At 41.8% G+C, this 143260-nt stretch overlaps 8 protein-coding genes and 1 long non-coding RNA gene across 21 annotated transcripts; 5 read left to right on the top strand and 4 right to left on the bottom strand.

The window, feature by feature from the left end:
* Window positions 1–6290: 6290 nt before the first annotated feature.
* Window positions 6291–11996, bottom strand: paqr7b (progestin and adipoQ receptor family member VII, b). The gene is made up of 2 exons (XM_068736109.1): window positions 11861–11996; window positions 6291–9818 (listed from the first exon to the last, which is right to left on the bottom strand). Exon 2 carries the CDS (start codon window positions 9810–9812, stop codon window positions 8754–8756), a length of 1059 nt encoding a protein of 352 aa, XP_068592210.1. The 5' UTR covers window positions 9813–9818; window positions 11861–11996; the 3' UTR covers window positions 6291–8753.
* Window positions 11997–15427: 3431 nt separating this feature from the next.
* Window positions 15428–18573, bottom strand: LOC137891110 (stathmin-like). The gene is made up of 5 exons (XM_068735551.1): window positions 18471–18573; window positions 17231–17276; window positions 16250–16428; window positions 15951–16142; window positions 15428–15857 (listed from the first exon to the last, which is right to left on the bottom strand). Exons 2-5 carry the CDS (start codon window positions 17244–17246, stop codon window positions 15798–15800), a joined length of 447 nt encoding a protein of 148 aa, XP_068591652.1. The 5' UTR covers window positions 17247–17276; window positions 18471–18573; the 3' UTR covers window positions 15428–15797.
* Window positions 18574–25792: 7219 nt separating this feature from the next.
* On the top strand, window positions 25793–31853 carry serinc2l (serine incorporator 2, like). The gene is made up of 10 exons (XM_068735917.1): window positions 25793–25894; window positions 26441–26602; window positions 26767–26954; window positions 27059–27138; window positions 27307–27444; window positions 27595–27764; window positions 27850–27940; window positions 28753–28903; window positions 29000–29209; window positions 29910–31853. The coding sequence occupies exons 1-10, from the start codon at window positions 25856–25858 to the stop codon at window positions 30046–30048; spliced, it is 1368 nt and encodes a 455-aa protein (XP_068592018.1). The 5' UTR covers window positions 25793–25855; the 3' UTR covers window positions 30049–31853.
* Window positions 31854–35845: 3992 nt separating this feature from the next.
* Window positions 35846–73267, top strand: LOC137890894 (transcription factor HIVEP3). Of its 3 annotated transcripts, none has more exons than XM_068735212.1 (10): window positions 35846–36054; window positions 55101–55146; window positions 60676–63043; window positions 63286–63581; window positions 63786–65822; window positions 66124–66269; window positions 69716–69891; window positions 70022–70123; window positions 70850–71520; window positions 71710–73267. In XM_068735212.1, the coding sequence occupies exons 3-10, from the start codon at window positions 61033–61035 to the stop codon at window positions 72358–72360; spliced, it is 6090 nt and encodes a 2029-aa protein (XP_068591313.1). In that variant the 5' UTR covers window positions 35846–36054; window positions 55101–55146; window positions 60676–61032; the 3' UTR covers window positions 72361–73267. The 3 variants fall into 3 exon arrangements, with proteins under 3 accessions (XP_068591313.1, XP_068591312.1, XP_068591314.1); XM_068735213.1 differs by lacking the exon at window positions 35846–36054 and adding an exon at window positions 56230–56280; XM_068735211.1 differs by lacking the exon at window positions 55101–55146.
* A 4192-nt stretch (window positions 73268–77459) lies between these two features.
* On the top strand, window positions 77460–80589 carry LOC137891307 (endothelin-1). The gene is made up of 5 exons (XM_068735861.1): window positions 77460–77602; window positions 78331–78487; window positions 78759–78872; window positions 79587–79649; window positions 79748–80589. Exons 1-5 carry the CDS (start codon window positions 77494–77496, stop codon window positions 79830–79832), a joined length of 528 nt encoding a protein of 175 aa, XP_068591962.1. The 5' UTR covers window positions 77460–77493; the 3' UTR covers window positions 79833–80589.
* An 8665-nt stretch (window positions 80590–89254) lies between these two features.
* On the top strand, window positions 89255–112392 carry phactr4b (phosphatase and actin regulator 4b). 11 transcript variants are annotated; one of them, XM_068735156.1, is made up of 17 exons: window positions 89255–89307; window positions 89678–89779; window positions 94815–94928; window positions 95624–95668; window positions 101522–101692; window positions 102003–102083; window positions 102805–103317; window positions 104697–105044; window positions 106493–106624; window positions 107688–108198; window positions 108520–108815; window positions 108953–109148; window positions 109347–109402; window positions 109792–109853; window positions 109936–110073; window positions 110217–110293; window positions 110871–112392. In XM_068735156.1, exons 4-17 carry the CDS (start codon window positions 95656–95658, stop codon window positions 110884–110886), a joined length of 2610 nt encoding a protein of 869 aa, XP_068591257.1. In that variant the 5' UTR covers window positions 89255–89307; window positions 89678–89779; window positions 94815–94928; window positions 95624–95655; the 3' UTR covers window positions 110887–112392. The 11 variants fall into 11 exon arrangements, with proteins under 11 accessions (XP_068591257.1, XP_068591264.1, XP_068591262.1 ...); XM_068735157.1 differs by having other exon boundaries at window positions 89294–89376; XM_068735163.1 differs by lacking the exon at window positions 106493–106624.
* On the bottom strand, window positions 94037–98788 carry LOC137890869 (uncharacterized). Its single transcript, XR_011105314.1, has 3 exons — window positions 98701–98788; window positions 96681–96798; window positions 94037–94161 (listed from the first exon to the last, which is right to left on the bottom strand). It is a non-coding gene; the product is annotated as an uncharacterized lncRNA (long non-coding RNA).
* Window positions 112393–113312: 920 nt separating the features above from the next.
* On the top strand, window positions 113313–119730 carry rcc1 (regulator of chromosome condensation 1). Its single transcript, XM_068736174.1, has 10 exons — window positions 113313–113395; window positions 114739–114877; window positions 114999–115186; window positions 115291–115470; window positions 117486–117582; window positions 117688–117810; window positions 117911–118051; window positions 118251–118370; window positions 118715–118867; window positions 118982–119730. Exons 2-10 carry the CDS (start codon window positions 114757–114759, stop codon window positions 119155–119157), a joined length of 1299 nt encoding a protein of 432 aa, XP_068592275.1. The 5' UTR covers window positions 113313–113395; window positions 114739–114756; the 3' UTR covers window positions 119158–119730.
* A 12168-nt stretch (window positions 119731–131898) lies between these two features.
* oprd1b (opioid receptor, delta 1b) lies at window positions 131899–139876 on the bottom strand. The gene is made up of 3 exons (XM_068736039.1): window positions 139543–139876; window positions 135183–135538; window positions 131899–134962 (listed from the first exon to the last, which is right to left on the bottom strand). Exons 1-3 carry the CDS (start codon window positions 139776–139778, stop codon window positions 134433–134435), a joined length of 1122 nt encoding a protein of 373 aa, XP_068592140.1. The 5' UTR covers window positions 139779–139876; the 3' UTR covers window positions 131899–134432.
* Window positions 139877–143260: the final 3384 nt, after the last annotated feature.

Raw genomic sequence — 143260 nt, 5'->3', positions numbered from 1 at the left:
GGTCTTCTGCTCTTTTGAAGAGCAAGTCTATTCAGCAGCACTGAGCCAATAAACCATATAGCACCATTTCTCTTTATCATCTCTGTACCTCCCCAAAATTCAATTTAACAATTTCTGTACTAATCCTCAGTGTGGATGTAATCCCTGAAAAAGTCACAACAATAAGGAAGCCTATCCAACTGCATAATCCAAGAATTACATTTAGAGTGACAAGTGAAAACTGAAAATAGATAACTCCGTATATCTACTGTAAGGGCATTGTTCTGTCTTGCTAACAACTTTCATCATTCACTCGGAGAAGGAAGTTATTTTAAACACTCCATCGTAAAACAACTCTTCACATTGACTTCCAATATAGAATATTATACAGATATTAAAACTAGTAAATGGCTTCTCTTTGTCTATAGCAACATGCAGGAAAAGCTCATTCAAAGACTTCTGTTGAAAAATCGAAACCAGCGCTGCAGGTTCGTGGGTAATTGAATAGTGTGCATCAACATACAGAGATGAGCCGAGGAAGCCTACAGATAGGCCTCAACAAAAGGATCCCGAGCCATCTGGAGTCTTTTGAGAAAACTCATACTGTGGCGGAGGAGGAGGAGGGGAGTCTTCACCAGGTGATGGATTTTCAGAATTGGAACATAAAGACTCTACTGTGAGGCACAATGTGAATAAAGGAAAAGAAACACTGGGTAAGAGGATCAGGGGCTTGACATTTTGACAAGAACATAACCATCAATACTTTAATGTATTCAATTTTTAAATCAGCCATACAAATTATGTAAATCCTCTGTCCCAATTCCATACTGATAATATACACTATGAGCAATATAATCATTACACTTTGAGTGAGGACACAAGACATCAATATACTTATTATCTGTACAATACACGTGCCATGCTGTCAATCAAACTGCGACTTTAGAATGTTACTTACAAAAAAACTTGTAATTATTTTTTTTTGTAACTTTTGAAATGTTTCAATAAAATGTCAAGCGTTTGTTTTTTTTCTGAGGTGTTGGAGCTGTTTCAACACAATCCACAACTAGCATTATTAGAATAGCTTCAAATACATTTGGGGAAAAACTGAGTAGTAGTAAGTAAAGACTGATACCACTCTGATGTCTGAGAGTGGTATCGATCTTGTCATCTAACTCTCAGCAAGAAAGCGATTAAGAGGATTTCCTACAATGTCAAATTATTTTTTTTAGTTAGGAACAGATCATCTGCTTCCTTTGTGCAGTGCATTGTGGGAGAATAGTTATATTGACTCTCAAAAATCAAGCAAGTAGCCAATACTTTATTTTATGGTAACACAGTGTGGCACTGTTATCGGATTACAAAGAAAGGTTTAGGTTAGAGTAAAGGAGTAGCGCTACAGAAGAATGGAGTACTTGAAGTGAGAAAAAGGTTATTCAAACCACAAGTCTATCTACCTTCTGGACTAGCACAAGTCTGTGAGAAAAACACAATGTCCAGGCCTCTTAAAGTTTCCCATTTTCTGGTTATCTGGGTATAATGTGTGTCTGTAACCCTGCTGTATACAGAGAGGTTAAGGGGCAGAAGCAGGGAATTCATTATCCTTGAGCGGCTACAGGCTTTGGCAAGAGAGAGAGCGAGACCTTCAGATAGGGCATACGTGCCTCCTCCTCACCTCCGCCCGCCTCCAGTATCTCGGCAACCACCTCATGATGAATAGGCCCGATCAACGGACGAGCTGATTGGTGAAGCAAGTAGCGTCAAGGCTACAGCAAAGATGAAGAGGAGGTAAGAATTGTCTCTTTTGGAAAAGACTGAATCTATTACGTTTGTAGTAAATTCTGACAGTGCTGTAGTACAAGTTCTACAATATAAATCAATGCCAACAAGGACAATGCAATTTTAGTGCGATTATAAAGGCAGACGCTGATTCCCTCATGATACTTTATGAGAAGCATTAACATTAGACTAGCGATGAGCCGTTGCCTCATTAATGCTTTTTACAAATCCAGTGACACTGTGTAACCTGAGAAGGATCATATTCTTTCTAAAACAACCATTGATTGGCTGGAGCCTCACAATTTACATTCCTCGACAGTCTGCTTCATCTACCCAGTTATTTATATTTCATGGTTTGATTTATTTTAGCCTTTATCCATCCACGGCCGTGTCAGTAAGACGACTGATGAGAAACGCTGCTGTGTGCCAGAATAAACTGAACACTGTACAAGTAAAGAACCCATTTTAGTTGCTAAATGTGACTCTGGAAAACAATGGCAATCAACACAATGCAGAGAGCAATACAAAGGAGAGCAGTCGAGTGACAAGTATAGAATATAACATGGAAAGTATAGACATGCAAAAACTACAGAGGGCCAGGTTTCTTTACTCAGAAGGGTCAAATTGTAAAGAAAAGTTGTGAAGCTGGAGTCATGCGGGTTGTGAAAAATCTGTTTTTGTTCTTCTGTAAAAGGAATAGTTTGACTTTTTGAGAAATTCTCATTATTCACGTTCCTGCTGAGGCGATTGATACCACTCTCATAGTCTGTTAAATGTGAAGACGGTTGGGGGGGGGGGGGGGGCGCTAGCCTGTATCTGTCTTAATTCTTAAAAAAATATCTGCCTATGAGCACCTTATGTTATATCTTGTCTGTTTAATCCTCGTACATTCACATAGTTTGTTTAATTCATACAAAAACGTGAAAGTGTAAAAGTGACAAGTTGCAGGTTATGTGTCACAGTATTTCTTGGCTGCAGTGACTTCCTATCCCCTATAAAACCAGTAGCTTGTTAACTTTATACCTCTGTTTGGGTGTGAATTACAAACAGTATATAATGTGTTTATTTGTGAGTTTTAGAGATGCTGGTTGGTGGAATTTGTTAACTTGGAAGGAACCAGGCAAAATGTTTACCTCCAGTCTTTACGCTAAAATATGCTAAGCTAACAATCTCTTGGCTCCAGCTTCATATTAAACAGACATACTATATATGAGAGTGGTATCAATTCTCTCATTAAACTCTTGGGAAGAAAGCAAATTTCACAAAACTATCCCAAAAGTATACAAGAACAAGAACATATTTTTCAAAGCTCTGCGTAATGTTAGGTTAATCAAGTGTATATGTATATAGAGCACTAGAGGTTATCTGGCTTTTACTCAGTGTTTATTTTAGACCTAAAAAGCCAAATAAACTTTTTAAAATCATTTCACTACACTTTTCATACTTGAAATATACCTTTGTTTATACTTTAATGTGAATTACATCTCCTGTATTAAGAATAAAATGAGGTTTTAGTGGGAGAAACATTTCTAGCCCTGCTGTTTATCTACTTTCACATGCACTGACTCTGTACCATTATTAGTTATGAGTACATTACAGGGACTGGAGGACAGGTATTACATTTTCCATTTTGATTCATTTCTAATTTACAGTCTGACAAAGGTTTGTTCAGTTCCTCATATGATTACATCCCTCATAACACAGTGATTTTCCCAAAGCTTTTCTCCAAGTAATAACAAAAGCGAGAGACCATATGAACATGCCACAATAACAAAAGATGTGGGAACAAAAATACCAAGCAGCACAGAAGAGGTTCATCAAAAAAAGGAAAAGGACAGATGGAAAAAGAAGTTGGCTGTCTGTCACCTGGCAAAAAGAGGAGGCGTTTTAATAACTCTGAACAAAGCCGTTCCATTATAGCAAGTCAAACCTTTAATTACAAAACACGATAGGAGACCAAGGCCCCCCAATATTACGTCGGGAACCTTGATACAAATCATACAAAGCAAATGAAGCGTTTAAAAAGGAGTGGAGAGAGGAGCGTTAGCTTTGCAGAGCAACTCACAGAGTGAGGGAACCACAGAGAGAGGGAGAGGAGTGATGCTCAAAGGGAAGCTGCCCAAGAAACAGGCGTATGAATTGATGGGAGTCTGGAGAAGCAATTGATAGAGGACAGGAAGCAGGCTGTAAGGCAATTAGCACTATCTCTGCCATTTGATTTAAGACCGTCTTGAGTGTGTAATACTGTGAATTAATCACATCCAAGGTAGGTGCATCAGGAGCCCATTTCTGCCTTAAATTTCAATACTTCTCCATCACTGAAAAATGTACTTTAGAGATATTCAAATTAGTGCAGTATATTAATTTCCACTCACTCACTCAGGGTGGATCTGTTTTGTATGTGTTTGTGTTTGTGTTTGTAGGTAGGAGAGAGGCAGAAGGCGAGCCATGATGAGAGAGTTACCCTATATGAATGCACAGTGCCAACTTAATCATCAGATGCAAAGCTCCTGGCGGATATCAACAAAAGGCGCCATGCTATGTAAACCCACACAAACGTCCATATAGTTAGACTAATGTAGGAACAAAAAAAATAGACATGTGTAAACAAAAAGCATTAACACCCGAGCCACCCCATCAACACATACAGAGTAAGCATGCATAAACAATGTGTGCCACCCACGAGGCTGCAGCTTGAGCGAGACACCGCTCCAACTATTGTTCAGAGGGAAACATCTGCATGAATACAATTAGATTTAATCATGTAATATTATTCTTAGTCTATTAGGCAAATATTTTCAACAATAATTAACTTGTGCTCATTTTAACCGAACAAAATGACATACAGTATGCTGTTTTGTAATCCAGGCTGCAGATTGTAATGAATATGTTACAGCAGGGTATCACTATCAATAACATGCATTTATGAACCGTCTTGATCGACCTGCAAGTTAATTTTAAAGAGCTGTGATATATCGGTAAAATATATTTGGGAAGATATGCAGATCGTTTGTGCCCCCTAATGGTTTTTTTGTGGGATGAAATAAATCTTGTGAGGGATATCCTAAATACAATTTAAAGCTTTTCACAAAGAAGATAATTGTGTGCTTATCTATATTTCACTCATGTATACTGTACAGAGGAGAGAAGCCATCTGTTTTGCATTTTTGCCACCAGTGGGATCAACATAATAGTGCATTAATCAACATGCAGCAGTAAACAGGCCAACGCTGGCTTTCAATGTGTCATCTAATTTAAATATTAGCATTTGTTTATCCATTGTTATTCAATAACTGAATAATGCTCATTACTGAATCGGCTACTGTTGAATTTAATAAACCATATTAAACAAATAAGCCATTTCCTTACTAACAGATTCACAGGTTTTTAACTGTTTTTTGTATGTTCCACAATCAACATTAAACCTCTCTATAATGACTCTGTGACTAACTGCTCCTACTTCATTGAAGACTCTTGGGATTAGCAACACTGCTCTGATTAGTTCCATCAAGACGTTATGCATCTTTTGCATTCATAGAATACCTTTTTCCTTCAAAATACCTCTTCAGAGTCAGTATTACCTGAGATGAGTCAATGCTCTTAATAAGCTGTAGTTTTTCCTTCGCTGTCTAACTCTCCTACCGAACAACAAGGCTGCCCTCTGGTGGTGCTCAAAGAATGAATGTTGATCAAACAGACAGGTCTGAGAAACAGCTAGATTTTAGACTGGACGTGTCTTTCCAGCCTTTTATTTACATTTACCAACTCATTACCTGTAGTCCGGGGCTATTACTCACCCAGTAGTTGTGTCTCAGAATAAAATGAACTGCCTGTCGTACATTTTGGGGACCATATAACATTACTGGTGAGGGTATGGGTTAAAAAGATCTGCATTCAGAACTGTTTTATTGTCTACAGCGTGAAAAGAGAGGCCAAATAGATAACATAAACCATGAAATACCTTTTTTATGTGTTGGGAAAAAAAAACAACGCAAGATTTACAATGGCATGCACTTAAAATGAGTCTTCATAAACCTTCAGCCTCACCAAGATGTTAAATGAATTTAAAATGTTGAAATATATTGGTATTAATCCGTTGTGATATATGAAACCAAAGAAAAGCCGTAATAATTTGAATTTTATATGAAACTGAAAACTTACTTGTAAAACCTCCACCGGAATATTTATTCTTGTATTTCTGAATGCTATTAAATTTAATACACTGAAATATCTTTGCTTTGTAAGCCATCTATCTAATCTAGTTTCGCAAATTCAAAACAACGTTTTTTTCCAGTTTCATGGTTGACATGAACTGAGCAGGGCAGAGGCCATTTCTGTGGTGAATGCAAACTACATAAATTCATATATATTATTTTCAGAGTAAAATAGTTCAATGCTATGAATTCAAAGCCTATTAAACTTCAACATCCAGCAGCGGATAAACGTCACAATAGGGTTTCCAGTTGCGAGTCAAGTTATTATGGCCTCTCTCTGCTTCCATTTAATCCCTAACCTCTGAAGAAGAAAAAAAACTGTATTTGAAGTTACTGTAACACTTTATTTTCTTAAATACAACAGAATATTAGTACAGTCAGTAACACATTTTTTTTTTTTTTTTTTAGAGGCAGAAGACATTCTGGTCCCTCACCCTGCTTTCATAAAGGGAAACCTTGGGTGGCATCAGAGGCTACGTTTACACACAAATTCACTTATACAGTAAAGAGTGCTGGCCATATTCCAGTTAACATCTTAGTCGGGTATAATTGGCATGCAACTTAGATAATCTGTGGCAGAGTATCATGTTGCGACAAACAATTCATTTAGCAAACAATACTTGTCACTTTCCCACCGCGCCCTTTCCTTACTGAACAATCCAGGCCATCGTCAACACGTGGGTAAGAACTTTTAACCCCAGTAGTCATATCTGTGGTTCTTTTGATGGTCAGGACAATAAACTCATGTCACAGGGAGGCTAGTGAGAGACTTGCGGGCTTCACTTGCCAATCGGATATCATAAGCCTGTGATGAAGCCTTCCAGTGAAGCATTAGAACAAAATCAGCCTTGCGCATGAGAGCCTCAATTTAATTGTCAACCAACTTATAACCGATCACAACAAGGGAGGTGCCTACGCACAGGTTTCTCCAGGTTATTCGGAATGACATTTCCAAGAGTCAACACAAAACCAGAATAACCACATTGACAGCAGATACCTCCATGCATGTAAACATAGCCAGTGTTGTCAGCTACAGTATATACAGTGTTGATTTCAGGCAGTGCATGATGAGACCAGGTCAGTAACGCCAAAGTCAAAAGTTTCATATTTAGGGGCATTGAGGTTAAATCTCACCGGTAACATGTTCGCAGTCAGCTCAAGACATCATTTAAAATCAACTTCTGACAGTCCGTCTCTGAATTCATCTCTCAATAGTACCATCACTGAAGCAATAACAGATTCATTGGCACATTAAACACATCATGAACAGAGAGTGCTGTAATGAATATAGATCATTTCTGACATTTAAAGATTTCTGTGAGGTAAAAACCTAAGCAACATTATCAGTGAGCCATATATGTCTGATATTTTCAGAACAAAAGTCATCAAACTAAGAGGAAAAAAAAACAAAAAACATCAGGACTCGTCGATGTAACAGTGCAGCAGTATGAAATTATGTATTCATAGTCATTTAAAGTCTGATAGGCAGCTGGACACTGAACACAAAGCATCAAAACCGGAATGTGCTGTATTCCACGAGAGAAAAGACGCATTCAGTTCTGAGTGCTATTAGGTGGAGAGAAAATGGGATGCAAACGACGTTCTAGAGAAATACAGCTTATTTACAGGGTAAGAAAGAAGTGCAAGGCTAAGCTTTCATAGACATTCACACACTTAATATCCACAGTATATACCAAAAGACATGCATAGAGGCACATACATATTCATCATACAAAACTAAAACATACCAAAAGCAGAACACCAGCCAGGTGGCTTTTGCGTGTCAAATCTGATCAACCGACGATTAAAACAATGAGCGCAAAAGTTTTGACATCATGGGATGTGAAAAGGCAAAAGCTGAAGTTCCAGCCCTTTGAATAAAAAAAAAAAAAAAAAAAAGATTAACACCGTCAAAACTAAGAGACATCAGTAATCTTCCATCTATCTCTTAACCATTACTGAGTGCCAGCCTCATTTGAAAAATAGTTCAGAATGTTATCAACCAAAGAAAGAAAATCTCCTGTTTTTTTTGTTTTTTTAATGAGACGTACAATATTTGGTTTTCAAATTGGGTTCTCAACTTTCCCAGAATATGTTCAAACATTAGTGTTAGTGCCTTGATAGTAAAAAAAGGAAGAAAAAAATCCCTGTTTTGATCCTTAAAGAGAGGGGCAGAATCAAATGGGCCATAAATGTATATCAAGACCAGCAATTTCAATTGGATCTGAATTGGCATCTGGCTGAAATATACAAAGTGTTATGGGACTGTAAATTGTAAAAAAGAAATGCTTGCATTATGATTTGAAATGCTACAATTTGATTAAGACAGTCAGATTGTTGTAAATACAATTGGGTAAAAGGCATATTAGGAAACTCGTCTCTTCCTTTTTCTGCTCACCTTGACAGAAAGTGTGTTTTTGTACGGTGAAGTAAAACCACATTCTCTTAGACAATGACTAAAAACAGACTTCTAAAAGAGCAGAGTCGAGATGCAGGGACTCTTTGCAGTGTTGAAGTACTACCTGTATCGCTACAGACAAATTATAAGATTCTCTTTTCATCATTATAAGTCACAAAAACACACCATTAATCACTTTCACATTTTTTTTTAGCTCACTGTAGTTTGGCAGATCACATAGAGAAGAAATAATAAAAAGTCACTCGCATAAACTGATAACCTTCATTGACAAAAACATTTGAATTTTTTTTTTAATGAATGGTCACTGCAGAGTAAAATAAATTAGACTTTTTCTTTCTTTTTTTTTTTACTCTTTTAAACTCTTACTCCTCCTTCTCGTGCAGCGAGGCACGGACACGATTGCGCACATAAAAAGCGGTAAGAGCACTGCAGCAGGCAGTGAAGATGAAGAGCGCCACGGCGTCGTGCGCGAGATCGCCGTGAAGACGCTCGTAGAAGGGGCGGCGCTCTGTGAAGTCAGTTTTCAGCGCTTCGATCTGCATCAGGGTGCACACCACCACGAATATGTGAAAGATCTGGTGGCCCTGACCGATGAAGTCACACTTCCCAGGGAACAAACTCTCCGGGTGTGGGCAGCAGAAGAAATAGGCGCTGATTAAAAAAAAGACCACGTGGTAGAAATGGTACGCCACGACTGGGTCGGAGCAGCCCTCCTGGTAGCAGCTGTAGATGCGGTGAACCACAGGGCTTATGTCTAAGCAGTAAGCCAAGGCTGAGGGCACCACTTGGCAGAGCTTGAGGGCGAACTTTGGCAGCTCAGGGCTCGCGTATTTGCCGTAGCAGCAGCCGAAGCAAGTAAGCCAGGCCAAGAATGCTGCGGCGGGTAAAAAGAGCCCTTGCACTCGAGTGTGCCACTCCTTCTCTATGGCGTAGTAGTAGTGCGCCAGGGCACTGCCATACTGGTAGACCGCGACCCCCACATAGTCGAGGAAGTAGAAGCTGTAGTAGGAGAGCTCGGACTTGGCAGAGAGGAGATGAGCGAGAGCGCTGAAGGAGAGGTAGGTGAAGGCTGACAGGAGGACGATGAAGAGGGGCTGAGCGTGAGGGTCTCGCAAAAAATCCACCGTCTCCGAGAGCTCCTGCCACTTCACCAGGATGATGAGGGCGGCCAGCAGGTGGGTCCACACGTTGAGGCTCTCATTGTGCCTCTGGAAGAGGGTGAGGAAGTAGTAGCGCCAGCTTTGGTCGGGCTGTCTGTAGCCGGTGAGGATGTGTCGCTCGCGGAACACCCAGGGAACATCGGACACCTTCACAGTGCAAGGTAGCGTGGGGAAGGCCGACTCCAGCAGCTGAGGGATCTGACGCAGCTGCTGCGCGTTGATGAACAGGCGACCGATCTGCTCCATCACCACCGTCGCCATGGCAAACTGGAGGCCAGAGAGGAGGGGGCGGAAAGAAGGAGCGAACAGTCAGTTAGTCAATATCTGTCTGACTTTGAGCTATGGTGGTCTCCAGGTAACCTTAACGTTCCAGGTCTGCTTGTGTGCAACTGCACATGCATTGTGTACGCTCCTGCATTACTACTACTACTACTACTACTACTATAGCAAAGCAAAGAGTAGTGTATTAGTAATATGGGCAATGAACAGAGAAATAATCAAGGAATTATTGTCTAAATTATCAAGCAAACTGTTGTACAGTTGTTCAAGCAAAGCAAGTCTTTTTTTGGGGGGGAAATTGTAAGGAGCATTTTTCTGTGTTCTTACATCTTACATCTGGTCAAACGATAAATAAGTAACCCATGGGATGCTTGTTGACATTTTAATTAAAATATTTCCTTAAAGCTGCTATCATTTTTACTTTGTTAAAATATGAACAAATCGTTATAACACAGAGTAATATCAACATTCATCAGCAGCCATGTATCTTGCCACCGTACGAATGTAACTAATATTCCCTCTCCTTTTAGCTCGGTTTTGTTCCCCACCAACTCCTAAGAAAAATATCTGTCTCTTTACCTGAAATGCTCCACATTGTTCACCAGCTAGTCGCTAAATGTGTCTTTGTGCCCATTGTGGTGGACAGTGGTTATTGCTAAAAGCAGCTGCCTGCTGCTGCTGGACTCGAGGTTGATGAGAGTGGAGTTATGGGAGTTATGGGCCAGAAAACCAAAGGAATAAGCCATAGACGAAAAGGCTCCACAGAGATTAATTGCAGTGTTGAGTGATAATCCTGTGTGTTTTACACTGACAGCGACCCCATTCACATTAGTCATTTGGGTCTATTGTATAAAAATATTGATTAGTGCGGTTTTAAGTGTCTTCATTTGAGTGAGTGAATCACCTTGCTTTTTTTTATGATTCATCATGCATCCTTCTGAAATTGTTGAATATGAGTATTATTCGTGGTGACAGTAGTGTCTCTTTGTTTTTGTTTGTGTTTGGTTGACCATCTGATTTGCGGCTCTGAATGTGTCCCCAAGGCTTTAATCTGCTCTACGACATGATGCACCGCTTTGAAGGACTGTTGCACACCACAGGAGCTCAGGTGCAATAAAGCTCTGACCTCAGCTGCCCTCACGGTCATAAAATCTGCCAATGAGAGTCAATGTTTCCTGGAGCGTCTATGTTTAAGAGGTGTAGGTCAGATTTAAAAATAGTTTTTTGTGTAAAAGAGAGTGGATAGTGATAATAAATGGATAAAATAATCTGACTTGTGTTTGTTTATGACTAATTCAGTTTAAGGCACCCAGAGACGTTTAAAGGTATGTATCATAACATAACTATTATTAGAAGACAGTTGACAAAATGCCTGACTTTTCCTTCCAAAGCCTTAACTAACTACCCTACAGTGTTAAAATCAGTTCCACTATCATTGATGTGATGTGTCCACTCCAGATCTTTGTAGGTTCATTAGTAGTAGGCAGGAAGGAAGGCAGCGAGCAGAGACAGCGGCCTCTCTCAGATATCAGGCTGTGTGGGATGAACACAGGCCGAGGTTCAGCAGGAAAGGCGTGCAGTGATGAATGGGTAGAGATTACGTAACATAACCCCATCCGCCGTCCACACCCTCCGTTCCCAGCAAGGGTTGCATGCCTTTAAAATATTTATGGCTAAAGAAAAAAGCTCGACAATAAGAAGGAAGGATGCATCAAATTGTATGTATAAAACCCCGGCCTGTGTGGGGCCTGTTACAGTGAATTCCCTCAAGCGAATATATGCACCTGATCGACATGTCTGTGTGAATGTGAGATCCAGTGTCCGGAAGAAAATGTACATTCACCCTTTCCCCCGAGCCTCGAGGCTTGTCCCCCGTGTGCATCGCTGCGTGTCGTTTAGTGTTGCATTAAGAAGATGCCGCTGCACATCCAATGCAAACTGAACGTATTTCACGCTATGCCACTTTAGCATTTTACCGGGGGAAAAAAATGCTTGGATTAAAATTAAGCGCACAAATGAAACGGACGTACCTGTAGATGATAGACTCAATCCAAAGCCTCGGGGTTAGCAGTCGATGAACGGTTTAGAGCCGTGCAGAATATAGATAACATTGTTTGAAGGGGTGAACAGAAAAGGATGACCGTGACGGGAGCAGCGCCTGACGGCTCTCACCGTGCAGCTGCTGGGAGGATACAGGGCGGTTTGATGAGCGGGTCTTCCAGCCAATCAGCAAACGCGGCGCCGCTTTTTCCTGCGGCCGCGCGCATCGTTTGACCAATGACAGCTGCCACCTGGCCGATCGGCCCACCCGCCCTCCACTGAAATTCTTCCACTGACATATGAGTGTCTGGCACTCCCATGAGGCATTTCTATCCGATGAAGAACCGGTTTGTTGTCTTATAGTTGACCTCCGATTTATTTAACAGGTATGCCTTTTAATAAGTTATGTAAAGTTACGAGTCTAAATGAGCAATTATTACTTTATGATAATCTTATTTTAACTCACAGGGGACACCATGATGTAATGAAGGACATATTTTAATATATTGGTATCCCTCACGGTCATGTAATATTGCTCTGTCTTAAATACCGTCTATGTACACACAGACAGTCAACGGTCATGCTGATGATAAAAGTCTGTACTCTATAAAGAAGCACATATATCCACACCTTTGCATTCAGGCAATCTCCACTAGAGGAATATAGTTAAACACACTATTAGAATGGAAATCCTGTATTCAAAGTAGTAATTAAGTTAAAGTACAAAAGTATTAACAGTAGTGGCAATCCTTAACATTCATTTAAATACAAATATTTGCCACTTTAAAGTATGATAAGTAAAAGTATGCATTAAGCTGAATGGCTCTTTTCAAAGTGTTAAATTACCTATATAATATTATATGATTTTGTTACAATCATTAACAAAGTTCATCTTCTAGTTCAATGTGGATTTTGTGAATTTGATATGGTAAAGTAAATGTACTACATTCCACCTTTGCATAGCTCACCTGCATGTATCGTGTGTCTATAACACTGCTACATGAAAACAAAAGGTTAAATGTATGAAACAAATGTTGAAAGGGAATTCCAGTTTTGTAAATAGTATTCCTTTCAACATGCATCATTTTCCACAAACCTTAAGAACTAACTGGGACGTAAAGCCTGTAGATAAATGTGTAAAAGTGGGCAGTAACTTAAATGGCCCGTACAAATTTAAAGTTCCTACATTCAAATAAAATGCAAAGGTTAGAAAGTAGGCCTACCTCATGCTTGGCATTGTAACAAAGCTAGAATTTGATGCATGACATTAAGTGCATTCTTAAATTAGATGTCCCTTCTTTCAGTGTTTTTGGTTTCTAAGTTGACATCCAAATTGCAGTGATAACCCGACTGGATCTCATTTGGTTATCAAAACAAGCCTCCATAACTTGTGTGTTCAAATCAGTTGAGGGGCCTGCAACTTTCCCTGGGAAGCATTCAGAAACAACATTTTCTTTGTTAGACTCAGAGCTTCTGAAAGATCTGCATTGTTTCCTGAATCAAACCATCCTGTAGTGTATATTCCCAATAGAGGTTCAGGGTGTGTCTACAATAACACTGAATATGTTTTGGGTATTTATTCACTCCAGGATGATCTGGCAACAGAAGCTCAGAGCATGTTTCATATTATGGATTAGAGCAGATACAATTTATGCTGACAATGCATCGGTGAAGCCAGGAAAAGTCGTGGCCATGAGCAAGACTCCAAACATCCAGCACAGGCTAAGAAAGGCATCTTGGATTCGAGCCAGCTATTGTCCCCGGTGTTGTCGGTCGAGGAACACTGCACTGTGGGACAAGCAGCTTTCTGGGTCGATGAGTCCGGCAGTTTCTTCCCAACTCATGACAAAGATGGGATTGTGCAGCACTGGGTGTGTGTGTGTGTGTGTGTGTGTGTGTGTGTGTGTGTGTGTGCGTGTGTGTGTGTGCATGTGTGTGCATAGCCATAGACTCGGTCCAAACAATACCAACTATTTAGATATCTAAATATTTCTACAAACATTATTATACAGTGACCGGGATTGTGATATGTAATGATTTCAGGTACTTCTCAAAAGAGCAACTATTGTTGTCCTTGGTTTGATTTAAGCACAGTAAGAATTATTTCTTGTAATTTCTTATTGAGGAAATTAAGTGCTCCTTTACTGCAACTGTGTGTCACTTACTATCCATGTCCATACATTTCCTAGCTTTATACATTGCACTTCACAAGCATTATTCAATTATCAGTACCTTTCGCTGAGCACATACACAGCTGCTCTGAGCTCGACATTGAATAAATGCCACTTGGTACTGAGTGACATTTCCAACATGGGTGACAGGCCAGACACTGACTGCAAGCCTGTGCAAGATGCGAGCAAGTCTAAACAAACCCGTAAGACAAGAATTCTGAATGCACACAAAACACTGCAGCTCATGTGGCGTGCAGGTGTTGCCTCATATCTGTCTGAAAATGTCTGTGGCCTTTGTTGCAATGAACTGATTTAGGCAACATTCACACAGTATTAAAAAAAAACAACAAATTTTCTAAATAGCCAAAGACTCAAATAATTTTGTGTAATCAACACGTGCAATCGGTTAGTGTAGATAGCCTCACAAGAGCTGAAGAACCCTTGAGTGTGTGCCACCATGTTGTCAGCGCATCTAAGTCCCTCCAAAGCCATGTTCACTACAAGAACGTGTGACAATGAAGTAATTACTCAACTTGTAACAGTCAGTACTGGTCCCATTTAGCTGCTTATGCGTGATGATGTCACTGATTACAAGTGAGAGAGCCACCGCTTTGTACACCAATACTTTCAAGAGCAACTACTGTATGAGCAATGGCTTGATGGATACACTCCGAGGAAACATATTAACCCATGGATTACATATTATTATTATTACATAGTGTATGACAGTGGTTCCTGGCCTTTTGGGCTTGAGGCCCCTCAGAGTGAAGCATTGTCTACTTGTGACCCACAGTCATTGGTTTCATGTGTGTGTTGGTTATGGCCAGGTTAACTAAAGAGTGCTTTCTCTGGTTTATTTAAATCATTTAAAGATTTGGACTTGATTGAGAAAAAACAAGAAACATTAAGAGGTGTTTTGTTGGCTTTGACTACATTGAATACGATACTGCCAGTGCATACATAGAATACATTATTTTGTAATAATGTACTATGATTCCCGAAGCTCCTGCTCCAAATGAAGGCTTAGCTGAACTGCCTGTGAATCAGGCAGCATGTTTCATTCAAAGGTTGCCCCCTTAAAACTTCTTCTATTCTTCTCAAAAACGTTTGTTGTAAAGTTGTTCTTTCCTCTCCTTAATCTAGCGACCCCTCAGATTTATTTTGGGACCATTGGAGAATAACGGCTTTTAACAATTTCATGATTACCTGACTGCTACTAGATGTCAGCAGTGTCAAAGTATCACTAAGTACATTATATGCCACATGACTAGTCAGTCCCCCACCCTTAACTTCAATTTTATCAATTTTCATCACAAATTACGGAAATATAATCATTCACCTTCAACCCTCCTGAGGCACAAACAGCCCACACACAGAAAAAGAAAAGAACTTGGAATATCGTTTAATGGTTGAACCTGAAGTAATCTCAAACATGCAACATTATCAACCGTACAAAACATTGTCATGTTAATTTCAACAGCATGCACAAAAAGGAAGAATGTGTTAGAAAGTAATGCCTCTTTGTAAAAAAATATAGTTTGTACCACGAAAAACTAGTCTAATCAGCTGCCAATAAGAAATCTACAAGCGAAGTCAAATCTGACTATATCCACACCCAATCTAACAATGTGTAACCAACTTTTATTCAACAGCAAAAGCAGAACTAACACAAACATCAAGATGATAGAAGTGTCAGTTTAAAAAAATAAAGCGTATCTTTGGAGATGTAAAGACTGTTTTCCAGATCGTAAACAAATTAAATGTCCACTTCTTTCATTGCCTCCTTGTTCTTCCTCACTTCGTCCAGCTTCTTGTCCTGTTAGTGTTTATAAGCAGAAGCATCACAACGCTGTAGTTTATTATTTCAGCATTAAACATGACTACGGTTGACGTGCCATTAGGAGCTTACCTTCTCCTTGAATTTCTCATTGAGGGCTGCCATCCTTGCACTGCGGTTCTCTTTGTTTGCCTCCATCTTTTGATTGAGTTTCTCTTGTGCCATCTTGCTGAAGTTGCAGTCTTCTTCTATGGCCTTCTGGATGACCTCCTTCTCGTGCTCTCGTTGCTCCGCCAGGTGTTTCAGCACCTCAGCCTCGTGGCTCTGACAAAAAAAGAGAACTTTTGCAGTAAGAACCTGAATCCTAAACCAATGTGCAAAGCTTCGCCGCTCAGTAAGTGGTATTCACAGTGGTACTTATTTGAAAATACCTTGCGTCTCTCTTCTGCGGTTTCCAATTTCCTCTTAATCTCATCCAGTGAAGTTGGCTTTTTCTTCAGGGGGGACAATGGGAACGGGGATTTGCTCTTGGCATCTGGGGTTGTGGGACTCAGGATGACCTCAAACGCGTGACCGGAAGCACGCTTGTTCAGCTCCTTCACTTGGATGCCTGCAGATGTGTGATGAGGTCAATGTCACAGCATAGCAATGCTTTATTTCACGTTCATATTTTCAATCAATAAGCCATTTTTACTTGAGTAATGACAAATAACTCATCAAAACTTCACTTTACAGCACATTACTAGGTATAGATGCTTCAGTTGAGATTGTTTGTCTGACTCAGGATATTAAAGGAGGTCGAGCCGGCCCCCTACTGCCCTTTTCGGGGTCACTGCTTCGTCAGAGAGGTCAGAAGAGAACATTAATCCCTGCTGTGTGGCAACATTTTGTGTTTCCAATGAAGGGTAAATGAAAACAAGATGTGACAAAGTAAAGGCTGTTTTAAGAATGGTATGAGGGCTGCTTTACAGGCCACTTTTGAGATGCAACTTATTATTCCAACTGGTGCTGGGCGGTATACCGGATCAACCAGTATACCGGTTTTACTTTCCCATATGATATTAATTTTTCATATACTGCCGTAGCCAAAAATGGCCATACTGCCAAAAAATACAGTGATATACTGTGAAATCGGCATAATCTTACAAAATACCGTGACCCACATTTTTGGTCATACCGCCCAACACCAATTCCAACCACATTAAAGTTACTTGTATGGAGTTGAATAACATGTTTACATCTTGTTGGCTGTTTCAGAGGCGTTACGGACAAAGCAACTTTACTTCGCAATACTTTTCTGATGAAAATATATATGCTGTTTTTTGTCTTACATTGGAATTTTAAAGGCATTTACAATCATAAAATTGTAAATGCAAGACCACTGAACTACATAACTGTTTGTTTACACCTACCTCCACAGCTTTCCATGTCAGCAGAAATGTTGCCTCTTTGATATCACTGGAAGAAAACATGAAACAAAGAGATTATTATTTAGCAAGAGATGTCTAAACTGGATAACCTTAAATGTCCCTTTGGTCAACTGTCCACATATGAAAGTACTTATGCAGCGTGCACATGTCCTCTCAGCAGGAGCAGCACAGCAGCAATGGTGCTGGAGCTGACAGCTTATGTTTTGATAGATAATCGGTCAAGCATGCGAGTACGCTCTTTAAAAAAAACATTATGTTTATCTAAGTTTCCCTCCTGCTTTTGCTTCTAGAATCCAAACGCAGATTGTTTGCATAATCTCATTTCTCCATGCTTGCACATGTTGTTTAATTTCATGACATATGGATGTTATTAGTATTTCTCAGCATGAGTTACACACAGCAGTGGGTGCTGCATAATTGCACACTGTACATTATAATGCTGCATATTCTGTCAGGTTAAATCATGACATGACTTGTCAGGCAAAACAAGTTCTCCTCCTCACTGGGGCCTGAACTAAAAGTACAATATAAGCACGTGATAGTCTCACGGTGGAAGGGTCTCTCCAGCATGGTAAGACCATGATGTTGGTTAGCTAATCACGAGTCGGGTAAACGGTGTGGATTATTGGGGCCCACTGCTCGAGTGTTGTTTCAAAAATGGCGGGGGTGGGGCTAAAGAAATGCTGCACGAGACCTCATTCAACACACACACACACACACACACACACACACACACACACACACACACACACACTTGAAATACTCAGGCACAAACAAGTCACTTTAGAAAGGTAATTAAATGTGATAATGGTGATGAAGAGCAAAGAAAAAAGAAATGCCTGACTACACCACTACAGTGAACTAGCTAAACTTAACGTTATTACATGATTACTTCGTGTTATTGTCGATTTAAAAACACTACATGCAGCCAGTCAAAGTGAGTGTAAATTAATGAATCGTCTTATAGTGTTTTTGAAGATGTTGGAATTAATCCACGTTGTGCCTAGGACCCAGCGTGAATGCATATTAAAAACATTTTTGAATTTCGACGTGCACAGCAATAAAGTCCAATAATTAACGTCACTACAATTGACTTCAACGAAGCTGAACAAACTTAAGCAAAGCTGCAAAAAGTGACCACGTTGACCTTTAACTCTAGCAGGACGTCGTCTGAATGGTCTGAAAGCATGGCTAATTATTAGCATAAACTCATTGTTCTCACCGTCAAGTGCCTCAGCGTGAAGAGCAGCTTCTTCTTCTTCTCCTTCTTCTCTGTTCAGAACCGCCAACATCTGCACCTTCTTCGCGCAAAAACACCCATAAGCCTAACCGTCACGAGAGCTGTTTGCATTCATTGGTCCACATCCACCAATCACAGAGGGGGTTGTAACTGTAGCGCGAGGAGCAGCAGGCCAAAATAACAGACACACAAAGCTGGCGCAACCTCGTGGCGTTGAGAGCAAAACAAGCCTGAGTTTACCCAAAGTTATGTAACGTTAATTAAATCATCCACGTTAGCCACATATGTAGATATAGATATGACATACAGATTATTTAGTATTAAAAACTACATGCAACTTAAAAAGGAGTATACAGTGTAATCAAACCGTATGATTACAAGTTGTGTTGTTCATTTAAATGAGCATGTTTAGATTGTATGCAGTCTTGCTTGTATTTCTGCACACCACTAGCACCCAAAATTATAGTTGAATAATGCCCAAATTCAGAACATGAATGTTTCAAAGTGTATATCTATTAACTTTTGTCAGAAGATACTGTAATGCATTTATTGTCATCACGTTCATCAATAACTGCTCTATGCAGAGGATACATGCATGCTATCATCATGCTGTAACAAAATATATGACTGATCATCCATGATTATTAAAAAATAGAAAAGAAAACTCAAGGTATTACCAAATCCACATTAACAAGTTTACATGACTAAATATTGTCATATATCATTGTAGATATCTAGCCCATCAAAGCTTTGTGAGCTGGGGCTTCCTTGGACGCAAAATAAGATTCGTTATTCCAGCCTGTGTGGTTCTCCTCATTCACAAGAAGTTTACAGACGCCCAAGGCAGCTATGTAGGCTTCAGACCCCTCTTCAGGGAACCGGAACACTGACGCGGCACTCCCCGTCGTCCGCCTCCTTTTATGCGTTTAGGTCCTCTGGGATGGGGATCTTTAAAACATCATCCATGTATGGTGCCGGGTCGACGGCATGCAGGAATGATCGTGGCATTCTGGGTAAGGTCCAACATGGATGCAGAGCAAAGACCATGGCTGTACATGCATGGGAAATACATACAGCCCCATAATTACCTCGTTCTGCATGTAGTCCAACAGGCGCACAGTAATTGTCATTCATTTCGGTTTATGTTTGAGTATATTGTTGATGTGCCTTTACCTGGACAATGTGATACGTTTTCAGACATTTTATTTCTTCACATTTCTGTTGGGGTAAGGTGTTTGGGCATGTCTATCAACGGACACTAGCTTGAGAGACTTTAAAATGACAGAAAAATGTATAGCTATTATGTCTTTTATTTTCTTGTAATCTTCAAAAGACATCTGTATGATGAGTGGCCAATATTGCATTAGACCAGCGAAGCTACACTACAGCCTCCAGTGTGATCATACAGTTGAATCAACAACTCTACAATAAAGTTTCAACAATAACTAAACATTATAACCTCCATGAATGTAGTCTTTTATTGCACGAGTGCTGAAATACACTGAATTCGTTCCAGCTAATAAACTGGAAACTAATACTCACACACACACACACACACACACACACACACACACACACACACATACACATACACACACACACACACACACACACACACACACACACACACACACACACACACACACACAAATATTTGAGTAACTCACGGCAAGTCTGTCAACTCTGTTAAAGCTGCGACCGACTCTGCAGTGTCACAGGTAGGATCCAGCTTTTCTGAATCCATCATTGTAGAGCTGCCCTCAAATAAATCCTCCTCCTCCTCCTCTCCTTCCTCCTCAATGGCCAGGTCTCTTCAATGGTCTTTTTGTTGTTGTGGATACACCAATATCAGAGTCTTTGCAGGACACAGTAGCCTAGACAGCTGTAAATGTAAATGAGACCAAGACACATAACATATTACATTATAACCAAAACCACTAAAGGATGTAACAGCTCATTGGTCATCTTTATCAAAATATGTTGTAATATATCACACACCTGTACTTCTAAAGTAAGGCGCAAGAGTCTTCGAGGACAATTGTGTAGAAACATTATTACGTCTCGGTGGGACGGTCTGGCAGGCAACATCCATCTTTGAATTTAACTGTAGTGATGTGGTCTGTTGGGAAAAAGTTTGAGGTTACACCAACTTCATCTTAAATGCCGTAAGTTAGTTATGGCAACAGTTACAGAAGTAATCATTTTTATCAGAGAAGCAAAATGATTAAAAAGAACACTTGGCTTTGAGTGTAACCTGTGGTGTGAAATACCAAAGGCTTGTAAATGAGGTATTAGTTTCTGGTGCAAAAGGTGACATTTTCTGAGGGAGTGCAACAGGACAGACTTGTTGACAGCAACAATATTCCTATGTTACACTGGAACTGCAACAGCATGTCTCTAATACTAGGCCTATTAATAATAAAGTATAAGTAAAGCTAATATTAAGTGCATCTGTGAATCAGAGCTCTCTCTGGCTGAATGTTACATTCTCGTATATAGTACAGCATTGCCCCATTGTGTAGGCATACAGCAGAAGGCAACGTTAACCACATTTGCTGCACAGCACAATCACGCTAAGTTCAACAGGTGAACCTGCGAACCTGTAAACAGTTCAAACAACCCAAAAATGGCACAACCTACAGCTTCAATGTTTGAAACTAAGTCTCGGACAGACGGGTTTGCTCCACTCTGGATCTTCAGATTTGAGGCAAATTCTGTTTGGTGCTGGCCCTCAATGAGAACGCAGTCAGAGGTGAAAAGGTTTGAGTATTTGCCAGCATTGGTGGGCACTTCTTCTTCTCCTTCTCCTTCTCCTTCTCCTTCTCCTTCTCCTTCTCCTCCTCCTCCTCCTCCTCCTCCTTCTCTTTCTTCTTCTCCTGCTCCTCCTTCTCTTACGACAGCTTTGCTGGTACTAGTGCGTTACTGTGCCATCTTAATTCTAATCCTTTTTTTGCATGTTTTCTGATAGATGAAGCTGGACAAAAAGACAGAGGATGCCACCTGATAACCCTTCGGTTTGCCATTAACACAGACTAAGCTTCCACACTGATAAAGGTTGGCAAAACACAGAAATGACCAAGAAGCATTGTTATTATACACAATAAGGCTTTAGTGCATGTGTTATATTTGCTATAGCCCAACTGACTGCACTGATGCTTTTTAGGCTGCAGCTTCAGAAAAGGATGAAATCTGTAATGCTGTGACATTTTACATACATTTTTTTGTGTGCAGACTAAAACTTTCTGCACATACAACAACATTAAAACCTGGTTAACCACAAAACTCTGGCAGGCCAAGAGGGACGCATAAAAAAGTAGGGAGAACCAGGGCAGGAACACACTGACAAAGGAGATCAGAGAAGTGAAGAAGCTACACTGAAAAGCTGAAAGATTATCAGGCAACGACCCTACGTTAAAGTGAAGACGCCTTCAGGACATCACCAGCAACAGGAGACCACTCCACCGCACTGTGGAGAACTATCAACTGTCTGACGACCTGAATGTGTTTTACTGCAGGTTTAAAAAGCCCACATTCGTATACCTAACCCGCTCCGAGTCAGACATCACACAACCTGGTTGAATGGCTGGCACTGCCCCATTCAACATGAACAACACTGTACTGTGGAATCCTTCAGATTTATGGGATCCACCATCGCCCAGGACCCACACTGGGTGCCAAACATAGCCACCATCAGGAAAAATGTCCATCAGAGGATGTACTTCCTGCTCAGGAAGGTTCCAAAAGAGTCTACAATAAGCCAAAACAATAATCTTTTTTTCTCTGAATAATCTTGTTTAAAAGGAAAACTAAGAGAATGTTCTTGGAGTGAGTGATGAAAGAGAAAAAAAAAGTGATGATGAAAGTAAAGTTTTAATCCTGGTAGCTTCGTTGCACAAACAGTAAAGTAGAAAGGCAGACATTAGCTGCCAACTGCTGCCAGCCAAGTGAGCCCGCCAGTGTCAGAACAAAGAGATGATTATTCGAGACTCACAAGGGTGAGTGGCTGACCCGCCCAATGGATGACAGAGGTTGGTTGCACAGGGTCTTACTTTTCGGTTTGAAAAGTACCTCTATGCAAGAAAACTAAAATAATTGAGATTCTGGGGGAAAAGGTCCCTGAAGGGAGCTCATAGCTGTATGTTTAACTGGAGAAAATCTCTGCATAAAGGTTGACTCATCTCAACTTTTAATTAGCAATGTCTTTTACACATGTAAAAACAGCAGTATGTTCGGGATCCCTTATATAATGACACTGAGGTTTCTGTGTTCCTCATCGGTGGACATGCAATAAGATGATGCTTTTTTTTTTTCATCGTACAGCTGACAATGGAGGATTTTAATTCATCAGCATCTACATGCTCAATTAGAAATAATGAATGTTTTAATTGCAGCCAGTCTTAAGGCACTTAAGGCACTCTTGAACTTCAAAGCCCATAAATGAGTGTTACCACTAGTCCTTAAATCTTTACTTAATTTTCTGGAAACGTGTTTTCTCGTTATCCTCAAGGAATCTTGGGGGTTTGACTGTAATTATCAATATACTCCAGTAATATTAAAATAAGTTCTATTGTCAGTATCAGAAGCTACAGCCATCATCGACTAATGCTCATGTCACTTGTCTTCCATGTTTTATTGTCTATCTCTGATCTTAGTGCAGATACTATGTCAACACCTTGCAAGGACCTGAATACACAAACCTTCCCTGGTACAGGCATTAATCATAGATTTCAAATTTCATATTCATTGACAGACATTCTTCAAATATTAATCTCAGTCCTACAAACAGCCCACCTGTTGCCATTCATCATAAACCAATAGATAGTTAAGAATGACACAGATGGGTTGACATTGCACAATATCTTACTTTGATTTAATTGCTTTCTATCCAACAACCAGTTGCTTCTGTGGAATCATCATCCCATCTAGTGGTGAGAATAAGACATGAACACTTTTTTAGTGTTTAGGGATTAGATTTGACTGCTGTTGCTGATGTGGTACAAGGCATTTTGGGACAGGCTACATTAAATCAAAGAGAGTTTCCCAAAGTGTCCCTTGTATCTACTTACTTTCCAGGTCAGGTTGTTGAGTATTGCTTGTATTTAAAAACTCTTGCTTCCCCTGCAGGCATATGTAAAGAAACGTTAAGAGGCCTTAATGCTCTAAACGTGTGTGTAAGGCCTGTCTGTCAGGGCCACCCTGAGAACTGTCTTTTAAATTGTAACATTATTATTATTGAAAGTTGATTAGTCTGTTGAAATGTGAACTATAGGAACTCACTAAATTGAATACAGTATCTGTGGTGTCTCAGTGTCTTTCCATGTATTTTCAGTTCATCAGGTATTTTAGTGCTTGTTAGAAATGATCAAGTTTGTATACGTCCCGAAGTGAAAACAGGGATGTTTTATATCTTTGTGATAGAACATCTTGCTGCTACAAATGTCTATGCGTTCAAAATCTTGATTTTTTTTTTTGCCTTTTCCAGAAAACTGCCTCCCCTGGGGTACCACTTGAATTACTATGCTGAATGCTTGTTATTGAACTTTTTGCCCAATGAAGCCAAAAAGAAAAAACTGCCTACCCCAGCTTTAATTAAGTTTTCAATGGGAGAATAAAAGTCTAAAACTCTAATTGCGAACTCTAATTGTTCTTCTGAAGCTTCAAACACAGTTATTTCAGGGGTTTTTTGTTTTTTTTAACTGGAGAATATTTTGGCGCATCAAATCATTGTTTGGTTTCATTCTCTTACCCAGCAAAGCATTTTACAATTAGTCAGGGTTCCCACGTGTCCTGGAAAACCTGAAAAAACTGTTGACCGATTTTCCAGTCATGGAAAGCACATGGGAAATAAGAGAAAGGGTCAATTGTCCTGGAAAATTTGTTCAAAATTCTTCAATTTTTCTTCAGCTGAGAATAAACTAGGCTTAAAGAGCTCCCCAAAAAAGCTACCATCTGAAAAGACTTGTTTATTTTCACGAACATAGTACCGTTCATGTTTATCAACAAGAGTATCAAACTGGAATGTCCAATCAGTAGGAAAGATAATTGTGCTGGTAGCAGAATGAATAGAAGTAGTAGTGTGGAAAGGGTTACTAGTAGTAGTATTAGTAATAATAGTTGTAGTTGTAACCTTAGTAGTCTTGATAATAGTAGTACTGGTGGTAGTCGTATTAAAAGTAATGGTAGTGTTTGCAGAATTAATATTATTAATAGTAGTAGTGGTGGTTTTTGTGAACGCGATGTCTCAGCAATGCCTCCAAACACAAATGTCTAATGTAATATTGTTTGAATGCTTCCACCTAGAGTTGTATATCCAAATCAACCGTACACATATTTTAAATGTATAAAAGTACTTTGTGTCTGTAATCCACATAATATATGGAGCAATTAATTAAGTATTTCAAAGTTAATTTTATGTTTCACATATTTTACCTTTTGGCATTAGTCATATTCTAAGCAACAAAGGTTTTAGTTCCAAGACATTTGAACTGGTAGGACAAAAATACCTTCATGTAGGCAGAGGACTTTGGGTGAAACAAAGAAGATGACGCGTTTTGATATACTTCTTGTTTAAAAAAACATTCAGCTGTGTATAATAGCCCCATAATGACAAAAGTGTAGTGTGAAACATGGTCTCGATGCAAGAGTTTGGATCTGTGCAAGGCAATATGATTCCTATTGTACATTATACATTAAAAATGAACAAAAAAATCCACTCATGTTAATTAATTTAATGCATAGTTGCATGGTCACGTTGTGTATTATGAATATATCTTATGGGTTTATTTCAATAAAATGTATGCATTTGCCTCCCTTGAAATAGAATGAATGAATCGAGAGTCTGGCACTGGCATATTTCTTGTTCCAGATAAGATATTAAAGGGTCTATTAATAACGCCATCACTGTTCGCTCCTCGCTGTGCTGGTGCACTACCAACAGCAGGGCTTTGAAGAGGCTTCTGTCCTGACAGGCTCTCTATGTATTAAAAAGACCTCAGCTCCTGGGATGCTGAACAGATTGTTGGTTTCAAAGTTGGTTCCCGACATTTACTGTCCTGTTGTCCACTGTGCTCTACAGACACAACTAGAGACTTTCTTTTGGATTGGTGGAAATAAACAGTGCCGCAACATAGACAACAGCGTTTAACACATTAACCAAAATGTGTTATCATTCCTTAAAATGCAGCATCATCTATTTTTGTATCCTTCTCACTCTACGACAGTTAGGTGTTTTATATTGAAGAGGTGTTAATCGTGAATACCTTTATTTTGAAAAGCATTAGAATAACTTCCGACTGTTTGTGTACACTTACCACTGTCAGCGACAGGCTACGCTACGCTACCATTCATTTCAGCAGTTTAATGTCAATATGGGGGCTTGTCTGGCATTGTGCTCTTTAGCCAGCTGTGTAAGTATCTAACTGTTAATAGTTATATTAACGTTATCTAAGATACTAACGGAGTGCTTTGACGGCAGCTCACTCTCGTCGTTTTACCGTTAGGTGAGCTACCGCTAAACTTAGCGTTAGGTTAACGTTAATCGCTAAACTTAGTTTAACGGTAGCTAAAGAATCGACGTTACTTTAAGCGCTACGTGACAGTCAGCGATACACGCTTTTACTACAAGCTAATTTATTGTCTTTACGTCAAATATCAGCCGTACTGGACACATTAAACATAAAAGGGAAGTTGGCTTATCAAGATAGTTAATCAGCATTGCAAATAATGACAGAGGGAGTTCCCGAAGAGGCCCTTTGCACTAACGTCAGAAACATTTAAGCTAGTTTAGGTAGCTGTTAGTGCTAATGAATCCGATATGTGGGTGAATCCAGTGTCCACTATCAGTATTCACTTCCTCGTTAAATAATTTACCAGCCCAGTATTTCTATTGGATAAAAAATTGCCCACAATTGTGTGACTGTGTCTCCTTTTGCCGTCCTCGCCATCCTTCACAGGCCTCCTGTCTGTGTGGCTCAGCACCATGCCTCTTGTGTGGCTGCTGTCCCTCCTCCAATAACTCCACCATCACACGCCTGGTGTTCTCCTTCTTCTTGCTGCTGGGTACCTTGGTGTCTGTCATCATGATCCTTCCTGGAATGGAGACACAGCTCCGTAAAGTGAGATCCCCGTTACTCTTAATCCGGTTCCAAAACAGTGTTCAGGGTTGTGTTGCATTCATTTGCTTGATGCTGTAACTGCAGTTGGAAGTATTTGTATATATTCTCTTTGGTAATACTTTGTAGATAAGCTTAATTACACATTTTTGTCTGCTGTTTTGTAGATCCCAGGATTTTGCCAGGGAGGAAGTGCTATACCTGGTTTTGAAAACCAGGTTAACTGTGATGTCATTGTGGGCTACAAGTCTGTGTACCGAATGTGCTTCGCCATGACCTGCTTCTTCTTTCTGTTCTCCGCCATCATGATTCGTGTCCGTAGCAGCAAAGACCCACGTGCAGCCATTCAAAATGGGTAAAGTGCCTTATTGAGCTTATATGGAACACATGTGTTGAGCGATGTGCTACTTTTGTCCGTCTGCTTTACTGATGGTGGGTTTGTAACTGTTTACTTTACAGGTTCTGGTTCTTTAAATTTCTCATCCTGATTGGGATTACAGTGGGAGCTTTTTTCATCCCCGACGGAACATTTCATACTGGTACTAACATACTCTCTTGAATTACTATGAACAGTAAAATACTGTATATTTTTTAAAACCAGACAATGACTTTGTGAATTATAAGTGATTTACACAAAGGAGAAATATCTATTTCTGATCAACAGTTTCAGGAAACTGTTTCAGCTGTGCTTCCTTTTCACTTCACAGTGTGGTTTTACTTCGGAGTAGTGGGATCCTTCATCTTCATTCTAATCCAACTTATTCTTCTTATCGATTTTGCCCACTCCTGGAACAAGGTGTGGGTCGCAAATGCTGAAGATGGTGACAACAAATGCTGGTTTGCAGGTACACCATTCACTTAAAGGAGGCATTTATTGCCAACGTTATGCCAAATGACTCGTTGTACAATTAACGTAATATTTGAGTATCAGTGGCACATTATTATATCTGTGGTTTTAGGACGTCGGTGATAATGTGTATCCATGTCATTTCCAGGCCTGTTGTCTTTCACCGTCCTCTACTATGCACTGGCTTTCACTGCTGTGGTGCTTTTCTACGTTTACTACACACAGCCTGATGACTGCACAGAGCACAAGGTCTTCATCAGCCTCAACCTCATCTTCTGCATCATCATTTCCATCGTCTCCATTCTGCCCAAGATACAGGTACAGTGTGGACCAGTCTAAGACCGTACTGATGCAGAAATACTTGGAACACACATTAAGTGTACGTCTGTCCTGTTTGTTACAGGAAGCCCAACCACACTCTGGTTTGCTCCAGGCGTCACTCATCTCCCTCTACACCATGTATGTCACTTGGTCTGCAATGACCAACAATCCAAGTGAGTCTCATTGTGTCGTTGTCCACAGTTGCAGCTCGTTTCTGTAGGTTTTGGTTGTTCAGTTGTAATTATTCTCACTGTTTTCTGTCAATATATGCATTTGCTGATTATCTGCTGCATCATTTTAATCATGCGGGTAAGTTTTTACACGGCAAGCTATAGGAACAAAGAGCTGCTTTTTGCTGATAGTTAGCACACCTTCCTCGTCTCATGCTGTGCGATCTACCTTTCCTAAGTGGATGGGCACACTTGTGGTGACTGTAGAGTTAGTTTTATCTACAGGTAGGCATTTGAGAACCATTTACACAAAACATTGGAAATGCATCTATACAATCCACATATAATTGGATTTCTTTTTTATTTGAAAAATGCTATTAACTTCATGGTTCTCTGATGTTGTGACACTGCACACCCTTTTTTTTTTCTTTGCTTTGACAATGACATTCAAGAAAACACTGAAAACTTGTGAGGAGAACCCTGTTTAGAGGAAAACAGCGTTTTCACATTTATGTTAATGTAAGGGACAGTTATGTATTTATGAACAGAAAAACATGTACACTTTATTAATATACATACATTTCCAAATGCATCTCTTATCACCTTCTAATGTGTTTGCAGCATCTACAGTGTCAAAATTAAAGACATCTACATATGAATGAAAACATTTTATTGCCATTACGGTCAATTCAGGATGAATACAGGATAGTGTAAACAGGCTTAATATCTAATAATGTATGTAATGATGTAAACTATTAAAGTTTGTTAAAATGTCTAATGTGTGTGTGTGTGTGTGTGTGCTCTAAATGTCTTAGATCGAAATTGCAACCCCAGCCTGTTGAGTCTCGTGTCAAACATCAGCACCACTGAGCCCTCTGGTGACGGCACCCCTGGACAGGTGCAGTGGTGGGACGCTCAGGGCATTGTTGGCTTGGTCATCTTCCTCTTCTGCACTCTCTATGCCAGGTAGGTTTAAAACCATCACAAATGATATGTTTTATGTTCAGTTTTGTATTATTTATGTTTTTTGCGAACGTGTCCCTCTCTCCGTCTCTTCCCTAGTATCCGTTCGTCCAGTAACACCCAGGTAAACAAGTTGATGCAGACGGAGGAGGGTGGAGGGTCCGGTGGAGAGGGCGTGCTGGGAGAGGACGGCATTCTCAGAGCCGTGGACAACGAGGAAGAGAAAGTCTCTTACAGCTACTCCGTTTTCCACTTCCACCTCTGTTTGGCCTCTCTGTACATCATGATGACTCTCACCAACTGGTACCAGTAAGTATCTGTCACCTACAGACTGTTAAACGTGTAACATGAGGAGCCCAAAGGATAGAGACAAGTTCTTTTCACGTCAAACATTTATTAAACTGCAGATACAAGCTGCATTCCATGAAGTTCAGCTCCAGGGTCCTGACACTGTGCATGCTGGCTCACTGGCATGGCTTATGGGGACACATGAAGGAACCGAACCGTATTTATAGAAATGTGTCCCAGTGATCAACAGATATGATTGTAGTTGAACTTTACAAGATCCAGGTGTGAGTCTGATTACAGAATTTTGCCTGTTACAATATTAGATAAAGTATGTGAGAAAGATACTAATGCAAACAAACAATTGTATTACCCAAACTCACAGCATGGTTCTTCAGATATGTAATGTTATATCTCATGCAACAATGTACGCATGTTTGATGCTTTTGTGATGCCCAAACATCTTGAAACCAGATGCTTTCAGCAGTTGTTGCACAGGCGTTGTAGGCCTCCGGCATGGCCACCAGAGGGCACCTCATCGTACCCGACAGTTATCCATTCCTTGAACATAGCTTGAATGTCATTTTCTAAAATCGAAAAGCCCTTCCCCTACAGTGCAGTTTCAAATGTGAAAAATATGAGGACACAAATTTCAGTGCATGTGTTGTATTAACTTTAACTTTTAAGGTTTAAATTGTACTTTTGCCTCTGTGTCGTACCTCAGACCAGACACCACCACCCAGGCCATGCAGAGCCGTATGCCAGCTGTGTGGGTGAAGATGAGCTCCAGCTGGCTGGGCCTCGGCCTCTATCTCTGGACCCTCATCGCCCCTCTCATCTTCCCTGATCGGGACTTCAACTGAGTATGCCTTGTCTTTTGAGCTGTATTTGGTTGTTTTGTTTCTCACCCCTGTATCCGGCTGTGTGAAGGATGCTATGAATGAAATGGGAAGGATGTTAGGAAGGAAATGCATTTCTTTTCTTTTTTTCAATTAATTGCCTCTGATGTGGTTGTGTTGTTTTACTTTCTCAGTTCTATTTAGTGTGATGATCACGACAGATTATTTGATAGTGGAAATGGATTTTTTATATTCAGCCTGATTGATGATGGTTTTGGCTACAAGAAGTTATTTTTATTCTTCATAGGCAACTCCCAACCTTCCGCCTGATGTAGTCTGAACTATCACAGAGACTCAAAAACAAGGCACTTTCTCGATACCTCAGATATTTCAGTAAAAGGTTCCCTTTTAAGGGCCTGTGAGATCTGACTCCTCTGATTGGCCACGTCTGGAATCCCTGATTAGCTGGACTCTTTTTAGTGCTGGAGGCAACAAGGAGAACCCTCCTTAGGAGCCCCAGAGTGAGTGGAGTGTGAGAATTAGATAAGACGAATATGACACACCCTACACGTCATAACAGGGCTTCCCTTTAGCTGCTGGGCCGTGTGCAAATCCACGTCATTACACCTCAAGCCAGAGATTCTTAATAGACCACCAGTTGAAATCTCAGCTCTTCCTCGTCCACTCCCAACATAGGATAATGTAACTCTGGTGCTACGCCTTTCCGTGTCTAACAGCCTGTACCTGTATAGCGGTCTGTTTGAAGCAGGGAGACGTGTATTGATCCATAGCTGACGGCGTCATGCGATGTGCAGCGGTACGATTCAGGAGGTGATGGCTTGAACTCCACAGACCTGTGCTCTCACAAATGCCATTATTTCCTGAATGGTGCAGCAGAGCGTGCTATTGAGTAAAGTTGAAAAAGGGAATTTTTTATTGTTGCAAAACAATGATATATTTCAGAAATGATGAATTGCTGTTAAATGGTAATGACTCTCATAGTGTGTTTATAGTTGTGATGGTGGTACAATAATTTTATGCATTTTCTAGTAGTTTCCTCACTTTCAATGAGTTTAAATAAGACCGATATTTTTTGTACTTTCAAATGCTTTTGGCACAATCCTGAGAATGTTATTGTTTGTCTATGTTGTGTTCTTTTCAAAAATGTCAATGCCCACACATATGAATTTAGATTTCCTGTTTCTCTGGCTGCATAATGAGTATTATAAATGGAGTGTTGCAATGAATTCAGATCTTTCTTTTTTTTTAGATCATAACTTTTTAGAGCATAAAAACTCCCGCACATTGTCTTCCTCACTTGCATGCTGAGATATTTAGAAAGGTTTCGGTACACAAACCTTCATCGGGTAACTTTACAAAACAATGAGAGAGCATGTCTTAAATTAGTTGGTCGACCAATCGGGTCACACTACTATAATGACATCACTCAATCAATGAAAAAACATGATTACCAAAACATTTGTCACTAAATATCTCTGAATTCAAGTGAAGAAGACGGTGTGCGGGAGCTTTTTATGTTCTATTTTGTCTACCCTGGGTATTCTCCTACGCACCCGTCAACCTACTGGTGTCCAAAAGTTTGCTCTATTTAGATCATAACTGTTAAAATTTCAAAACTATGTGCCTTACTGTAGTCCTGTGTTTCAAAAACAATTAAACACTAATGCTGACGTGTGCTCATTATGTCTTGCCTTACATTGTGGTCGGTCAGTCATTGCATGCCAGTAAGGCATAAGCTTATGATGTGAATTAATATTGTAATTAATGTATAAACACTGTTTTTAATAAAGATGGAAGTATATCACTCACTCGTTGTCTTGATTGAGCCTTAACAGAAGCCTTTCACTTGTTTCCCAAAGTAAAATGTAAAATCGATACTTTGATTAAAATGATCCTTATCGGTAAGCTGTGAAGATGGAGTGTAAAAACTACAAAATATTTGACAAAAAGATTTGATTGCTTTTGATTTACTAATTACTGGTAAGGTAATTAATACAAACACGTTGAGGGTGATTTAGGAGCCCCATGGATGTTATTGATTGTGCACAACATCTCCCTATCTCTAATGTGTCACCAGGGTGCACATAGTGTGAAAGAACTTTTTGCCTCCGTACATCACCCCGCAGATTTAGGTCATGAGGTACCAGAGTCGACGACAAAGGAGGGGCTGATCTACACATCACAGCATGTTCCCTACTAAGTACAGATGTTTATCGTATGCATAGATGACGGTCCAAAACAAGCAACCCATATGTTTGGCACGTTGCTTCAGTGCAAGCCCTTTCTGTCAGATGGATTGTCTTACCACTTGGCTTTACTCTGCCATGTCCCCTGCTGTGTTTCACTGTTTGCTGCACTCTTAACACCGCTTATCAGCCACAAATGTCTTGACCCTTCACTGTGTTTGCTCTGCTAATAAGCTTCCTGTGACAGAAGTCCAAAGATAAATTTAAAGTCTTTTGAATCCAATAATAATCACAGCTCTGACCAGATTTTTGTAATTGTAAACTGAATCAGTAAATGTGTGTGATGTACCCTTGTTCTACAGAGACAGAGCAGTGTGTGCCAGTGTTTGCAACCTCTGCTGTTTTATTTCCTTCTCGCCTGGCTGCCAAATGGAGCCTGTTGGTTTTGGCTGCTACAGTCACTCCAACTAGTTGGCACTGTCTGGATCTGTTCAGGACACACCACCTCCTGTCAACTTCCACCCTCCCACAACACCACCCCTCGCTCAGCCTATCCATGAGTCGATGGATTGTGTCACGGTTTAGTTGATAGAATGAATTCTCATTTCCATTGCATGTAGTGGAGGAAACAGACTTCCCTGACACTGTAGAGAGGACAACGGCACACAACTGTAAATGTAAAAAACAACAACTATGAGATTGTTTTTGCTATTTGGCAGAGGGGGAAAAAGCACTCATACAAAATGATTACTTTTTTTTTTTTTAAACAAGAGCAAAAAAAAATTGGGTCAAAAGATGTTTTTGTGTCGTTACAAACACTGAAGTTTCGGTGATGAAAGTTGCCTATAGTCTTTTTGTGTGAGCTCAATGACCGTCTCAGTGTTCCTGCACTCTTGAAGCTGGTACATCGCATGATGTTTTGCAGAGTGAAAGTCCTGTCTTGTCTCTTTTGTAGCAGCACACTGGCCTGACACACTTCACTTCATGGGTCAGATGCACGGAGAGGGTCTGTCGAGTCTTGTGCGATCATCATCGTCGAGTGCACAGACGTTGTAAGCCAATGATGTCACTCCTCTAACAAGAACAGACACATCTCTGGTGTTTTGATCGTAATCGTTTCAGTTTCCTTGTTCTGTCCACTTAACACAGTCTCACTCTTTAGTCGTTAAAGAACTGTCTTCACTCTTGTAGACATACCTCATATTTCTCTTATATTTTCTGTCATTGATTGAAGCCTTTATAGTCTTTAAGTTTTACAAGACCAAAGAATTCTTTGCACTATACTCTTCCATTAGTCCCGTCTGAAATTTTAAAGCCTCTCAACACAGCCAAGAGCATCTGAGAACAAATTAGCTAAGTGTCATAAATCACACTTTTATTTCCCCCGTTATCATCAGGTTTACAAATGTGAACTCGTTTTTTTCCTCCTAGGATAGATTTAAGACACTCTCCATCTTTGGCCATTGGCTCCAGTGTCATAAATCCCACCTTCATTTCCTCTGTTATCATCAGATGCAATTTGTCGCTGTAATAAGAGATCAGAGGCTGTAATGTGCTGATTATGAACCACTTAGTGCAGCTCCGCGGTCGTGCTTGGTTAGGCATCCCGGGATTTTTAATTGCAGATTGACGGAAACAATGGTTATCACTTGCAGTGTTATCCCTGACCTTAATCTCTGCTTACCCTTCCCCATATTAGTCTGTAAATGTCAGTGTTTAGCTGCATTTTTCACTCACTTGACATGAATAAGGTCATTCTCACACAGATCATTACTCTGTTTTAAGCTTTCTTTCAGTGTTTATCGTTACAACCAACAAAGCTTGAATAGTGTCCCTGATGTTGATTTGTATAAGCACTATTTTGTGAGAGGATTGTGCATCCCTGAACACCTCTTTGACAGGATGACTGGAAATGCCCGTCTGAGGTGTAATTGGGTTTTTAAGAGTGGGATCCAGGCCCATTAAATTATGTGCTGCATGCAGGGGAGTTAATTGAGTTTGAGCCCTGCTGGCATACTGCATGTGCACTGAAAACATTTACCCAACATTAAACCCCAATTAGGCTTTTCAGCATGGGACACTTGTTGCTGGATGACGGGAAATGAAGATGTTGATGCCTGTCAAGACTCATTTCGCCGTTTCTCTCCAGTGAATAAAATGTGGGCTCTATTAGTTCTGTTTGTTTCTAATAAATTGTTAAACTTCCACTGGACTTTCATTGTTTTTTCTGATTCTGTTCGATCGCTGCCATTCTCTCACACTGGCAATGCAGTCACTAAGCTGGAAGTCTGAAAGTCTAAAAGTCGGAGTGTGTTTATGTGTGTAGGGCTCTCCTGTGCGCATGCTCTCCCCCAGCTCAGAGGAGCAGCTAATGCAGTTATATAACAGTCAGTGCAGCCGGCGTCTGCTGTGAGCCAAATGCCAGGCCTGTCTGGTTACATAAGCCTGTCAGAGTCATATTGTAGCAGTACGGAGCGCTCACACCACAGCGTGTCCCTGCACTCCTTCCACCGTCTCCTGCTCGGTCTCTCACTTCCTCCCACTGTCTGCTTTGCTCTCCTCTCCTCTTTTTCTGCAACTCTCCCCACCTTCCCTCCCATCCACCTTCCCTCTCCTCTGCTTTCCTCTTGGCTGCGGAGCCGATCCCAACACCCGGAACAAAGAGTTAGCTTTGCTGGATGCAGATGCATGGACAGCATTGAAACATTGAGACAGAACAGAGGAGGACTAACTGCACGCTCACATGCAGAGAGGACGAAACTCTTCTTATTCTACGCTATTTCTCCTCCACTGAACATCATTAAACATTTACTTGCCCTTATATGACTTTTTGTACAAAGCAGCTTTAGGCTTCCTCTTGACTCCCTGTGCAGTACACTATGGCAGTGATGATGTCACTCAGTGGAAAATATGAGGTGTGTTGCCGGTCACCACCACCTGTGAGCTCTGATGTCCGCAGGCCTTTAGAGGCCCATTTGATCTCAAGGATGCCAATGCATGCAGCAGTCACAGCCACCAGGACTGCTTCTCTCAATGGCCCCCATCACTCCCCCCATACTCGGCCTTCAGGCATGAGGGGGCAGATTGACATGATCATCAGATCAGCAGGAGTTTCACTCAGACCTGTGCACAATAGATTGCACAACACTGCCCACACAGTTTTAACAGTTCACCCAGCCATCCAGGAGGAGTTTGTTTATTTATGGCCCCAGATCTTGACCTTAAATGTGTTTATCGAGCACATGCCACATTGTCAGTATTACTTTACATAAAGGAGAGTGTGAATGGTGGTATAATTATGTGGTGATGAAATATTTCTACAGAATCAGAGAGAAAACGGAAGTAAACCAGCTCAGATCAGAGGGTGCATGATTAGCCCAGTCAGCCTCCAAAACACTTGTTCAAAGCATGAGGTTGCCTGGCTAATTGGAATTAATAGCATTAACCAACTTCTCCGCTCAACCAATGGCTGCCTCTGCCACCTCATGGTTATTCATTAGGCGGGCTTCGACGTGCCTGCCCACTGGTGGAGGCTGAGAGGGGGGCGGTGCCCATCGGACCTGCCGTGCGGGGCGGTGCGGAGCACCGGGAGTGTGTTGTGCGTAGGGCGCGATGTTGTTTTGTTGTGGCGATCAGCTGAATGTGGCATCTCTGTCCGGTCTGACACAACAGTGGGAAGCACCCCGAGCCCCTCCGGCTCTCCTCTCCACCCCCCTACCCCCACCGAGAGCAGCTCTATCCAGCATCGCAATCCAGGAAATGCGGAGTTCTGGCCCTTTCGCTACAGGATAAATGGCTGCAGCGCCCGGAATGAAGCAAGCTGGTAAATATTAAACCGTAATATTACCGCCTGTTTATCACTTAGTTTCCGTTGCGTTGCAGCGGCTGTCTCGTTGAGGAGTGATACGGTGTGAAGTTGAGCGCAGTGTCCCACCCGTGCTTTCACAGTCAAGAGTGTGTCATGAAGTTGAGTTGCCTCATATGTGTTGCGATGATATGTGATGGGGATGAAAAAAAGCGAAGATGAGCTGCATGCAGCGGACCACAGCAGCAGTCAGTTCAGAGGGATTTTTGGGGACTCTGAACTACAGCGCGTGCGTCGGTTGAAGTAGCAGCGGGTGCGCTGCACATCCAGCTGACAGCATATGTGCTTCATCACGTATAGCGTTGGTCCTTAATAACAAACCGGCTCAGGAGAGCAACAGTGCGGGCTGACACACGCAGGCTACGCACACATTTAGGATTCCCGAATCATTCCTGTTAACTTATTTCTAACGAGCTACAACTACACTTGCCGGATTTTTGGTGGATGACATCATGCTTTTGTGCTCAGTTGATCCGCTGTTATATGATAGATGGGCGAAGTTGACCAAAACAGGTTTAATTTGGCAGCTGTTCAATCAGTAACTTTGCCTCAAATTGAGTCCCTTCTGTTATTTTTGACTGTTTTAGAGTCAGACTTCTCACTCAGCGTTAACCTTTGCACAGCAAGGTATCGTGCCAGTGTTATTGTAATTTGCATACAGACACAATAAATGACAGTGTCACTGTGGATTGACACGTTTATTATGCAAAATAGTTCCCTGACAAACCATGTATAAACTCATCATCTACACCATCATCTACATGCTGAACAGAGTAACAGGAAGTCATGTTGAGTTAGCAGCAGTTTTAACATCTATCTATCTATCTGTCTGTCTGTCTGTCTGTCTGTCTGTCTGTCTGTCTGTCTGTCTGTCTGTCTGTCTGTCTGTCTATCTCTCTCTCTCTCTGTCTGTTTATCTATCTATCTATCTGTCTATCTATCTATCTATCTATCTATCTGTCTGTCTATTTGTCTGTCTGTCTGTATATCTATCTATGTATGAGCTCTTAACTGTCAGTACTTTGAGTTTCGCAGTATGACCTGTGAGTATAATATCAATCAAGTAAAGAAATCAGAAAGATTTGAGGATTGACACCAGGCAAAGTCGTTGCATTTTGTGTGTCTCCGATGCCAGTTTGGCAGGAAGTGATCTACGGAAAGCACGTGAAGTGTGTTGCTCTCTGCACATGAGGACCACAGAAGCCAGTTACTGCTGAGAAATACTTTTCAGTATCTCCTCAATGCAACTCCCCATCTAATCCAAAGAATGTAGCAGTAACAATAGCAGCACTGCTGCAGTGTCCTACCCCCAGCTTTGGGTCCGTACTGTAACTTAGAGAACAGAAATACAGTAAAGTGTCAGACAACGGTGGTGAAGGGGGATGAGTGGAGAGAGGCCAATATGCAATTATTTCTTATTGAATCAGCACAAAGTGGCAGCCTTACAGGGCTCCACTCTGGCCTGGATCAAGACCACTTGTGGTGCTGGCTACAGAAAGGCGCTAGCTCAGCAGGCACCCAAGGAGAGCGCTGCTCCATTGCCTTGCAAATTCCCAAGATTGTTTGACATCGTGAAGCATTAAGCTGAGAGTCAGACTACTTTGATGTTTTTATACCATTGTAACTTGGCTGAAATGTTAGAAGGTGGCTTGTAAAGAATAATTAGTATTTTTTAAAGCAGGAATTGAATGTGCTATAATCTTTACAACCTTTGTGTAGCCGTGCCAATTCATTACAAAAAGCTCTGGTATTCGGTAACGTTGCTGTAGACCTGCCCAATGAGTTTGTTCAGGTACATTAAAAGTGAAACTTAAGTCTGTCAGCACTAACACTGATGACTGAAGACCTCAGTCAGTTAGTCAGGCAGGTTTGTGTGTGTGTGTGTCTGTGTGTCTATATCTCTCCCTGTCACAGGCAACATGGCACATGGAAAAGGACAGTTTTCTGCCAGTTAACACACAACCACTCATCATTTGATACAGTCTATTTCACTCAGCACCTCCATCTCTCACACACTGAGTCAGCCTTGCAGGTGGCAACGTGTTGATCTAAATGCATGAGATGCCATCGGCAGCGAGAGGATCGTGTGGAGTTCCTGTTCAGGCCTTCAGACACACCTCCTGCTGATAACAAGGCCTGATAACCACGGCCACACCGGAGCAAAGTAAGACTGACAGTGTAGTCTGAACCCTTGATGTGAAATTCTTAGGTGTTACACGGATGGTGTGACCCTGTAGAGAAAGTGAACAAGTGTTAGTTGGCAGTCTGTTCAGCTTCACGTATGCATGTAGACTTGACAGATTACACAAAGTATTAAATGGCATGTGTGAGCATGTTGAAAGTTTTGGTTTCTCCACGTGGGCATGCAAGAAGGATGGCATTGTTATTGGTTTCCTGCAAGAAAACTAAACGCACACCCAGTGAAGGCTGTAAAATCCTGGTGACGGGCGGACACAACCTTTTCATGTCTCTGCTGACGGTCATTAATTCTGTTCTCTGAAGCACCCGAGAAGAATAGACCCACTGTAGTGCTGGGAGACCAGAGTGAACCAGGAACAAGACTTTGGATACACACTTGTACAAACATACACACACAGACACACATGCAAAATGGAGGCCAGGAGTGCCAGCCTGGCAACTTCACAAATGCCCCTCTAGCCTATTAATTTTATTGCATGCAATCAGTTGCATTGTAAAATATTGTGAATAGATGTTATTTAGTCTTGTGGCCTCGCTGTAGTCAGTGCTTCTGCTTTTGTGTCATTTGGGACAGTGTGTGTGTGTGTGTGTGTGTGTGTGTGTGTGTCAGGGGGGTGCGGTTGTCTATCAGTGCCTGGCCTCGACTCAACCTCTTGGCCAGGCCAGTGTGTTGGCGGACTCTTCAAAAGCAGATAGAATTTCCTTGTGTTTGCCAGAGAGCGAGAGTCTGCCCTGTATATGTGTGTTAGTGTGCCTGCCTGGCCCCGCTCCCATGTGTGCCAGCCCAGGTTATGTAATGATTCATGTGGACGATGATGTTCAGGCGGCCCGGGTTCTGACATGGAGACGACGCAGGGGTTACTCATTCAAACACTCCCCTTCGTCAGAGTTAATCATTAGCTATTTCGGCACACTTGATAGCCAAGTGGAACATCGAGGGGTAATCCTCCCAAAAATAGGTCACAACTTCCTTACATCACTCCAACTTTTCAATAGTCCATAATATGCCACTCTGACTAGATTAACATTTTCTATGGTTCACTTCTGTATATGTTAAAATCTGTTTTCTTCTTGTATCAACATTGAGAGCATTTTTGTGCAGGTGTTCACATTCCACAGTGGCCAGTGTGGTGCAATCGTGATTGTAAGTTTCTGCGCTGCTTACCACAGGTATGTCTGTCAAGGGCTCGGACAGGATCTCAATGTTTAGGCTTGTGTAACGCTTGGGAGAGGCTGCTTGAGACTGCCCGAAAAAAAATTGATAACACACGTAGTGGCTTATCAATTGCTGGATATTCAGATTTGAATGAAGGAATGTAACCCCACCCTTAGGAGGTCGGGCATGCAACTCTCCAGTAAGGATTCTGTGTTGCCTTGAAAGATTAGCTAAAGATGCACGTCGTCTGTTCATTGATTGGTGACGCAGCCGAGGTGTCATATTTCACAGCTAGATATCTCTACCTCTTCCAAATCTCTCGCTTTCTCTCTCTGGGTCACATGATACCCCTCTGACCACACCCCTCAGCACAAACACTGCATCTGAACACATACTCCAGGTGTCTGTTCACCGCATTAATATGTGCTGATTAAACTTGTGGTTAGTTTTTGCTTTACTTCCTCCAAAATGTGTTTTTGCACTGTTACATATCCCGGTGCCATGGCTATGTGTAAAATGGATATATGTGTGTGAGAGGGTGAAGGAGAAGAAGAGAGACAGTTCTACTTCGCTAATGAATAAACTCTTTCCAATGGTATTTATGTCCTTATACTGGCTTCCTTCTTAATTTTTCTTCTCTTCAGAGTCAATTCCTTCACTCTCCTCCGTGTCTTCTCGTCTTCTTTTCTCTCCTCTCCCCTTGTTTATTTTCTTCACCTTTCCACTCCTTTCCTCTCATCTCTTCTCGTTCACTTTCCTTTCACTTCTTTTCCTCTCTCCTCTTGTTTCCTCTGCTCTCCTCTTCTCTCCTCTCTTCTTGTTCCTTCTCCTCTCGGATCCTCTCTCTCCTTTCCTCTCCTCTGTCTCCTCTCCTCCCTCACTGGGGTCCTTTGTCTCAGCACGTAAGGCATCCCTGCAGTAACTGCGAGGGAGGATTGGAGGGGATTTCTGCTCTGCGGGAGGGTAAGAGGGCTTTGGGAGGAAAATCCTTCCAACCCTGCCGCGGATCTGCCGAGCAAATCAAGGCGGCAGGCGATGCTCCAGTACAATCCTCCCCAGCCATGTCACTGTCACTGAAGCAGAGCCGTTGAACTCACCCCTGGACCCCCTCCTTTAGCTGCACTCTTTGAAATCCCTGTGAAATCTGTGGAGCAGCCTTCAGTAGATTCCAGATGTGTTTTGTCTCTCTCATGGTGCTGTCAGTCTGCGGTGTTTGCATGTTCAGCCTTGAGGAACGCTCTCCTACCTGGCGGGCCTTCATGCTATGAGATGTGTCGGCTTGCAGGGAGCTCTCTGTGGATGCTCCTTTTTAAATTGTGGGACATACTCTGCTGTATGATCCATAGTGTCATATACAAAATATCGGAAACAAGTCGGTCTGTCTGTGTGCTGCGCGGTGGCATGCATGCATGTGCATTTGTTATTCACCACATAGTCCCTGTAGGCAAGCTGTGCCGTGACATTGTCAGGTAAGGTCACCTAAAGTACACCTCGTTTTAGATGCTGTTAATTATGCAGGAGTGCGGTCGACTGCCGTCACTTGGGAAGGTCATTTGCTCCTCACCCCATTAAAGGGCACAAATCTGTACAGATTTTGGTCTGTTTGTGTTGCGTTGGGGTAGAACTGTTCATTTTTGTTGTGGTTTTGCGATGCTACTGATGCTGTGCTGACATCCTGTTTGAGGGTAAGACTAACTTTAAAAGGCTTCAGGTTTTGCCAAAGTCTTCCATTTGATGTCACACTGTAAATGCATTTACATTTATGTAGGTATGTCTCTTCGTGTTTATATATATATTCTGTGACTGTTTATGTGTACAATATTTTTGCTGATGCTTCCATATTGCGGCCCCTAAGCGAGGGCGTCTGTTTCACCTAATTGAAGGTCAATATTTGCATGAGCATTCCTACAGACAACCTTTCTAGCTCGGTCTAAACAGAACACAGGCTACCACTGTACTTCAATAAAACCAGAGCGCCTGTCTAGTCTAGTCTAGTCTAGTACTGCCAAACCTATCTCACAACACTAAGGTACATTTGTACTGTGCCAATGCAGTGGGGAGGTCTTTCATAGCCCTCAATTATTCTGCAGGAGATGGGGAAAAAGTGTCTTCATTTTTGTAAAACCAGTTAGGATCACCAAGTGGAGGCCTAAACTTTGAAAAGCACACAGGTTCTCTTGCTACTGTAAATACTACTGCAGAATGAATCTGAGAAACATGGCACAAGACTAGTTCATTCAGCAAACTTTCCCAATTTGATAATACATTTTCTTATAGGGACAGGGCCTTAAAAAAAAAAAAAAAAAAAGCAACAGTGACTGGAAGAGAGAAAAGACAAACAAAATGCAACAGTCAGGCTCATTCTGACTGGTCTTTTGAATCAGATTGGTCAAAGTCTGTGAGTAACTTGAGTCGAGCTGAAACGATTTGTCAATTGAAGATTTGAAGATGTCCCCCTGAAGATGTCACCCTGAGCTCTACCAAGTTATGTTTACATGTCGTAGACCGAATGAATCGTTGTCAAATGATCACTAAAAATAAGTGTTAGTTGCAGCCCTCCTTGGGTCAACTGTATGTTGCATCAAGCAGAAAACAAAGGCCCAGTTAAAGGACTATACCAGTAATAGTTTTACACTTTGGCTTGTTGCAATTTAGTTTCATTTTTGTAACTCTGTTCATCGATTCCATGATTTTATTTATGCTAACATTATACTCACAAAAGTAATTGTTGAGATTTTAGAAGTCAACAAAATTACTAAGGTCCATCTGAGCAACAGACACGAGGAGTCAGCCTGTTACTGATCTTAATGTTAATCTCAGATTATGTAAGGACAAACCCACATTTGTTTATTTAGGTTTCTGTCTGAAAACCTTAATAATCGTTGATGAGACACAGTCAAACAAAAGACATGGCAACAGGTGAATCATCTCAGGAAGGATCAAGCTGCACAGTGCTCTGCAGCCTGTGTGAAGTAATCCCGTGTTTGTCACTGTCATGGTGGATTAACAGTCTAAGACCAATGGTCAGGTGATGGTGCTGCTCAGCATGAATCGCTCTGTTGGGGCACTTATGGATGGAATGGAAGAGAAATCTGTTTGTTTGATATTGTAGATGTTCTGTTGCACAGAGCTGCAGACAGGCTCACCCGGGCATAATTGAGAAAATAAACAGATGATTAAAAAAAAGCTGGTGCCGCTCGGCACAGGGCTTCATGTGTATCCTCTGCTGCTGGATGCTAAAGCCAAGGTTTTCAACACCTTTTGGGGGAGCAAGGATGGAGGAGTTGTGGGTGGAGCTGAGGAAAGAGGCAAAATGAAGGGAAATAGTTGAGGCTAACACAAGTCCTGCATCCTTAAATCCATTTTCCATACTGTACCCTCTTAACCTGTGCAGGATCTGCAGCGTTTCCCAGCACATGGGCTAGAGGCACAGTAAAGTTAAATTATTTGGATATTATAAATCTTATATGAATTATGACTTAGATAAGACAAAGTTTTTGACTTTATAATGCATTGCATATGTTTGGGGGAAAAGGACAAATAATTCTTTAGGAAGCTCTTCCTCCTTCTGAGGTGTTACAGTGATTTCTATTATGTAATCATCCTGTCCTCAACAACCTCATACAGTCAGCAGTCTCAGTGTTTGCACCCAGGTAGTCCCCCACCTCCTCCCGTTTTTTTCTGCTTTGCACTGTCAGCACAGTGTCAGGGAGCAACCCAGGCTTTGTCACTGCAGACTTGGAATTTTCATCAACACTCTGCAACTCTAATATGCTTAATGGCTCTGCGCTTGCCCTCTGAGGACCCCCGTCTTGCCCCAATGTCAGCTGATTGACAGGTTGCCGAGCCAGTGAAATTGCTACGGGGAGGGACAAGGTGGCTTGTGGTAGAGGTTCCACGTGGTGCTTCTGGTGCATCTCGGCCCAGGGGTGAACGCCATAGTTCACTTTGACACCCGCACTGCATAGGGAGACCAGGAGCTGCACAGCTGGTAGCATGTGACCAGCTGTAGATGTAGAGGGTACAGCTCCCCTGACTCCTCTTCTTCCTTGTTCTCTCTTTGTCTCGCTTGGTCTCACTACCAAGCTGTAGTGGTGTGCTATCTGAGAAGCTGATCAGTATTCTTTGAGAGTAAAGTAGCTGGAGCAGCAGGACTGGGTTCCCACTCACTGCCCCTGAGTAGAGTGTCCATTACCGAGGGAGTGCCTAAATTACACAGAAGAGGGAGATCAGGAGAAGCCCTAGTAAGAGTTTTGGAGCGAGAGAGGGGGGTATAGAGTGGAGAAATCAATTTGTCTCTGAGCGACACGTACATTGTTGCAGGCATTAAAAAAAAAAAAATGCCTTGTGTGCAATTACAGGATTTCCAAATTACAAGATTGTAAATCTTGAGTTAACCTCTTGAGCTAAATTTGTGTGAAAGCATAATGTTTCTTTGTCTTGTGAGAGTGAGGTTTCCCTATTGCTAAGCCTGCAACAGTCTTTCCTTTATTGGTCATAGTTGTTTGTTTTGGCCTGCATTATTGGTCATGTTGTTATCAGCATCACAGATACACAAGTCATAGGTTGGATGGCATACTCGATGGCTTTTGGAGAAGCTGCAAGGATGGGAAAAGGGCAACATTTTCTTTTTTTGATGCTCAAGTGCAGACGCAAAACTTCAGAAGCTGCAGTTTGCTTTGCAGAGTATCATCGTTTCATCCCATCAATCAGTGTAATTCGCTGTTTATTGCTTTTCTGTGTAACTACAGTGTTATCAGATTATCCTCTGTGCAGTTTTTCACAGTGAGCGTTGTATTTCATTGTGTTATGTTACTACTCTACTCTGTGTGTCGTCAAACAAGTTTGTGTAAAGATTTTGAAAAAAAAAATGTTATCCCTCAAAAGCCAGACTATAGGCCTTTAGTCCGAGGGTGATATTTATTGATTTATTTATTTCTATGTCAGTAAATTTGGGGTTCTTTCAGTCCGTCCATGACTTTGGGCCAGACTAAAATATCTCTATTGGGTGGCCATGCAATTTTGTACAGACACTGGTTGTTCCCAAATAAGGGCCCTGACCAATTTAGTGCCCAAGGCAAGATTTTAGCTGCTTCCTCTTGAATCACAGCCAGTTCCACCACAAATCATTGTGTTCATACATTCAAACTGCATAGCTATGCAAATCACACTTAGTATAACAACTGTATTCTCAAATGATTTAGTTATTTCCCAAACACCCAAATAGTCTTTCCATTTTTCCCTAATTCATTTAATGTGTGAGTAATTGACGTTATTTTGAGTTATTTATTAAATTACCAGAGTTAGCTCGTAGGACTGTGATTAAGCTATTATACTATAGATGATTTATTCATTTATCACATTACTACTGTTTTTTCCCATTTTTCCTCATGTTCTGTTTGTCCCCCGGGCCTCGGAGGGCATGGTCTATTGACATGATACGGTGTGTTTTTAGGCTACTGATATTAATCGTATCACATTTTAAGGTCAGTGTCACTCGCTCACTCACTTGGGTCTAAGTCTAACTAAGACTTGATTAAGTCGTAATTATGTTGTTGGGGGCTTTTTTTTTGCAATATTTTGGAATAATGTTATAAAAATGTGAATAGTAAAAAATAGTAAAAGTTATACATTTATTATAAATATCATTTTTTCTTTCCATCACCTGGGTTGCCATTTGCCTATACCACTTACTTCTAGGATTGACTCCTATTCTAACTGACTTTTCATCTAGTGCCACCATGAGCTTGTAATTTTTCATTTTGAGTGAAATATCTAGACAACTGAGATTTGCTGCAGATGACTTTTCATGTAGCAACATTTCAATTTGTCAAATTTCAATTTGTCAAATTTCAATTTGTCTACTTGAGACTAATTATCTGCAAAACTAATGAGCTGGACTAAATGGTGAACGTGTTAATATTACCTGCTAAACATCAGGATGTCAGCATTTTACACTGTTGGCATGTTAGCATGCTGACATTAGTGGTTAGTTCAAAGAACTGCTTTGCCTCACAGAGCCGCTAACATGACTTTAGACGCTAATATCACTTCAGTAACTCATTATATTTCTCAGTCACTAAACATTGCTACTTTTGACATTAATCGACTTTATCTAGTATCATACTTTCTGTTGTAGCTACTAAAAACTGGTAATTTGATTTAATTTCTCTCACATCATCAGTGTTATATTATAGGGACCAATATGCAGTATAGTCAGTCAGGGGAAGCATGTCCTTGTTTTACCCTTAAACTGAGAGAAGGTTTACGTTGATGTCTGAGTGAAGGCCAAAACTTTCAATCAAGCAAACGCCTGTTAAGACCACAATGAGCAGAGTGAACACTGTGGGCTGACAAGACCGGCTCTGCCAAGACCTGCCTAAAGTGATTCTGTTGTGTTTGTGTTTTCAGTAGGGTGCATATGTGTACAGTGTACATACATATATATGTGTGCCTGACCATAAGATGTCCTCACTGAATCTGAAACAGTCATGATCTACCCTTCCTTCTTTCCATAATCACAAACCTCAGCTGGGGCAGCTCGCTCCTCTCTGTACTTCTTTCACTATGTTGCATTTGTTCAGATGCTGGTTGACTTGTATGGTTTGCGTTTTCTTCAATTTGTGGTCAGGCTGCTTCTTTATTAGATTTCCACTCTCACTGGAGGGCACATCTTGCCACTTTTTAAGTTTTGTGAGTTCATGGTTATGACTGTGTTATCAGCTACTTATATGACTATAAACACATTTCTATTCTTCCTGAAAGTTATGCTGTTAGTTCGGCAGTTGTAGGTTACCTGACCTGCTGTAGCTGTTTGATTTCTTCATCTCTGCACGGTGAAATTTGTACTCTGAGTGATTAGATTACATCAATGTAATGCTTTTGAACAGGGGAGTCATACTGTTTATTGAGTATTTTTTGTCGTTTTTATAATGCTTCATAATAATTAAGTTAAAATAGCTTGATTGAAACTACTAATTAACTCTTAATAATGATATATTTACTGAAGAACAATTAAATAACTTTCAATCATTCATTTGGATTAATTTTCGAAATATTATATTTTCAAAACTGTTGTCGAAACCTGGAAAACTTAGTGCCTGTCAGAAGAAACTGACTACCTGAACCTGCCTGAATCTACAGCTGCTGACCACAAATAGTCCGCTGACAAGCTTGTTAACCACGCCATGGGTTCCCTTATCGGTCAGCTCTCTAGGAAATGAATTACATGATTATATGATTAATGTGTGAATGTATAGTGTTTCAGAGACACAACTGTTAATTGTGAAGGGAATAGACAGGAATTTTGACCCGGAGGAAATCAAGAACCATGAACTGCTATTTTTGTCCACATGTTTTTTTAATGGCGTGAAAATAAATTGTGCTCTGACCTCAAACACTAGTGTAGTTTCAATTACCCTGTGTTAGCTAATACATCAGCAAAGCAAGAAATCAGGCACTATGTTTGAATACATGACTCTATAATACTGTATGAAAATTACTCCCATCAAACAGCAAGCTGCACAATCATACAGTGTGTTTGAAAGGTTTGTGGTTAAAAGGGAAAATACCTTTTCTGATACATGTTCACATACAAATTCCTGTCAAAGTCATCTCAGATTCTCCATTTCTTTCTCAAACTTGGAGGATTTCTATTGTGTTTTGACTGAGGTCCATAAACGAGGTGCACAGCTGAATCATCAGGGTGAATTGTACCGCGCTGACAACAGATGCAGTGAATTCAAAGCATGGAAACTATTGAAATGCCATCCACAAAAATGAAACTGTGTCAGAAAATCTGTCTGCATAAGAGGGTGTTTCTGTCCCGAATATCTCCACGGCACAAATGCTCACCCACAAAGACATAAAACACGTCAGTTCGCTGTCATTACATGAAAGGCCATATAGCTGTTACATTCCGGCAACTCCATGTGCAACTTTTCAGGTTTTGTCTTCCTGTCCTTAAAGAAATAGTTTGACTTTTTCGAGACCTAGAGGAGAAGATTTATACCACTTTCACATGTGTCCATTTATTAGAATGCCACAGTCAGCAGCCAGTTAGCTTAGCACAAATACTGGGGTCAAACCATTGGTTTCACCCAAATTCTCCACAAAAACTCTCCGTACGTCTGTCTTTCTATTTTTCTGTCACGTTGGTGCGTTCAACTTGTTTGCTGCGTATCCAGCCGTGACTACTTGCGTTTAAACAATTGTATGTGAGCACTTGAGGCTTTGCATTATGCCTGATGATTTTGCTTTTCTCAAACCACTTCAGCGTTTTAGTTGAGGCTGCTTGTTCAGATAAAAAAAAAAAAAACAGTAATAGAAAGTGCTAGAAAGAAATTTATTGGCGAAATAAAATGTTTAAATTTAGTTCCTGAAGAGTAGATAGCCCTGGTTGATAAGCACTCATACATGCTTATATGAAATTGTGGTACAATTAAATAATCTCAGGTGAGCGCAATATTATTACAATAGTGGTTTCAGGTGTCAACTTATTATGTGTTTTACAGCAGGTTCAAACGGGTATTACCCAATCAGTATTGATAATAGGAGCCAAATTGCCTCATCATGCAACCTAATGCGAGCAAATGTGGTTTCTGAGATGACACTGAGATATCTGTAACCTGGCATGACAGAAAATTCTTACAGTAAACATTCTCTGAGGTAACATAATGATCCAATGTGTGTACAGAGAACCCCGGGAAGGCATGTTCAGAGACAGCGCTTCAACCTGTATTGGATGACAAATCAGCCGTACGTAACCGGGCAAGAACTAACAGGAAATCAATGTATCCAACCACCTATCCTACATCAATACAGTGTCTCACTTTCTTGCTTATCTCGCTGCCTCTCTCTCTTTTTTTTTCTCTCTGGCTGTGTTTCTGCAGTGTGCTTCTTTGAAAACCACAGCATCTCTATTTTAAGGACGTCTTTGTTTCTCTGCTTTGTATTCAAATGATCAGGCTCACACAGGCAGGAGGATGCAGCTCTGTCTGAGGACGAGCAGGTTTGTGGGGAGGGTGGTGAAGACAGAAAGGTGGCTTTCAGAGTCAGGTTTCTCCGAACCAGATCTTTACGAGGTGATGACAGCTGGAGGAATGCACCGCTTATGCCCCCTAAATCGGGTCTTGTGACCTTTTGGGGCTTACTTTCAGAGCAATTTAAATGGTCTGGTTGTTCATGGGGGGAGAAAAATGTTCATCTATGATGTGTGTGTGTGTGTCATGTACTGTATAGGATTTGATCTCATTCAGAAGCAGTGTGCAGGAGTATGGGTTTGTTTCTGTACCCTGGAACAAGACGGTGTGGCTGTGTGTGGCCTTCCCTTGTGGCCAGACTAGACTGCACCTCCCAGCAACGAGTACAGCCAGTGACACATTTCTGTCTGTCTGCTAACCCAAAGTGGGCCAGTTGGTTTGCATTGAGGTGGGCCATGTTTGACTGTTATTTAATTTGATATTGGAACTGTTTTTGTCATAGCAAATAACTTTTTTTACAGTAACTTGACTTCCTTGCTATCAGAATAAAAGTAAAGAAATTGGACACCAGTGTATGTTTGCTTGTCCCTGGTGCTTTGTTACTAAGCAGCATGCAGGTATTGACACTCATCTTGACACCTTAATCCTTCTCGACCTTGTGTTTACAGTACAGTAAGGCTCTGTATCTCTAGCAATCTGTTGTTGACAACTGTGACTGTAAAGATTAGCGCAGTGAAAGCAGCATGATGATTTAACATGTTCAGTAAAAAACAAGCTAAAAAAAATATTTTTTTTATCCATTCATGCAGAAAGTGTTGCTTGTATTTGCTCACGTTTTGAGATACCTGTCTCGAAAATTTCTGCCTCGACTTCAATACAATGGAGGTACATCTTTCTGTGGTGCGCAAAGCTTTGAAAAGTTGCATTAAAAAACTACTGAAACTTTAGATTTTCTGAATCAATGAATTCATTATTCAGGATAATTCATAGAACACACTGTCAGCAGTATTCATATGAACTATTTATTTTCCAGAAACTGCTTCTCGGGATTATTCAGGATAACCAAGACCTTGTGTCAGTAGGGATAATAACTTAGAAGGATATTTCAAAATCTGGACCAATTGAAGCCAAAACTTTTTGTCGGACCAGACACCACTAGAGATAAGTTAGAAAATCAGTGCAGTTTATGGTTGACATGTATTCTGTAGATTAAATTTCATTCAATTCCCATGCACACAACCACACAAACAGATTTACTAAGAGACAGTTTTAGCTGCACTTGATTGTCGTGTGTGATTGATGAGCTGTCTCACTCAGCCCTGGAGCTGCAGTCCCAAGATATAGAGGCTGCACACAGCGTACACATTTGATGGCCTTTTTATAAGATTGTGTCAGTTGGCAGATAGAGTCACTACTTGGTCAGAGCCATGTACTGAGAAGACGAAATGACCATGTACAAGAGCTCTCTCTCTCAATGTCTCTGTCTCTCTCCTACGCATTTGCATGCACTCTCTTTCTCCTCCATCTTGTTATTCTCCGTCTCGCACTCTTTCCCTCTCTCTATTTATCACATGCGCTCACAAACACCCCCACTTTCAGAGAGACAAACACACAAACAGACGGGTTACGGCACATGGCGTTTGTATATGTGCATTGGGTTTGAAGGGCAGCTGACGAGGCGTTGATGCGTCAGGTGAGCCTCTGTTGACAGGCCACTAATGCAGCGTGGCACCGTGCAGAATGGGCAGCGGGGGCACGCAGCGGAGGAGGGAGAGTAGACTGTCAACCAACACTTAGGCTGAATGGAGTTGTTTGTCCCAGTGGATAGCAATTACTTGGACTGGCCTGGCTTTAAGTAAACTCCCTGATCAGAAGGGTGCCCCTCTGCCATGCTGTGTGAGAGAGAGAGAGAGAGAGAGAGAGAGAGAGAGAGAGAGAGAGAGAGAGAGAGAGAGAGAGAGAGAGAGAGAGAGAGAGAGAGAGAGGCCGTGTTGATACGTTCTGCGGCCTGGTGCTCGTGTTTGAACACACTCAGACTGAGCTCCCACCTGTTGACTCTTCCCCGTGTCTGTGTTTGTGCAGGCAGCGCTGAAAGCACCAGCAGCTCCAACCTAACAGCCCAAATGAACATAGTCACAGGTTCCTGAGATGTGTAAATAAGGCCTGGCGCCAGGTCATGCACAGTGCTACAGCAGTGCTTGTTGTACCTGCTTGCAGCTTCACGCAGGATGCAGTACAGCAGCTGCAGAAAGAGGAACTGGCACTGGCTTTCCCATCACTGGGGAGAAATTCACACGGGTGACTTCATAGAAAATTAGATCACTTCAGTGAAAACAAAAATAACTGCACTGAAATGACAGCTGTCGTAAAGTTAAAGATGACTGCACAAGTGTACAGACAGTTTTCATTTAACAGCATGTAAAGGGAGATTCAGAAAAATACAGATAAGACCATGTTTTCATTGTTGAATAATAGCAAAACATTTTAAACTTAACCTACCAAAAAAGACTGAGGACAAATATATATTTGACCCCTCTCCAATCACTTTAACTGAAGATGTTTATCTCATCACAGCCTCAAGCAAATTCTTTTCCGTTGCACCACGACTTGAGAGAGCCAATATGAAGCAGTCGACCGTGAACGACGGGTACAATAAGCTGTGTGGGAGAATTTGCACCGTGATCTTGACATCCACGCACCACTGAAACTTGTGGGCGCAGGGAGGGCAGCTTTTGAAAATGTCAGTTCCTCTTTCTATATTTAACCACTCCTGCTAAACCCCCCCTCCCCTTTTGCTTTGTCACTCTTTTATTTCTTTTGCACACCACTCATGCTGCATTTTGAGTTTGGTGTTGAGCTGTCAAAAGGCAGATGAGGTTTCTTCGACAGACACGCTGTATCTGTTTCACTTCTGTTACAGTAACTTCCTACGAGGCCCAAGAGTCAGTTTGTTCACTGCTGCTGTCCCTAATGTATTTGTTTTATGTCAGAAGACCATTTTGCGTTTGAGGCAGTGAATCAAAACTAATGCTTAAGACTTAGAAAAACACCAATACTGTATAAACCATAATTGCTGGGTATACATTACCGTTGCAAATTGCTAATGATATATCAGCTCTATATATGATATCACTTACCAATCAGGGAGTATACTCAGGGCCATGCTACTTTTAATAATCACTACCCACAGCAGACGTGGTTTCCTGGTAGGCTTCCTCATAATATACATGAAGTTTACTTAGCCGCATAGAAAGACAGTGGGGCTTATTAATGCTCCAGCACCATGGAACAGGAAAAGATGATGAGAGTGCGTTGCAAGGCTGAAATTGAGAACTAAATGGGGGGAGAGTTGCTTCAAAGAGGGAACTGTGCATTTCTGTGTCTCAGAGAAATGGAGATAAACAGAAAAGAGAGGCAGTGAAAACCCTCAAGATAAGAGAGCGATGCTGAGTTAAACAGAGGGTGGTCAGTCTTTCAGGGTTTTACAGGATCAGATATCACATCTGCTGAAGACACATATCGATTGGCTTTAACAAAAGACTAGCATGCTCGACTCCATTAGCAGGTCGGTCGGTTGCATGTCTAAGACCACTCTCCACTAGCTGTATTGTATCTGTGTGTTTGTTTGTGTTTACCATGTTCAACATCGTAGTGTAGTGTGTTAGCATGCTAACATTTGCTTAATTAGCACTAAACACAAAGTGCAGCTGAGGCCGATGGGAATGTGATTTTTTTGCATCATTTTGCAAGTGTTTGGTCATCAACCTAAGTGTTGGACAAATTGAAATGATTGATCTGATGATGGTGCTTAAAGAAAAGTCAGCGGATCAACAAAGCCAGTAGGATTCATCCCGTGGGAAACATTTCATACAGTTGTTGAGATATTTCAGTCAGGACCAAAGTGCTGGAGAGTCTGTTAGTACGGCTAAAAACATGATTTTTGCTTTCATCGGGATCATATTGGCACCGGTATTAAAACCTCCAGCTCAATGTATGACATTAGTTGCTCAATGCTACCTTGCTAACACACACACTCATTAGTGTCTTAACACTATTTGCTGGTGCCAGTCATGGTCTATTCTCAAACTGAAAGCTGTTTCTAGGTTTATGTCAAGCTTTGGGAACTCTATGTAAAATAAGATGTAGCTAGTTACATTTTCAAGTGGAAGGTGAGAATCAAGTGATGAATAAATGTAGCTGTATGCATTTACCAGAGTCATGACTTGGATTTAGTGGTTTGACATGTTGTTCCCAAAAGACTTAGCCCACTTTGTTAGATGGACGTCTTCTTTGACCCCAGTTTTTTTTTCTCAAAATCGATGCAAACAGGTAGAGCAATACTTAGTCATAGTGGCTTTTATACACTCTATGGGCTCCATCTTTAAATGGGTTTTGTTTCTATCATAATACCACAGTCTTATGGACAGAGGGGGGTCAGTTTACTGGAAGACCACAGGTCTGAAATAATCTGCCTTTGGAACAGAGAGAACCCTCTCTGAATACTCCCGTATTTGCCCGTTTTACTGTCTGTGTCTGCAGTTTATAGGGTGAAAGTCTAAAAATATGTCATCTGTATGGTTGTCTGTAAATGCGCAAACCACTCATTTGGTCTAAATTATAGTCTGTGACTGCTCCAAAACAACATGAAGTTTCTTATAAAGCATGATGTGTGCAGTTTAGGTGTTGCTTGCCTCTGCATTATATGAGGTAGGTTGGTGTGTGTCATGTATGTGAAATTGTCTCATGTGACCATACCACAGGGGAGCCCTTGTTTCAATTTACTGTAAATGAGAACAGTTTTGCATAATGTGAGCCTGACATGCTTTGGGCCAGTGGGTAGCATATGGTTACCATTTATTATAGCATCATGAAAGCATGCTGTCACACCTGTATGATCGTTGCACTTCCCATTTTTGATCCCTGTCTTCAAAAGTGTTATCTTCTGTGTTGTCGCTTGCAGGACTGTTCAACTTAATAGCTCCCAGCTCTCTTTAGTTCCTAAGACTGTGTGTCTGCAGCCGGTCCCCGGCCTCGCTAATCGTTACGTCTGTGTAGAGCAACTTTCCTGTCAATCATTGCCACAGTGGCAGTTTTGTTCCCGGGGCCTCTGCCTCCCCCCAACCTTCCCGTCAGAAACCCTCAGTCTGAGGAACAGAGGACAAAGGGATGACGGATGGGTGAAGGTCCCTCGCAGGGAAGTACAGTATAGAAGGTGTGTGCTGTAAAGGGTGACAATGAGCACATTCAGGGCAGACACAATACAGTGCCTCGGCCCGCAAAGCCAGCAGCCTGTGAGAGTAGTCCAGCATCAGGCCAGCACAGTCCCCTACAGCAGTCAGCCAGCAGCCGCGAGGAGCCGGGGGTAATCACCAAGTCCTGAACAACACTCCTATTGACTGGGACCAAATAAAATAAGAGAGGAAACACAGAGCAGAGAAGAAAGAATAGGAAGACATGTGAACAACCAAGGGACAGCACAGGAGAAGAGGACGAAAACAGAGCAAATGAGTAGGTGTATTGTCGTTAGATGAGGTTGAAAAGACAAACAAAAACTCAAATATAATCGATCAATTAGGAGAAGGACAGAAACATCTGTTCCTTTTTGACACATCCCGTCATCTGGCCGTGAGTCCCACCAGGCCACCACGTGTTGCTGGCCTGTGTGGATCCATGTTCCCTCTGCCTGCCTTCTGATCAGCAGCCCAGCCATCCGCTCGTTCTGTGCGCCGGCTCGTTGCTGTGTGAGTGTGTTTATTTTAGAGCGTGTGACTCACACTTCCTGTGCTCTGCCAGTGAGGCAAAGCTCTAAGGAACAGCAGGACCTCCGTTCATTCTCAATTCTCTCTTTCTCTTTCTGTTTCTCTCTCTCTCTCTCTCTCTCTCTCTCTCTCTCTCTCTCTCTCTCTCTCTCTCTCTCTCTCTCTCTCTCTCTCTCTCTCTCTCTCTCTCTCTCTCTAGTGTTGCACCGCTGATAGGCCCAGCCCGAGTTCTGCGTAATGCGGGGGCTTGCTTGAATGAATGCCACTCTGGAATTCATTTGCAGATGCAGCATGATGCAGGAACGGGAAGGTTTACGTAAATGAGAGTTGTATATGTGGGCAGAGGTTTTGTCACTGAGGAAGAAGGCTGTCGTTTTTTCTTCACACACTACTACAATACAATAACTTTGGTGATAAGGAGGTGACAATTGCAAGGAATCACCCTCTGGGTTCTGTGTGACGTGGGGAAAACCCCATGTAAGACCTGTTTGTAACCCTATCTATTGGCAGTGCCACCAGCCGCAGAATGTGTTTGACTTTAAGAACCTGAATCTGTAGGTGCATGTTTTTGTTTTCTTGATTTGTTGTGCACTTTGGTTGCAATAAGAAACGTGACAATTGATGCGATGACTGTAGAGATGTTACTCATGCTATGGGAATATGAGTCTCTTTTAGCTTCTTCTTGCTACCGCATCTTCCTCCTCCTCCCCTTGAATTTGTACAGTGGAAACATTCATTTACTGTCTTCCCCTCTCCCTCTCTCTCTCCATCACTCTTTTTTTGCCTCAACCCCAGCCTCTCTCTCTCTCTCTCTCTCTCTCTCTCTCTCTCTCTCTCTCTCTCAGCAACACACCCACTCAAATAGTCATATCCGCTCTCACTCTCTGGCTCTCCCTGCTTGTCTCACAGTGCCTGTGAAGCGTCTCTGAAGGGGAAGACCAGACTGCTCTGTCAGGTAATTTAAACTCTGTCTCTCTCTCTCTCTCTCTCTCTCTCTCTCTCTCTCTCTCTCTCTCTCTCTCTCTCTCTCTCTCTCTCTCTCTCTCTCTCTCTCTCTTTCTCTCTCTCTCTGCTCTCCCCTCCCCTCACTCTCTGTCTTTTGCTCTCTCTCTTTCGTCTTCTTCACTTATTTAAATCTATCTCGGTCTTCCTCTCTCTCTCCAGCCTCCCCCTGTCTTTCCCTCCCTATCATTACTTTTCTTGTCAGCTATGGTAAATGAGTTACTTATTTATTGCAGCTGTTCCAAGTGAGTGTACATTTCATTGTGTGTTATTTCAAATTTGTCATTAGGTACAATATAATCTAGCACCTGAGAATTTTGTAAGTTAAAGGAAGTTTGTTAATGTCAAAAACTCTGTTTGAAGATTAAACAACTGAGTTGATTTATCACGTCAAAGGCTACTGAATTGTATGTATGTTATTATGAAAGGATTTAAATTCATAGATTTATTTTTAGTCCAAAAGAGTCATCAAGATTTCTATTGAATGTCAGTTATGGAAGAGGGATTCCTCCTCTGTCGATCTTGCCTGAGGTTACTCTCTTTTTTCTGGAAATCTTGTGGAATTTGTTCATAATTAAGCCCTCTGAGACAAATGTTGGACCATATAATTTAAATTGACAAACTAAGTGACTACAAAAAGATGATTTCCATTGGTGAAGGTCCTGGCCTCAAATAAAGTTATGGAAAATCGAGCAACCATCAATTTAGTCAAAGTTGTGGTCACTTTGTTTTTACAGTTGATTATGTCACCCAAAGTACCAGGTTTTCCGTTGCCAGGGGTATTATTAAAACTCTCAATGCAATCTTCTCCTGCCGTCGAGGTGTGCATTACCCGGCGCTGCCGTGCCACTCATGTTTGATTTAATGGCCGGTATTGACCTGCAGTTCACTGGCTTGTGTTTAATCAAAGTGAACACTGCAACGGTTGTGAACTGCCAGTCTCATCAAAGCCCTGTGAAATCCTTCTCTACACCCGCAGAGGTGCACAGAGCTGAGACAGAGTGAGTGAGAGCTCTGGTATGTGGTGTTTTTTCAGACGGCGTCCTCCTTAGCGAGCGGCTTCTCCTGACAGCAGTGATATCCCTGGGTGAGTGTGAGTGTTGGCCTCTGAGGTTTTATGCTGTACCAGGCGTCTGGTTCTTTCTTCTTGGTTTTTTCTCCAGTCATTTAATATCAAACCAAACTGTTTCTTCCTGTGGTTCTTTTGATTGGTTAGTGCTAGGCTGTATAGTATTTGTGGTTTCATTGGCAGCTCTGTTTTTGAAGGTGGTGGCAGGGGAAGGACTGTGATTTCCCTTTTCCTCATACTTAAGGAGAGCCTCCTGTACAGTATCAAATGTTGTATTGCTGCGTCAAGATTATGACCCTTGTGGTTCAAGCTGTTGCAGGCATTACTGTATGTTTTCGTCTGCTGTGATGTCAACCCGTTGTCACTCAAAGGGCATAAGATGTCAAGGGTCATGCCAGCTTGTCAATGCACGCCGAGGCCAAGCATTTCCCCTCCTCACTTCCTGCTGCCAGTGTGCGTCTGTAGTCAGAAAGGATGCTGGGAGATAAATTTAGACCTCCAGCTCCCTCTCCATCTGCCGTTGCTCAGAGTAGGCTGGTTTCCATGGGAACCTGCACCAGGCTACCGCCAGTAAGAGAGAGAGAGAGAGAGAGAGAGAGAGAGAGAGAGAGAGAGAGAGAGAGAGAGAGAGAGAGAGAGAGAGAGAGAGAGGTGTGTGTTTGTGTGTGTGTGTGTTTGGAGGGGTATGACAACAGATTTTCTAAAAAGCACTTAAGAGGGTTTATCTATTCTCAGGACACAAGGTAATTTACTGTTTAGCCCATATTTTTATCCGTCATTACCAGCTGCATGGATGCGTCTGGGTATTGATGAGGAAATGAACACAAACTGCCCAGCCGCACTCTCCTGTGCATGATAATGAAGTTTTAACTGTAAAACTGCTGCAAAGCTCCTGCTACGTATTGAGCAGGAGTCAAGCTAAAAAACAATATGGGATTCACAGTTTTAGAAGTAGAACTGATGGACTTAATAGACGCAACAGAGATGATGGACAGAGACTGTGTGTGTGTGTGTGTGTGTGTGTGTGTGTGTGTGTGTGTGTGTGTGTGTGTGTGTGTGTGAGAAGGAAGTGGAGTGTGATCTCTTATCATCTGTGTCAGGGCTCCCTCAGGTACCTGCATCATCGCTTGTTTCTGCTGACAAAGCCTCTTTGCATGTACAGTACACTTGCCCCCCCCCCCCCCCCCCCCCCCCCCCCCACACACACACACACACACACACACACACACACACACACTCACACACATTCCTCACTCATTCTTTTCTCACAGACATCAGAAACTAGAGAGTCAGACTGTTCTGTGAAGTATCATAGAATGGGTCATGACGAACTGGAGGTGGAAAATCAGGGGGGTGAAATGTTCATGTGTTCCCAGTTTGTTATTTTGCAAACTGCTACAAGTATTAGCTTTGTGGTTTTGATCTGACACTGTTTAAGAGCTGCATCAGTGGGTTCCTGCTCGCACCTCAGCCTAAAAATAGAGTGGAGTGAAGAACACCCTTGCCCCACCCTCATCGTAACGTCAGACACATTTACATAACCTGTGTGTTTTACCGGAGGTCTTATTATTGTCAACTGATTTATATGAGAGTGTGTAGAAGCTCCTCGTGCATTAAAGTGTTGCGTGTAATAGGCGCCATTGATAGCAAGTCATCTCTGTGGAGTGAGTATGATGAGAAAGGAAAACCCCTCGTCAGACAGCAGGAGGATTGGCTGAGTGGAACCAGGGTAGGTCACCTCAGGGCACTGCTGCTGATTGGCTGGTCAGATGTGTCAGAGTAGATCCAGGGCTGCTGCTATGTGTTAGGTGCTGTACACTGTATGTGTGCTGTACGGTGTGCGTGTGTGTGTTTTGGCTTAATGTAGGCTAGACTCTGGCTTTTCTTCTTCCTGGCATGGCCCTGACTGTGTTTCCCCGCTCAGAGCTGGCAGTCTAGACTGCCATGAATAATGTAAGCAATGCTCTCCCCAACCTTAAAACCTTCTAATTGCCTCATTTAAGGGCTGCATCAACAGCTACGCCAGGGATCATTCTTCTTCTCATCCAGCCACATTCACTTTTTACTACCAACTTGGTTGCCGTCTCTCTTTCATCTGCTTGTTTTTATTGTCGTCAAATTCTTCTCTCTAAAAGTCAAGTGTGAAAGGAACAACTTTCTTCAGTGACGATGTGATGTAGACACTTCTGCAAGCTCCATTCCCTCCTGATCTAACTTATCTACATGTAACTCTCGAGAGTAATGTGTCTCTCTCACATACAAAAGTCTCCCTGTACAGCTGAACATGTGGAAGACAAGCAAATGAAAACAGAGAAGTGAATTATAATTGGTGTTGATTTGTTTTGTTGTGCTGTCTAATTGCTGTGTGTTGATGGTAAAAGTCTGCTGTAATCAAAGCGTTGATCTGCTTGGAGAAACACACACTGAACAGATGATCAGCCCTCAGCAGATGTGGAGGAACGTGGAGATGGAGCGAGAATCTGTCAAGTTGTTTCCAAGAGGAAGACTGATTCTCTTTCTTTTTTTTCCCACTGTAAACTGGCGCTAATGAAGGCTGACTGTGCAATGTTTTTTTTTTAGACATATGGAGAGAGCAAAAGTGTGGCTCATTAAAAAAAACTGTCAGTGCTGCCTTGCCACCGCTGGCACCTTGAGCTGCAGTCTTCTGCTGGGCCTGTTCATTCAGCCACTGGATCACTGGAGTCTTTTCTCTCTTTCCCACCTCTTCTCATGTCACCTTGCACTCTTTCTCACCCCTACTTCATATGCATATCTCTAATATTATAGAAAATCTAGAAATGTTCTATCTTTCACCTCATTTTAGTCAGTTTCTGCATTTGCTCTGTATCAGTACCAATCCTTTGTTATCTTCTGGTATGCTCTTTGCTGTCAGAGGTGGTGCACGCTGTCTACACCATCACAGAGATCTACAGCTGAAAGGTGAACACACTCAGCGTCCTCCCTCAGCAAGCGCTGATCTGCAGAGTCTGACAGAATCGGAGGGGTAGCAAGTAGTGTCAATGTCTTAAGGCAATGATTGATACTCTGGATCTGCCTGTGCTGGGACTGTCAGCTGTTGGGCATGGCTGCTCGGTGAAAATGTTATGATTGGCCCCATCCATTCCCAGAATGTGTTTTGATTGGCCGCGATACAAGAATCCTGTGTCTCGAGTTGAGATGGAGTGCAGAATTTGTAGTAAGTGGGGATTATTACAGAACATACATCTTGATAAAAGAGAAGATTTCATCGCACCCGCAAGTCTCCATGATCAGCTATATTGGCTCCTCATATACACACCTCTCTAGTAGTGTGTGAGTGGGAAATATTACAATAGATCTATCTTGATAAACATTTTCACAGCACCCTTTCACAACAGGCTTCATAACAAGCAGCCACTCTTGGCCCCTCATAAACACTGCACCCTGGTGGCTGTACAACAGCAGAGCATGAGAGGCATAGGCTGAAACCCAGTTGCTGTCAAGTCCCTTTATCTACTAGTAAACACCACCCCCTCCATTTACCCCCTTTAGCTTCAGTGCCAGATCAGATAAGCATAGGCTATATTTCCAGCATTTGTTTTGACTCCTTGCCCTGACACTGTGGTCTCCTCCTTTGGTGCTTGTGCTGTGGATGTTGCCTGACTGACTGTGAGCTGCTCTCTGACTCCTGCAGAGTGGGCCAGTCGTGGGTCAGATATGAATCAGATTTGCCTGTTTTTGAGTAGAAGGCTCAATTTGTAGCGAGTCAAAAATGTAAAAATGTGTTTAATTAAACAGTATTTGGACATGCACATAATAGATTCCTGTGTCCTCAGATCACCATGCCAAAATCAAAAACATATTGACCTCACATTTTCTTAAGAGAATCACAGTTTGTGTTCCTCTGTCTCCTGAATCGCTGAACACTTTCTTCTTATTAAGAGTTGAAGCCAGGACAGATGAGAGCAATAACATGTTGATGATGCAATTACCTTGCTAATGTTCTCATTACAAAACTGACCCCACTCAACACTACTCCAGGAAATATAACCCTATTTGTCATAGTATGATATGTGGGGGCAATATTTAATAGCGAGTTTGATAATAAGACACTAATGATTTTGGCCTTCTGCCCTACCAACATAACTCTTTTTTAGACTGCATGGGAGGCTTTTGGAAACCCTTAGGATGTCAAGAAGCTTAAGTAATCCTGACCAGGTCCTGTGTGTTTTGCAGTGTTGTTTTTCAGCAGACTGGGACCTTTATTATCTTTGTTTTGTTGCTTTTATTAGGAAAAAAAAGTAGGGAATATTGCTTCCAGCACTTAGCTATGCTGTAGCTCTTTGTCACAAAACCTTTTGAAATATCTAATGTTCTAATATGTTTCCACTTTTGTAACTCAGTCCTTCCTTGCCTTTTTCCTTGTTTCTTTAGACCCATTCAGAAGCTGACAACCAACGCTTAACACTCTTGACAACCTACAAAAGAGATGCAGATAAGACCTTGGGAGAACTGTTAGAATGGCTGAGGCTGGACAGGAGCAGAACTGCTTTGTACAGAGAGATGATCCATGTTTACCTGCAACCGTGCAGCTCCAGGGCAGCTTTTAATGATGCCTCATTTGGTCTTCTTGAATAACTCTTGGCCCACACTGAAAAAGGCCCTCTTTTGTGATTTACAACTCAGTCTGTCAATGTTCCCCTTTCTCTGACCTCTCTGCTGCCATGCGGTTAGTCCCATGAGGCTCCGAGAGCCCCTCCTTGTGTGTCTGTGAGGCCTCCTCCCCACTCTATGGAGGCTGAGCACAGCCGTCCGGCTGATGGGGAGCGCTCTGGAAGGCAAGAGCAGCAGCACTTGACAACTGAATCCTCTCTAGGATCTTGTCCACCTCAACAGCCCCAGCACCCTCCTACTCCTCGCCCTGTACACAGAGCCTTGGGTCGCCTGCAAAATCGGCAACCCAAACGCACTGACCTTCTGCTTCGGTTACAGCAGCAGCAAGAAGTAGCATGGCAGCATTCAGACACCCCAGGTCCCTCAGGAGGCAGCTTCTTCTCTCCAGCTTCCTCATCAACCACATCCCTCCCATCTACTTCCTCCACCCGGGGTGAGCATGCCCATGGTGTCCCATCTCAGTCCAGCCAAGAGAGCCTAGAAGGGGTCAGCTCACCCAGAAAAGGGGAGAAGAAACCCCAAAAACCAGGAAAATATGTATGCACTTACTGTGGCCGTCCATGTGCCAAGCCAAGCGTTCTTCAGAAACATATTCGCTCCCATACAGGAGAAAGACCCTACCCTTGTGCCCCCTGTGGCTTTTCTTTCAAGACCAAGAGCAACCTGTACAAGCACCGTAAGTCCCATGCCCATCGCATTAAAGCGGGCCTGGCATCCAGTCGTGATGAAACCAGTTTGAGTGGACCAGAGGGTAGTGGCGTTGGAGAAGACCCTGAGGAACACTCAGAGGGAGAAAGCACTGAGTCTGAAGAAGAGACGGGCCAACACAGAAAATCCTCTTCTAAGGAGATGTTGGGCCAGCAGAGGAAAGGTTGTAAGGAGCCACTGGGAGGCTCAGAGGAGAGCCAGAGGCCTGACGACTCCCAGGCTGTCAAGCAAAGGCTGGCACTGAGGCTTAGTGAAAGGAAACGTGGCCCGATGGCTTCTCCAGATGACCCTCCTTCCTCCCTCTCCACCTCATCTTCCTCTCAAGGCCTTGGCAGTAAGGGCAGCACAGAGTCTGGCTACTTCTCTGGGTCAGGCAGCACTGACCTGTCCCAAGTTAGCCCTCCCAGTGCCAGTGCCAAAACTTACGCAGAAATTATTCTAGGAAAATATGGAAGGCTGGGAGGGCAGCAGCGCAGTCCCCATCAGCAGCAGCCTCATTCTTCACTTTCCTCGTCTGCAGGAACGGAGGAGAAAAGCATTCCCTTCGCTGTACCCAAAACCCAAGTAATAGAACACATTACCAAGCTCATCACTATCAACGAAGCAGTAGTAGACACCAGTGAGATTGACAGTGTGAAGCCCAGACGCTCCTCTCTGTCCAGGAAGAGCAGCATGGAGTCCCCAAAATTCACCTCCCCTAGAGATCCCTACACATTCGATCCCAAAGGAGAAGCCCCTGGCCCTAGTGGTTTGAAGCACCTCCACAATCCTGAGGTGGATCCATCAGTTACCCAGGAGCTATCAGCAGTGCCTCTGCTTAGAAGCCACTCAATGCCATCCTCTACCAGCCAAGAAGAGCCCTCCACCTCTGGCACTATGTCTCCCAAGGGTTACCGTCTCTGCCAGTCATTCGATGAGCAACAAGCGGTGGTAGCAGAGATGAGGGTTGGCCATGCCCAGCGTATGCTACGGCGCCAGCCTGCCATAGAAGTTCCACTGGGAGCTGAGCTAATGCTGGAGGAGATCAGCCCCACCTCCTCCTCATCAGCCAGTGGTGCTGAACAAGCCAGGCAGCTACAACAACAACAACAACAGCAAAAGAGTCCAAGCCTGTTTGAATGTGAAGCATGTGGGGTCCACTTCCAACACAGTGAAGGCTACGAGGCCCACAGAGGAATATGCCCAGGACAGCAAACCCAGGAAAAAGTAAGCGGGGATTCAAGTAAAACATGTAGGGAGGATCGCCCCCAGATGATGATGCACTATACATTCCGAGCGCTGGCATTGGCCGCGAGGAAGAGAAGAAAAGAGGAAAGTCTGGAGGAGGATCCTCCCAGCCCGGGAGCTGTAGCCATGTCAGGGAGCTCTGCAGGCCTCATTCCTGTGCCAAGCAGACCAGAGCACAGCCACACCCTCTCAGGTTTGTTTATAAATTGCTGCAGCGGCAGATCAAATTTGTCAACATCATTCTGTGTGAGCAATATATTTCTTTCCTTTCATTTTTAAAATCTGAGAAACCTTAATAGCTAAGGAAAATATATAAACTTGTGATTATCTGCAGCTACATCAATAGTGCCAGGCAAAAGCAATTAAAAGTCACTTTAAAAGCAGTATATCTGTATAATATAATGATAACTTCTTCTTTATTTTGTTTGTTTCTAGGTGTTTCTTTACAGACTGAGCCACAACAACAGCAGCAGCAGCAGCAAGACAGGAAGGGTGTGTCTGTCATCCAACACACAAGCTCTTTTGAGAAGCAGGAGAGTATATCCATGGAGAGTCAGGAAGCAGAACTCAGAGAGAGTCAGCATACACAACAACTCGAGCCAAAACCATCACCCTCTACATCTCGCCTCATCCGCCAACCAAACATCCAAGTGCCAGAGATCCTTGTTACTGTGGAGCCTGATGCTGACATGCCATCTGTCTCTCCGCCAGTGACGACATCCTCATTCAAGGTACATGATTATTTAAAATAGCATTTGGCCAATATGTTTTTTTTTGCATTTTACACAATTAGATTGCTTTGCTTTTGTTAACTTATTTAATTTCCCTTCCCTCAAATAAATGTTTTTTAACTTCAACATCTTGGCTATGTGAGTAGTCAATATCACCTCATCTTACACGTAATGTTAGTTTAGTAAACTATTTTTGTGTCCTAGGAGGCAGAGAGAGTGGAGGAGTTCCAATGGCCTCAGCGTAGCCAGACTCTGGCCCAGCTCCCTGCAGAGAAGCTGCCACCAAAGAAGAAGAGACTCCGCTTGGCAGAAGCAGCCCAGTCCTCTGGGGAGTCTAGCTTTGAGTCTGCATCTCTGCCCCACAGCCCCAGTCAAGAGAGCAACATCTCCCACGCTTCAAGCCTTTCTGCTTCTTTCGAGGACACAGCAAGACCAGAGACTGCCATCTGGGCCTCAAGTAGCCAAAGCTCCCAGATGTTGATGGTGCCATCCGCTTCCCACCAACACCACCAAAGTCACAAGGAGATGAGGCGCTCAGCCTCAGAGCAGACCACAGCCACACCCCAACAAACAGAACAGGTCTCAGAGACCAGAAGTAAGTCATTTGACTACGGGTCCCTGTCCCCTCAGCAGTCTGCATCCTCCTGGAAAGAAAGGAGAAAGTGTCTCCTTGTGAAGCATGCTACCTTAGGGGAACCTGAGCAGGAGGAGGGGGCCAGCATGAGTCAGCTGTCCAGAGCAGAGAGTCCAAAACCTGGGCCTTCCCGCTCCATCCATCCTCCTATCTACTCAACTGAGGCAAGCTCCCGATTTAGCCTGGAAGTCACAGGGAAAGCCTTGCAGCTGTTACAGCCACAAATCTTCCCACATTCTCAGGATGCGCTACCTTTGCAGCAAGCATTTCCCCCTGGATCATTATCCCAGCTGCTCCCCGTCACCACAGCCATCTCTGAAGTACTATCCACCCAAATCACCCATAGAGCCTTCTTACATTCACAGGCAGCACCTCTACCTATACAGATACACCCAGGGCAGATCCACATGGCAGAACGGTTGGGTATACCATTCCATCAGCTTCCTGCTCTAGTTCCTCTCCCGTTCTCTTCCAGGACTACAGCTAATCAGGCTCTGTACTTGTCTTTTCCTCCAAGACTAACTGCACATGTTCCTTCCCCTCCCACTACAGAGAGCAGCTCCTCCATATCCTCCATGTCTTCTGGTCTTACACATCAATCCCTTGTAAGAATCTCTTACCACCACCCACGGCCGGTCATCGCCACATGCCTGGCTCAGCTTACACCAGTGGTGTCCCTTGTGGTGCCAGTGCGCCTACAGACTCATATACCTACCTATGCCAGTGCCATGTATACCACCTTGTCCCAGATCCTGGCCTCCACCTGCTCACAGGAACCTATTTCTTGCACAGCCATGGTCATTATGGGCCAGGTGGAGCGGGACAAGTTGCAAAGGTCCTACTTGAAGGTCCCTTCTCCAGATATCAAGAGCCTTTTTCCCCTTTCTCTGCCCACGGAGCTGGCCTCAGGATCTGGAGAGGGATACGGTCCACTGGGGGCTGGAGGAAGTAAACGCATGCTTTCTCCTGCAGCTAGTCTGGAACTTAGCACAGAGGCCCAGCGCCACCAGAAAAGGGTAAAAGAGGAGGAGGAAGGGGAGGAAGATGAGGCTGGAGAGGAAGAGGAGGATATTGAACAGAAGGTAAGACAGGAAGAAGAAAGTAAAGCCACTGGGAGAAAACTGGAAGAGAGTGAGAAGAAACAACCAGAGAGGGTAGAGCTGACAACTGTGAAAGTGGAGGGGGAGCATGAGCAAGTACCAAGGAAACATAATAGGAAGGAAAAGGAGGAGAAGGGGGAGGAGAAGGAGTCTACTAAAAAGACTAGTAAAAAAAAGGAGGAAGTGGCAGTTGTGGAAAAGGGGGCTGAAAGACCAGCTGCCCCTTCATACCCCAGCCTCCACACCTCCACCTCAGTCAACTGGTGCTACCTGAACTATGTCAAACCCAACCCGTCTGCCCTGAGGGACCCCCGCAGCTCAGTTTATTCTAACTGGAGCGTCAGTGCTCACAACCCCAACTTGCCGGGCCTCACCACTAAGGTGGCATTGTCTCTGCTGTGCTCCAAACAGAAGCACAGCTCGGAAACGTACACCATGGCCATGGCCCCGACCCTGGCCAAAAGCAAATTGGCCCCTGCCAGTAGCAGGACCCCACGGGTGTCAGAGGTAAACATAATCACAATAAACACTTACTCTATTTATAAGTTAATGTAGACCACTCTGTTAAAGGGACTTCAAACATCTGTAGAAAATATTTCTATCATCTTTTTAATCTGTTGGATTTACATACTGTACAGCATTAATGTCCTTAAAGGGCTTCGCCACGATTTTACTAAACAAAGTCTGTTTACAGGTCTTGGGGAGTGCAATGTTATTGGAGTGCTTGGTGGAATACTCTTTTAACAAAAAGCATTTAACATTTTATTTTAAGTTGTTTTGAATTTTTCTATGTGTGTCTTGAGTGTAGGTACATGCCACCCCACCCAGCACCCTCACTAAAGTAAAGGATCAGCAACAACACGACAAGGAGGAGAATAATGAGATGAGAGAAGAGGAAGAACCCTCCACCTCCAAACAGAGCGAGCCCTCTCGTGTTCGCATCTTTGAAGGCGGGTAAGAACTTCAAGAGTGAGACTGTTGAAATGCATATAGCATATCTTTTAATTCAAAATCCAAGATTTGCAAATAATTGCAGGGCCTCATTACAGAAGTAACCTGTTCTTCTGTCACAAACCAACGTCTGATGACAGCAGAACAGCGACTATGGTGAGACGAGTACACAGAGAATTACAGTAACAGATGGGAGGTAGTGGAACCCGCAGGGACTTCATTTGTACCTGCAGCCAAACTCTTTCCTCTTACTCCTGGCATGGTGTGTGTGTGTGTGTGTGTGTGTGTGTGTGTGTGTGTGTGTGTGTGTGTGTGTGTGTGTGTGTGTGTGTGTGTGTGTGTGTGTGTGTGTGTGTGTGTGTTGGTTAGGTAATAGGGAAAAGGTTGTCTCCAACTTCACTTTGTGAGCCTCTCATTAATACCTGTATTTTTATGGTTGCATAAGTTACTTAGAAGACACAGAGGAAAAGTATGAAGCAATCTGCAAACAATCAGTATCATAGTCATGATTGTCATGTTTGTGTGCAATGCGTGCATGTGTTTGTTTAACCTTAATCACACTTCTACTCTTGACTGCATTCACATATTCACATATTTGTGCTGTCCATAAATGTGAGGAATGAGTGATTTTTTTTTCTCAGTGCAGCCTCTCTTCTTTCCCAGGTTTACTATGTTACAGTAAGAGATCTAAGTTTACCCAGATCTGTTACCATTGAAGCAAGTAGAAATAGATAAGACTAAAAGGGAAAGCAGTAGAAGGATAGTGGACCGAGGTAAAATGTTCCCAATTAACAAACATTTCAGAGCACACTATTTTCCTTCTGCTGGGAACAGAAATGTTGAGAGAGATATTATGTAGAAGATATAAGAGATTTTTTAGGAATGGGTATTACTTACTGTGTGTGTGTGTGTGTGTGTGTGTGTGTGTGTGTGTGTGTGTGTGTGTGTGTGTGCGCGCTTGCACATTTAAGACCTGTGTTTTGTGTTAATGTGCACACAGATTGATTGTGAAGAAGTAGTCTGCTTAACAGTAGATAAGGCACTAATTACCAGTCTTTATCATTTCCAGCCACACGTTACACACATTCATTTCCATCCGTTAACAGCCTACAGCTTTCTCCCTTCGTCGCATCCTCTGTTTCCATCACATCAAGCCCCCTCCTTCCGTTCATGCTGCCAGTGTCACTCTGGCACCTCTTCCAGTTTTACTTACCTATGTATTATTCTCTCTTCATTCCCTTCCAACATCATCTGTGTCCTCTCTCTGTGTTCCTGCACCTCTTAATATTTGCTATGTTTTCTCTGTGCATGCAAATAAGCACAGGCCGTCCCTCTCAACACAGCACAATATTTTGTACTCTGACTCTGTTAGGACTCATTTTCCCAATCTCAATTTTGTCAACTCTTGAGTGTGCCACTCATTTTATCCTGGAGAACAAACAACACGTTTTTTATGAATATGCATTGTGCATCTTTGTTTATGTTCTGATCCCCCTTCAGAGATCCCTTTAAAAAAGCAGGGGTGCAGGGGTCTCTAGAGTTAATTAGTGTCACACAGCTAAAAAAAAAACAGATATTGGATCTCAGCAGCTTTCACCTCAATAACACATGTCTTAGCAATTAAGCAAGCATAGCTGCTTCTTCTTGGTTGCAGCAAAACTCTGTGGAATATCAACTTTAATCCCTTTTAGCGAGCACTAGCTGAACTGTGTCCCTCTGGATTCTATTAAAACAGAATGCAGATTAATTTGCATGGTGCAAGTGGTTAACATTGCAGATTTGTCATGACACTTTAACCACAGTGGTGAAATGGGCATATCAATTCCTGTGAGCAGAGTTTACAGTATGTTTGAAAGGGATTAGTTATGCCAAACTCCTTTCTGGCCAAAACAGTGATTTAAGTACATTTCAGTACCTGCAGTATAGCCTTTTACTTTTATTCAGTTGTCGTTGCTTTGAAATTCAGTGGCCTTATCAGTCAATCACACGCTGGTTGAAAGTGATATTCTCTCCTCCAATCTGCCAATGACGGCCTTAAAGTTACAGCACAAGCAGCTGCAGATTGTCGGTTGAGTTTACTGAGAGACGAGCCGCTTATTTAATGCTCCATTTGTGAAGTGCAACTTCTGCCTTGTTTTCCCTGAGATGTGGGTGGATATTTATAGCAATGGCAAGAAATACATGTCAGTAAACAGTAGCCAGATCCTGAATGAACGCAACGTAATGCCACTGTTAGGACTATTTTACAGTCGTGTATCAATTTGTTATGATTTGCCGTTGCTGGTTCTGTTATACAACGGGGGACATTCACACACAGCCCTTAATGCAGATGTGGTGCATATCCTGTAATTAAACACAGTCAACACATTGGATGTTTACGATTCAGAATGGATTGTACATCTCTTAATGAGTAGTGAGGGCAGATGGAGTTTTTTATAGAGGACAATTCGTTCAGTTGTCCACCGTGTCCACAAGCAGCCTTTTTGGTAAACATCAGGATTACATATAAACAATGTTTTTATAGACTAAACCTAAAAGGTGTTGATTTGTATATATAATGTCTATTTCAGGTTGTTGAACCATGGCCAGGCTTCCCTTCCCTCTTTTTAGCTGCTGCTGTTGTTGGCAGGGCCATGCGATCGCAGCAGAATAGCTTGTATTCTCTGTGTGCCCAGGGTGTTGTGGAGGGAACAGCTAAGGGACTCAGTGCTGCTGGGGTTTTGGTGGGGCTTCCCCAACTCGCCTCCATAAAGAAAGCCTTGTTTCCCAGTTTCCTTTGTGTGTGTGCGTATATGTTTTTCCACACCAACATTCGTCATTATTATTAAAGCTGCACAAATCAATATTTTTCTGAGAACAATAACTTAAATGACTGATAAGTGAAAGAGGTCACTTGTAGTGACAAAGCCACAGAGAATCTTCACCCAATTCTTCCGTTTGCCTCAGCTCTACTCAGAGTTGTTTTTTCATCATCAGCCTTGTTTCCAGCAGCAGATGTTTTCAGGGGGAAATCTCTATAATACCACTGTATGCTACAGGCTCCAAACAGCAGAAAAGCAAAGTTAGACTTACATTTGACCAGAAGCAAGACTCCAAATGAGTCTTAATGCTACTCCATAACTGCTGGATGTGTAAATAATTGTTCACCGTAACAACTTAACAAGGTGAAAATATGGTAATGCTGTGTTTGCAGCTTGTTCTGTTGCCCTCAAGTGATCAAAGATCCATTAATGCAGCTTTAAATGCAATTCAATTTAATTAGATATACATTTCACTAGAGATGGTCAATGAACAAGCTAGTCATTTGTGCAATCAGCTCCTAAATTATACCACACAGTGAAATTAGTGATCTGTATATAGTGTATATGAAAGTAACCAGAATTTGTGATTTTTGTGGTGACCGCATCTCTTATCTTTCTGTTTCTTTCTCCCCGATCTCTCTCTCTTAGGTATAGGTCCAATGAAGAGTATGTTTATGTGAGAGGTCGTGGCCGGGGCAAGTACATATGTGGAGAGTGTGGCATCCGCTGCAAGAAGCCTAGCATGCTGAAAAAGCACATCCGAACGCACACCGATGTCCGTCCGTACATTTGCAAACACTGCAACTTTGCCTTCAAAACCAAAGGTAAGGAGACAATTTACTCCTTTTCTCTATGGTATAGCCTTCTACTTTATTTTGCACTTGGTTCTCTTCATTTTACTAGCCTTGTGTTAGTCGTGGACAATTTGAATGTGCTTTTCTTGTTCCTTCATAGGGAACCTTACAAAACACATGAAGTCAAAGGCTCATGGGAAAAAATGCCAGGCAATGGGAGTATCTGAGTCATCATTGGATGAGCCAGAGAGCGAGGAAACAGGTACTTAAGAAGGGATGGGGAGGCATCTCACATATTTCCTATCCGCCATAGAGAAATATTGGTACACAGCTGGATGAACTTCTGCCTCTGAAGAATCATAGCTGCTCAGCACTGACAGCTTATGCAACACCATGTTCTATTCTCCTCCCTTTGACCTTGCATAACAAATATGAAAAAGTAGACGATAAATGAATGAAGAATATTCCACAGTCTCCTGATGTGGTTGCTGCTCTCTGGCAAGTATACCTTGTTCTCAAGGATCCGTTGCTGGCGTATGACAACACGCATTCCAACACTTACGTCTGCCTCGAAGCCAGACACCTCACAATCTCCTCCCTAACCTTCCTCTACTACCTCACCCCTTGCTGACAGACTACCCTCATCACAACCAAGGACGCGCCATTTAAACCGTCTTTCTATTCAGAAGGCTGTTGAGATAGTTTGTGAATAGAGGCATGGTTCTATTCAATTAAATTCCGGTCTTTTCATCCTCAGTCTATTTATAACATGAGTTTGATGGGTGGTGGGTGAGGAAAAGATACAGTACGCTGTCCTAACCCTTTGTGCTTGTTCCTGAAAATTGTTGTTACAGTGTTTTTCATGTCATTTAGTGAGAGGATGTTTGTCAGGACTCTGTACGTTTAGTCCTGGAGTTTCTAAGTGTATAACATGGATGTAAAGGGATCTCATTTAAAGGATGTGTATGTTTTTTCTCTGCACAAACAGCAGGAAGTGATGAACGCGTGTGTGGCTCAGAGGGACAGGAGGGACATCAGTTTTCTGACGTGGAGGATTCTGAGGACGATGAGGACGATGAGGATGATGATGACGACGACGATGATGAGGTAGAGGAGTCCGCATCCCATGACGATCCGTCGTCCTGTTCGTCAGACACCCACCCATCAACAGGAGGGCATTCCAGCTGCAGTAGGCGCTCTCAGCAGGGCACCCCGGACCCTGAGCCCCCGGGCCCCAGTCCCAGCCCAGGACAAGAGCTCTCCCCAAGGGGAGTTTGGCTCAACAGACGAGCCGCATCTCCAGGCAGCAGGAGAGCGCTGTTCTCTCGGCGTGGATGGAAGGCATCACCGAGGGCCTTCTCCCCGAGCAGTGAGAGCTGTTCCCCCAGCCGCAGCCTCTCCCCCCGTCTGGAGCTGTCCTCGCCCATCCGCAGCCTCTCTCCGAGGACAGAGCTGTCCTCGCCCAGCCGACACGTCTCACCCTCCCCTGAGAGAGGACCATCTCCCATCAGACCCCTGTCTCCTCTTCGTACCATTTCGCCCAGCTGCTACCGGTCATCACAGGCTCGGACCCCTCCCTCGCCACTCTGGTTACAGCACAGGACCCCTGGATACCTGCCATGGGAGAGCCCTGGTACAAGGGGTGGTCATGTCAAACCGGTGAGTCTTTTTTATTAGTCTGCACAGATATGTGCATAGAAATCTAAACTGAGCAACAGCAACCACAATGTTTTTCCTCTTTTCCTCTGCATCTTCCTCCCAGGAAGATCTCAGTGTAGGGTACCCTGTGTACTGACTGACAGAGCAAGTCCAAGAAATGTAATGGCAAAGTCTTTGCTCCCTCTACAGGTGAAAAGGGGTACAGCAGCAGAGGGGCCAACATTGCCAGAAGCCAGTTTGTTTCCACCTGCTTTCCGTCTTTCCATTTGTGAGGGTTATCCGGGCCACCAAACAGCAGACAACATCTACAGCCATCTTCCCAAGCACTCCCAACAAGCCAAGGTCCCCTATCTGATGATTCCCATCGGAGGGATCCAGATGGTACAGGCCAGTTCGAGGTCCCACCCTACCACCCCCTCCTCCCCAACATCTCCCCCCATGGAAGGGCCATCACTGTCCAGATTTGAATCATACTGGGGCGGGACCCCCAGAACTCAAGGGCTTAGGACTCCTGGAGACCATTGGTCAGAGGACCAGACAGCAGGAACCAGCCAGTCAGGGCGGTGTGTTTTCAGCACAGCACTAATATGTTCCAAACAGAAGTTGGAGACCACAGACTCAAAGCAATATGGCAGCTCACATAGCTCCACCCATTCCCACAGGCCTGCTACTGAGACCACCAAACACTGCTCCAGAGACAGTTCAAGAGCAACTCTCAGTCTAGCAGCCCCCGTAGCCTCGCGTGTCATTGGACAGCAGCCAGAGGGGGATGAGCCACCGTCTGGTGGTGATCTAGTGGAGGGAGGAGCTAAAGGAGACGGAACAGACCAGAGCACTTAAAGGTGTCTACACCTTGATGCATAATGCATCCCATTTCGCTTTATTGGTTGCTACACTAGTCTTGTTTTTTTTTTATTGCTTCGTTTTTATACAGTTTTCAATACTATTGTTAACTTAAATGTTTGTTCTTTGGCAATATTCAGGTTTGTTATAAAAATGCACTTTTTTTCTTTGTGAAATAATGTCTATATATATGTATATATATATATATATACATATATATATAGTCTCTATTGATACTGGTCATCTTAATGCCTGTTTAAATATGTTTAAAATGAATATGAATAAATTTGTAATTGACCAAAATCTTAAATCAAAAATAATTCCATTTTTTTGTTTGTCCAAAATTTTGTCCAGTATTACTCTAATTGTAGTTACTTGTGCCTTTTCTGTCCAGGTTTGTGTTTTGAGATGTACAGTACAGATAGATAAAGAGAAGGCTGTGACATTTTATATCTGCTTTTTTGTGTTGTTCAGGAGGATAAATATTTGGTGATTTGATTGTTTCTGTTCCAAAGGCCATTGCTTTAATGCCATGGTGACAGAGAGTTGCATAGTGGTGGCTTTGAATGAGCAGCTGAAGCACGTCAAAGGAAAATGCACTGAAGTTCTATATTTTATTACAAAATATCTTAGAATAGAATACATCTCTGTACAGGGAAGAGTGCTCCATATTTATTGTTATTTGATGACAAAGATCATCGTTTAATTTTTTTTTTTTACTTTTTTAATTTGAAAAAGGGTGTTTTTTTGTTACATCTTTGTGTCTTTATCATGATGTTCATGTGACTTGAATTGGCGACAACGATGAGCGATTGCGTTTGGCTGGTACCAGAGGATTAAGTGCCCTGCAGATTTCACACACAGCAAGATTTCTAGTCATTGAAGAAATAAAAAATGCACCAGACCCCCCTGAGATTGATCTTTTCTTCCATTTCACCATGTGTACAGTATTGTACTTTTGCTAAGATAGAGTTTGTTGTACCAACTGTATATATTTTTATTACACTGTGGGAGGTTTAGGAGGAATCATTCTATAATTTTGAATGATTTCCTCTTGTTATCAAACACATTTGATTGGTTTTCCACAAAAGATCAGTGAGATATAATGTGGATGAAGAAAACATCTACGACAGGGTTTAGCTGGATCAGAGGAACAACACAAGATGCTGTTGCTGGGTGTTTGGGCTGTGACAGTCACAAAGATAATAATTTCTTTGTGGTACTTGTACTGTGAGGTATAACTTTTTCTGAGGCATTGGGCCACCACATTTGCCAGAGTAGCCATGGATAGATTACTGAACGGGCCTACCGGGCACAGGCCCAGGGGCCCAAAGTGTAAGGGAGACATAAAAAATGACCACAAAGAAACATAAGACGACTACAAAGAGATGCTTCGAGACACAAAGAGATACAAAGCAACTACAAAAAGAGGCTGAATATCTATAAAGTCTGTGCTTAGCGGCCCGTCGTTTAGTAATCCGCCCATGAGAATAGCTGCCACGAATTCCACCTCCTCTTAGTTTGTTATGATCTGCTTTTTCACTAACTCTCCTGACGTTTCAGGCCCTGCCACTTTCTCAGGCCACGCAATTAACTGATTTCCTCATCTGGTCTTCTCCGCCCATCACCTCACCTGCAGCTCATTCTCTCATTAGTCCCTCAGTATATATAACAGTCCACTTTGCCTTGGTTCCTGCCAGATTGTGTTGTGTTTTCCCGCCAAGCTCTCCAGCATTTCTGAGCCAATGTTACCTGAGTTACCTGTTACTTAGACCTTGGATACTCTACCTGCCCCTTTTTGGATTTGGTACACTGAGTGACCTGGTTTTGACCTTTTCTAAAGTAAACTGAACTCTTCTTGCTATACTGACTGTCTAATTGTTGGGCTTTTGAGGTAAGGTCTGCCTGCACCAAGGCATGTTACACTAGTTTTATGTTGGCATAAATTCTCAAATTGAACTCTGCTGCAGGGATTGTACAGCATTCTTCAAAAAGATATTACCCAGTTTAGTCTGTTGATGATGTCTTAACACGCCACTCCAAAATCTCTCATTGGTGTTCAGTAGGGATGAGATTTAGTGACTGTTATTATGATTCACATCCTCTTTCTTTCATACTCTCCAAACTATTCTGACCCTTTGTGTCCGTTAGGAAGCACCTTCTTTTATGCTCATTCTCATCTTTTTAGGAGCTAGGTTTTCTCCTGTGGAAGCAACAAGGCAGCTGTAAGCATGTAGTAGTACCACTAGATGTCCTTACTTAACTCTCTACACTCCAGTGTCCATCAAAACATCTGTCTCTTTAATGCAGCTGAAATGTGTGACAATACAAACACTGGTGTCATTTGGCATTCTGGTTGCTTAGGTTTTACTTCTGATTAGGGTGAAAAGGGCACACACACCTTTTTTAAAAGTAATTCACCTTATCAACTATTAATAATTAACCAACTTGAACTTAAACAACATATCTATAAAGTCCAGGAGATATGTTTGGCTATTTGGGTCAAATGTGAATTAATTCTGTTTCCTGAAAACGCCTGTTTTTTTTTTATTATATGGAGACAAACCTTTATCACTTCCAAAGGCTGCTTTTGGTCCTACAAAGATTAAACCCTCCATCATTCTCTGTTATACGACATATATAAAGCACTCCAGTCTGGCACATGCAGCTCTAAGAATACAAAACAATATTCATATAAATGTATCACTCCCATCCCTGCAGTGTTTTCCATTCACCCTCACTGATGCTTTGCACAACAATGTTTAGCAGCACAGCAAGACGTGGATTGCGTAAAGCTGACTCAGTACAGCCAAGCGTGTGTGTTGACGAGGAGCCAAAAGATGATTGCTGCTGTAACTTGACTTTCCATAAAAAAAAAAATGTTCCAAGGAAAGGAGGAGCTTGTATTTATAGATACCTTTATCAAGTAGTTTGAAGTGGATGATCATTCTTCCTTTTAAAAGCACTGTAAATGCTGGCAGCACAGAGCTAGAGGGAGATTGTATGGAGTGAACTGAGGAGGCATGGTTAGTTAAAAAGAAACGGCAGCTTTTAGGACAGAAGTTGATAAACACATCGGTGGTGTGGCTGAATGAAAAGAGCCTCTGACTGTCACTTTTACTTGCTATTCATTTTAAGAGGCTGAATAGCCAGATGAGATGTGATGCCTGTGGAGAGGGGCACATCTGTGCTCCTGAGGGAACTGAACTTATAACCTCTGGTGCAAGAATGTGTTGCTATCGTGATGCACTGTGGCAATCTCATCACCATGTCGAACATTCCCCAAATATTTACGAGCTAGGAAAATATTTTCCCCCGTTACACCGAAAGTCTTGCAGATTATATGTTAGATGCTAGAATATCCTGATTGACTAAATAATAACCAACTCTTCAACAACAGACTGATGAGATGTGTCAAATTAAGGTCTCAACATCAAAGTGTAAGCACAACGGTGTGTGAAAGTGTTTTGAAAGGATTGCGTGCCGCAGTATTGTACAGCAAAATCATTTAAAATGATTGTCCTTCCAATCGTCCTCTTTTCAATTTTTAGTTTGACCTCCTTTGATTTGTCCTCTCCTCTGTTTTGCAGCATGTTTGCACATGTTTTTGTGCACTGGACATGCGCACTGCAGAGAGGAAAAGTACAGTTTGCTCTCTTCTGTGGTCTATATGTTCAGGTGTCAGGTTTCATGGGAAGTGGATTATAAGCCCCTCTTTGTAAACACTATCCATAGAAAGGTTTAGGACAAATGGAAAGGAAAAAAATGTTTTTATCTGCCTGTGTGGTACTAAACAAACAAACTGACTGAGTTAAGTGATCACACGTCCATATTTCAAACTATTATTCCCCAAAACACTGCCTGCTTCACTTGTGTTTTCATTGGACAAAACATCTCAAAAAGCTTACGGAGGCAAAAAATTTGATACATTCCTAAAGTTAATGTTATTTAGTCCATTTCCCGATCAGAAAATTTTGGGAAATGACGGAAGTGAAGATCATTGTAACACCACTAATATGAACATGCTTTACCTGTATTTACATAAGGGAATGCTGCCATTTGGCTATGTGCATGACTCTGGCATGGCTGACCTGAAAAAATATATTGATGTTTAAGCTAAGCTAATATGGCAAATTTGTTAGCAAACAGTTGTTTATTGCACTCTTCCCACTTAATATTGCAACTGCTGCATGGGAATTTCTCTCTTGATAAATACAGTTTTATGTTATTGTCACATCCAGCACTTATGGAGCAATATTGTCATTCATTTGCAAGTGTGTTACTGGTCACCTGATGAATACAAATCTAATATCAGCTCTCTTTGAGCTCTATTTTTGGTCTCTACCAACCTAATTATGTAATGGATGTATGAGTTACTGCATGTAACCTTTAAACAAATTATGTGAAAAATAATGAATATTTTTCAAATTTCAGTCTGGAAAGTCCAACAGTTTATCATTAAAAGGTTTATCAATCAGTGTACAAAAAAAGGTCTCTTTCAGACCTTGACAAATGTTGCTGTTTTAGAATACATTAAATCATCTTTGACAGTGTCTGTCTTTGTATTAGGAGCCTCACAAAATAAATATTTAAAATGAAAATGTTCCTTTTGATTTATATAATTGAAAAAAACTAGCATAGGGAAAACCCAACTTAAAACGTCACCATATATGAGCATATCGCTGCATCTCCCCTCTTATCTCTTCCCACGTGTGTTCCCAGTGATCTCTTTTGGGATGCAATGCCTCGGTCCTCAATCACTTTTTAGAGCATATTCATATCAGGATCCCTCTCTCTACTCTAACATATTAGGTAACTAACCCTTCAGCAGTCCTGATGTCTTCCTCCATCTCTCTCTTCCTCCCCCTCAAACCTCATGTATAGCAAGAGCAAAGAGATGAGATCACTCAGCGGGTGACATACAGAGGGGCAACAAAGAATCGGATATTCCTGGAATGTGTCACAGGTTCTAACACCCTCGGCTCGTACACTGTGGCAAGCATGGCAAGCGGCCACGGGTGGAGCTTTTGTCATGACATCATGTGAGGGAGGGTAGAGGCATAAGAGAGTGACCGAGCTCAGACACCTGCAGGCAAACGGCAGCAGCACATCAGAAACACAGCTGTATCTATGTGGACAATAGTCTCACTGGAGAGCTTCATCCATCTGCTATCAACTATGTCTTCTCACACCAGTTCAGTTCTTCTTCTCATCACTCTTTGGGCATCCATGGAAGATGGTGAGTTTATTTAAACTTTACAATTTTATATTATTGTTTTAGTGGACCTTTCCCAGTTATGCTAGAAGAAAGAGTGCCAAAAACCTTTGCTATAGCTTTTGTGTTTTTAGTCAGTAAACTGGGACTCACATATTCATATGTACACTGGCTTTTGTCTCAACCACACTGTGCTTTAAGCAGCAACGAGCATCACTATGTTGGTGCTCACACATGTTTTAGCAAGCACAGAAGCACAGGAAACATAAAAGGATCCATGTATTACACAAAAGATGCTCATTTTATCTCAATGAGATGTTTTTACTGTTGCTAAATTGTGACTTACAAATTGTAATAGATTCCTGTACTACAAGTACAAGTAGTAGGAGTGTGGTAGTTGTCCTCAGTTAATGCAGGTTTTTTATATAAAAAGAATAGTTGTAGTCTTTATACTTTTTTGAATGTCTATAATATTTGCAAGAATAAAAAAGCAAATTAATTTGTGCATTCCCATCCTGTAAATAGGTCTGTTTGCTCACTGTTAAAGATCAAGACTGATACATTTGTAAAGAATAGTTGATGAGCTTTTTAATGTTCAAACTTGTAAATTCTATACATAATAGACTGGTGATGTAACACATCTATCAGTTTTGAGAAACTGTAGAAGTGGAAAAGAGCAGAGGCACTTAGTGAGCTGGAGTTGACGCTGCGTTTGGATTGCTGTTGCTGAACGGCTCTTTGTCTCGCATTAGGTCTGAGTCTTCCGGTGATAAAACGGCTAGAAGTGGAGGTCGGTGACGGTGTCCCAACACAGAGGGTGAGGACCAAGCGCTGTGCCTGCAGCAGCCTGCTAGACTCTGAGTGCCACTACTTCTGCCACCTGGATATCATCTGGGTCAACACGCCCAGGTGAGCATGAGAGGATGCGACGCACAGGGACACACACACACACACACACACACACACACACACACACACACACACACACACACACACACACACACACACACACACACACACACTCTCTGACTCACTTTGATTCCAATACCCGCAAAATAAACATGTGCTGTTACTGCCATTGTATAATCAACTGGGCAGTGCTGCATGAAGTATCAAAGAGCAAAGTCTGCAGAATGTTTATATCATGTGCATGACGCTTAGTATTTCTTTTTCTCTGCAGTAAGACAACAGTTTATGGTCTAGGCAGCGCTCTGTCCCGACGCAGAAGGTCCATTCGCCGCTGCACCTGTGCCAACCTTGATGATCCTAACTGTACCAACTTCTGCCATCACAGGTGAGTTGATGCCCAAGCATCCCACACAGCTATCAAGTATCAGTTGCAGGCCCTTGTTAGTGTTTTAACACAGATCTGTATGGCCTCCATGTGTGGTTAGTAAAGGCATGTATTATGGCCCTTTGTGGAGGACAAGGAGTGGTGCAGCGTAAGGGAACATCTCATTTCACTGCAATGCTAATATGGAATTAAATGTATTGTTACTGTGTTCTGTAAATTCTGCTTGTTGGAGGGTCTGATCATCAAAACAGCACTGCTGAGGCCTGAGGGAGTAGAATAAGCTCAGGCTGGTGCAGTTTGAAAGCAATGAAAAACTATGTAGAGAATTTACGTTTCCTAGAAATGTCAACAAAAATAATGTCACCACCTAGAGACCGTAGAGAGACTGAGTGACAGACGGAGACAGGAAGCATAGCGGGAGGCTGGCAAGGTCTCTTGTTTAAACTGTGACATTTAGAAACCTTTACAGAAAGGATATCTGCAGATGTGGTTTACTGTTTTCTTGTAACATAAAACATTTAGTGAGCCCGTAAAGATAAGACTTAGATTACTGAGAGTGTAAAAAGGAAATAGTGTTGGATGCTTCTATTTAGGCGGGGTGTTCTTAAACCACAGCAACATCAATGAAACAGTGACAAACTGCAATGTCAGGGTGAGTTTAGATTTCAAAAGAACTGGTCATTTTTGGTAACTGTAGTGTTTCCTTGCATGCAGTCCTGAAGTCACATCCCAAAAGAGATCTGTGAAGAGAAGTCAACTCAACCTCAGCATCCTAAGGTGAGCTTAGAATGATAAGATTGCCTAGAAAAATATACACCATTTCACTTACATTTTGATCATATTTTTAATTATGTGAATGACTTTTTGTTGCTCAGAGCTGCGGCCAGCAAGTTCAAGAGAGCCCACGCTTCACCTGATTCAGACAGAGATGAATCCTCTCAGAGGAAGAGCACTCGCTAAACAATGTGCCAGCTGAGGCAGCAAGAGTGAGAGAATGAGAGCAGCGAGCACCTGAACAAATGACACTCCTTTGACAGAAATGGGGGAAACAAAAGGTTGCTGAAAGATGGTGTCCGACGCGGGAAGGCCTGAAGCGCCACAAAAATGTCTGTTTGTACCCAGGAGTAGAGGGTGGAAAACGTGACAGAGTTCTGCAAACACATCATGTAAACAGATGTGGAGGATCATCACTGAAAAGAGCTACTACCAAGATAAGAGAGCGCTGTGCCTGTGGTCATTTTGGACATTATGGCCGATTGGTCTGTAAGACTCAGGGTGGTTGTCTGTGTGTCACTGCACAGACAGGCCAGGCAGGCACTGATACAGAAATCTGTAACAGAAAAAAAAACATGACATGCATACTGTACGTACATGTTCAGGAATTTCTCATATAGTACTTGTTCTTTTGTAAAACATATTTATTTTATTTTATGGATCAATACATTTATTATTTTACAATCTATATAATGTGAGATTAATATGATATAATATGTGATTGACTTTGCGGATACATGTTGAAACTTGAAGTTAGCTATTTTTTCAACACTTTTTAGAATTCTCTAAAAAGTGAACTGAAAGTTGTATTTCTTTATAATAGATTCTTGTGTGCAAGTGTATATTAAATCTGTTGAAATCAAGTCTGTATCTTCGTACCTGTCTGTAGAAGAGTTTTATTGTAATGATAAATTGAGACTAAAAAGTAAAAAATTTACATCCATCTTGTTTTTGTCCTTTTTTCAAATGTATGGCCTTCTGTTTGCTTTGGAAATGCACACTGTGTAAATAAAGTCCTTCCCGCAAAGAAAGTATACTTGAGGGATAATTTGAGGTAAAATAAGTCCTTTTAGATGGCTTGTGTGATTCGGCTGTGTGACAAGCAAACACATTTCTGAGTTCAAAAGGAGCCTGAGACGGATGAATGGTCCTGGAATTCAAGGCCCACATTAATAATAAGTTTACCTGCTATTCAAAGGGTGCACAGCCTGTTATCATAAGGATCTGTGGAAAGAATGCAGCGTTTTGTTACTTTCCTCAGGGGGTGAGCAGGAGGAACAAAATGCCCTGTCACCCCGTGTTCCTTTCTGACTGCCTGCGCTGAACATCACGTCCATGCAAACCTGAATATGCAAGAAGAGCAGACGAGGGTTGGAGTCGAGAAAAAACGAGAGAGGATTAATCTTTCATTTAATGAATAAAGCTGTAGTGAAATAACATTGAGGCACGGTAAGACTCAAGTGTTCATGAGTTTTTAATTTCTGGAGTAGATTTTCCTGCTTTTTTCTCCAGTTTATTTCATTCCTGTCATACTTCTCAAACTTTCTGGAGAGACCCAGTGCAGCCATCTTTTAGAAACAGGCCTGAGCACAACCACAGCCTGACAGTATCACATATAGGCTGCTTGCATCAACAGTAGAATAGTGGACACTGTCCAACACAGTTATGCAATATTCATACTTCAGTCAACTGTGAAATCTCACCTTTACACATTTGTTTAAATGGATTTGCACAGAGTCACGCTAGCTGTTTCCCACTTTGTCTAGCTAAGCTAGAAGCTGCTGGCTGTAGCTTAAACGTTACCGCAAAGACACAAGAGTGGTATCAATCTTTCATCTACCCTCTCTTGAACTATTCCTTTAAAGAAAGGGTGTTTGACATTTTTGTTGTTGGCTGTTCCTTACTATTATTAACTTATTTTTTAATAATGCTTTTATAAAGTTCTATAACATCCTGTTTTGGCATTGTCGTCATAATGTTAACATATTTCAACACATGCTCAACATCACTTGTACGATTTCATGCTCATTCTTGTCTCTACACTATTCTTTATCATTTACTCCTCTTTACTACTGAACTCTCTTATTTTAAATGGTCGTGTCCTACACAGCAAAACAGGAAACATGTTCAACATTCATGTCGGTGCAAAAAACAGAGTGGAGAAATGGCAGGAAGTACCAGGCTGAGGCCATTCTCAGGTCAATCACCGGACATCACATGGGCCCATTGAGGGGGTTAATGATATTGTGATTCATTTCAAATTAAGGCATTTCTATGTTCTAGTCATCGAGTGGCATCAACAGCAACAATAAACAATAGTACCCACTCTGTTGTAAAACATATAAAGAAATGAAGATTATATGACAAACACACTTATTAATGATTGACCGATGTTCTCGGCAGAGAAACCACAGGCTGCCTCAGTGGCAGAACCCTGTCCATGGTGCTGGAATAGGAGAGACTTTAGTGAACCACTTCACTGTTGGCAACATAAGTACATGAAAATCTGAGTTTTCTAGCAAAGCTTTGAGTGTAACTTTTTGTTGTCAATCGACTGAGTGCTGTCGCAAAATGCAATGTTCCAGAGAACACAGTAAATCACATGTCGGCAAATATTGGGCTTGTGTCTTTGTTTCTAACACAGCCTTTCTCACAGCAGACATTTTGACTCGGCTTTGTGCTATTCAAGTGGTCCAGCGAGAGTGACAGTGAACCAGCATGCACAATACCAGAATCCTGAAATCAAAGCAGCTAAATGGAATTGAGCCATCATTCATTTTAATATGTACACCTGTGCTTTTACTAAAGTGACAAGTCAGAATTTAAAAGTTAAAAAAGACTATTCTTTTAATAATATCTCTTTCAAAACTTTAAACGTATTACTTCATTGATTATTACATTGTTGAATAAGCCAAGTGATTAATAGTCACACTTGTTGGGTAATAAAATCCAAATACTTTATACAATGATATGTGCCAAATAGTGGAATGCAATGTGTTTAAAATGTGTGTTTGAGAACTACAGCAAGCACATTTGTCTGACAAAAATGCAATTTGTATGTGGTGTATGCATATCCCAATTTTCTATCAAGTGCATTGGGAGGAAATCGAGAAGACTTCTTTATATTAACCCTCCTGTTATGTTCCGGGTCAAATTGACTAGAATTAGTCACTAGAATCTAGAAAAAATATTTTAAAGTACTTTTTCTGTATGAAACTTCTTCTGCTTGCCTTACTTAGTGTAATCAACGTTTAAAAGAAATAAAAAAAAATATCATTCATTTGCAACAACCTCCTGCAGGTTTCTATAACAGATGATGTTCGGGTCAATTTGATCCGGCAGTGAAAATGGAGGCTATAAGGGGTCAGAAGTGTCAAGTTTAGACCATTTCTGTCTTTGAAAACGTGAGACAAAGTATTTCTTACTCCCTCCCACCATGTTTCACCCCATTTCTCACACACACACACACACACACACACACACACACACACACACACACACACACACACACACACACACTATTTCTCACAACCCCACCTGTGCGAGAAATACAGATACTATTTTGACTTTGACGGGAACCTTTTATAAACTCCGCCCACACTTAGCAGGGGAGGGTTGCTTGGGAGTCCTACCAACATTACACTCTGCAGATGCATACAACACAGCAGCTTACTGTAGGACAACATGAGCAACAGAAACAAAGGATGAGGCTCTGGAGGCTCTGGAGCACATCCTTGATCACGACAGTGAACTAGAGGAGGATGTGTCTGAAGATGAAGACCATCTTGAGGTCACTTCAGATTATAATGGTACTGATTATGAACCATCAGATGAGGAAACTGATATACCTGTTACTCCAAGCGAGACATTCGTGTCAAAAATTGTGAAATACAGTGATCATCCTCACCAATATACGTCAGCCAAGACTGTCTGCCAAAAATATTATAAAGACAAAATGTATTTGAACAAAGCACACCGTTACGACATGTCACTCGTGTGCTGTGTAGACACAGATACACAGACAAACGTACACACACACACACACACACACACACACACACACACACACACACCTCGTTCATTGGGCTCATCTCTTGTTCATTTTTGTAAATTTCTGTTTCTTAACACTATAAATGTTTACTTTCAATACAAATCCTTTTGTATTCATTTGGCTTGATTTTGAGTGAGTGGGTCAATATGACCCTGAACAGCAGAGGTGTCTCATCTCTATTTATCTATCTTTTTTTACCCCATGAAAAAAAGAAAGTTTCAAAATGTACAAACATTTCAGAAATAAATACATGTTATGGTAGACTAATGCAATTTATATCTAGGTTTTTCCAAAGTATCTAAAAAATAGTTTGAACATGTATTTTTCATGAAAACGAGTGAGTTATCCTAATTGAACTATGATCTATGGAGGGGTGAATAACTCCATTCCACTAAATACTGATTGAATTGTTAGTAAGGGAGTTGGTGATGAGGTACAAACTATATTTATTAGGATTTTTTGGTTTCTGACCACTTTTGGATGATTAAACATGCACCGGGTCAAATTGACCCGCGAACAATATGGCTGTACCTAAAAAACGAACATAACAGGAGGGTTAAAAACATTGTGTTAAAAACAATCTTCTAAAAAATGACAGATGTTTTTCAGATATCTCAGAAACGCAAACAAACTCTATTATGTAGTGTATAGATTTCACAGCAGATATTTTTATATGTCATTTCCATACATACCTTGTAAATCCTGTTTTGATTATTTTCATGCTTACATCAATGATGCTGAACTCAAACTGGAAGAGTTCATATCGGATATTAAACAATAGATGTCATCAAACTTCCTTTTAATAAATGCTGAAAAAAATGGAAATACAAAAATAAATGTCTGAATATAGGTGGTTCCCATTACATCATGAAGCCCTTGCATTAGAAATCTCAGCGTCCTATTTAATCCCAACAAATCAACGATATTACTAAAACTGCATATTACTTCCAAAAAGTTGTCCATTCTTTCCATGGCTAATGGTAAAACACTTGCACATGCATTCATCTCATCTAGGCTTGATTACTGCAATACACTATTCTCTGGCTTGTGCAAATCAACTATTTGTAAACTATAACTTCTACAAACTATACTGCTGCTAGGATATTTACCAAAACTAGACCATTTGATCTTATCTGACCCTGTTCACAACCACATTGACTCCCTGCTAGATCAGACTTTAAGAGCCTACTTTTAACTTATAGAATATTAGACTGACTATCGTATCACCTCTGGTCACTCGTCATATACTTAGGCTGTACGATCTCAATATGCTGGTCTCTTGACTATTCCAAAATTACATAAATCATCAGTAGGTGGTGGGGCATTCTCTTACTAGGTTCTTCTTTGGAAACATTTTCCTTTCCAAATTCAAGAGGCAGAGTCAGTCGACTCATTCAAAAGTAAAATCAAAACACATTGTTTCAAAACACCCTTAAATTTCACTTAGTTTGAACCTAAAACACTAAATTACGGTTATCCAACTTACAGTTGAACACTTTTTTGTATTATTTTTCTTGTACATTTCTTTTTTCTTGCATATGTTGTGTGTGTCTAACCTTTCTGTTTTGAATGCTTTGTATGTCCTTAAGCTTACTTATATACAGTCTGTGTCTTGCTAATGTTGGTCATTGCTGTTTTTATTATGTATACAGCCCCTTGAGTCATGAATTGAGATATTGGGCTATTCATAACTTTGACTTGACATTATAAATAGGGCATGTCTTCCACTGCAGGTACAACATGTACAGGTGAAAGTATGTACAGTTGTATGTACAGTTGGTCGTAAGTTCTCTAATACCAATATCAATATCATGTGGTTCCTAATATTAACACAAAGAGGTTCCACTTGGCAGCTCTCCAAATATCCGTTATGTAACTGATAGATTTATATACATTGCGGTTGGGCTTGTTTTTCTCAGTGTACCCAAGAAGTAGCCGTTTGACCTATAAAGTCATCTCATTATATGCAGGTGTAGGATCAGCAACAAGTGGTGATTGAGATATTTCATGCCTGCATGTATATTTTTCATTGAGGGGAAGTCGCCATAGTGTAATTGGCGTCTGTTCCAAATCTTGTGGAGTGTGGAAGAGTAATGCTCTTATGTTTTGGTATGCATAATCTCATATATATTCCCCTTGTGAGCGTGATTTAGTTGAATAGGACTGAATCCTGACAATGACTCATATGTTGTACCAGTACTGACCCCTGTGGTATATTTAGCTTAAAATGGTCACACACATTAGATACAAACCATACTGATTAAACACACTCAGTAAACATTCCTTAAATGCTTTGGTGCTTTGTGTCCTTGTTTACTCAAAAGGCATTATATTTGGGCCACAGCCAAATGGCATTGGCTGTGATTGGTAACACTATGTTCCCACTCTTAGAATAGCCTTCTGTATTGTAAATCTTTCCAGCTGAGTGCTCGAGGAAAAGACTTCAGCAATAAATCAAGAAAATTATGCTCATGAGTTGAAATAATTGCTTTAAATTCATAAATGATAATGCAGTTAGAGGCACGTTATCCTCCTCTTGTTCATCATGAGTCATACGTCGCCTGCCTCGGCATTTATGAGTGTTTCTTATAATAAAGGAGTGGGACCTATTAGGCATCCATAAAGCTTCATAGGTGCCCATTCATCAACAAGTCAGCAAATGAGTAAAACAATCCTGATGCAGCCAGCGGTCAAATATTCCACAGCTGTTCCCCAAGAATGTGCAGTGCAGCAATAGCCCATGCAGTTTCTCAGCCACCCACACACACACACGCACACACACACACAAACTGTATGCACACATGCACACAGCTGTTACTGGGGATTTACCATAGGGGTGTTTTTCAACAAGGCTGTACTGAATCATGCAAAGACAAGGGGACCCTACGGTCAAAAACATAAACCAACCCTTACAGCAGAACAAGTGTGTGTTTTACCCTCTACTGTGCATTGCAATGATTCTTTACCACCAGGGCACAAGATCATATTTCATTATGTGCGCTCAGACAGCTGTCTGTCTAGTTCATGTCAACATCCGAACAACCTAACCCATGCAGGAACAATCCCTACTGAGCAACACTACCATAGTATAGGACAAAGTGCAAAGGCTCACTTTGCTCTCGTCATCCCTGTGGGGCACTTCAAAGAAAAGTCTTAATTTATGTATTCATCGCTAGTTTATCAGTAATATCAAGTTCACTCAAAGATACCAGCCAGACTTAAGCAATATCAGTTGATTAAGGCCTCTTGATAAGCACACACACACACACACACACACACACACACACACAAAAGATTTTTTCACGGCTGCATTTATCTCAAACATTATGAAATATGTATCAGCTAAATTATGGAACCAGGAAGACTCCAGATATAGTGCTGCTGCTGTGTATTTAAGTGTATCATCGGCTCCCTCAGAAATTTGTTCAGCAGACGCTCACAAAAAAGATTTAATTGGTTTCTGTTTTCCATGTTAGATCAAAAATGCTTCCTTGTGTTACTGTTTGTGATATCTAAAGAACTTAAATTATCCAGATGTTGGTCTATTAAATCATCAGTGTATGAGCTAGTCCTAAAAATAACCTCTAGATCTTTCAATTGCACCAATACATGTTGGTATTTATGATGAAGTAAAACACATGTACTGTTGTTTTGGAGCTAAATCATTGGAGAAGCATGCTATCACTGTAGTTGGCCAGTAGATGGCATCTGGCTACTAGAGCAGATCTCTCATATAAAACATTTTGTGTTGATGTTGTAGGAGCAACATCAACATTTTCTCATTTGTCACCTGATGACATCACCTCATTTAACACTTGCTGCTCTGTTTTACGGCTTTAGGAAACTGTCATTTATGTTTGTAGATGTACTAAATGTATCCAAAAAACAATGGAAGAGCAGAATGTCTGTTTTATTTTTCGCCCTTAAAATACTGCATATGCATAACCAACATAATCAATACTCTTATATGTTATTTACCAATAACGCTTAATACTTTATCTGAATGCACAACTTTTAATGGACTAGTTTGACATTAAGGTATTGCTATTTTCACAGAAAGAAATTGTACTTTTTCCACCAAAGTTGCACAGTAAGTCAGTGGCTTCCTTAATGGGAAAACCTCCCAGAAACCTTTGAAAGCCCATTTAAGAAACTGAAGAAGAGTTCATACGTATGTCTTCTTCATGTCAGTTAATCTAGAGAATATGTGTAAATGTGACTACGCATGACGATAATAATTAGAGATTTCACTCCGCTGTGTTATGTCATAAAAACAACATTCTTCTTGCGCAGCAAGGCGGTCTATAGTGTAACAGGAACAATCTAGTTTGGGGCCCTAAAAAACCTAAATAATGATTCCACCACTGGTGGAAGAACCTCATATCATTTAAAATAATTGATCCCACAGTGCAGAAATACAAGTGAAAGTCCTACATTCAAAATTCTACTCAAGAAAAAGAACAAAGGTATTATCATCAAAATATTACTTTAAGTTGCATACCAAACGTATGAGTCATTATGCAGAATGGTCCATTTCAGAATAAGGCATATTGCATAATTGGATTTTAATTAGCAATGCATTGATGTGTACATACTTACGTAAATACGGTCATTTTATTATTTTATTGCTGGGTAAGTTAAATTCACCCAATAAAAAGTCTAATCTTATCTTAACATATGCATAATCATTTTTCTGTTGATCCTATTTTGCATTATATATATATATATTTAAGTAACTTCAAAAGTACAATTGATCCCTCTAAAATGTAGAAGAGTAGAGCCATACAATAGCAGAAAATGGATGTACACAAGTACCTCAAAATTACAAAATGTTTCCACTGCTGGGAAACTAACTAATTAGTCAATAATAACAATGAACAAACTGCATTGCAAAAAGAAAAACTCCAATCACTATGTATAATCCTTATAAATGATGCCATGGACAGATCTATACGAGTTTGTTTGTAATATTCACTACTGACAAAGGAAGTTGAACAAATAGTGTGGTTTTAAGCTGTAGGAGTTATTTTAGGATATTTTGATTATGAATTAAAACTGTAACACAACATAATTCGTTTTTTCCATATTGTGCATTGAACGTCATGTATATTAGTTGTAGTTTGCTATGTTTATACATAAATTCTTTCACACCTAAATTAAATGAAGCGGTCAGTCGTGAGTTTATCAAAAGCAAACTGTAGTTGTGCTGTTTTTTTTATGATTATTTGATCCCAATAAAGCTTATGATGTGAAGTCGATTGTGATTCAAGTAATGACAGCAGGCGCTATTTCAGGATTACATTTGGGAGTTATTTTGTATACATTTAATAAAATGATGGGTAGGCTATAGGAGGGGAAAAGTGATTATCACTGTGGGAAAATATAACGGAATGCTCCTCCACCCCCCCTTCCCACCCCAGATCAATGCAATGCAATGCCTGGTGGGTACTGAAGTCTTCCCGGCACAAAGAAGAGCCGTGTTCCCAACGCCCACAGAGGAGCCACAGCTTCCACCGAGAACTACCGGTACCGAGATGCCCAGCTCGGGATGGTTTCCGGTAAGTGCGTAAAGTGTTTGGACCGGCCACGGGAAGAGGGGGAAAGTGTGAGGTGAGGAAATGACCGGGCTGCTAATTTTAAATCGTCTGTAATTCATTTCAAAGGAGGAGGTGCAGGAGGGTGAGTCGGGAGAGAGGGACTTGATTCCTGAGTTCACGGGGGAGCAAATACACTACTGACTGCGTTTGGAGGGAAGATTCCTCCGCAGACAATAACCTAAGTTGCGCTCCAACTTGGCCGACACAAAACAAGCCGGCATGACGACTAAATTGAACGTTTACAGAGTAGTATTACATGTAAATAGCTCAGCTATCTGCACATTGTGGGTGCCATAGGTTAAACGTGTTTGTTCTGTTTTTTCCGCTGAAATCACTGCTGCCGTTTACCACTGAAACTCCATTTTCCACTGATCTCTGCACAGGCGTCCATGCACAACAAAGGATGCGTGTGATCTCCGGGATGTAGATGGTGTGTGTCGATGTTTGTAGTCGGAAGACTCTGTCAGTTGGATGCACCTTAAAAGGTCTGTATGCCGTCTTTTTTTTGTCTTTACGCCTTGTCATGTTGTGGGAAAAGACATTTCCAGGCCTGTAGAAACGCTTTCCCCTGGCATGTGTTATTTTGTCTGCACTGCAGCCATCAGAAAGAGGATGCTGCTAGAATCGGAAAACTGGACTCTTTCCAAATCAAAGCACTCTGAGTTGTAGCTTAATTTTGTAGGCGCAGAATTAAGGCTTTAAAGATAGAAGCCCTCTGCTTCAAAGTAGGCTAATAATGAGCTAATTTAAAATGTTGACAAAGGGATATGTAGCCTACCTCGAGGGCTATCTGCATTTTTTGTGAAAAGCAAGTAATTGAAAAGTATCGACAACAGTAAATCCATGCATAACAAATCACACTTTACTTGATTTTGTTTATTTAAATCGTGTTATGTACAAAACATAGCAAAAATGCGTTCTCTGACTTTTATTTTGAAGCGGCTGGCCGGAAGTTACCGTGCTCGTTGAGGCTGGCTTGACGATGCTCTATTCTCAGTCGCTCATCAGCATCTTGAGTCCACTGGCGCGAGATCCACTCGCGGAGAAGGGAGGCAGGTCGATGTAGGAAGCCTTCACACACGGCTTCGGTTTCCTCCTTCTGCCGGGAGGAACGGCTGTTTTAATTTGATGCTTTTCACGCGATAGACCGAGTCAACCTCTCAGGTAACTTACAAATCTTGCCTCAGGAAAGGAAGCGGTCAAGTAATAGCCGGTCTAATCTCGGCGATACAATTATAAATCAACACTCCATTTAAATCTAATTAGGGCACGGTTTGTTCGGGCAAAGATGGAAGACGTGATACGCTCGTCTGTTCGTCCTCACAGAGAAATTCTGGCGATAATAGAATGCAAATTTAGAAAAAAAGCCTTATTTTCATGTTAAAGTCACTCCTTGTTGACTAAGGAGAGTGGATTTCCTCAAGGACATTATATGCTATTGGATGCCATAAGGAACCATCAGCAGTGCATTCACAGAGTAGGCTGACACTTTTTGCCAGAAAAACCTACAGATAGAAGTGTGTGTTCTCAACAGGCATAACGTGTGTGTGTGTGTGTGTGTGTGTGTGTGTGTGTGTGTGTGTGTGTGTGTGTGTGTGTGTGTGTGTGTGTGTGTGTGTGTGTGTGTGTGTGTGTTGTTGTTGTTTTAAGTCTTCTTCTATTGTATTTATTCCAATGAGTGTCCACATTAATAGCTTATACGTGAACCTAGTACATCTGGCCCATGTGAGATGCAGAACGCCTGGCTAATAGTCTGGTCCGGTTCCTCCTCTCCCTCTTGAACCTTCTCCTCTGCAGTAACATGCATTTCCTCTCGGTTCATCTGCCCGTGGCGTAATAGCTCCTGAAGTTAATTTTCTCTTCCCAGGAAAAAAAATGCTGCCTCATGGCTTGTGTTATAGCTCCTTCCCCCCACCCCCTTCCATCCTTTAATGGGCCATGGAGAGGCAACCACCGATGGTTAAGCTGTCAGCTGGGCCTGATTGATTCAGTTAGACCACAGATGAGACTGAGCTGTGCCTGAGATTCCTCCGAAAGCTCTCAGTCCCCCCCCCCCTCCACCGGGCAGGGAGAAGAGGTGAATAGCCTTTTAGAGTGTAAAGTGAGAAAACGTATGTTAATGCTTGTTGTGTATGATCACATGCCTTCAGTGTTGGTGAAGATGCATCGTGTTGCATGGTGGTAAGTCGTCCCTGCAGTGCAGCAGCAGTCTGCACACAGGTGGGGGGGACTCTGACAAAGAAAAGTTTAGCAAAGGCGAGGAGCATTTTGGGCTCCTTGTAAAAAAGAAAGAAAAAAATAAGTGGGCCAGCGGTCCCTGTGGTGGTGAATGATGCTTTTCTGGGGCAGGCTCGGTGGTGACGCTCACCCGGCCCGGATTGGGAACAGACACCCTTGTCCGTCCATTTTGGAGAGCGGTGTGAACGCTGTGCTGTTTGGGTACACTCTGCAGAACGGTCCAACAGAGGGACTGCAGGTCTGACTTTGCTTTCCAAACAGCAGCCACTTTTTTTTCCTGCACATCTATCATTGATACCTCTCTGGAGCAGGCCTGTAAGTATGCTTCAGCTCACCTGACTCAGGACCCACTGCGGTTGAATCAGCTATGCACCATCTCAGTGTTACTTGTAACTTTACGTGAAAGTCTTAAGTGTGGATTAAATGACTTTCCTCCACCGATTTGGTGGCTTTTTGAGCCCAAAATGCTCGCTCTGGATAGAGAAGCGCGCTGCTATTTACAGATGGCATAAACCCGGGCCAGCTGCTGCCGTTTCCGCTCCCATCGTAATTGAATCAGCGCTAGTAGAGTGCGCCAGTGAGGGTGTGTGCGCCCCACGGAAGATTATACAGTCGGGACGTCTAGGCGGTCTGTAACGGCTGCTTTCACATACCTGAATGGTGGCTCCTATTCATAGTGAGTGTGTTTGTGGCAAAGAAGAAGACAAAATCCCAGTTATCATCCAGGAAAAGGATGTGGGTTTGATATAAAACACGGTAGTTCATCCCGACTGTATAGAGTTGCAGAAGTGACCGATGAGGTGGGGCGATAACTTTCTGACTCATTTATTTGCTCTTCTGTCAGAGTATTTAAGTGTTTGTGTCATTACTTGGTTGTGTGTGTCATGTCTTCCTCGATTTGTTCTCTCGCCGCTGTGAAGTGACTCGCGACGGCTGTCAAAAGCTTCACACTTAATATATTTTGTGACGCGGCAGAATCCGAGCGACAGAGGGTCCTGCACTGTTTGGACACACTCGTCACTTTCGTATTGATCCGTTCTGAGCGGCAGAGAGCAGGGAGAGGGTTAACGACTCTAAAGGGAAGTAGGCCATCAACTTCTCTTTTTTTTATGGGCACATTCTGAGACTGGCTGTGAGCGTGACAGAAACACAGCAAGTGAAACAGGGCAAAATGTGATTAAATGTGATGGTGGAATGTATCTCCTTAAGCCCGTTTTAGGTTGCACTTAACATGCAGCGACGCATTGCAAGTGTTATGCATACATAACATATTAGGTTGTGGCTCAAATGGTGGAAAAATGCTCAGTATTTGCAGCTCTACCCCCTCACTGCCTCAAAATCCGCTCCTACTTACAGACAACCAAAGATGTTTTTTCTCTTTCCCCGGGTAGAGTGAAGCGCTCACCACTCTGCTCGATTATTTTGACTCATCCAGCCAAGTCTGTGGCACTGGGCGGGAGTGTAAAACAATTCATCTCCGACCGCGAATACATCTGCCTCCTCTCAGTGGTGTTCGGCTTCTCCACTCAGTTTGGAACGACTGTACGATTCACTGTGCTTTAAAGCCCGTTTTATAGGATAAGATGTACTTTATTGTCCAGCTGGCAGGATTATTGGCCAGTTTGATGTCTAAATGTCGTTACTCGGGCTTCTTCTTTTGATAGGGAAGTTGATCTTTGACCCTGCCGGTAAATAGGTCCTGAAGAGGAACAGAGAAGAATGCCATGATACAGTAAATATGTGTATAGGTATACCGTTTCTGCGTTTACACGCCTATCCGTCCATCACGATGCTGCGCAGTCACACATGTGCCTTTGGACTGATGCCGCTTTACGTCATGACAAACCATTGATCCTCGGTAACATTAATAGTCTTGTTGAAGGGCCTCCTGCGGCCTGGACACCGTCACAGAGTCTGAAGCTGCCTTTGCTCTTATCTGGCCAATCGTTAAAAACGATGTTTGCCCGCAAGACAAGAATGCTGCAATTTTAGTTAGACCAGTAATTCACCGAAATGTAAGCTGACCTGGAGGCCCGTTAGACCACCACAAGGATTACTTTGCATTGAAATCCATCCGTGCTGTTGAGAGAGGAACTGAAGGAGTTTTGTGGGTAGTTATAAACAGCATCTTTTTTTTTTTTTCATGTCATTTACATTTTTGTTTTCTCGTGCAAAGCAGATGTCCATGCATGTTTTTCTCGACTGCCCAAAAAGACGTGGCTTTGTTTTTATTGCAAAGAATGGTCGGCTTGTGTGTGTTATGATGCTGTGAAGTCTTGGGCTGCATAATGCTGCTGAATAATTCTTGTCGCTACAAGAAATGGGTCGTTCACTACTTTCTGTCGGCCGTCCGTCCTACAATTCATGTCTCATCCTCTTTTCTCTTGGAACTGACGAGAGCAGATGTTGATGTTTCCATCCTCAATAAATATATGCTACAGACAGTAGGTGCAAAAAAGTAGAGTCTGCTCATTTTCTTTAATGAGAAACTTTTGTATTCCAGTTTCAAGTTGTACTGAGCAGCTTCTGTCGGCCTCCTCTCTGAGTCAAAGCACAGCTGACTGTTCCCCCGCTCTGCTGCTCTCTGCCCTGCGGCTCCATCAGGCTGCTCTGTATTTCTTTTATATTCCTAAAATGAAGAAACACTACTTGTTAGGTATTTGCTTTGCCAGCTCAGTCAGTAACTGTAACAATCAATGGCAAAATATTTAGTTGCCATCCATAAATTGCCCACTTCAGATACTTAAAAAGGATGCTTTGTGGTTGTGAAGTGATGCACTCGTGTTAAATTGCATTATTGAAGCGTTTCGATGAGTGTTTTGACTTTTTCCCTGTGACTAGTTTGAAACGTGAAGTGAGAGCCAGAGAACCGTTCTCCCACGAGACTTTAACACGACCATCAGAGTGACGCAACACGTATCAATTCACACTTAAGTCATCCACTTCTGAGCATGACTGGAGCGTCATTGTCTTTTTTTAGATGACCGGAGTCTGCCGTAGTCCATCTACTGCAAGTTCTACCAAACTGTGTGTGTTCTGAGATGTATTTTCAGGCGGCAGCTTTATGTTGCGCCTTCGTTGTTTTGTCTGCTTCACGCTTCCTCCGAGTGAAAACTCTCTCAAATACGTACAAGGGAATGTGGATTCTTTTGTTGCATCTCCATGCCGTGAGCTTTAAGACCTTTTCACGTCGCGTTCTGCTCCATCAACATACAGTATCGAAACGAAGATCACGCTTTAAGACTATCTATGATCTAATCCTTTTTGTTTTTCTTTCATCAGAGGGGTTAAGATGGGTGGAGCTGCCATCTTAAGCGTGCTGGAGACCTGAACAAATACTGGTGTACTGCTGCTGAGGACCTCAACCACCCCGTCCCACCCATGACTTTCTATAGTGTATGTCTACACCTCTTTATATATTTACACAAATGCACAATTAATGATACTACGGTCATTTATAATGAATACAATGCCACATGCATCCTATTGAACGATAAATAATCACAGCTATTACGTTTTGGAGAATTTCTTTGTGTAATAAACATTCCAGCTGCTGTGTTGCCAATCATAATGAGCCATGAATACATTGTCAATGGTAAAAATATTTCATTGTATCCAAAATGATAAATGCTGTACTAGTAATTTCTAAAAGCAATGCTGACACTTTTTAAAAAGTATATTAAAGGATAATCCAGTGATCTATAATAGAAATACTGTATTTATACTTTACTGTATTTATATGTGATTTATTTCAGCTAAATAGAAGTTACTACACATGGTTTGATTTTAAATTTGGCATGAAAGTCGTCAGGGACCGTTGGGTTCATCTTTCCCAGATCACTTTATGTTAGATGCTTCAGATGCTTTTATACTGAAAAGATTAATTATGGCTTATTTGGAATTTTAATTGAAATCATTTAAGACCAAATATCTCATGATTCCAAGACCACAGTTTTGATGTTTTTTGGCGCATCACTTGCAAACCATATTTGAGGAAAAACTGAATTACTACTGCGACTACACTGGTTTCACTGGTGCGTCTCAGCTCACATCTCAACCTGGTGTCGATGCTCCAACTTGTTGTTTTTCAGGAGCCGTTGATTGGTGAGCCTCAAACTCTGTAATGGAAAATCGTGGTGAGTACCATGTTGTCCGTTGTGGTTTGTTAAGTGCGCCGTTAACGCTGTGGAGAGAGCTGTAGATCCACTCAACTTGCTATACGTCCACTGTTTATGGGGTCTGTCTAGTCTCTGTACGTTTTATGAGCTCCTCAGCCAAACATCTTCTCAAACGTAGGGCCTGATTGAGGATCAGTTTTCCCCTCTCAAAGCTTGGCTTCTCGGGGACTATTCCCTCCTCGTTGTAAGTCCGTGTGATTCATTGTTCAATTAGTTTTGTCAACCGTGACCTGCAGGTCTTCAGTTAACCAGTTCCCTTTTGTAAAAGGGATCGGCCAAAAAACCAGACAGTTAAAAAGCCCAAATGTTCAAACCCTAAACCTTCCCTAGTGACTATCACTTCCTGTGGCTTCTTCATAATAACAGCACTACAAGACTGAAAACATCTACAGGTGTGTTATTAGTGTTGCGTTTCCATTAAAGCAATAGTTACACATTTGGGTAATATGGTTATTTGCTTTCTCTAAAGCTATTTATAACTATATGTGATTTATTGAATGACTTTAATAAAAAACAATACAAATTTACAGTTTGTTGTTTTACAGTCGTGCACTTCCTGGTGGAGTTTGTTACCTTTGGACAGAGCCAGGCTAGCTGATTCCCCCTGTTTCTAGTTTTTGTGCTAAGCTAAGCTCAATAGCTGCCGGCGGTAGCTTCAACTTTATCGCTCAGACACAAGTGTGTACTAACGTTAAGAAATAACGTCCTGTTCCCTCTCCTGTCCTTTTTTGTCCCTGTGACGCTGGTGTTCAGTTTATCTTATTTTACCTTGGTCAAAGACAACGTTCATATGATAATAAACCATGTGCTTACAGAAAATGATGAAGCATATGTTAAAATACTAATTATCTATCACAAATGAGACTCACAGCAGTGACCCATAACTTTATAGCGCCATACTCTTCCCCCGTTGTGTGTGTGTGTGTGTGTGTGTGTGTGTGTGTGTGTGTGTGTGTGTGTGTGTACCTGCCTCAGTCTGTGTGCCTGCTGAAGTAGCCTGGCCCAGCCTGTTATCCAGGTCAGGCCAACAGGTTCTGGGCTCATGTGGATTGGCTCAGCTCTCCCTGGAAGCCGGCCCGGTGTGGAGGCTGTATTTGGGGCACAGGGAGAGAAAAGGAACGCTGTCGAACACATTAGCTCTCCATCTTTAGAAACAGCTTGAGATGCAGCCAAATGCTCAGAAAACTCTGATCTATGCGGGCATAATGACACAGCTCAATGCTCTGGATTCCTCTGAGGAGCAGTCAGACAAGGTTTTCTGAAGACGCTGAAACCTCAAAAGGAATCAAAGCTCTGATTCAGGGGTCCGGTCTGCGCTCCCTCCTTTTTTTCTAGTTTAGAGAAAGCTGTCTCTTTTTTTTCCTCTCTCGCGCTCGCTCTTCTAGCCCCAAACAGGACAGCTCTCCTTGGCAAACATGTTTCAAAGTCATGCTAATACCTCCCAAGACTGTTCAAATTGCAATAAGAGACTTGGAGATGTGCATAAAATGGTGTCTGGGGGCATTAAGAGAGGTGAGCGGCATGATAAACACCCTGTGTCAGTTCTAAAAAAAACCAGTATTCTTTGCTTAATATTAGTGTGCAATGCATGCTAGATATGGAAACGGCAGCAGTAACGCTCAGATCAACTTGTGATCCATCAAGTCCAAGTCCGAAAAAAGTCATGTATTTTTTCTTTTTGCCTAACATTTCTTCTGATTGTTGATTGAAATTGCTCCAATTTCCTTCACGTCCAGACTAACTTTAAGCTTTTTGCTTGTCAGGTTAGATGCGTCACTCATTTAGGAATGGCTTATACAGACTCTGTATAACTCTAGCTGCTGTTCTCATTGTCATCTCGGCGCTAGCAAGGCCAGAAAATACTGACGCCAACGTGTGAGGCAGAGGATTGTTTTCAAAGCATACATTGTGGTCTGAGGTTTTGAGTCTCGCTTTTCTGTTTCTGGATTGCAGTGTTAAAAGTCCTTGTTCTCTTGAGACCCGCTGCACCACTTAGCATACATTGTATTGGACGTGCATTATTGGAAGCGCACATTGTACCACATACCGCACGTTAAATTGAAAACACAACTTCTCTTTCTCCCAGGAATGGTAGGCATCTTTCAGTGAATGTTGACCTGTGCTGCGAGCCAAGGAGGGAGGGTCAGTGAGCAAGGGGGAGAGGGAGTCCAACTCCTGGAGGGAGGGAAGGTCTTAAGGAGATTGCAGGAGGGAGGGCCGGGGGGTGGGAGGACTGAACTGAAAGGCGTAGAGGACGGGTAGACAAGGGAAACACAGAAAAGACGTGAGGTAGAAGAGACCAGGGGACTTTGTTGAAGAAGGAGGAAGGCAGGTGCGGCTGCCCGGTGTAGTGTGCACGTTTCTGGGTGCAGGACAGGTAGGGGCCCCTTAGGGGCTGGATCATGGGACAGAGTCTTCGTGTGGAGATCCCGGCTCTGGACCCACAACAACACAACAATGGCGGTGAGTTTCTGGACTCACTCATGCACTCTGTGTGTATTTTTGACCCAGTCATGCATTCCTCAGCAGCAACAAACACGGCATGAAATTAGTTTTTCAATGAATTAAAGCATAGAGGGGAGATAAGGGTTGGAGATTGTATAATCAAGTGTGCACAGGCTCCTTTCTCTCAGCCCCCTCCTTCACTCTCACCACCACAAGGAATGTTAAATCACCGGGATCATGTGGATGAATCTCAGCTGTGTTTTTACACACTCATGTGTTGCGCACTTATTTTCTTATGTTACAGTGCACAAGAAAGGTATTTTCTCCGTCATTTAGATATTGAAAATACGGAAATAGAGGTTGAAGCTGATTCTGAGAGCTTTTACATCATTTTGGATTGATTCTTAATTTTTACCCTTTTGATTACTGTTATATTACAGAGTGTAAAACCTACGGACAGAATGAATCTTTAATTATAGATCTTGACCGTGGGTTTGACAAGTAGAAAGTAGTGAATTTGTAGGACAGATTAAAACATTGCTTACCTTAAACAGCATGCTTACTCTTACTATGTTATTTGGTTTTGGCACATAAGATCCCCCAAGAAGCAATTGCAGTTATTATAACCTCCGTTTGTGCTGTCGGTTAAGTAGATTAAAATGTATAATCTGGCCTGGCTAGTGTTAGGGTTATAATGAGGTTGGAGGTATTTCCCAACCATTGCGCTCTGTGGAAGGTGGTGTCTTATGCAAGTGATCAGGATGCCTTTGATAGCGGATTGGCTAAAAGGCCGGGTCTTTTTTTAAAACAACAATCTCCTTTAACCACATGCTCACCTCACCAGTCCTGCCATGACTCATTGAATCATGAGGTTAGAGGGAAATCTGGCCTCTCTGGGACATAGTTGAGAGAGTAGTGCTAGGTGTGGCTTTAGGATGGGGGTACGTCAGAGGAACACACACACACACACACACACACACACACACACACACACACACAGTGTCACACACCCCCATGTTTCCTGACTGCTTCCTTATCTTGGCACAATTCCTGATTACAGAGCATGACTACTTAAATTCTGTTTATGGCCTTGTTCTAAATGGAAATGGGTTTTATGTCATCAAGATGTTTAACGGTCAGAATATGAATTAGTTTCAATGTGTTGCACGTTTCAGCGCCGTGTTTCCATGAGCAGGCTGTGTTGTTGAGTTTGAGGGGAAGAGGTTGTCTTTGTTCTCGGTCACAGAATCAGGGTGGAGTGCTGTTTCCTCCCTGTGTTTCCATGCTGCCCCCCCCCCCCCCCCCCCCCCCCCCCCCCCCCTCCAGAACCCCTGTACTTTTTCTCTCTTTGTAGCTTTTTTGTACCCTTTACTCCCACTCCCACAGTCACACACAGCTGGAGTGCCACCACACACCAGACGTCTTCTCGCTAGAGCTAAAAACTACGACATGTCGGAAGAGTTTCACTCTGTATCTGTGAAGAATCATTTTGAGTGGATCCACAGCTCTCTTGTATGCGATGGATGTACCGTACTTTTCTCTTGTGTCGGTGGATTGACACATTTTGTCATCGGGCATCCCCGGCTAATGAACAAGGCGGTCGTCTTTTTCAAATAGATGCCTGCTGCATGGGCTGAGTCCACTGCGATCGTCATCTCTGCAGTGCTGTGGAGTGTGCGGGCCTGGCACAGGCAGCTCTTACCCTGCTTCACTGCCTTCAGCTGAGCCACTGTGTCAGAGGCTCCTCTGACAGAGCAGTCCGCTGTGTGAGAACCTCAGTTCTGGATCACAAGCTGCCTTGAGCAATGCTTAATCTGGATGTTATGGCAGCTGGTCTGAATCCTCCGATTTCTACCTTGCCAAGATAAGCTGGATTTCCATGGTGCGGACATGTGCCTTGAACCCGGAGCCTCTTTGCTGTAGTTTCAAACAGCTCTCTACAACTTGTCTTTCAGGCCTTTTTTTATTGGGATACAGGACAGTCTATTTGAAGGCTTCCTGCTTCCCAATGGCATGCTGTTTCAAGTCTCGCCACCATGGAAGCTGGACGCTTAACAACCCTCTTCCAGGTAGATTAGAGTGTTTTTTTTTTCAAGGCTTGGCAACATTTTTACTTTCAAGGACATAACAACAAAGCCCGACTTATGAATTAGCAGTAGTGCTTGAATTTTTACTGATTTTAACTGTTTTGGGCGTTTTACCGACGGTCAGGTCTTTGAGCACTATGTATGCATTCGGTTCAAATTTTACCCCACCAGCAGCATTGAGGTAGCAGTGTGGAGTATAGCGGTTAAAGACTCTGTCCTTCAGCTGCAAAAATGGTTTGAATCCTGTGTCAGCAGCCATCTAGCATGCTAAAATGTCCCTTAGCAAGTTACTGAAAATGGTCCATAGCGAACCCTGACGTCCCCGCTGTGTGTCAAACGAAGAGTCAGTTTCCACCGAGGAATGATATTATAGTTGTTATTATGTCCCTACGTTCTTGATCGGACTGCTATGTATGCCTCATCAGCACTGTGGGTATTGTATGTGAGCATATTGCTGTGGGAATCAGACTGCGAGGCATTATTGTTGCAGAGACATCCTGTGTGTGTGTGTGTGTGTGTGTGTGTGTGTGTGTGTGTGTGTGTGTGTGTGTGTGCATGAGACTGGATGTTTTAAATCAGAGCCCATTCTCTCTCCACTGGTAAATATTATGTCTGCTGAGTACAGCAGCTGCAGCCTTGGAAGAGCTAATGTTTGAAAGTCTCTCTGAGCTCAGCACCCTATCAGTTGGCCTGTCAATCACGTAGCCCAGTATATTTAACCATGACTGCAGAATGCCATTTAATGGAGCACTTTCAGCGTTCATGGCATCTCATAACAATCCGTGTTCTTTGGAAGCACTTCGCTTTTTGATTGTTGCCCGCATGTATTCATGACCACGACCACATTCTGCTACTGTATAGCTGCATCCATGTGTGAGCCTCTCTGTAGAGGCAGCGAGGGCTGAAAGGCTGATAAGGCACTACTCTCCATCCAGCCAAGGAATGTGAGCACTTGACAGTGAGAGAGCCTGGCTGAACGCCAGCGTCAGACCTCTCCTGTTAACTGTGGATATGTGGAGGAGTCCATGAGCTCTCAGCATCACCCTGCCAAAGCACACTCAGTCCCCGAGAAGTGGCAGCTAAAGATAATAACAGCCATAATGAGCACGGCCCTCTTTACAAACACAGCAGATGAGCTCAGTTAGAATCGAGACTTCACAATATTGTGACTGCTGATGGATGTATACTCCTATTTTCCATGCTCCTGTGTTTAGTTTTAAGCTGCGCAAATCAGGTTAAAACAGTTGGATTTATATTGAATTGCTTCTTTTATTTTTAGATGATGAAGCTGAGCAGCACCACAGCACTATGGTGGGAGAGGGGTTCAGCACGGGGGACAGCACCCCTCCCCCAAAGCGCAAGGGCAAGTTCTCCACTCTTGGCAAGATCTTCAAGCCGTGGAAGTGGCGGAAGAAGAAAAGCAGCGACAAGTTCAAGGAAACTTCAGAAGGTTTGTGGTGTGAACTCATTGTGTTTTGTAGTGTGAGTGTATCCCCCCTCCTTCCTCACTGTTCATATCAGTTGCATTCAGTTTTCATCAAAATTCCTCAATGCTTGGGTTCCTGCCTGAATGGTACAGGCCCCTATGGCTCTCTTCATGTTTTCAGTGCACCTACAATAAGCTGCTAACAAAATATCCTGAGGAAGAAGGATGTCTAAACTTAAGTCTTCGAATTCAAATGTGACAAAATTTCGCTGAAGTACTGTTTCCTCGGGAAAAAAAACGACTGTGTAATGTGAATCCTGCTTATTGACGGCAGAACTGGAGAGAAAGATGTCGACGCGGCGGACGCGGCAGGAGCTTATAGAACAGGGGGTGCTGAAGGAGGTCCCGGACAACGGTAGGAGTGCTTGTGTGATACATCTGACGGTGTCTGTTACTGACGGCAGCGGCCCTGAGGCTAACACCCACACAGGACAGTACTGTTAAGTCATCAGTACGTAATGGCAGGATCACTGTCCACCCTAACCAGCAGGTGTCTGTAACATATTTTTTTTTTTAAAAGGGCAAATTGACTTTCACCTTGCTGTTTTTAAAAGTAATGTAATATCTGTTTAAAATGGCATGGCACTCTCCAGAGCTGAGGAAAAGTGGAACAAATTGTGCCCTGCAGCACAATAGCTTTGAGAGGGGTGTGTGCAAGCGTAATGCTGGCCCCGCTGCTGCAGAAGCCCGTTTATTAAACCTACAGCTGCTCCTTCATCACACCAACAAACATAGACTCTGTCTACAGGGCTTGGGTTATGGGTACCTTCCTTGTTTCACTGTGGAAGTGGCTGCAACTTAATATTATTTTCATTATTGATTAATCTGTTCCTTATTTAAAATGTAAAATGTCAGAAAATAGTGCCCATTACATTACCTCAGGGCCCAAGGTGTCGGATTTAAATTACTAGATCTGTAAGACCAATAAAATACCAAAATATTCTACAATATCAAACAAAAGACATTGCAAGACTGCAAAAGGCAGTATGAAACATTTTGAATAATTTAGATTAAACAAATATTTAGTGTTTCTTTTATAGTTTTTTACAAGACGCACACTTTTGTAACTTTTTCAGATGCAGATACACACAACAAGCAGCTCTACGTGAAGAACGGCCACACTCTGCCTGTGAGCACTGGGGTCGGAGGAGGTGGAGGAATCGTCAGTGGTGGCAGGAGTCCGTGCAATCAGGGCAAACTCCCTTCAGAGTCGGACTTTAGGATGAACCCGGCCTGGCTCGCCCAGCCGGACGACCGCAGGGGCTGGTCTCCCTCTGACGGAGACCGCCGTGGGGCTCTGGGCTCCAGGGGCACGGGACTGCATGAAGACGTGCGGAGAAGCGCAGGGGTGGGGCCACGTGCACACGTTGAGGGCGAGTGGAAGCCTAATATGGTCTGGCAGGGCCAGATCCACGGCCAGGCGGAGGAGTGCCGACGTGGGGGGCGACTTCACCCCGAGGACGGGCAGAAGAGGCCCGGGCTGCAGAAGGCCCCGTCGGAGGATGGCAGGAGGAGTCGACCTGCGGAAGCGGACTGGAAGCCCACACTCCCTCGGCATGCATCCGCTGAGGAGGGGAGGGCCCGCAGAGGTCAGTCATTTAGTTTTACATCTTCCACCAATTTAAAAAAAGCTGTAATCATAAGATCCCTGTGGTCAAATCAAAGATACGGTGTATATTTTACAATCTGACCTCCTTCATACATGTTTGAAGATAGTATGTGATTCGTCCTTTTATGTGTTCTTTCACTGACTCCTGCTGTCACTCTCCTGCTTATGTGCCCAGATATAGACGGGCTCCTGTCGGCTCCCAGGGGCCCTGCTCCAGCTACGCTTCTTATTCAGGAGCATGAGGGAATAGCTCGTCCTCTCTTCTCCTAATTAATGTGGCACGATCACTACACCCGTTATTGCCCTTTAACGCGAACACTGTCAGTTGAGCGATAATTGGCGAAGACCCACAGCTAATTGATTTTTACTGAAACATTACACTTTGAGAAATAATCCTGTTTTCTGCTGTTTTTAGATCTCGGTTGTCCAGTTATCACTTGTGTGACACGTGAACCACTTTCATTTTTTTTAACACTTCGGTAGCTTTGTACAAAAGTATGTCGGTAAGACGAGAGGGAGCCTAAGTGACCCACATGTGGGGCATGGGTTGCGCCTGAATTTAAAAGAAAATAGATAATGCATCATATTGAAAACGCCAATGCAGAACTACTATAGGAAACGAGAACAGATATTTTCTCCAACTTTCCTTCATCTGTCCCTACTCTTCACTTTTCTCTGTCTCACCTTGTATTTTCCTTTTTCCTTTCTCTCTCTGATGCTGCTTTTTTTTCTCCCACTCCTTTTCTATCTTTATCACATCTCCTGCTTTCTGTCCTCTTTTTCTCTCTCTCTCTCTCTCTCTCTCTCTCTCTCTCTCTCTCTGCTCACTTCCTTCTTTCCTTTGGATGATTTCCTCTTCGGTTGTGTGACATCACAGTGATAAAGGCTCGCCTGTAAATAAATAACCCTGAACTTCAGAGCTGCAGCTTTGAGGAATGGCGTGGGAGCAGCAGCAGCATCAGCAGCGTGGGGGCTGCTGTGGGGTGGGCAGTGGGAGGTGGGTCTTTGGTGGTAATTGCAGCCGCCTACTCTGTTTATCTTCACAGCTGATCCCTAGATAATACAATTCTCAAACAAGTGCTTTCGCAGAGAGTGCTTTGAGTGGTGCAGCAGCAGAAAATGGCTCACTGCTCAGTCCCTGCACTGAAGCGTTTATAGCCATGTAGCGAGGTATTTCATAATGAGATGTCACTAATTCAATAATGGTAAAGATGAAAATACACTTTTTAAATACCCGCCATGTAGAATAGTTTGTGTACGCAGATTAAAAAATGTTTCTGGCATAGAGTACTGTAGTTATTTGGTGGAATAACTTTTTTTTTAAATCTAACGTATCCCCATGATATTGTGTTTTCATAGAGTCAGACAGCCATTTCGTCCCTGACCCAGAAGCCTTGCGGGACACTCTGCGTGAACCTCTGCCTCCTAAACAGTCCGTCATGCCTCCAAAGTGGCTGATGACATCCACCCCTGAACCTGGCGGCAAGGGTCCACCTCGCACCCCATCCAACCACCACACAAACCAGTACTGCTCTCCCTCCGGCCCCGCGGCTGTGGGGCCCAAACCTGTTCGGTCCGTCTCCTCCGCGGGTGCGTCCACTCAGCAGTCGTCATCGTGCGTAACCCCGACCTCCACCTCTCATGGCACCAAGCAGCCCCCTGTGCCCCCACCCAAGCCTGTGAACAGGGGCAATGCCACCATGCTGGGTAGGTTCTGCTTAAAAGTGGGTGTGTTTGGTTTTTTTTGTTAGAAGGTGACGGCAACTTGATCACGTGCATTACAGTCTCAAGTGTGCATTATGAACACTTAAATGTTTGCTCACTTAGCGTATAAGTTTCCCACTGGTGAATACAATATGCATGTTTATCAGTGCGCAACTGTTGGCAAAGAGAAGTCCTCAACACAGCTAGCTACACTTACACACACACACACACACACACACACACACACACACACTTGCACACACTCACATCCTGGTAATGATGTTATCTAAACAGCTTGAGTAGCTTTTCCCCAGCTAATTCCTTATTACGCCTGGACTATTTTTGCTGCTAACTTTTCCCCAGAATTTTACACTCTGAAGATAACAGGCACTCCTGTGGCTCCGGGGTGCTGCTTGCACAGAGGCAGTGTAATGGTGGTTGTTTTTGTTTACTGTGGGGTTTGTCTCCTCTGGGATCTTGCCTTAATAGACACTCAGGCAGGGCTGTTTTCTTGGATTGATGAGTTTTGGTACCTTTTTAAAAAAAAAAAAAAAAAAAAGTGTGTTCTGTGTGACTGAATTATGCAGGTTTTTTGTTATGATGTGTTGTGAGAATTTTCTTTCCTTTTCTCACATGTATCGGTCATGTAATCAGAAGTGACGAGTCAAATGGGGAAAGATATTACTAGATGTCCTATTAGTCGTCACATGAGGCTATATTGGTTAGCACTCTGAAACTAACAGCATTTTCCTCTTCACAAGCGTTCGGCTACCAAGAACAGGCCAACCAGATATGTAATTTAGAGAACAAATTCTGTTGATGCAGTTTACAGAAGCTGTCCATGAAAGCAAACATACTAAACATAAACATTTTAAAGGAACTGTTTGACATATATGAAATATGAAGCTGCAGCCTGGAGACAGTACCTTTTAGTTTAGCTAAGCTACAATCGCAACTTGCTGTTTTTACACTTTGTATGCATTAAAGGTGCAGTGTGTAGGATCTGGCAGCGAGGTTGCAAATTGCAACCAAACTGAAACTTTTTGTGCCAAGCATGAACGAGAACCTCGGTGCCCGACGTGAACACGCGAATGGAATGGATCCCTCTAAATGCTTCACACTTTGGACAGAGCCAGGCTAACTGTCTCCCCCTGCTTTAAGTCTTTAAGTTAAGCTTAGCTGGCTTTCTCCTGGTTGCAGTTTCATATTGAACAGACAGATATGAGCGTGGCATCAATCCTCTCTTATGACTCCTGGCATGAAAACAAATAGGAGTGTTTCCCACAATTTGGTTGATTCTTTTTTTCAATAGAATGATTGAATGATGAGCATTTAGGGCAACAACACCCCTCCTTCACAGCGCAGTCTATCTACACAACAACTTACAGTACCACCATGCACCGACATTCATTAAACACTCCAGCTGAAGGCCTCCGTCTCCTCCCTGTTAGTCTCAGCCCTGCAGGGGGGCGAGAACGCTCAGCTTCCGCTCTACTGGTCCTGCTGGAAGCGAGAGTGTGACTACGATGTCTACCTGTCCCTTCCCGTCTACCTGTGCCGGCGGGCCGGAGGCCTGCGCTCAGGTAAAAGGATGCCCTCTGGTATCTCTGTGGCCAGGGTGCTCGTGTCTGTGCCCCCTTCAGAGTCTGCGTTCTTCATGGTGTCGCGTCCTTTCTCGCTGCCAACATATTTCCCTTCCCAACGCCTTTTAACTTGTTGACTGGCCTTGATTGCTTTTCTTTGGATGTGGTATATAAGAGCCGCATGCACATAATGAGCTGGTAATGAGTGTGCTGGGTGCTTTGTGTACATGAGAGTAAACTTCTGTGTAGGTGAGCAGTTGAATGTTTTCATTGTTATACTCTCTTAATTGGCATGTAAATGGAGGGGAGCCTTTAGCAGGTTCCAGCTGTGGCCTGCAATGCATCAAGTGCATTTTATAGTGCTAATCCACCTAGCTTCTGCTCAACTGGGATGGATGGATGGATGGATGGATGGATGGATGGATGGATGGATGGATGGAGGGGCCAAAGGGTTGTGTCATAAGGGCTTGACTTAGAGAGGGAGATGTAAACCAGTTCAGTGTAGTACTGCACTGATCTCTTATTATGTCTCAGTAGCACGGCTATGGCTTTTAACATTGTTGTGGCTTTAAGGCTGTTCTACAGCATTTGAAGAATTCTATGGCAAATAAACAAATGTGCATGCAAATAACTGGTGTTTTTTTGTCATCTCAGCTTTTTACACTTTAAAGATGCTAATAATCAAGGTTTAACGGCAGATTAAGAATCTGGCTGTGCAGAGCATGTCCGCTGTATGTATCTTCTTTGTCTCTGTGACCTGGGGCACATACTGCACACTGGTTTGTTAGGGCAGTGCGTGCATTCATGTTGACTCAGTCATGTGATCCGACACACTGTATGCACGCAATAATGCTCAGTCAGACATGTAATCCCAGTATTTGTATTTGTTCATGTGTATTCTGTCATGTTGGGTACATCATACATGTAGCGCTGATGCATGTGCACTCATGTGACAGCGGCAAACTGGATAGAAAAATAAAGCACTTGCTAGCAACTCACTCACAGACCTAAGCTATCTATTTTGCTTTATGATTGGATGTATTAACTGTTTTTACATTTGCAGGTGACTTCACCCAAGCCACCGGAGGTGCCAGTCTTGTTCCAGCCAAGCCTTCTCCACCGATGCCTCCTAAGAGGACCACCCCCGTCACCAAACGCAGCACGGAGGACTCGAGCCACCCCATCATCCCCTCGCCGCTTTCTATGGACGACCACAGCAACCTCCATGTGGGCTTTCAGCTGCCTCCTCCCTCCCCTCCCCTGCCGACACACAAACCACCTTCTCCTCCCCGCCAACACATACACTCCCACCACCTCCACCATCAGCACTCCTACCCCCACCCGCTGCCCCAACCCATACCAATGCTGTTTGACCCACCGAGCCCGACCAACGAGTCTCCTCAGCGCCCAGCTCCTGTCCCGCTCCATATCATGATCCAGCGAGCCCTGTCTAGTCCCGGCCCGGCTCAGCCTCATCCAGACGGGTCACAGCGTGCACACACACTGCTTTTCGAAACCCCTCCGGACTACCAAGGTGGTCGCCCACTTCCTGTCAGCATCCAACCATTAAAACTGTGAGTCACTCAATACATAACAATGGGAGAACTTTTGTTAAGCAAAGCTATTCCGTCAAGGCAAAATCACAAGGTTTCATGACAAAGGGGGCAGCTGCCGAAAAAATCAAGGCTTCTACCTATGTGAGATCCAGCTTTGCATGTGGCCATGAGCAGCCTGGAGCAAACCTTCTCCTGATCATTACAAAATCAGGTATAGCTAGAAGGATGAGGGTGGGATATCATTTTGCTAAAACCTATCAGTCTTTTTAAAGTGCAAAAGCTAACAGATGCATTATTTGTATCCGTAATGCTTGTGTGTTTATTTTCTCTTTCCATTAGATCTGAAGATGACTACTCAGAGGAGGAAGAGGAAGAGGAGGAAGATGACGAGGAAGAGGAGGAGTACGATGGGGAGATTCCTCAGCCAGAGCTGGAGCCACGGAGTCGCAGGTGCTTGGTTGGAGACGCCGGTGTTTGTGTCATCCCGGGGGGGAACAGCAGTGAGGAGGAGGAGGAAGAAGAGGAGGAAGAGGATGAAGGAGGAGAGCATGACATGCGTGGGGAGGACAGCGACTCAGACGGTCCTGTGCTTTATAAAGATGAAGACTCCGATGAGGAGGATGAGCCCCCACTTAGTAAGCATAACTATATTTTATGGAAATATGTAAAAGAATTAGTGTTCTTAGTTTCAAGACTTTTGTAAAGCACTTCCTTTTGTTTTTGTTGTGTGCTCCTTCCCACCTGACCACATCTCTGCTTGGCTTCTATCCAGGTGCGCTGGCCAGCAGGGTGAAGAGGAAGGACACCTTGGCCCTGAAGCTGAGCGGCCGCCCCTGTGCCCCAGACAGGGACCGGTTCATCCACGAGAGGAGCAGAGACGACCAGCCTCCAGGACAGACCGGCCTCACCTGGCAGAGCAGGGAGCAGTGGGAGGCCATCCGCACACAGATCGGCACTGCACTCACAAGGTAAAGACAGACATCATCGCACTTCTGTTCATATTTTGATTCTTTTGCTTCCTTTAAACTGACAATAGTGAGTGTGTATTTACTAAAGGAATCTGAAGATCATGTCTTAGATCTTTGTCCTACTTACTCCCTGAATGACAAAGTGATACTGTGTAAAAATAGTCCGACTCTTTCTTCTTCTTTTTTTCCCCAATTCAGGCGACTTAGCCAGAGACCCACTGCTGAGGAGCTGGAGCAAAGAAACATCCTTCAGCGTTAGTATCAATCTTTCTTTCCTTTTCACTGTTATTATCCATTACTGGACCTTATAATGCCCTCACTCAGAAAGTTCAGTTTTAGGTCTGCTGCTCTTGGTCAAATTGTTTTTTTGGGCTTCAACAAACATCCCAGCTTTGACCCTGAATTAGAAAAAGACACATTTTAACCCAGCCAGTTCACAGTGTACAAAAGAATTGTATTTTAGACATGCTGTGATAGCAAGAATTTACACTTGAAAAGACATTCGAAACATGGATTACAGTTGACTCTCTAATTTTGGAAACTGCTTTTACTCTGCCTTTGTTGCACATCAAGCCTGACTTTCATGCAGAATCTAAATAAAGCTCTGCTAGTGTTTTTTTTCCCTTCCCTCTCTTTCATTCAGCCAGAAATCAGTCGGACAGACAAGCTGAGGTTAGAGAGATCAAGCGGCGGCTGACCAGGAAGGTGAGGCAACACATCCACAACAAACATCCAAGTGTCAAACCGTGTCTTTGCTGGATATTAAACTGACATATGTTTATTGTAGCTGAGTCAAAGACCCACAGTTGCAGAACTACAGGCAAGAAAAATCCTGCGGTTCCACGAGTACGTGGAAGTCACCGATGCCCAAGACTACGATCGGAGAGCAGAAAAGCCGTGGACCAAGCTGACTCCTGCTGACAAGGTGCTCATTCAGTTTGCCATGTCCAGCAAGCATTTGACAAACTTGTGTTTCACATAATATTAGCATCAAGGGTGATGTTTAGCAGGTTTCCTATAAGGTTAACCGGGACTCTCTCTCTCTCTCTTTCCTGTTGCTTCATCTAGGCGGCCATCCGGAAGGAGCTCAACGATTATAAGAGCACTGAAATGGAGGTCCACGAAGAGAGCAGAATCTACACCAGGTATGCCTTTTATCAGATGGATCTTGACGTCATAATCTTATTGTTCCATTAATAGCTGACATGTTTAAAACTCATCCATAGATGAAATATGCTGAAAATATCTTTTGTCATGTTTTGTCGACCAAGGATTGCTCACAGCGTTCACCCCGGTGAAAAATACATTGTGTTTCCGGTTACTGCTTCACAATATAAGCTTTGTCATGTTTCATCGCAACCGTTTTAGCATAAATGTTGGGTTAGCATTAGCAGTAACTTCATACAGTTCAGTAAACAGTGAGACTGATGAGATGACATTAAAAACAGTGAAGCTGGATGACATGCGTGTGTTGTGGGAATCTCTTGAGCATATGAGGGCAAATTTAATCCAAAATGGGAATGGCGGACCCCGACCCCGCCACTAACAATTAAACCTGCTATGTTAAAGAGACATGATGACAGAATGTAAATGCCATGAATGGCTATTGCTGAAAAGGTAACGACGATGACTAGTATCAAATATGGGGTTTGATTTTATGAAAATCTTAAGGATTGTAACTTTAAACAGAATATGAATGTCTGATCCCTATGTTTTGTTTAGGTTTCATCGGCCTTAGACCACCCTCTCCTTCACGGATAATGAAGCACTTAAGATCCCTGTGTGGCCAGAAGCTGCTTCCTATGCGGAAAGATCGCAGTTTTACGTTTCCCGAATGTACTGTACAGATTATCAGAGAAAGCCTGGAACTGAAAATGCTTCTCGCTTGCCCTCCATCGCCGTCCCACTACATTGCTTTCACCAAACTGAGGTGGTGGTGGTGGGTGAGGACCAGATGCAGTATTTCTCCCGGACAACAGGGGGAACCACGTGCCAATGAAGTGGAGAAGTGGCAGAGAACCTACAGGGCCGACTCTCACTCTGCTGTTATGTGGTACCCCTCAGGGACTTGGATCTAGTGACAACCTTTAATGCGGCCTCATTCTGTGTTGCCTTTTTTCTTCTTTACTGTATATGGAAATGCTAATTCATCTTGTTAATGTAATAACATACAATAATAGTAATAATATGATGACTTATAATACTCCACACAGTAATAATAGATAACAGACCGCCACTAGAGCGGGCTGAAGGATGAAGACTGGGATATTCTGTTATGGGACTGGACATCTCTGGGATATTGTGTTTTATATAAATTGTGTACAGACTGCTATTGTTATACCTTAGAATGAAACTTGGAAAGATCTAATTACAAAATATTCTGTAATGCACAAGATATTTTATATTGTAATTTTGATCACATGAGTAGTGACAGCTTTTATTTGAACCTTTTTCTTATTATTTGGCTTGCCTGTATTTATGGTTGTGATGTGAAGTGGCCATTTAAGCATCAATGTAGATATAGAAAAAGGGTGCAGGTCAGAAGGCTTGTTGGGGTTTTTATGTGTGCCAACATACCCAATGCCTAATGGACTATAGGATACTGGTTTTCATATCATTAATTTCTGCAATCCACTGCATGAGCCAACACAGAATCCAATGTAATTGGATCTGGATAATCTCTCTTCATTTATACTTTTTTATGAGTTTTTGTACTTCCCTTTAAAGATCAAACATGCAATGCATTCTGTAGCCATTTGGAATAAGGTCATGCTAGTAGTGTCTATACTAAGAGTGAAATGTAAGTTGCTGTGCGTGTAGATCAGGGATTTATCAACAAAAAAAAGAAAAATGTATAAACGGTCAACAGGGAGTCATTTTGGCTGGAACCTTTTGAAACAGAAGCAGAAGTGTTTTATCTTGTATTGTTGTCTGGCCAGTAGCTTACAGAGTTCTCTATGCTGTGTACAGGTTGATATAGGTTTAACTGATGCTTGTGTATATCTTGTCTTCCTTTCATTTGAAAAGAAATTTTAAATATAAAAGTATTATAGGTTGCTATTTTTTTAAGCACAGAATATTAGTTTATGATTAAATGCTACAGGAATGAAAATATGAAAGTGTACCGTTTCTGTAAAAACTAAGTTCCTTTTTAATTGAATGTGGAATTGTATGGACTGACATTTTTCTTTTTATTGTAAATAGTCACATCTGGATCTAATTAAAAATCTTACAGTTCCTTGAACCGTCTGTGCAATGACTCTGCACCTTGCTTTTTAATTAATTGACCAATCTTACCTATGTTAGAGTTCTTTTTTTAGGGCTAGGGGAAATTTTGAACCTCTAAAATAAAAATATAAGGCTGCAGCGACACCTTGTGGCATTGTACGTTTGACTAAACCTGGAGATAGTTTTAGATGCCTTATGCTTAATGAATGGGAAACTTGGAATGCATATGTTTTTCTAGATTGTACATCATAAAGGTTTTATACAGTATATTCTGTAAACGGTGAAGGCAAAGTCTTGTTAGAGAGCTCGGTGATTAGGTGATGCTGCAAGGTTAGGGCGTTGCGCTGTTGTAGCAGTAGAATAAAGGCCAGAAATTTACAAAAGAATATAAAATATATGTACAGATTGCAAAACAACACTAGCATATGGATTAAATAAAAAAAATCCGGGAAAAAGCAGAAACATCAGATTGCATCACAAAACACATGGCACATACTGGGTGATCATACAAAAGAAATACACAGATTATCAGAGACAACAGTTACATTGAATTGACCATAAAAAACGGATTGTTTTGTTTATAGTGATAGACAAACTAGAATACAAAAATCTATCTGAGAACAAAGACTGAACTAAAACTAGACCATATTCTCTAAAACTAATATATGTTAATAGAACACAACGTTACTTCAAAATAATGTTTATACATTTCATAAAAGCAATACAAAACGGATGATGGTGAAAACAGGAGACATTCTACTGCATAAGCAGTACTTTTACTTGTATGATTGTTAAAAAAAGTTACCTACTTGATTTCACTCACTACATTTTGATTGCACGACTTTTTTAGTTGCAATAGTTCTTCCACCACTACATAGTTGAGTGGTACTGTCTCTTTAAGGAGCCAGGGGTTCCACAACGTGACGTCGTGCGTGTCCAACTCTAGACCGGGAACAGGCTGCGCACGTTCACTTATAGGCAGACTGAAAACTTCGAACTACTAACGTTACACATTACAGGTTGGTAAACTATCAGCTCTTCAATTGTCTAGTTGAAAAAGACCACCAATAATAAACACTACTTAAGCAATGGTTAACGTTATGCTGTTAATAAACTATGTTCATTCATACTAGAATGTCCTGCTAACGGTGCTAGCGAGCTCGCGCCAGCTAGCACATAGCTCTGAACGTTTGCTCTGCCATGTAGACTAGTTAGCATACTTTAATGCCAACTGAGATTCTCTATCTGGTGGAAAACTTGACTCCTGCATCCTACATTGTAACTGTATGAGTAACTGACTGTGTCACGTGTATTTATAACCAAGAGGGCGGAAGCTCAGCCATGTAGGCTACAGCTCGGTAACTTAGCCATCTAAATGTTAGCAAGGACACATGGTTAACTTAAGTTACTGCCTGTGTGGCATCACGCTGCTCTTTCAGAACTGCGTTATGCAGCTTGTGCTAAATGTTAAAGCACTGGCAGCACTCTCTAGATATGTTTATCATAGTATACGGGTGTCACTGAGAGCTAAGCTCGACTTTAACATGTAGCAGGTATTGTGTGGACTTTCATTGCACAAGAGCATGGGAGCAGAAGCAGAGGAAGCACAACTGTCCGTGGGGTGAAATGATCTGACACTGTGCCAGCCATTGAAGGGACTTTCTGGCAGTTGTTGAAGCCCAACACCTCTTGGTTAATGTTGGGACCAAAATAAAGGACCGATTGTGTATGGCGGGTCAATTGCGGTTACCAGTAGTAGGCTTGTGAGTAATGGAAATGACAATATTGCTTACCATGGATATAACTACGCCGTTAGCCAAGCACTTGTTTTGCCGAGCAACATTTGAAAACCCAAGGACACATCAATTAAAGTGATTCAAAAAAGGAAAACAAGCTAGAACCAGCAAGGAACATTTTTGCTCAATGCATGACTGAATCAATTGTTGGTTCATATTACTTTTCTCTTGATAGATTTAGTTGTTTTAGCTCTGATTAAACGTTTTGTTTGTGCACACATTTTTTCACCAGGATAAGGATTGTACCACTAAGTGACAGTTTTTACCTGTTGATATCTTGCAACCACCGTTTCACTTCACATTTGTAATGTTTGTGATCAGTGGATGAGCAGTTCAGGCATTGTTGCTGTTCATCTTTGCTTTATAAGGTCTAACATCAGAGGTGTACTTGTTGCTGTGTTGATACCAACACCTACCTAACTTTAGTAAGCTCTGCAGCTGCGTTTGTATTTGATACAATGTCTTGTGATGAACACCATTTTCATAAAGTTTTTTTTCACCTACAGCTCAGTGACTTTAACCAATATAAAATGATTACACCAGTCTAATCTTGTTTTTCCCCCAAGTCCTTAAGTGTTGCTGTCATGCCTGCTAAAAAGACTACCACGCCTGCTAAAAAGACTACCACACCTGCTAAAAAGACTGCCACCAAGAGGAAGTCTGAGCCTATTGGTGAAAATGATAAAGACCCCAAGAAAGTGAAAGGTACATCACTGTCCTTTAAAAAAATATGCCACAGTCAAGATTGTCCTTGTTAGACTGATAAGATGTAAAATCAAATTAACCGACTGATATGAAATTTTGTGTGTTTGTTTGCATTTAACAGTTTCCCACAGGAGTCATGGCAAGGAGGCGGGTCAGGTTCTTGTTCTGGGCCAGGGTGATGTGGGCCAGTTGGGCCTAGGAGAGACCACCATTGAGAGGAAGAAGCCAGCCCTTGTGTCCCTGCCAGAGAAAATTGTACAAGTGGTTGCGGGAGGCATGCACACTGTGTGTGTCAGCGAGACTGGCCATGTAAGGAAGCAACTGTCTATTGTCTGGCTAATGCTTTGGCTCTGTTTTAACATTTTAAATCGTCTTGAGTTTCCCAGATGAACTATTTTTTCCCCCTTTTTTAGGTCTACACTTTTGGCTGTAATGACGAAGGTGCCCTTGGTCGGGACACAGCGGAGGAGGGGTCTGAGATGGTTCCAGGAAAGGTGTCATTGGAGGAGAAGGTGGTTCAGGTGTCGGCAGGGGACAGCCACACAGCTGCTCTCACAGAGGATGGAGCAGTGTACATGTGGGGCTCCTTCAGGGTTAGTTACCTGTGTGTTTTCCCTACATCGACTTGGGACTTGTATAACTTGTTTTAATCTTCTCCTCCCACAAAACGTGTGAGCATTAGTAGAAATGTGCTGTAGTGATGTTCAGCTTGCACATACACCTGACCATCACAACGTGTGAGCATTAGTAGAAATGTGCTGTAGTGATGTTCAGCTTGCACATACACCTGACCATCACAACGTGTGAGCATTAGTAGAAATGTGCTGTAGTGATGTTCAGCTTGCACATACACCTGACCATCACAACGTGTGAGCATTAGTAGAAATGTGCTGTACTGATGTTCAGCTTGCACATACACCTGACCATCACAACGTGTGAGCATTAGTAGAAATGTGCTGTACTGATGTTCAGCTTGCACATACACCTGACCATCACAAGTGGACTGTATTTGCAGTTTTACAGTCTCAAATAATTCACTTGAGCATTTCACCAATTTGTAGTATTTCCAGATGAAATGACAAAACCGTTTGTTACGTTCCCCTTTAGGTGTCTAAGGGATGAGGGGGTTAACAATGTAAAATACCCGGGGAAAGAGAGACTGAGCAACGGATGAGTGTAACAAAAGAATATTTATTAACAAATAAGATGAAGCGCTTGCAAGGCAACAATGGAAAACTACTTACTTACAAGCAAGCGACACTAATTAATAGTGATAATCAAACTCAACAGACCACAATAGTTCAAACAACAGACAACACCCACACACAGCTTCACTGCTGCTCCTTGGCCCACAGGGTTGTCCGGGTGGAGCTCCTCTCCTTTTAACTCCTGTGGCACTAATTGATGATGCAGCGCAGCCGTGTTCACTCACGCTCTGCAGCTGGCAGGCAGGGAAAAGTGCTGCACCTGAATGGACACTGGGGATGGAATAGAGAGATGGCACAACAAAAACACGGCATGTACCATCGTTGATACCAAATTCACATTCTTTAACTTATTTATTGTATCACAGTGGTATTGGCAGTCTCATTTCCTTTCAGCCCAATTTAAGTTTGTTGCTACATAAAAATTAAGTTGGAAGCTGTTCAGGGCTACTCTTGACTGGAACTCGAGCAATTGACATAGAATATCGTAATGACTATTTGATATAATCACTTCATATCCGCCTCTGCGTAACAGATGTTATTTCCGTAGTCTGAGCTTTCCCATGTCCATCTTTCAGATTCCTGTAATCTTAGCTTCTTGTGGCTACATAACCAAATCTCTGACCGTTGTAGCATTTTACATGCAGCTTCACATTGTTGCTCATTAAAGAAAAAAGTAAAGACATTCACACATAGCTTGATTATCCTTCGTCTTGCATTCCTTATTGTTTTCATCTCTCATCACTTATTATCACTACTCCTGCTAGGTTGCACATGGGTTTTCATTATTAATACTCAATGGCACAACGGCAATTACATCTCTATTACCTCTGCCTACCATCTGCGTTCCCACTTGATGCGTTTCCTCCTTCTCTACCAAATGTTTCTTGAAATACTTTTAGTTTAGCTTGTTTTGTCTGTGTACTTCACTGCTAATCAACTGTCACATAAATAAATATCGGATATTTGTGGACACAAACAACATTACATTTACTAAAGTCAGCACAGTGTGAATGCAAACCTGCATAGTGATTGGACTAATGTATTAGTGAAGGTATTTCTGGCTTTGCTTGATGGTCATCAACATATTCACATATGTGACATATTTCATAATAGAATGCTGATGCTTGGCATCCTCGTAGGTAATGGAAGTGTGTGCTGCTTCACCCAGCACTGTTGTTGTTAATGGAAGCCTCTAAGAGGGAATTTGTTCACCTGTAGATGAAACAATGTTCCCAGTTTTAATTACCAGGTATCATTATACCAAACCTAGAAGGTTGCTGGCCAAAGTGGTCCCATTTACTACTCTACTGCACGGTACTGCTATACTTTTCATAACCCTGAACCTGAGCACTGTGTATCTGTGGGTTTAACTATTAATATGCTGGACCCTTTTTCCCCAGGATAACAACGGTGTTATAGGTCTTCTGGAGCCCATGAAGACCTGCACCGCTCCAGTCAAAGTCCCCATGACGGAACCCGTAGTGAAAATTGCATCAGGTAAGAAGTAGCCCTCTTTAGTGCCATATGTTTTTGTCTGTTAGAAGTTAATATGCAGCACACACCACACTATTTCTGTTTAATTTTAATTAAATACTTTAATAGGTAATGACCACCTTGTACTGGTTACACTGGAGGGAAATCTGTACACATCAGGCACTGCAGAGCAGGGGCAGCTGGGAAGAGTGCCTGAGCATTTCTCAGACAGAGGAGGCAGGAAAGGCCTCGGTAAGTAACACAAGCTTCTGCAAGCACAAAGCATCACCTTATGATTTTTTTCATGTATTTTTGCTGTGGAGTTCTGACTGTCTATGTCCTGTGGTTTCAGGCCGGTTGTTGGTACCACAAATGGTAAAGGTCAAAGGGAAAGTTCACTTCATAGATGCCTTCTGTGGGGCGTACCTCACCTTTGCTGTGTCAAAAGAGGGGCCTGTTTACGGTTTTGGTCTCTCCAACTATCACCAGCTGGGTTAGTATGGCACATCAGTGTTTAGTCCTTGGATAATGTCGCTTGATTACATTTGTTTTACAACTTTAACTGCAGTGGTGTCTGACACTGCTTTACGGTTAGCTGTGAGTTAGTTGCTCACTTCCTGCTCTAAGTTAATTGCGTCAGTCATTGTGTTGGTTGTTTTATGTATTCTTGCACTTCTTTTTTTTATATGCAGGCACTAAAAACACCAAGATGTGTTTTGTCCCAGTAAAACTGTCATGCTTCAAAAACTCCACCACCTACTGGGTGAATTTCTCTGGAGGACAACACCACACACTCTGCCTTGATGCTGAAGGTAAGTTCCAACTATTTGTATTAAATATAAGTATGCTTATCAGATTTTGTAAAACCATCAAGACAGATGTTTAGTGCACAGGTAACGTAGAACTGTTGTTTTAGCACTCAGTTTTCAGTCAAGTCTGTTCATATTTAGAGTGATTACTTTTTCTGTAATTCAACACTATAACCTAAACCCTGTCTGAAAATGGTTAAAAAGGGCAATAGATAAAACAAGGTATTAAGAATTACAGGTATACATTACAGTATATTGAAACACAAACGACACGAGTAGAAACTCTGGTTTAATCTAAAGTACTTTGACAAACAAATAAATAAATCCTTTTTCTCTCCATCTTTTAGGACAGGTATATAGCCTGGGCAGAGCAGAATATGGTCGTCTTGGTCTGGGCCAAGGGGCAGAAGAAAAGAGTGAGCCCACGCCAGTGACTGGGATGGAGCCAGCCAGTGGATTGACATGTGGGGCGTCTGTCAGCTACGCCGTCACCAGAGACGGTGAGAAATGAAGCAAAGGCAGCAGAAGATTGACAATCTACTACTGCTATCCAATAGAAGATGATAATAATAAAGGATGTTTATTCCACTTACTGTTGACTCTGCGTCCTCCAGGATCGGTGTATGCCTGGGGCATGGGCACCAACCTGCAGCTCGGCACAGGAGAGGAGGACGACGAGTGGAGCCCTGTGAAGATGACCGGCAAGCAGCTGGAGAACCGTGTAGTACTGATGGCCTCCAGTGGAGGGCAGCACACAGCCCTTTTGGTCAAAGACAAGCAGGAGAGCTGATGTCCATCAAAGACGGGGGTGTTTTGATGTTTCGAGGTGGGGCTTTTTTTCATGATGCCTAAATCTGGGGAGGGGATTGATGGGACTTTCTGCGCTGAGCCGAGGGAGTGAGAGGTTCAGGCCCTTTGATGAACTCTTTGCTTCCTAGTGAGAGGAGAAATATTCATGGATGTCCAGTAGATCATGACAAATGAGACTATTTTTTTTTTTTTTTTTTAAATCTAGTTTTTGATGTTCCCGTTGAATTATTTTCATTAAACGTCATTAGTATGACTGAGATGTTTGTGAATGTGACTGTTTGCATGTACGTAAAGGAAATGAGAGTGCGAGCCTTTTAATGACTTCCCCAAACAACTTGTCTTTTTAATGTTGTTTTTCTTAGCAATAATTCCACAGACCTTGGTTCAGGCAGGACGTTTATACTCAAGGAGTTTAATATGTGAGACTACTGTTCATTTTACCCAGGGCACGCAGTTGTTGTAACTAACTATTTGGACATTTGGTAATGCGTCATACTGTATCCTGCATTTTGTTGCTTTTCCTGTCTGAAAATAAAGATACAATTTTAAAGCCCTTTCTTATCCAAGGCATCAGAAAAGTTGCCGTTTTGATAATCGATTGAGTTAAGTTCCATGCAGAAACAATTCTCTGATGTGAACACTTGTTGCTCATCTTTGTCTTATACTTTTGGTTCGGGGAAATTGTGATAAACAATTTTAATCATTTTGTCATTATATAGACAATATAATGAATCGATCAATCAACAAAATAGTTGGCAGGAAAATGTAAAGAAAGAAAACATGTAATGTGTTGGTAATACCTTTGTGGGCAAAGGTTAAGAAGTTGCCTTTCTAGCATTTTAGCGCAGCTGTCAAGCTGTTGCACCCGAGCTACTTTATGTCTATTATGCATGCAAACAACACATTCCATACACGGTCATGAATGTAAATCAGAAACACTTAATGATGTAAATGATGGTACAAGTACATGCATCAAAGCTGCATGCTTTTGTGTTTTATCTGGGATGAAATGGTCCTTGCTCGTCTCATCTTGCTTTCATCTAACCGAAAGGGCCGACGATGAAGTATAAAGGCCGTGAAAAACCCCTTGTGGCAGAAAGCTTCTCAAAAAGCTTTGAAATGCTGAAGTATCTTTCATAAGCAGTTAATTGGTCCGAGTGAACCTCTTCCCTTGTTTGTTTTGCTTTCGTCAGGAATACAGTTGAAGGTCCACTGCTCATCCGTAATGGTTGCACAGTGGCTGTAAGAGTCTTTTAAAAGCAAGAGTGATTTTTAACTGTTTCAAATGCTGCTGTTCCGCCACTTCAATGTTCACTCTTCTTTTTTAGTGTAAAACATCAAATGTTCTGGCTATTAAAAGAATTGCAGCTTTCTTCATCACACCAGAAAAAGGGTGCTATACATTTATGGTGAGACGTTCTGACAAGAAAATAAGGGCGTTTTTTTTCTTCATAAATTGTAGTGACAGTTGTAAAGTGTGAAGGTATTGATAGCCTCAGGCCACACTACACTGCTATACACAATGTAATATTTAGTAAGATTTTTTTTGTTGATTTTAAGACCTGCATCCATCATTTTTTCCCGTCACTCATTGTACCTACATTTTAAGCAATTGTTTTAAACTATTTTATGAAACCTCCAGACAAAGTTCACACTTTCAGGACTTCCAGTCCTCCAAAACAAAAAAATCTGAATTCTTTAAAAAAATGTTCATTCATTCATTCATTCATTCATTCATCTTCGTCCGCTTATCCGGGATCGGGTCGCGGGGGCAACAGCTCCAGCAGGGGACCCCAAACTTCCCTTTCTCGAGCCACATCAGCCAGCTCTGACTGGGGGATCCCGAGGCGCTCTCAGGCCAGTTTGGAGATATAGTCCCTCCACCTGGTCCTGGGCCTCCCTCGGGGTCTCCTCCCAGCTGGTCGTGCCTGGAACACCTCCCTAGGGAGGCGCCCAGGTGGCATCCTCACCAGATGCCCGAACCACCTCAACTGGCTAAAAAAATGTTGCCTTACGAAAAAGATTCTGAAAGCATCCATCTTTGACATCTGTTGACAGGTTCCCACATGTGGAGCATTGAAAGTCTCATAATGCCCTAAAACCTGGAAACCCCTCTCATATGTTTCCAGCACAAAGAGAAACATTCATGCATGACTTTAGCAAAGACATCCTGTGATTCATTCCTTTCAGTCATTGGAAGTATGATGGGATTTTTCATAATACATGTGGGCTCTTAGCTTCCTCTTGTTAAATTGATCACAGTGGAGACCGAGGAGTCTTAGGAACCTGCACAGACACACGTTCACTCTTGTAATGGAGGGAGCCACATTATTCACCACAATTGGCCGTTACTCAGAGCTGAACGTGAGGCTTTTATCAGCTTTTTTGTTCTGGCAACACTCTTTGTGCTTGCTTTACACTGCACATCTGTAACGGACTCGTGACTGGCTGTATGATGCATTCATGAACAGCGTCATCGTGCTATTACAATTATAATCTTACAATAGAACACATTTTGCATCATTTAGCTTTGTCACGATTGGGCTGTGGCAGCCCTTAAGTCACCCTGCTGCTTTCTTCATTAACTTGTCATTTCAAATTGTGAGTGCTGTTTCTCAAGTACATCTTAATAAAGAAATGTGATGGAAAAAAATCTTTTTAACCTCCCTGTGAGAAATAACCAAGATGAGAAAACTCTTAAATATAAAAAACATATTTATTGAACAGACACTAATAACAATTCAGCTGAATGGATAGAGCTCTTTCCCCAAAGATGGTTCGGAGGTCTAGCAGCAATGACTAGACAAAACAGAGTATTTATACACATTATCTCGTCTCCGCTCCCTTCACCCCCCCCCCCCCCCCACAGATGTCGCCCTCCTCTGTCTGCCGATGCACCCACCAAGGCCAGGTTCCAGCCTTTTGGTGGGAAGAGGGTTAGGTGGTGAGATCAGGATGACACTACTGCAAGAAAGAAATGCTTAAATACCTTCGATATGAAATCATTTCTTATTAGCTTTTAAATAATAGTCTGGTTGGCCTCGTCTGCATTTCTGCAGGTTTTAAGCAATACAAGTTAACTAATAGAACGGTATGATACATTTCTCCAACAATTTCCTCTTTGGCCATTCCTATAGCCATTACAGTATTTACAATTTATCGAAACATCAACACACATTACCCAGAATGGTTTACATATGCGCATCATTAATCAATAAGGTTACAACATTTGCTGTTTTTGTGAGTTCCAAGCAACTCCATGTTGTAGCCAGCTAGGGAATGTTAACATTAACATGGCAAAATAAATCTCCTGAGATGAGGTGAAACAGACATCAGACCTCCATCTCTGTTAAACTGTATAATGAGACAACATGTCAGTGAGTTTATAATAAACAATAATCAATTTGTAAGATATTCTACCATTCAAGTATGTAATAAACATCCAGAATCACCTGTCAATTAAATTGATTACTTCATCAAATAAAAGAAAGCACTAGCTGTTAATTCAATAAATTGATTAATATCCTTGCAGTCCCTCCCATCTCAGTGCATTCCAAGTTTTCATAACCTTGTGCGTGGACTGTTTATGGGCCCTCCTTAGTGGGGAGACAAAACGTAATCTGGTTCAATTAAAGGCAGCAGCAAACAGAAAAGTCTTCAATCTTGATTTAAAGGAGCTGAGGGTCTCAGCAGACCTAAATGCAGACCTTTAATCTAAATAAATATTAATAATAAAATGACATATTCCCCCTTTTGCCAAGTTATCTCTGCTGTGAGCTTTAGCGTAACAAAGTAAGAGATCACGTGACAATTGTCTGGGCCCATCCATACATCATTGTGTAAACTGGATTAGATAAAGCCAAACACTTTTGTTCTTTAGGGATAGCCAATGTCTGCAATTCTTGAACATCATACATCAAAATAACCTAAAAAATCAGAAGCGTTAGTGTGAGCATCACATTTCATAACATAACACAGACAGTTTTAGGGAGCAGTATGGCTTCTAGCAAGTCGGCCACGAGACGGTGGTGAGAGATGAGTTTGCCGGATGATGTCAGAAAGCCTCTGTGCTTCCACAGGGCACCAAAGTCGTGCTCTAAACCAAAGGCATAGCGAGAGTCTGTGTAAATGTTAACTGTTTTGTTGCCAGCGAGCTTACAGACTTCTGTAAGAGCCATAAGTTCGGCAGCTTGAGCAGAGAAGTGTGATGCCAACTTACCGCTGCACAGAGTGTCATATGATGAGACTACAGCAAACCCAACCAACCCTTCTCACGTGTCCAGCTAGCGGGATGTCAAACCGTCCACTAACAGTTCTAAATCAGCATTCGGTGGGCGTGTCTGTGAGGTCTTGGTGTGCAGATCTGTTCAGGAGAAATCAACACAGTTATTTGGTTCTCCACCTGCTGCAGTAGGGAAAAAGTAGCAGGATTAAGGATAGTAAATTGTTTCACATCAATGTTAGGCACATATAATGTATTAATCTAATCTAATGTGTGATACAGCATCAGGAACCTTGAGTGTGAGTTCACCATAACCAGCAATGTCAAGTGTCACAGCAGCAGACACTTTGACAGAGGAAGGTCAGCTGCTGCAGGGTCTAGTCTAGTAGAGAAATATGCAACAGGTCTCTGTCCGACCTGTTCCTGAGTCCAAACTGATGTCATGTAACCGTCTCTTTGGTCAACGTACTGTGTGAACGGTGTGTCAAGTGTAGGTAGTCCAAGTGTCGGAGCAGACAGTAAAGCACTCTTTATGTCATTAAAGGCAGCAGTCGAGGAGTCAGTCCAGGTCAGTTCGTTATGTGCAGAAAGATGTTTACCATGAATCATGGAAGAGAGGGATGCCTCTCTTTCTGAATAGTTGGGATACATTGTCTATACTACAACGTCATTCCTATAAAGCTCATCATTTGTTTCTTAGTTGTGTTTTAGGCACATTTTGAATTGCCTGTATTCTCTTGGGAGAGAGGGTTTTGCCCTCTGCTGTGATCACATGTCCCAGATATGAAACTTTATCGAGAGCGAATTGCAATTTGGACGGATAGCCTTGTGACCATTTGCAGCCAAAATTTAATAACTGTAATTGTAAATTACTCTATCTGCATGCTTCTTCTGTGGGGCTGCAAATCATGATGTCATCAACATATTGTAACAAGGCAGAACCATTTGGTAACTATAAATTAGCCAGATTGTCTCTCAAGGCATTGTTAAATACACCAGGGCTTTCTGAATGTCCCTGGGGACACCGGGTCCAGGTAGAGCTTCTTCCTTTAAATGGAAAAGCAAACCAAAATGTACTGTCTTTGTGCACAGGTACAGGAAAAAAAATGCATTGGCCAAGTCGACGACGGAAAAAAATGGGTCGTGTTTGGAGGGATGAGTGACACAATGGTGTGTGGATTAGAAATTGTAGGTGCTCGCGGTTGCACCGAAGCATTAACTGATTGAAAATCTTAAACAAATCGTCACTCAGTCGGTTCCCCCAGGTCTCGAATTTTCTTTACCGGAAAAATTGGTGTGCGCACCGGTGAATCATAACATTTGACTATTACACCAATAAGATCTCCATGGAGCCTTCAATAAAAACTCAAGAACGGGTGTAATACCATCAATAGCCTCTTGTTTGAGTGGATATTGCTTCATGCATTGAAGGAAATCAGATTTTGGGTGAACCACCAGAGACCCTCACCAGTCCTACGTCATATTTGTTTGCAGACCATAAAGAGGAGAGCACCTCGGACAGCTCAGCCACGTCAACAGATGGAACATTTGAAACCATGGTGTGTTTTCTTATCAAACATAAGATGAGTGACTCTTTTTACTGTTGGCAATGATGTACATCTTATTTTGTATACGTCGCCTTTACTGTACAGTTTATCAGGATCCTCCATGGGACTGAAGTCAGTGAGTTCAGTCTGCCTGCCCAGCCAGGCAGATAAGTCCTTCTCCCCCATTCCTGGACCCCATGCCAATGATACATGTGGACACACCTCTGTAACAACTCAGATTGTGTGGGGTAGAGGCAGCAGCAGCATTTTCTGTCCATTAAATGTCCATCATACATAACTTCTCTACCTCACTCTCTCCTCCAAATGTAACATTTTTACCTTTTAACAGTTAACATAATTGGTGGTAACTTTCTAAAACCTTCATTTTCATTCGAATACACATGGTATGTGGGTGTGAGTGGTGTTTGTCTAGTTTCTAATGTGTGTATTGAATGTACAAGGTTGTCATAGTCAGAATCTAAAGTTGAGTCACCCTCTGTGTTGTACTGTGTGTGCGTCGAATGGTCCATCACTGGGTCCGCCCCGCCGCCTGCTCCCCCCCTCAGTCCGATTGTTGAGCCCTCCCACCAGTCTTTGTTCCATGGAGATTGGTGGCAGTTTCTTCTCCTATGTCTGGATTGGCCACATTGCTGACGCAAAAAGTTTTCAGCTGGTGTGTGTCCCAAAGTCTCTCTGCCCCTCTGTTTTCCTCTTTTGCCCCTGTTGTCTCTGTCCTTTCCTCCTCGCTTGTCATGGCTTGATTCCACTGTCAGCTGGGCATCCTCTGGTTTGCGCTGATGAAAGTCTTTGCTTGTTCTCTGTCGTTGTACTGCTCCTCAGCGTGTTCATGTTGCAGTATGGTTGCAGTCTTCCATATCACACAACTCTCTTTGGTGTGATGTTTTCCAGGCTTGTGGATGATGTAAAGTATTCTTTACAAAGTTCAGTCAGGGCTGTCTCTTCATGGTTATACGGCCAGTTTTAAGCATATAACACACTGCAGGTTGATTACGGCTGGTGTGAATGCCGCAGATATTTTATGATAACACACCAAGGAGGTAAAAGTTCTCTTGAATTCTGTGAATTTGCTCTTTGACCTCTCCACGTGAGTCATGGCTTCTTCTTCTTCACGTCTTCTTTCTCTGTTGCAATGTCCTCTTTGTCTCGCGTTCAGATAATCCAGGTTCATATTGTCATCAGTGTTCATGGACGAACCAGTAGCTGTGAGCGTTGACATGGTGCCTGTAGATTTTGATGAGTCTCGTTCGTCTTCTTCATCCTCGGAGTGTTGAGTGGTGGGTTTTGGCGGTCATGTTGTTTGTGCCAGGGGAGCAAACAGCAGCGGCGTTGCGGAGACCAGATCAGGATCCACTCGACCATGTAAAACAAATACAAAACTGCTTTCTTCATTAACTTGTCATTTCAAATTGTGAGTGCTGTTTCTCAAGTACGTCTTAATAAAGAAATCCACAGTTTGTGATTATCTGAATGCTTTGGAAAAGCTTTGGTCAGGGTTGTTTTCATCCAATGGTCCGTCACAGTGGGAACCTGTTTCTCAAAACAGATGGATTGAGAGAAAACGAATGCAGCCTTAAACCCACAAAAAACGTTCATCTTTAACTAAGAAATTTGTCTTGTTTAAGAAATATGAAGAAGGCGACTTAAAAGTCATTGATTTTGATTGAATGACTGGGACAATATAATTAAAGTGGCTTTAAAATCACCAGATAATTTATGGCACATTTTCTCTGTTGATGTAATTAGATTTCTGAAATGTGACAGTAACATCAAGAATCAACCTATTAAGCTAATCAGCTATCATAAGCAAGTCCTGCTCTATTGGCAAATGTTGTACAAACGCCTCCAACAGTTACATTCCTCACAAAAATCAATCCTCACTCTATAAATAATGGATGGGCATAATATTTGGTTAGTTTTGGATCTGTTAGATACAAATGAAAACTTGTAAGAATACCAGTATAATGATTTTTGTGTTAAATTACCAAAGCCATTTTTCATTCTCATTAAAGCAATCCCAAACCATTCTTACTTTTGATCAAAGGAGTGATTTTAGACTTATTCAATAGCAACATTAACACATCTATATCCTGTCAAATTTACGTTTCTTGATGAGAAATGTAACAACCACCTTATCAGACAGAAGTTGACCAATTCAACAGAGTACATGGATCTAAAGTACTGTCCTATAATACCCAAAGCTCAAGAAATTAATTTCAAATGAATCATCCTTCTAGCCAATTTCTTATATTAAGATTCAGTTTTGAAAGTAAACTCTGTTCCTTTTGCAATACAGATATTGAAACTACAGAGCTTCCCCCCCAGTTGACTCTCCAACTGTACTGGAAACAAATAGAAGAATGGTTTAGACAAAAAATAATTGATCTGTCAAACTCAAATTACATTCAGATATAATGTATGGACTTAAGAAAGATAAAGTATAATATCTGTTGATTAACACAATTATAGATTACAGATTATAAAACACTTGGAGGATATTGCCCATTGTTTAATAACTTCAATTTTTCAGTAGAAATTAACATAAACTATATGGAGGCTCAATCTGAGTAATGCTGCTCTGTACCTTTTATTAGAAACATTTGTGAAAACAAGTAAAAAAATCAAATTATTCATGTCAATACTGTCACACTTCCCTTTGTGTCTCTCTATGTGGTACAAAGAAATGTCTGTTGTTCATTAGTTGTACCAGAATAACAACAACAAATGCCCCTGGCTGTTACTGGTGCATTAAGAGATGTATGCTGTACCTCATGTCTGAAATACTCAACTGTTGCCATGGCACAATAGTTTTGACGTTTAATAGGAGAATGAGAAAATATGCATTTCTGTGGGCGTGTGCACAGGAAACCAAATGAGTATCGCTCTTGCTGTTAAGCTGCTGGTACTCCATCGCCTGAGGACCACATTTGTAATTACTGGAGATTGCTTTGATAGATTGGACTCTTTGTCCAGTGGGCTGAGGGCCTCTCATGAGCTGCACGGAGGACCAACAGATGTGCAGGGGCTTGTAAACAGGGCCAATCTCTTAATCTGATGCATGGTTACATGTCTGTTACATTGATCAGATGACAACAGCTATCAAACCCTTTTCATGATCGCCATGGTGCGTGACTCATTCATTTAATGGAGTTCTCTTGTAATGTAATTGATGTCCCTGTCATATTGATTCTGTGCTAATTACTCACAGAGGTCCACGTAAAGTATGATCACATAAATCACCTTTGTGGTTGACGTTGATGTGTTGATGTGTGTGTGTGTGTGTGTGTGTGTGTGTGTGTGTATATATATATATATATATATATATATATATATATATATATACACTGCCTGGCCAAAAAAAAAGTCGCCACCTGGATCATCATGCCTAGTGCCTACTGTACAAGCCTGTGGGGGCAGTGCTATGATCTGGGGTTGCTGCAGTTGGTCAGGTCTAGGTTCAGCAACAGTATGTGCTCAAAGAATGAGGTCAGCTGACTACCTAAATATACTGAATGACCAGGTTATTCCATCAATGGATTTTTTCTTCCCTGATGGCACGGGCATATTCCAAGATGACAATGCCAGGATTCATCGGGCTCAAATTGTGAAAGAGTGGTTCAGGGAGCGTGAGACATCATTTTCACACATGGATTGGCCACCACAGAGTCCAGACCTTAACCCCATTGAGGATCTTTGGGATGTGCTGGAGAAGGCTTTGCGCAGCGGTCAGACTCTACCATCATCAATACGAGATCTTGGTGAGAAATGAATGCAACACTGGATGGAAATAAATCTTGTGACATTGCAGAAGCTTATCGAAACAATGCCACAGCGAATGCGTGCCGTAATCAAAGCTAAAGGCGGTCCAAAGAAATATTAGAGTGTGTGACCTTTTTTTTTTTTGGTGGCAACTTTTTTTTTGGCCAGGCAGTGTATATATAGAGTTAATATATAAAGAGTTCTCTTAATGTGCAAATAGGTGGCACACATTAGAAGTTCCATCAAGAATATTGACATTTCAATATGGATACACAGTTAGACTACTTGTATACATTTAAGTTTATATAATATAAGGTTCAGCACCCCAGTCATTTTCATACAGCCCCTATGACTCTCAGCTGGCAGATGGCACCCAGTTTGAATCCCTGTTACTGTCCCTCAGCAGGGAAAACAAAAGTAGCTGCCTCCTTGTGAAACATCCAGTAAAACTGCTACTGCTTCAAAGCTTTTGCACTTCTGGCATTTCGTAAACAACCAGGAGGTCTGATTATCTGTGTCACAGCAGGAGTCTGTCACACCAAGCAGCAGGACCAAATTGCCATATCCATTACCAGAATCTCAGCATAATCATCATCTAAATGGTTACTTCTTTTAGGTGTCTTTTCTTCCCTTCTTTAGTTTTGGGTTTAAATGGTTTTCACTCAGCACTGACAGGTTGTGCATTGTGAGTCCAAGATGCTGTGTTATGTGAATAGCCTCACTTACAGGTGCCTGTAGTTGAGACGCATGAACACTGTAATGTTGAAATGTTTTTGTGGCTGCAATATTTTGCTGTAATGGCGCTCAAGTCAAGTGCTTTTATCCAAGCTACCAAGCAAGATAATTGTGTTCCATCAGGCCAAGCAACCAATCTCTCACTTACAGTTGATATCTTTTCTCCCACACAGACAAATAAGCAGGGGAAGTCACATAACAAGAATCACCCAGATGAAACAGAAAACAAGCTGTTGGATACTCTGAGCGTTTGATGCTAACAATGGAATAGAAGCATTTTAACTGTTATGAACGCTTGGGCTAGATTCCCTCTCTGTTGTTGTTTCCCTCTATTTGTTTGAGTGCACGAGGAACCATTACTTAAGGTCAGTAGATGAGAGCCTCTAATCATTTGTGTGCTGCTCTGAAACTAGTCTATCTTATCTATATGCGTAACTGTGCACAAACACAACACTTGTTGCATTTGCAATCAAGCTCTCAGAGAATATCTATAAGTGTTATAGATCTGACTGCTCTGTTGCATAAAACGTTAGTATTCATGCTTTAAAGAGAACAATGTGCAGTCTAGCCAGGTTAGGAGCCAGCTTATGGTGTTTGACTAAATTATTCATTTTGTTATTGTTTCATTTGTTTGCAGTGAAAATATAGGCAGAGCCATGTATATTTCATCAGGAACATACTGTATGTTCTGTAGCACACAGGAAATCTTCAATGTCCCCATCTGGTGTCCTGGTGGGAGTTCTATGATGTCTGGGTCTGAATAGTCTATGTTTTTTTGTTGTTGTATAGGAGCTTCTGAGACATTCCAACTGACTGTTTCTCTTTCAAATCATTTGGGTGATGTCCTTCAACATCCACAGGAATATGAAAGATAATTGAGGGTGACTTCTTTAAGCAGATAATTATTTCATCCCTTTCATGTGTGCAAGAAATTAAATTAAAGACCAGATGACAAACAAATGCAAAAACACCACAAGAGTTTGCCATTTTCAACACATCTGCTGTGGCGTGTGTCATGAGCTAACTGGTTCCCAAATAATTCCTCAGTGGATAGCGCCCAATCATGAATCTTAGCACTTGACTTGCACTGCAGTGTGACCCGTGCAGTCAAGAGTACACAATCCACATTCAATGAGAATCTTAATTATTTTTAATAAATAGTTAATTGGTTTATTTTGTTCCTTTTTTTCCCTCAAAGATGAGAATACACAAATGGATACAAGTGGTCGTCTGAATGTGTGTCACTCAGGGCCTTTGGCCTGTGTAGCTTTAGCAACAGCTACAAGGATAAGGCTTGTATTTGTCTTGTCAACAGATTGTGTGAAAAGACAAAAAAAAACTGAAATGATCCTGATGCATCTTGTTCCTCTGTGCCATAGAGTTCCATTACTGTCCAAAACTATTTAAAACACATAATTGAGCCACACTGATGCATTGGCTGACATGTTCCTTCATTAGAATGAACATTTGCACTATTTATTTTTAGCTGACCCACATACACTGTTCTGCTTCTTTTATCCATCCATCCATCCATCCATCCATCCATCCATCCATCCATCCATCCATCACCCGTAACCACTTATCCTGTTAAGGGTCACTGGGGGACTGGAGCCGATCCCAGCTGACATTGGGCAGAGACAGGGTACAGCCTGGACAGGCGCTCAGACTATCGCAGGGCCGACACATACAGACAGACAACCATTCACGCTCACTTCCACACCTACAGGCAATTTAGAGTCATCAATAAACCTTTGCTGTCTTTGGACCAAATTCAAACCAAACTGCTGCTGAAAACAGTCCCACAAGAAATGTGCCACTTACTCTTGTTTCAATACAGTTTCCTTAAAAACTACAGCGGACATCTGTTTTCAGAAAATAACACATTTTTTTAGATCAACATCTTCAGGAGGAACCAATGGCCATGAGGCTGAGAGCCGCAGGCTGTGGAAGTCAGAAAGTATTGAGAGACAGACCGATGCATTATTGATATGAATCAAAGGATTTGTTGACAATAATGAAATATACAATATCACTAGCTGTGTTTTTTATTGATATATTGTGAAATTAGCTAACTCTCCATGTATGTGTATTTATCTATGTATTCTCCAATGTATCTGGTCACCAGAAACTCCAATACCATCCCGGACTTATTTCATAATGTGCTTTCTAAGATTGCCTCTGACCAACAAGGGCTTCCAGGTCAAAGGTACCTGTGCCCCATCAACATCGCTCCCATGAGGCTTCACTTGCATTTACAAAGAGTTATAATGTTAACATCTGTAGTAACAACCACAGAAAACCAAATATTGGATTTAAACTGAAAGCTATTTACAACGATATCTTTAAAAAGCACCTACAAGATACAACTTGTGCTATTCCATATGACGATTGTATAAACGTTATCAAAAGACAGAAACAGTTATTACACTTATACAATACGGTACTTTATATACTGTATCTGCTGAAACACAAAATGTGAAAACATTTATAGATCAAGCATTTTTCTCAACAAGACAATTCACTTTTTGCAAATAGAACATAATGCTGAATAAGGCTTTACGGTACATATTTTAAAATCAGCTGAACATATTGTCAACCATGCTGCAGAAAACATTTACAAATTATATTCCAACAGCAATGGTGACAGGCGACATTAATAAAAATATTTTGAATGCTTCACCGACATTTATAGCACTTAGTGTAAATACATGGTTCTATAACATTTGATTTTAGTAATTAATTAAGTGTAGCTTAATGATACAACAGCTTGACAGTACATTGAAACAAAATAAATCACATTACCACTTATTATGCTGTTACAGAACAATATTATCTTCATCCTTAATAAATAGATGCATTTTTAAACAAATAGGCATTGCTGCAGTGGCAAGATGAGAGGCATCGGTTTGACTGTTCTCTCAAAATAAAAAATAAAAAGTCTCCTCACTGCTCTAATCTCATCCTGCGTGTGTCCAAAGATCATCAGTGGAAACTCGTCCATTAGCTGTAATATGTATAGGAAGCTTCTTGTTCCTTGCTAATGTGTTTGAAATGATTCAGACTGGCCTCAATGCCAGTTTGAGGTCATTCAGTCACAACTATGAGTTGAAACAGCAGTGCGACATTCCCCTTCAGTGCCTCAGTTTACTGTCAGCACAGTATTCCAAAGAATACTGTGCAACAAAAAAAGAAAACAGAGCAGCCTAACTGCTAGAGGAGTACAATGAGTCAGCTGAACACTGATGTTCATGGTGAATAAACGCTGGAAGCCTCAGTCATCTCTGCTTAATCATGCAGGCCGTATTTTCATGTCATTAAAGGCGTCTATCACAAAGATCTTTCATGAAGTATCGGAGGGATGAAAGTGGAAAAAATGACACTGAAACATGACTCTATGGTAATAAACATGACTCTATGGTAATAAACATGCATTAACCTCCTTTAAAATTGTTCTTGATTGTGCGTGTGGCTTTCATCTGTAATTATTTCTCCTCGCATCCTCCAGTTTATTGTTTTGGTGTTTGGGCCCACAACTTTACCGTTTTGGTTCACTCACCGCTCTCTTACTGTTGCTTTCAGCAAAAGACCAAAACGTGACTGTACACAACACCAAATGTCAGAAAGACACCGTTAGCGACTAGCAAGTGAACATAGTGTAGCATTTAGCAGCTAAAGATACTGTTATTTCCCTCAGGAGTTGGTGGCTACCAACGCCGATAAAAGAAGAGTGAATACAACTATCCTATTTCGAGAAGCCAGTTACAGACTTAAAATGCATGATAGTGTTGCTCTGTAACGGCTAAATGTGTAAATAGGAAAGTTTGTCATATAAATTAAAAGGTGATTATATGTCAATGTTTACAGTGATTTCCTGAGTGATCAGAAAAGTAATTAGCTTAGGTTTAATTTGAAAGTGTCACATCAACTTATTGTAGTCCTTTATATGGTACCACCATTTTAGGGACTAGACAGTAATTTTACAAGCTAACAAAATAAAGTCATCTGTAATATTTTGCTGACGATAAAGTCTGAGACCCACACACTAAAGCAGATAGCTGTATCTTTGCTGTTGATCCTGTACTGTAGCCATAGTCACTTCTTGCTGCTACAGGGGATTTTTGGAGTCAGTCTGGTCTTCATCAAGTGAAGCACGTGATCTCTTGGATTGGGGTCACATGACTGACTCGGCCAACATTGACCACAGTTTGGCATTGAAAAGACTCCTCTTGGTGGGCTTCTCTCTGTGTTTAGCATCTATGTCCTGCCTGACAATATGATCATTTTTGGAAATGTTTACACAGTCCTCCATTGTTTACTTAATATGGATGTGAAGACCTACAAACACCCTTAAAACTTAGAGTCAGCACTTTAACCTCCTATTTATTATTGTGCAGACAAAACAGTGAAAAACACACCACTATACCAATACTTTCTGACTGCACTGTAAGTGTGTTTGGTCATAGGGTTGCATCATGCATGTGCTTCATATACATTACGGTCATTTTATGGTCATTTTAGCAGACGCTTTTATCCAAAGCGACAATTCAGTATCTATCTACACACCGTAGATGCAGCTACGGGAGCAATTTAAGTGGATAAGGGGTTAAGTGTCTTGCTCAAGGACACATTGACATGAGACTAGTGGAGCAGGAGCCGGGGATCGAACCGCCGGCCCTCTGATTGAAAGGCGGCCCTGCTCTCCACCTAGCTCGTGTATACACTCCACGGATGTGCAGTTGTATCCTCATGCGCAGGCACACACAAGCATGTTTGTGATCATTGTGAACGACAATCCGTAGAGAATTGTGTCTCACAAGCTTCATTATTTGAGATCAAAAACACAACCAATAATTTACAATAATAGCTGGTCAAAAGCCTAGATCTGCTGACTCAGACTCCTGTGGTGGAGAACTGTGTGACTTCAGTCTGGAGGTCATCCTGAACTTGTCCCCCCCCCCACTGATCCATGCCTAGTCAGGCCGGCGGTCTCTGTGTCGTCGCAGGAGCACAAACAGACACAGGCTCCTTTGTGCTATTGCGCGCTCTGGAGAAGCTGCTCTGCTCCAGGCCAGAGCGATAGGGCAGGCAGAAATCCCTGAAGCACCTTTTGAAGTTCTCATCCAAGAAGGCGTACAGCACGGGGTTGAGACTGCTGTTGGTGTAGCCCAATGCGATGCACAGATGCCAGCTGGCCACCACCAGGAGGTTCTTGCGGTCAATATCCACCATGGTCTTGACAATGATGAAGATGTGGATGGGAGTCCAGCAGACGATGAAGGCTGCCACAACCACTAGGACCATGCGGGTGATCCGTCGCATGTTCCTGTCCTTCTCTTTGGAGCCGGAGAGCAGACGGACACTCTTGAGCCGCAGGATCATCAGACCGTAGCAGATGGTGATGACCAGGACGGGAACCACAAAGGCAAAAATGAACACGCAGATTTTCATCACTGTGTCCCAGTACCACTCAGGTTTGGGGAATCTGAGTTCGCAAGAAGTGTTTCCTAGAGGAGTTAAAACAATTAGAATTGTAATAGAGGGCCATGTGGAGAAGCTAATTCAAGTTAATAACCCAGCTCAAATGTTCTCTTTTACGGCCTGATCACTCCCCCAAATCAACATTTGCCACTAAAGTAGCTAAAAAGCTTGTGCTGAGAAGTGAAGTTTTTGCAAAGTGATGGTCATTTTCAGATTTTTTTTTCTTCAACAATAGAAATCTTCTACCTTTAGCCGTCACCTTGGTAACAGCCATGATCATCACAGGGACCCCTACGGCGGAGGAGAGGATCCAGATGCAGACGTTGATGAGCTTGGCTTTGGCAGGAGTGCGGAAGTCCAGGGCTCTCACCGGATGACAAACGGCGATGTAGCGGTCCACGCTCATCATGGTGAGCGTGAAGATGCTGGTGAACATGTTGTAGTAGTCGATGGCAATGACTACTTTACACAGTACCTCCCCAAAGGGCCATGTGCTCATCAGGTACTTGGCACTCTGGAAGGGGAGGGTGCTAGTGGCTAGAGCGTCAGCGAGAGCCAGGTTGAAGATGTAGATGTTGGTGGCGGTCTTCATCTTGGTGTACCTGGTTGGTTAGAGGAATAGCACGGAGAACTTTTAACTGATTCTGACTCACAGTCAAGCTGAACTGTTGCTAGTTGAAGATTTAGTTTTTTTCAATATCTGCCTTCTGCTGTGTCACAAAGAAGATGCTACGTATGAATGACTAACAATATAACGTTTCAAAGTGAGAAACCCATTTACTGTTTAATCTGATGTGTTTCCGCTCTCAAACCAATGATCTCCCATTTACGCCGTAAACATATCGACCTAAAAATATAAAATGAATTTAAATGCATAATGTTTCTATGGCACAACACTAAAGGCCTCTATAAAACTGCACGTCCTTTTTACATTTAATGACATAATATAGATTGACATTTTTATGCCATTTTTTAACATATTATAGAACACAGACACAGTATATACTTTTTTTCTATATTCTATATTTTTACTTTTTTAGACATATCATACCATGACTTTTTATGACCTTTATTCGACATTCTATAATTTGAGTTTTTATGACTTTTTTCAACATACATAAAAATGACTTTTTTTTTACTTTTTTCGACATCCATATTTTGACCTTTTTCGACATACTATACTATGATTTTTTTTGACACACTATATTATGACTTTTATGACTTTTTTCGACATCTTAAACTGACTTTTTACTTTTTTCAACACACTACGCTACGACTTTTTTGAGATTCTTTTTTTGTACTTTTGATGTTTTTTTTCGACATAGTATACTATGACTTTTCTTTAAGATACTTTTCTATGACTTTTTACATAATATACAATGAGTTTTTTCGAACATCTTTAATTTGGGTTTTTATGACTTTTTCCGAGATACTAAACTATGACTTTTTTAACATACTATACTATTACTTTTTATGATTTTTTTGACATACTATAGTATGACTTTTTACAAAACGTTTTTCAACATACTTTATTTGGACCTTTGTGGACATACTATACTTTGACTTTTTTTGACATTCTTTACTTTTATTGTTTATGACATTTCTGGACTATTTTTGGACATACTTTACAATGACATTTTATTTTATTTTTTTTAAATTCTATATTGTTACTTTTTATGACTTTTTTAAAACTTTTTCCAAATTACTTTATTATATTATACCATACTATAACTTGTTTTGGACACACTATATAATGACTTTCTATTTATTTATTTTGACATTCTATATTTACGTTTTTTTGACATTTTATATTTTTACTTTTTATGACTTTTTTTTATATGAAATTACTTTTTGTTACTTCATTTTACTTTCAATGCCAGCCATTGTTAACATGCTGTACTGTAATGATATATATATATATATATATATATATATATATATATATATATTGACGCTCTGAGCTTCTTTTTTACTGATTTAGATGGGCAGGTAGTGACTGTTCCATTGAATTAGGCGTAATTTAGTGTCAAGAGTTCAAAACCAGCTTAGAACCTCTTACGTCATTGATGAGTTTTTTTCACTTCTTAGACCATGATTTCTTTCCGATATGCTATACTACAACTTTTTACATCATTCTGTACCATAACATTTTTTTTCAAAATTCTATATTTTTTACTTTTTATGACTTTTTCCAAAATACTATAATATTATTATCATTTTTAAAAACTTTTTAAGAAATATTAAATTTTTATTTTTATGAGATTTTTCTTACTTCTTATGACTTTTTTAGACATACTATGATATGACTTTTTTCGGCAAACTATACTATGACTATTTATGACTTATTTTGAAATACTATACTGTGACTTTTTTGACTTTTTGACATACTGTACTATGACTTTTTTTTACATACTATACAATGAGGTTTTATGACAATTTTTCGAAAAGTATAAATATATTGTACAAATATATTTTAGTATTGTACTTTTTATGACGTTTTTTCGACATCCTATACTACGGCTTTCTACTTTTTCGACAAACTACATTATGCATTTTTAAGACGTTTTTTGAATATACTCTACAATGATTTTTTTTCAATATACTATACTAGACTTTATTTGACTTTGTTTCAACATTCTATACTCAAAGACATTTCAGCATACTGTACTTTGAATTTTTGTAATGTTTTTAAACATAATATACAATTACGTTTTTTACTTTTATATTGACACTTCAGCAAATTGACTTTTTAGTAAGTTTTTTCGTCCTACTATACCATGTCTATATTCAACATACTATACTTACACTCTTTTTACATTCTGTACTGTGGCTTTTTTCACTTTTTTTTTGTTAAAATCAACGATCACTTTTTTCGTCATACTCTACTATAAATTTGTTGACGTTTTTTCAACATGTTGTACTCAGACTCAGAAGGCTACCGTGGTTAGTACCTGGACTTTGGACATAAGGTACATGCTTTACCAGATAAGCTACCAGGGATAACAAATGACGCTTTTGCAACATACTTTACCTGGACTTTTAAGATGTTTTTTCGTTACACTATGCTAAAACATTTTTGGACATACTATACAAAGCCTTTTTTTTTACTTTTTCTTGAGATACTATACTATTACTTTTTCTTGACATACTATACTATTACTTTTTTGACGTTTTTTCGACATACTATATTATGACTTTTACTATTTACTATACTATAACTTATTAAGACGTTTTTTTAAATCTAATATACTAAGATCGAATATACTATTCTACGATGACTATTTATGCAATTTTTTGACATTATTAGTATTCTAAATATATTACTTTTTAACTTTTGACATATACTATACTAAGAATATTTTTGACATACTATTTCAACATACAACAGTATGACTTTTTTAGTTTTATTTACATACCATACAATGACTTTTTCATGATATTGCATACTGTCACAATTGGCAATGCAGGGAAACAGGATTGAACCCAAATGCAGACAGAGGATGAGAAAGCAGGATGAACTCAGCGATTTATTGTCAAAATAACAGTCTGACACACAGGTAACCGGCAGGCAGGATAGCAGGTAAATAGGCAGTAAACAAGAAGCTGCATTGGCATGCTGTTGATCTGACAAGGACCAAAGGGGCGTGAAATTCTGTGGAGAGTGGCTGGCGAGTGAATGAAATGCAGGTGAGGTTGTGGGCATGAAATCCAACAAATGGAAACGTGTGTAGCGGGGAGAGGATGTCAGGTGAACATGACTGGCAAGAGAGTCTGAGGGCATCTACTGGATACTTAGAGGATGGCAGGACCGGGGACTGAGAGGAGGGTACATGGCCTGGGGAAAGTGAGCAGCTGGAGACAGGAACAGAGATCCAAGCCTCACAAAACAACATACATCTTAATGACATACTATCCTGTGACTTTGTTTGACATTTAACAGTAACGGGTTTATTCCTGCTGAAAAATCTTAAACTCCTCCTTTATTTCAGATTTACAGAGGTGATTGTTTTTTTCTTTTTCTTTTGGCGAGTCTGTTCTGAATGCCATCTGAGCCGTTTTAAAGATGGATTCATCCACATTAGTCCACAATATGACAGTAGTGGGTCCTATTGAATTAAACTGCAGCAACAAGCTCTACAAGGAGGGAATATATATATATATATATATATATATTATTAATATTGCTTTGTTATTTAAGATGCATTAGTTCAACAACACATCTACATTACTTGAATCCTCAGAATCTGCAATACATGAATTAGTACTACAGTCGTCGCTGTGGTACTAATTGCACCCCCACCCCACCCCCCTCGTGTGTGTAGGAAGAGTGTGTGTGTGTGTGTGTGTGTGTGTGTGTGTGTGTGTGTGTGTGTGTGTGTGTGTGTGTGTGTGTGTGTGTGTGTGTGTGTGTTTGTGTGTGTGTGTGTGTGTTTGTGTGTGTGTGTTTGTGTGTTTGTGAGTGGGTGTGTGAGAGAGCGGCACACTGAAACTGTGGGGAAATACAAAGGAACATCATAAATTACCGACAGTTTTTTTTCTGACATTTTACATTGTTTAAAAACACCACTATAGTCTTTTACTAAATAGTTTATAATGTATTTCTTACCTGACCACCCCGTACATTACAAGTACGTTGCCAAGCAGTCCCACCACACAGATGAGAGAGTAGAGAGCCGTGATACAAACGGCGATGATGAGACTTGTAGTGTCCCTGGTTGCAGCCTTGTCGGTGTCGTTGCTGTTTGTGGAGACGCGCAGCGGATCCTCGGTGAACGTAACATTGAAAGGAGTTATGGAGACCGAGTCGTTAAAATCACTAAACGCGTAAGAAGGAAGAGCCATTTCTAAAGAAGTTCAGGTGAGATTGTGGCGCATGGAGAAGTCAGAGATTTCCAGAGCAGGTACACAGGAGCGCACGAGAACTGAACGGCAAATTAGTAATGAGGCGCACAGAGCAGATTAGCGCTCTCTCTCTCTCTCTCTCTCTCTCTCTCTCTCTCTCTCTCTCTCTCTCTCTCTCTCTCTCTCTCTGCGTATCTGTACGTTCCCTTTGACAAAGCGCACTGGTGCACAAAGCAAGAAGTGTTTTCGTGCGCAATTCATACCCTGCCCAAAAGGGATACCATTTGTCAAAGTGCTTTAATTAGCTCCAGCATGTAATATTACTTCATCGCACTGCATCCTTATTGACTTTTATCCAATAAGGATGTCTATTGTTTGCCATGGCACACAGCAGCTGATCAAACAATGCCAGTCAAATCCAATCCGAACACCTCTCATTGTTGCAGCTCATTTGTTGAGCCATATCGCTGCCTGCCGTCAACCCTCAGGTACTGGTTCTCCCACTCTCCATGGCCTGAGGCTTGTGTTACGGGTGCTCAATTAGAGGACTGTCTGTTTTGTATATGAAATGACCTTACTAAACCACAAGAGTGATGTAATTACTTGTCAGTAGCTCGGCTGATTAAATATTAAGATGGTTTTGATAGCCTATAGCAGCAATTTAAGTGAGTGGATTTTGAAGTGACTCCTGCAAATTATCCTTTACATTTGCTGCCTGCTAAATTTTGTTGGTATTACAATGTTTATTTCCAATTGAAGACTATGATTGACCTGCTCAGCTGTCACCATGTCATGTAAATCCATAATTACACAGATGTTTGACTTTTAAGGCCAAACAGATGTGTCTTTTCACAATTTCCATCAAAGCGCTCGTTTATCTGTAGCTGTCTGTAGCCCATTACTGAGAACTTCACAAGCCATTAGGAACATGCAGATGATCGTGTGTCTGCTGAAATTGCTGAATGCATGTGCTAGTGTGCAGCCTGTTTGAGAGTGCCTCTCAGGGGTAATTGTTTATTTGAACACAGCCAGATCAAAATCCTCCCATGGCTGTGTCTGTAGTGTTTATAACTGTGGCAGTCTTTATGCACTCTGCAAAGTGACCTTTACAAAATCCGCCTTCAAGCAACCGCCATCAGAGGGACAGTCAGAGGAATAGGGCCAGCATGCTGAACAAAAGCTCTGATGCCTCTCCTTTACTGTTCCTTCTAAAGATAGATCACACGTGTCTTCATAAGATGAAGAGCAGTAATTAAAATGATCTTTCTCATTTTACGAGTTCAGTGAGCTCATTTGTCTTTCATTAATGAGGGATGTTTGTTTGCAGCTTCTGTTTAGATTTCTGGTCATCTACAGATGAGCCTAATTCTCAACATGAGGAGTTTTTAGCCATGCGAGCGGCATGGGTCTGTCATGGGTGTCAGTTGGTGATTCTTCAACCGTTGACCGCCGCTTTGGTCCAGATTGAAATATCTCAATCAAACAAACAATCGTTGTTCCCAGACGATGTATCCTAATCACTTTTGTGCTCCCCCAACTTTTGTATCTAACAACAACTTCAGATCAAAATTTTAATTTTCTCCAGATGGATCAGACAAAGAGAAGCAGAGGACAACAAGACATCAATTTGAGTGTAAAATGTAGGTATGATGAAAGAGCTATTCACTTTTCTGTTACACAAAGTCTAAGGTTTACAAAAAAAAACAGATCTGATGTAACACATATCTAAGGGTGAGTGGTTTTGAGAGAGTGTGAGATGAAGGGAGGGGGGCAGTGGGGGTGGAGAGGTTGCATGGATTCAGACACCTCCCTTCACATATTGAATTCAGCCCACGACACCTCCAGAGGGCTCAGAAGTACATTCTGGTCTCAACGGTTATCTTGCCCATATACCTACAACTCTGACACTGAAGCACTGATCACAATTGCTCAATCTCAACAACAATGGGACTATGGCACGCCCCGCTGGCATGAAATGACTTACACAGCAGTTCGGGAAGTAAATTCTGTTTAATTTCAGTTACAGCTGTGTGGGAGAACAGTATATGACACCTGCTACTGCTGTAGGAGGTATGGTGACATACAGGGTTAGATTAGAGGACTATCTATCCCTCTAATGAAGAGGGCTAAAAATACTATAATGTAGTGCAGAGTAGGTGCTCTCTGTAATGGCAGAAGACTGAGTGTACATAATGAGCAATTTTCTCTGTTGTTCTCCATCTTTCTCTGTACACAATTTTGAGATGTGGTCAAAATGTGTTGTAAAAGAGAGAAATGGATCTGGACATACAGTACAAAAGACAAAACGGACAAAATGCTGCTGTTGCTGTTGTGGTGTTTATGTTCTCCCCTGGGGGACAATCATTCACGATTCGTACAGGCAGTATGATTACTCGCATCACTCATCAGCCCAATGGAAACCTTGGGAAGCATTACGCTGCCTAACCGAACCCATCAAATTCATGGCAGGGAAAACAGAGTGCAGACAATTTAAAGTGGGCTTCATGTTGGGGTCTTGAATCAGGATGGAGTGATAATGATGCATGTTTGATTTATAAGTGATCAAACAAAATAAAAAGGCTACTTTCTGCTGCTGCTGATTCATTCAATCTTAATGAATCATTTTTTAAAACACTTACAAAACATCTTGCATCGATTGAGCTGTGGTACTTGTTGCACTCCCAGTCTCTTCATATTTTATGTGTTGCTGCTGTTATGTTTTAGATTTGCTATCTGGTTGCAATATCTCATGCACAACAGCATTTCTGAAATGGGCTGGTATACTTCATAACTTCTGAAAGGTCAGAGAAAAAAGGAATACATACAGTGTATTATCTTGACATTTTATTTCTCCATGTTGCCTTAATCTCTCTGTACATGCAGTAATAAAAGGGAGATGAACTACAAGAAAACACGTGCTGAGGCTTTGGTAAGGTTTCAAGTTGTTTGTCCTGTAGCTGACGAAGCTGAAGCACAGCGGAGGACTGAGCCTCTGCTGGCTGTCACATTGCATCGCTAACAATCACACGCCAAGCCACGTTTAGAACATATGTCTGACCCATTCAACCTGTATGTGTGAACTTGTGTTTTCCCCTGACTCCTGGGTAAGCACGGACTATTATTAGTTTGTATAATCACATTCGCATTAGAGCGAAATCTATGTGGTTATGTAATTTTACCATCACACATGTTACCGTTTCACCTCAGCAATGACACGTTTTAATCAATAGCTGTGGGAGCGTGATCTTTCATTGATGCTTTTCTGCACGATTTACACCAACTGAAAAATAGACAAAACAAGTGTCACAGTGACACAAACAACAATGAAACCTGACAACCTGACACTACCTTTCACCGGTAATTCTCGGGGAACTGGACATCCATAATATTTACGGGTCACAGTCTTCATGAGTGCACAAGACATGTCTTTGTCTGATCAATATTTCTTGGATGCTTGTGACTGAATGACCACAAAATAAACC

The sequence above is a fragment of the Cebidichthys violaceus genome, unplaced genomic scaffold (genome assembly GCF_023349555.1).
Source record: "Cebidichthys violaceus isolate CVI_PGR_0920_01 unplaced genomic scaffold, fCebVio1.0.p SCAF_7, whole genome shotgun sequence".
Classification (NCBI taxonomy): domain Eukaryota; kingdom Metazoa; phylum Chordata; class Actinopteri; order Perciformes; family Stichaeidae; genus Cebidichthys; species Cebidichthys violaceus.
This window is presented reverse-complemented; position numbering and strand designations above follow the sequence as displayed.

Bases quoted from the DNA above. Each gene is read 5' to 3' on its own strand.
- paqr7b (XM_068736109.1), bottom strand. From the start codon at position 9,812: ATGGCGACGGTGGTGATGGAGCAGATCGGTCGCCTGTTCATCAACGCG.
- phactr4b (XM_068735152.1), top strand. From the start codon at position 100,035: ATGGTGCGGACATGTGCCTTGAACCCGGAGCCTCTTTGCTGTAGTTTC. The intron at 109,149-109,346 runs GTAAAGACAGAC...TCCCCAATTCAG, and splicing joins ATCGGCACTGCACTCACAAG to GCGACTTAGCCAGAGACCCA. The intron at 109,403-109,791 runs GTTAGTATCAAT...TCTTTCATTCAG, and splicing joins GCAAAGAAACATCCTTCAGC to CCAGAAATCAGTCGGACAGA.
- oprd1b (XM_068736039.1), bottom strand. From the start codon at position 139,778: ATGGCTCTTCCTTCTTACGCGTTTAGTGATTTTAACGACTCGGTCTCC. The intron at 135,539-139,542 runs GTAAGAAATACA...CTAACCAACCAG, and splicing joins GTAATGTACGGGGTGGTCAG to GTACACCAAGATGAAGACCG. The intron at 134,963-135,182 runs GTAGAAGATTTC...TAACTCCTCTAG, and splicing joins TACCAAGGTGACGGCTAAAG to GAAACACTTCTTGCGAACTC.
- LOC137891110 (XM_068735551.1), bottom strand. The intron at 16,143-16,249 runs GTATTTTCAAAT...TTTTTTTGTCAG, and splicing joins CCGCAGAAGAGAGACGCAAG to AGCCACGAGGCTGAGGTGCT. The intron at 15,858-15,950 runs GTAAGCTCCTAA...AAACACTAACAG, and splicing joins ATGAGAAATTCAAGGAGAAG to GACAAGAAGCTGGACGAAGT.
- LOC137890894 (XM_068735211.1), top strand. From the start codon at position 61,033: ATGGAGGCTGAGCACAGCCGTCCGGCTGATGGGGAGCGCTCTGGAAGG. The intron at 65,823-66,123 runs GTAAACATAATC...TCTTGAGTGTAG, and splicing joins GGACCCCACGGGTGTCAGAG to GTACATGCCACCCCACCCAG. The intron at 69,892-70,021 runs GTAAGGAGACAA...GTTCCTTCATAG, and splicing joins CTTTGCCTTCAAAACCAAAG to GGAACCTTACAAAACACATG.
- serinc2l (XM_068735917.1), top strand. From the start codon at position 25,856: ATGGGGGCTTGTCTGGCATTGTGCTCTTTAGCCAGCTGT. The intron at 27,765-27,849 runs GTACAGTGTGGA...TGTTTGTTACAG, and splicing joins CCATTCTGCCCAAGATACAG to GAAGCCCAACCACACTCTGG. The intron at 28,904-28,999 runs GTAGGTTTAAAA...TCTCTTCCCTAG, and splicing joins TTCTGCACTCTCTATGCCAG to TATCCGTTCGTCCAGTAACA.
- rcc1 (XM_068736174.1), top strand. From the start codon at position 114,757: ATGCCTGCTAAAAAGACTACCACGCCTGCTAAAAAGACTACCACACCT. The intron at 114,878-114,998 runs GTACATCACTGT...TGCATTTAACAG, and splicing joins AGACCCCAAGAAAGTGAAAG to TTTCCCACAGGAGTCATGGC. The intron at 115,187-115,290 runs GTAAGGAAGCAA...CCCCTTTTTTAG, and splicing joins GTGTCAGCGAGACTGGCCAT to GTCTACACTTTTGGCTGTAA.
- LOC137891307 (XM_068735861.1), top strand. From the start codon at position 77,494: ATGTGGACAATAGTCTCACTGGAGAGCTTCATCCATCTGCTATCAACT. The intron at 77,603-78,330 runs GTGAGTTTATTT...GTCTCGCATTAG, and splicing joins TTGGGCATCCATGGAAGATG to GTCTGAGTCTTCCGGTGATA. The intron at 78,488-78,758 runs GTGAGCATGAGA...TTTTCTCTGCAG, and splicing joins ATCTGGGTCAACACGCCCAG to TAAGACAACAGTTTATGGTC.